We start from the raw sequence: 144,179 nt of genomic DNA on the forward strand, positions 1-144,179 counted from the left end.
CACAGTATCCTTCTGGTTAAAATGTCCAGCCCAGAGCTAGATAAGCACATCACAGATGGGTGAGTAACTCACAGAGCAGATGCAACCCTCTGGGAACCCTCTGGGATCATCCTCATTGTGGCAGGTCCTAATATTGCCCCTTTTCTGTTATACAACTTGTTGCATACACCCACTGAAGGTATGTTCTTCCCCACAATGCCAAAGGGTGAATCTCATACCTAGCCACAGGTGACAAGTGCCATTATGAGCATCCCAGGCATTCCCAGAGGACTAACAGATGAGACCAAAGACTTACTGGAGAGCCAGGTCTTTCCCATGTAGGGTTAGATGGTCAGATGAGGCCCCCTTGGGTAGGTTATGACCCATGAATCACTTCTCCTGAGTTTCTCAGTAATATCTCTGGTTGCATCACATGAAATCTTTACATTTGTAATGGCTACAAAATTGCTCCACACTGTACCAGGTCTTAGGCAATGAACTGTGAAGGGCAGTTCTCAGCTGCTCCAGCAGTTCATTACAAGTAAAGCAATGCACAAAAGTCCAAGAGCAGAAATAATTAATAAAGACTATTATAATAAATTTGAACCTTTTTCTTATACAATTACAAGGGTTGAATCCAATTACTGCATTGTAACAGATAGTTAACCCAATTTTGTTCTCTAGCCAGAAACCAGAACGCCAGCCTTTTTTTCTAAAAAACCAGCTCTTTATAAATAAATAAATAGAAATTAAATTTTAATTAGCCACAGTAGAACTCATTTCTACTAAAAACTAGTTAATAATCTTCCTAGGACTGTAAAAACTGACTTCTATCACTTGTAAGTAACAAATTTGTTTAAATTTGTTTTGCTAACCCATCAGGTTATTAAGTTTCTCTATATTCCTCAGTCCACCACCCCCACCTTTTTCTGTTTTTGCCCCAAACTTTGTCAATCTGTTTTTTCCCAAAAGTATTGTCTTAAAACCCCAAACTCCATTTTTATGCTAAACAAGACACTGTTTATGGCATACAAGAAAACTCTCTGTCAGAGTTAGGAAATTGCACTAAGTTATATCATGTTGAAGTTACTTTAACCAAGGAAAACCAGCTTCAACAGGACCTCAAATTTAAAAGGCAGTGCTTATCCTAAAACTTGTGTGCCTTTGGTTATTGGTATGAAATATCTGTGCCATTTTAACATTACTTCAAAAAAGATTAAGCAAGAAAACTAGGGGTTAAAAAAAAAAAAAACAACAGCTAACATTAAAACAAAATGTAAATGTTTGGCCTAATTTGTGCTTTATAGAGAACAATGAATTTTTTTTTTTAATATGAGGTAACAACAAGCTGCATCCCACTTTCTGTGTACTGAATATAAATGTTGGCTTTTTTTTTAAACCATACAAATCTTGTGAGTAGAAGCTTAATTAAAACATTTCAGAAAATATTTCAGGCATATGAGAAGAGGATTTTTTTATATGTCTCATTAGAAACTGATGCATCTCTATCAGTTAACTACAACAGTAATTAATTATCCTGAGTTTATGGCAGTCAGGTATTCAGCATACACGGACCCATTTTGCTGGAGCACACTCCGACTCAAATTCATGGAATCATATAACATCTTGGCTTGGAAGGGACCTTAAAGATCACCTTGTTCTAACTACTGACTCCCCTGCCAGGGGCTGGGACACCAGCCACTAGGCCAAGTTGGCAGAGACCCCATCCAGCCTGGCCTTGAGCACTTCCAGCAGTAGGGCATCCACAGCTTCTCTGGGTGAATCCATACCAGAAGAGCCCAACAAAAAGACTGAGAGCAAAGGCTGGGCTTCCAGGAAGCAATAAAGTATCTTCCTTACACAGCCCAAGTATCGTCTTTGCAGTTCTTCTCTTAAGAAATATTTAGGAAAGTAGTAGAGTTTTTTCGTTGGTAATTAATAATTTCAGAAATAGCTACAAGTTCAGACATTACTTAAATGCTTTCCGAACAAAATAAAAACAGGAAACAAAAAGGAATTTAATTCAAGAGGGTGTTAACAAATTTTATATATTAAAGCAAGACTGAGGTAAAATGTAACAGCAAATACCATGCAATATGACAAGTTATTTATAGCCACTCTGTCAAGAATTTTTATATGTTTTATAACCATTTTATTTACACCATCTTCATTTTCATCCTCAGAGATTATTTCCTCCTGAAACATCTCAGTAAGCAATAAACACATGATAAATGAAAGTTACTGCAGCTGAAACTGTAGAAAAGTTGGTGCTTTAAAGAGCTGCCAGTCATGGTGAATAAGTTCAGACAACTTGGATTGATTAATGTTTTTGTCAGAAGAGACTATTCCAAGGTTTGCTTTGTCATCCAGCAGAGATCAGAAGTCACTATATGGTCTTTTAAAATACAGTAGGATCAGTTGAAGTATGTCTAATGTTGAAATGAAAACTAAAAGAGCCACTAGAGATTAAACCAAACATTCTGAATGCTGTACTGTCCTTGGCATCAGCAGGAACTATGCATGTGGAATTGGCAGAATAATTTAAATTATTTGAACAGTTTTCAAACTGACTTCAACAAATTATTAAAATAAAATCGTTAAAGGGGTCAAAGTAAAGTTGTGGTACCACTAGAAAAGGTAACTTGTAGTTCAATTAACTTCATCAGAACATGGTGTTTTCTGAAATACTGTAACCACAATGATTCAAAAGCTAGAAAGTTAAGCAACAGATGTACTAAACTAGAATGTAATGTAATGTAACTTACATACATGGCATACAAGAAAACTATATACAATATCTTTGTTAACTGACATTTACTTTTAGGAATATTATTATAGAAATTCTGCAATCTGTTTAGAAATATTTCAATCAGCGCAATGCAACAGTATTTTATAGAAATCTAATTTATAAATACCTTTTAAATTGTATTTTATTGCTGTACAACACACTTTTTTGAAAGATAAATCTGTTTCATAGAGTTTTATTTTCAGTAGATAATTACCCAGGTGGCTTTCAGCAACAGTACCTCTATCACAATCAAATGGTAATGTTTCTGCTCATACCAGGTACCTGGTCTGGCTGTATATCTGACTAGAGTCAAGCATAGTTCACAACTGAAGAAAGAAGAGGTATGAAAATGAAAAAAAAACCCAAACAATAAAACACAAAACTTGTCCTGTCCTCTTGATTTTGCCCCATTAAACCCTTTAGACTGCCAAGAAAATTCTCTTTTCCCCTCTGATGACATTGCAGTAACAATAAAGTAAACACACCATAAATTAAATTCACCTAGGAGGGCATTCTTTGCACTTATTTGTATTTGCAAGCACCAGGGGATTTTATTGTCAACGAAAGAAAATTTTACATTTCATGAGACTAAAACAAATCTGCTAAAGCTTGAGAGGAATATTACTTGATGAATCTGCCAATTTCATAGGTCAGTTATTTGTCCTTTTTCAATTGCGGTAGATGTAATTTGTGTCCATGAAGTTCTGTGCAATTCTATTTCACTCTCCTTCCAATTTCCTTATTCCTCTAAGTCTCAAAGTACTTTTTTTGGATATTCCCAATAGAACGTGAAAAGTTACAGATGCATTTGCAAATTTCAATGTTGTCAAAATAAACTTGATTCTCTCAATTTTTTCACTGATATTTCAAAGACAGATATTCTCCTAACACACAATAAATAAAAACTACAAAATTCATTAAGGCTTTTTTTAAAAAGCATTTTTTTTCCAAAAAAAAAAGTCTTACATATTTCAGTAGTCAGAACATTTATAAAAATGTAATCTTTTCTGAACAAGAATATTGGTTCTGTGGTAGTCTGTTATACAGAGATCTAACAGGATTCATTAGGTCCAGTCTAACTAATATTTTTGTGCATTAACACATAGCTTGAGAGCCATGATAAAAGCATGAGTGTGAAACTTTTGTATATAAAAAGTACAAATTATCACACAGATTTATTTCCACCTTGAACTGTATTGTCACAGAGAAAAAATGTTCTCTTCTTCAACAACCAGATAGTGAACTAAAGAACAGATGGGTTCAGTTCAGAAACAACCATTGCAGCTCACTGTTATTAGCTGCACTAAAGACTTGTAAGCATTGAAAGGGATGCTGTCAGCTAAGGAGGTTAATTGCACTGATAACAACCATCTTCTGAGGCTTCCTAACACAGATATATTTTCAAGTGCTTCTTGAAGTCTTACAAGGAGATGGTGAGATTGCTAAAACTTAGCAACCAATATATAAACTCCTGTATTGGATAATTTGATCCCTATCTTGCTTGGTTTCCACTTTCTTCAGCCCACTAAACTATTTCATTTCAACATTAGACATATTTATGTATCAGAAGCTCCTTAAATCCCACTGAATAACTAAAGTAGGACCTTTTTTAAAACCTCATAGATGGCCCAAAAGGTGAAGCCTTGTAAATAACAGCCCTTCCAAAAGCTCTTGCAGTAGCTGTGTATTTTCACCCTCTCCAAACTAGTAATCATGTCCTTTGTGAATTGCTGTTCATTTCTAATACAGGGCTGATATATATAAGTGTGGAAAACCTTCTGAAATGGTAAGGTAAGCATGAAACTAAGTGCCATTAGGATGAAGTGGATGTGAAAACAGAAGAAATTCCAATTTTAGTGAAATGGCTATGCAAGGATATGCATGCATCGCATGACTTAATGACTTTGCCAAGAAGTTGCGCCAATTTTGGACTTGCAACTGGAGCACAGAATAGTACATTTCTTTTCAAAATAAACCCCAGGCATCTGCTGCTTTTATTACAAAGCCAGAGAATTAGGAAAGGTCACAAACTGCAGGGAGAGGGTGCCATTCAGGGGGAACTTGGCAAACCTCAAGAAGCAAAGCAAAGTGCAAGGTCCTACACCTGGGTTATGGCAATCCCAGACACACCTACAGATTGGGCAGAGAAGTGATTGAGAGAAGCCCTGAAAAGAAGGATTTAGGGGTGGTGGTTGGTGGCAAGCTCTACAGGAGCCAGCAGTATGAGCTCACAGCCCAGAAAGCCAAGGGAATCCTTGTTGTCATCTTATTGCAAAACTCCCATACCATCTTGGCAGTTTCTCATGGGTATTTCCTCACAACACTGACTCCTTCTTCCTCACAGCACAGCCAACAAACTCTGACTCCCTTCACAGCCCAGCCAACATATTCCAATTCTCTCCTCACCCAGCTAACCCACTCTTTTGTAGTACTCGTCTTCTTATTGGACACAGCTGTGGCCTATTAAGGGCAAGCTTGTTCCTAATCTTTGGTGATTAGCACAGCTGCAACTCCTCAAGTGTGAGATTACCTTCTGCACCATTCTCTTACATTCTCTTACATCCCTCCAAAAATCCTGGGCTACATCCAAAGAAGGGTGGCCAAGCAGGTTGAGGCTGAAGGAGGTGATTCTTTCATTCTACTCTGCTCCTGTGAGACCCCACCCGGAGTGTTGGATTCTGTTCTGCTGTCCCCAGAAGAAGGACATGGAACTGTTGGAGCAATTCTAGAGGAAGGTCAAAAGGACCAGAGCACCTCTCTTACAAAGGTTAAGAACATTGGGGCTGTTCAACCTGGAGAAGAAAAATTTGTGTGAATATCTCACAGCAGCTTTCCAGTGTCTGGAAAGGTCCTGCAGAGAAGTCAGAGAGGGGCTCTTCTTCAGGAACTGTAGCAATAGGATAAGGAGTAATGGGTATAAACTAAAAGAAGGTAGGTTTAGGGTAGATATTAGGAAAAAAATTTTTACTGAAGGTGATGAGAAACTTGAACCAGTTGCCCAGGAAGGCTGTGAATGCCCCAACCCTGGCAATGTTCAAAGCCAGGTTGAATAAGGCCTTAAGAAACCTGGTCTAGGGGAGTGTGTCATGCCTTTGTCATGTGAGGTTGGGACAAAATGATTTTTAAGATTCCTTCCAACCCTTAACATTCTATGATCTAGACTAGATAAAGTGTTTTTAAAGGATTTGGGAACACAGAGAGTAGGTGAAAATTCTTCGGATGGGATTTATGCTTGAGAGATAATGAGAGATTTCAGCTTGAAAGATGTTCTGTTTTGGTTTTCTTTTGTATTGATTATATTTTTTTAAAAGGCAAATAAGCCCATGCTCTCTTGCTTTCAAGTGTTTCCTCAGTTGGAGTGATCTCTTTAGCATGGCTGACTTTTCACAGTCATTACACTGCTCATTTTACACTTTTTCTTAACTTTGCAGTCTGTAATTAAGACAAGGCAAAAAGCCAGTAAATGATATTGAATTCTTTACATAAACTATGGATTTTTTTTCTCCAGTGCTGCATATTTATCTGGCTCCTACTCACCCATTTGCTGTAGGTGTTTTTTCCCATGCTCTGTGTATGGGAAGGAAATCATCTGTATTGATCAAAATCTGTCTAATTCATATCTTCAGACACTACTTACAGTTTCATAAAGAGGTTCACTGCAGTGACAACCTTTACTCTTCTTTATGCAGTGAGTGTACAGACAAATCATGCTCATCATAAGATGAGCCTAACAACTTCAAGAGTATTCATATGACTGAGATTAAAAGAATTCATATTTGTCTGTAAGTAGATTCAAATCATTGTTCTTGTAATGAAATATCCATACAACTACAAAAAACTCATTTTGGAGGAATGTGTCTCCTTCCCTGTCTTTTTAACCAAAAAGTTGTTTACTATTCCATTAACTGCAGGTCCAAGAGCATTATGCAGCCATTAAAACACTACACCTCAGACATGTTTCTAATGGGCCTGTATTTATAGACAATAAGTAGGGCCAGTGTTTTGTCACCGTAAATTATACATGAAACAGTCTAGCCATGGGGGAAAAAAAGGGCAAGTGTCACAAATTGCTAGTAAAACTGCCAAAGCTCACAGCCTTCATTTTAATCAAGGCATACTTTATTTCATTATAAAAATCAAGTAAAAATGTTTAACTAAATGTTTAAAAAAATTAAACTGCTGCTATAAATGACTTTTGGCATGCAGATGGGAAATAAGAACAGCTTTTTACTTCACCTTAGCCAGAAAAGACCATGTTTTAAGCTTACAGTACTCAGCAACCTGCAATCCAGCTTGAGTAAAACAGTCCCTCAGAGCTAGCAAATTAGTATTGTATTTCAGATAAGGTTTGTGAACAAAAATAAATTAAGTGTAGAAATATTGATGTTCCACTTTTGTGCAAGTATGCACAACATGTCTCTGCTATTCAAGATGGTCGGTTTTCAAATGTGCACAAACCCACATATTGTTTATTTCTGAATAGAGAGAGCACACATACTCAAAAAAAAATTCTACTGCCATTACAGGCATAAAGTTTTTTAGAATAGATGCTAATATGCACTTCTATTAGTTCTGCAGCAGAAACCATCAGAATCCATTGAAATTCACAGACTTTTCCAGACCTGTGGAAACATTGAATTTAGCTCTTACATATGACCTTGGCCTAGCAGTCAGGTCCACCAACCTCCCTTCCTTCAGTATATAGAACAATAAAGTATACTGGTGCAGAAGAAACAAAAATGACAGATATTACCAATACACTACTACAGTCTTCTTTCCTGGAATAACTCATCCTGCTTTTTGATGCTTGTGAAAGTCAGTTTATGGCTTGAACTGACATCCTTAAAATGGCATAGTTATAAAGTGTTACTACTAGTGATGAAAGTCAGTCCTTCTATCCTCCTGAGGCAGTATGAGTAATCTGCAGAACCTGAATTCACTAGATCTCACCATTAAGGCAGAAGAATTGTCACTCCACTACTTTGGAAATATTACAAGGCTGTAACCTGCCAAGAATGAACCACTAAGGAGATGAGAGCAGCACACAAAGATTGAAAGATGCATTTCTTGCACTTTGTTAACACAGTGCATAAAGAATTGTCATTTAGTCCACACACCACTTGTAAGGGGCAATTACATACAGCTCCCGTTCCTAGTTCCTCTAGGAGTTGTCAAACACGAGTCTCTTCTCCACTGCATGGTAAGGCAAACCTTGCCATCTGTCAACCTGCACTATCTCCTTTCCATTCCACTTCAGCGTGGTTTTTTTCTGTGCTGCTGATTTGCACTGAGTTTTTTCTGCTGGTACTGCTTCTTACTTCATTTGCAAAAGGGGTAAATCAGTCTCAGCAAGGTATGCCAGTGATCCTTGTGGGTCCCTTCCAGCTTAGCAGATGCTGTGGTTCTGTGCTTCTGTGATATGACAAACATTTCTTTTTACTTTTACTTTACATACTAAGAACTGTATTGACCTTGGAACTTCAGGAAATGTGTGGGAAATTCTGGCTGACTTAGAACCTAAACTGGAGAAGAATTTCCATCATGTTTCAGAGAAACATTCAGGGTCAGGTTATTTAGACATTGCCCTAATACTACTTTTAAGGTTCCTGTGTGTTTGAACTGATGCACTAGTGGACCATACAGAAATACCTAGTTTGTAAGAGTGAAATTTCACTGGAAAAATATGTTCCCTCAACAGTTCCTGGATGATTTAAATTGAAAATCTTGACTGACCTCAGAGTTCCTTAAGGAAAATAACATTTATTAATATTTCCAAGATTTGTGATGAAGTATTTAATTCCAGAACCTTAGAGATTTAGGGTTTTATCCCCTCAGATCACAAAATCTGTCCTTCAATACCAGAGGCATCAGAGTTGGTTAGGTAAGCATATAGGAGGGAGAAAAAAGAAATGGAAGAAAATGTTCCTACTGAACATGTGCTCAGAATAGAACTGCAAAGCAAGATCTTGGTTGTAGGTTCTGCACGCTACTTGGAAAACAAGGGAGAAAGTTGACAGCCTAATTTTCCATACTTTGGTCTCAATTCTCATCATACTGTAAGAGAAAGGAAGCCTTACCCCACTTTTCCCTATGCAGTCAATTGAAATGTTCCTGAAAAGGGGCATAAATGAATGTGCAAATCCCTCTGCTACTGAAATAAACCACTGGGCAGTTGCGCCAGGAAGGGACAAAAAAGCTTTTGGCACAGCCTGCTCCTCCAGTTTCTTCACTGTGGGCAAGTAAGGACATTAAAAATGTCAGTGTCCTGCTGCAGCTAATTAAGTACACCAGTACATTTTCCAAAATGGTGTTTGCAATTATGTTATGCCTACATTTTCAGTGAAAACCTTGCTTGCTGTCCATGATACTTCAGGGTTATCATCTAAAGTCTCCTTAGAGGCATTTTCCTGTTGAAGTCAAAGAAAATATAGTTCACTGAGAATTAAGCAGAGAGTGAGACAACATCTAGTTTTGAAATATGAGTATTTTGATACCAGAGGAAGTTATTTTAACTTCACTTGATTTTGGTTTTCAAATATATTTCCACTGTGAATTTTTTGTGCGTGTGTACAATTATTTGTGTGTTTGCACATGCAGAGACACTTGTTTTTCCCTATGTGGTTTGATTTAACTGTTCAATGTGGGAAAATAAAGATGGATTAAATTATTATTCAAGGTTTTTAATCCCTTTTAAATTCTGATACCGCATAGAGTCATCCAGAACAAACCTCATCAGTGAGTTATTTACATGATGCATGTAACAATATTTTGGCTTATTCTATTTATAACAAAAGTTGTGAAGAACAGAAAATACAAAAGAAACATTACAATAGAGATTGGAATTTTTTTCAAGGGGATTGCCATATATTTGTACCCATCAACTATAAACTGAAATTGGAATGAATTATGTTTATAGCAACCTTTGCAAGTCACAATGCAAGTATTTAAGTGAGTTATTATTGTCACTCTCCTGATTAAAACTGACAATTAGTTTCCTAACAAACCATTAAACATTTTTCAACCAACAGAAATACAACAGTTATTATGCACAGTAGTTCATCTTCTACTGGATGGGTTGGAACAACAATTTTGAACTTATAATTATTATTTTTCTGTACTTGAAGAGTAAAATAAATAAAATCATGTAGCAAAATCTTACAAAGCATTATTACAATGGATTCTGTTACAGGGAAATTAATGACAGAATTATTATATAAAAGTTTCAATCTCATTATGCACCCGTTCAGTCAGTCTGACCCTCTGTATTTCAATTTTTTTGAGTCAGATGCTAAAGTTGTGCTCTGTACTGACACTCAGTTGAAATAAACAGCCTAGAAGTCCCAGTGTACAGGTAGATAATTGTTCGTCATTGTCATGAACAAACTACTTCATACAGGGTGACTGACTTCAAAATATTGAATCCCCATCTGGTGAGACCTAATGAGCAATGGAAAGGTTTGAAAGTAATGAAGCAAGTCTCTTTTTGGCAGATGTTACTTGACAGCTTCATCTTGGGATCCTAGCAGCACTCCTGATGGCTCATATTAAAATGTTCTTGAAGATATCATGATGAAACTTGTGGAAAAGAGAGGATCCTTTTCTCTTCAAAGGGCTGCATTTTATGTCACTCCTCTTCTATCTAATCCACTTAGTAAATTTTAATTTCAAGAGACTGCTCAAAGTTCATTGAACTGTGTTTTTTCAAATGCTTCAGCTCACTCTTTAGCTCTCATGCTGCAGGCTGAATCCCTGCAGAAGATAAAATTGACCTAACAGGCATGCCAAGGTGTTTGTTTTTATTTTTTTACCCCAAAGACAAGAGGGAAGGAACATGATTCTGGGTCACTGCTCTTCACATGCATCTTGTGGCATACACACAACACAGAGGGTCCCCAGTGAGCTCCACAAAGCTCAGTTCTCTCTACACCCGCTTCAGCAGATCTTCACTCTTCCAGGGAGGGAAGAATCCTGATACTGCTGCTTGAATTGCACACATAGAGCCAACACTTAGAGAAAAAAGTCAGCATTCATAGTTTTGCTTGTTATATAATAAACAGCAGATGAATACTAAGTTCCTAGCTTGATCTAAACTCTTAGAGGAGCTAAAGTGGAATCTAAGATGGAGGCAGTCTAAGCTGTAAGACTTCTAGAGGAGTTGTTGTCCTTGGTGGTAATGACAAAAGCAATGAGAAGGAAACACTGCTGGAGGCCAGGGACATTTGGAAGCTGTAAAATTTCCTATTTTAAAAAGCAGAACTTTATATTTACTTAGAGTAACTGTGGTGTTAACTCATTCTAACACCTGTTCCAAGGATTTTTGGTGTAATACCCAATTCAAATTCAAGAGCTCTTGATGAGAGGCACCACTAAAGTATTTCCAGGTCCCTCATATGTAAATACTTTTTCCTTATAATGGAATTTGCCAGCTATCTTTATATATTATAGCTAAAGGATTTTTTTCCTAGAAGAGGCATTTATTTTTACTTTAGGAACCTTACATAATTCCTCCTCCTACTGATCATTGAGCAGTTCTGTTCTATTCTTTTTGCATGCTAACTGGTCTTTGAGGGCCTGGTTTTTTCTATCCATTTACACAATCTCCTATGAAATTGCTTATCTGCTTCTCTAAGAAATTTGAAAATTGTTTTACACATATTCTAAAGGAGAGTATTCATTATTTTTACTTTTTATGAAGAGCTGTTTTGTGTTTCACTGTAATGCAAGGTGCACAGAATTAGCAAAATAAATATTAGATTTGTAAGCTTGAAAAGTGGTGACACTCCTGGATGTGGATGGGGCACCTGGGGATAAGTTTTACTGGTGAACACAGTGGTGCTATTTTCATGGTTGGACTCAATAATCTCAAAGTCTTTTTCAATCTGAATAATTCTATGATTCTGTGAGACACCAGGAAAGTGAATTGTTAAACAAAGTCTCTCAACAATCTGATCTGCACAAATACATCATTTACATGCTATTATATGAATTAAAACAAAGGCATGAAACTGTTTCAGAGGAGGTTTAGGTTAGGTTAGAAAGAGGTTCTTCACCCAGTCGGTGATGGGGCACTGGAGCAGGTTTCCCTGGAAAGTGGTCACATATTCATATCATCATGGAAGTTCTCTTGAACAGTTTAGTGTATTTTCATCTCTATAAAAACCAAAAAGTCAAAAAATACACGTGAAGTGTTCAGGTAGGAATGAATATGCTAAGGCTAAGTTATACTAAGTTATCATCCTCTCCATGGGAAGCTTCCCTTTTTATTTTTTTAGATACACAGTCATCTGGACATATCATAATATTTTTGATTATTCCTTGGTTAACGGCCAACAGGGAACTGACAGAGGGCCAGTGCATGCTTGCCTTTTCCCAACCTAGAACATGACCAGGAACATCAGCTTCAGACAGCCACAGAAAAAACACTCAAGAGCCCTGGCAGAGGCCAACATAAACTATAAGAATGACCAAAGCATGTCCTAAAAGCAAATGGTCCAGTTTCCCATTAGGAAAATTCACTTACTGCTTGCTTACTGGTGTGCAGCTGGCCAGAGGTATCTCACATTGCACCATTTAGCAGCTTTAAGTCTATATGCTTCTTCAGCTTCTCTGAGCACAGCTATCATCACTTGCTGCATTTGGTCAGACAAGAGGAGAATTTGCTGTTTAGTCTTACAACCCTTTTCATTAAAATCTGCAAATGGTGCCAAAAGTCCTGAGCCAGGTAGTATCCTATAACAAAGAAAAAATCCTTCATAAGAGAAATGCTTTCTCATTGCCACCTAGAGATGGAACAAGAAGAATTGAGAACTGTTCTGGATTTTATATCTGTCAATATCTCCTTCAAAAAAAAAGGAGAATAAAAAATGCATTTCGAATGTATGACTTCACTTTTTCTGTCCCTAACTATCCTCAAGATGAAACGATGGCTCAGTTGAAAACATGTGATGCTTTATTGCATTTCTTTTCTGATACCATCCTTTACTTAGACAGCCATTTGCATCTTAATCTATCAAGGGAATTCCAATGAGAACATTCAGTTCCCTTATTTAATTCCAGCTCCTTTATAACAATAGGTATGAATCATAGTGCACATTACATTGCAGCCCTGCAACTTTGAGTCCATTTTTTTCACTTTATTTTCATCGTGAGTCTACAAGGAAGTATTCTCTAAGTGCTGTCTCACAAAATAATAGCTACCAGAGACCTGCTTTGTTTCTATGGCTTTTTCTCTTCAGGCTCCAGCTTTCTGCATTTGAAGTGTTTTATGAGAAGCATCGTTTAACATTAAAATTCAACATATCTAAGTTAATTCTGACTCAGGGTCTATTAAATTCAGTGCACATTTCTACCAATGTGAATGTGGTTTAGGCCCACTCACTACTCTTTGAGGCAGTTACGAGTTTTACAAGACAGTATAATCACGAATTCAAAAAACTTTACAGGTTTTGTAGTCCATTAAAACTTTCCTGCTGATCTCCATCTGTTTTAAATATAATGAATACAGATTTCTTTCAAGCACTCTGCTTTATCAGCATAATACCTTTTTCCCTAAGCAGATTTTATCTTGGCTTTCTGGAGAGACATTGTTTGATTTGGAGTTTTTTGGTTAAGGAGAGAGGAGAACAATAGTCCCTACCCAAAAGCTTATCTGTTGCTTGCTTTATTTTTCCCAAGCCAAGTATCTACTCAATAAAAAATCAGAAAACCCCAAACTTAGGTTGTGTTGGCACCCTCAGTGTCAGAACTCCTGTGGTGACAGCTTAAATGACCTGTGGATGACAGTCTCTTATAAATCAAGTTCATTGCCTGCAGCCCTCATTGCAAACCAGAGCAGGCTCAGCTGCTCCAGTCCTGCTGGATTCACCAGATCGGGTGGAGCATCACGTCAGTGCTGTTCTTGCCATCCCAAACTGCTGCAATCATCATCCCTGCTGGACTGGCTGCCTGCAGCTCACTTCACAGCCTCGCTGAATTTCTCTCCATGAGACTGCCAGACCAGGCAGTACCAGAGCACCAGAGGCTCTGCACAATCCGGCTCAGGTCAGGCACAACAAATGCTGCACTAGACCAGGCTGAATAAGCCTTTCCAGACCCCCACTGGCCTCATGTTGGGTCACTTGGATGTGTGTGCATCACTCTGCCATGGGCCTGTGAAACAGAGCATTGCCTAAAATTGGTGAGAAGCCTACAGCTGCAGCAGGACAGGCATCAGTATTGCACCACTGTTTTGCAGTGCTGCCCTGTAGAGAACATTTGTCTCATGGGACTGCTGTCCTGACAGCAGGAAACAGGGCATGAATAACACAACACTTCTGCAGCAGATGCAAGGTTCTGCACTCTCCTTGATCCCCATCTTCAGTTATCATGTAATTTAAGATGTTCTTTGGGAGATGATCAGAAGAAGATGACACACTTGAACTATTACAGATCAAGGACAAGAATATATTCCATAGGGAAATGGTCCCAGAAAAATAAACTGCTTTGTTAGCTGTTCTTTCCACTTTATGTCAGCCACACATAAACAGACCTACTCAGTTCTCCTCCCACAATTAGTAAAAGGTACATCTATACCAAAAAGTATGTTACAAACCTGAATTTCAAAGTTCTCAAAAGCAGACACATAGCCTGTTTCACTGCTGCTTAAATTAAGATAAAATATTGTGTTCAGCACTGCGAAAATAAAAAAAAAAGATGAGTGGCAGAGAGGGAACTTTTTTCAGATGCAGAATAAAGTGCTCCATCCACTGAACCATGCCACATGCATCAGCTTGCTTTATTTCTGATACACTTGACCACTCAACTGTTTCTGGTTTGTCATTTCCTTAGGAGACAAACAGAAATGAAGGGAAGAAAACAGCTAAGAAATAAAGCAGGCAGTACCAATATAAAACTCAAGGTGAGCTGTGCTCTGAGAAGAAAGGTTAAGTAAGAAAAGAAAACAAATACTGGATGGATGTAAAGGAAACATTTTTGCTGTAACAGCTCTGGCTATACACAGAATACATCAGCCTGGCCAAAGCTCAGGGCTTAAGCCCTTAGCTTTCTTTCAGAACCTGAAATAACAATGTATTTTTGAGACACTAAGGAAAAACACATCACCTAACATCCCACTGTTAATAGTTAACAAAGGCCATCCACCTGTGCTGTCCTGATAAAAAGCACTGCTATTTCCTAGTGCCTCAGCCCTCGTGTGTCAATGCAGAAAGCTGACAAGCAAGAGTTTCTGGGCTCCTGGAAGCATTCACTCATTCATGCATACATAAGTGTATCTTTAGTGAAGAGGCTCCTGCTTGCTCTGCTTAAGTAGAGGAATATGGGAATTATCCGTGAAGATAACAGGAATACAAGATCAGCTCTAAATTTGGCAAGGATTCTCACCATGGTGACTGCTTAAATTTATTACAAGTTTCAGTAGTATCTTAATCCTTCAAGTAGCACTTAATTTAATATCCTGATTCATTACCTGAAACAAGCAGGAGAAGGCAGTTTTTAAAGAAATACAACTCACAGATGGTAGTAAAAAATAACAGTCTCAGTAGATTTTTCATGTCCAGGCCTCATAATTTGATTTTTAAAAAAGACTAGGGAGACTTGAAATACAAATAAATCGAGAGGTATCATGCAGAGACCATGAACATTTTGGTGGTCACTGAACAACCCAAACAATTCAACCAATCAACCAAAGAAAATTAACCATAAGAACAGAGAAAATAAAATTCTATATGCCATAACTTTACACCAGGTTTTCATTCATATTAAAAAAAAATATTGACCAAGTTAAATTGAAAAACACTGCGCTGTTAATCTAATGAATCTGTTACTTTGGGTTGTCTTCAGAGGTTTTGGTTCCTCAGAAAACCCAAATACAACAGCAACAAAAAGCACCCAAGCCTTGATATCTAGTTTTGATCCAGCAAAGAACATATATGCAAGCTTCATTTTCTATTAACAATTCTTTTCCTAGATCAAGAGATCCTAAAGTAAAAAACCAAAACCCAAAAGTGATAATTAGAAGTTGAAGGATATATCAGCAGACTAAATACATACCATTAGTAGAATTAACATAATTTTTTAATGGGGCTTGTAAACTTTATTGTAGACTCATTTTCAAACTACTTGGCATTGTGAATACTTTCAAGTAAAGATTAAAAAGAGAAGCTTGACCAGAGTTTTGGCAAAGTATGGTTATAGCTTCTGACTTAATAGAAAGAATTTTTGCAGCTGTCATATCTGCTATGGACCAGACATGCAGCAAATACAGTTGCACTGAGCATTTAAGTAAACAAAATACAAGTTAGAAATCTTACCTTGGAGTTTTCTTGCTGCAAGGCTTGTAGTAGCTACATCATTTATTTGTCCCAGAAATATCAAAGTGCCCGTGAAGATGATGATGATTTTCTTGTATTCCCTATTTTATGACCATATTCATGCACAAACTACTATTTCTTTAGTGATACCTAAAGTATTTTCTTGATAATAAATTAAAAACTGAGAACATAATTCAGATATACCATTACATAGATATATGGTAATCTCAAAAATTGGAAAACCAGTAAAGTCATCCAAAATGTGTTCATCAATAGTCAGATAATTTAAATTTAATTTTAATAGTATGATTTAATCTAATTATTTGATGCCTAAGGTTAGCAAGTCCACTAGTAAGGCAGAGTTGGGAATCAGAACTGATTCAAGTATAGTAATTTTTTAAAGGGTCACAAGAAACGTTAACTTTTACCTTTCTGTAGCAGATAAGCCATGAACTGATGCACATGGATCACAGAAAAAAATAATATCATCTTCTGAAATGGAAATAGATTATCTCAGCTGACTCTTCCAAGCATACTTCCCTGCATTTGGAGCAATATTTTGTTATCTCTTTAATTCCTAGGAAAGTATTTATTCTCTAAACTGGCATATACAGCACTATAAAACACAATTGCCTTAGCTCATGAAAATGTGTTTCATTGTAGATGTTCTGCCAAAGGGTACAAAACCTGGCCTTCAGAGCAATTAGACACATCACAGGTGACACACTTGGCTCTGAGAAGGAGAAAATGACATTTGTTTAACACATAAGCACTTCAGGCCAACTTGTTAATTCACATGCATTTCCTGCCAGAAAGACTAAAAGGCATTTTTGTACCACTTTGCGAAAGTTTGGATTGCAGCATAGGAAGACACAATAAAACAGAAATAAATATTATATTCTAAACTGAGAATCTTGGCTAAACCCACATGGCCACTGATAGACTCTCGTGGTTTGGGAATGGTGCTCCTCAGTGTAGTGTTCCAACTGAAACCACTCCAAACCATGCACCACTCTCTCACTCCTCCCTCCTTCTCCCTCTTTCCTGCAGCTGGATGGAGAGGAGAATTGGAGGCAGGAAAGCTGAAGATCGTGGGTTGAGACACAAACAATTTACTGGAAACAGCAATGAGATAAAAAAGCAATCAGTACAGCAGCAATATTAATTTTAAAAAGTGTACAAGAGAGAGAGACAGCAATTCACATGCAAATGGTCATGGTGGAGCCTGAGCTCTCTGTCACCACAGTCCTCCAGCCTGGGAGAGATGCCTTCAACCTGCCCCCATAAAGCGAAGTGAGGGGGTGTGAAATAGACTCTGGGTTTCAGCCATTTCCACTCCTGGCTACTGCAAAAATGAACCAGAACATAAATACTGGCTACAGGGTATACCTGAGCGGCAGAAAATGGCATAAAAGGAGTTCTGTCACCCTGACAACTTCTTGTTGATTTCTGACAGTCCCACTTGAAAGAGAGCAGTCACAGAAATATCGCTGCTGAAAAATTTCACACAGGTTTGAAGTCTTGAGCTCAAAACCACCCCACACAGGAGCATACATCCTTCAACAGTAATCTAGAGAGAAAAACAAAAAAATCCTCTGGCTTTCTGAACATTTTTGACCCTGTCAAAGAAAATAAACAAGTTTTCAATCCTGTGACTCAGGAAAGCCACGTTATTGTCATCAGGGAAAGAAACAACTTCTCTGCTAACAGAAAAGCAGAACACAAATCTTGCTCTGCAGGGAGCAGCAGGATGGTAGCCAAAAGATTCCTGGGAAGGAGACTGCTCACTCTTGACCTCTGAAGCAACAGGGATCAGAGAACTCCTCTTAGACGTATTTTCTCATCAACAGAACTCAAACTGCAAATAGCAATTGTTTTCTATTTTTTCCTTATATAACTCCAGTTGTCTTTGTAGTATGTTCTGTTGTCTCAAATGTACATCCTACAGGTGTTTTGTGGTCAGTACACACAGAAGCAAGAAAAACTCAAAAATATGGCTAGGGGTGCCTTCATTGCCTCCCTGCACACCACCCCGTGAAAAGAGAGGAAACTAACCTTCTGCTCAGTATGGTTCCAGTGTGACGGTGTTCACAGGGGTTCTTGGATGAGGGAACAAACGAGGATCGGACTCCATGTTTCAGGCTTGATTTATTATTTTAAGATATATATTACATTAAAACTATACTAAAAGGATAGAAGAAAGGATTTCATCAGAAGGCTAGCTAAAAATAAAATAGGAAAGAATGATAACAAAGATTTGTGTCTTGGCTCTCTGTCCAAGCCAATTAGGCTGTGATTGGCCATTAATTACAAACATCCAACATGGGCCAATCACAGATCTACCTGTTGCATTCCACAGCAGCAGATAATCAATGTTTACATTTTGTTTCTGAGGCCTCTCAGCTTCTCAGGAGGAAAATTCCTAAGGAAAGGATTTTTCATAAAAGATGTCTGTGACAGTTCCAGTTAATTCCCCAGCTACATTTGCTGTTGTTCAAACCACACAACTCTGGCCTGGCTGAAGAGATCCCTAGCAGTCATTGCTCACCTTGCCGAGGATAATTCCTGAACTCTCTGGTAAGGGGAGTTGGCAATGTAGGTCTCAGATTGAGCAACATCCCTTTACCGAGCCCACAGCCTCCTGAGATCTGGCATTAGGATCTGAAGTGCCACCATTGTCTGCCTTGGGTAGAGACTGGTATGTTTATATAATATACTGGGAAAGGTGGTAGCTTAGATAAGAAAAGCCTCCTGAAGGTGCTGGGGTGAATCTAAAATGTGCAGAAAGACAACAGTATATAAAATTTGAAACTTGGATTGCCACCATACACATTGCAGAAGCTGACATTACCACATACTTGAAAAGAAAGACCTGGAGCAAAGCTCAGGCCTCTGAATAAGTGCCTTTAAATAATTAAATAGCCAGTCTGGGTTTTGAGGGTTTGCTTTTATTGTTATGGATCTTGTTTTTGTTTTTGTTTGTGGGGGAGTTGGAGGGTTAATATTAAGGAATCAGACTCACTATTTTATTTGCAGACATACAGCTGCAATGGAGAAATCTCTTGGTTGGCAACAGAATGTTAGAATCCTACATTTTATGTTTTTTTAATATAAAAAATGATTATTCAGTGGAAACAGATCTGGAAACTTCTTGGGTTTATAGAGTACTGCAAAAAAAGCAACAAAACCCAGACCTGAAAGAGTATTAAAGTGCTGGGAACATAAACCCTTTTTACATTTGCTTAACCTCAAAAGTGTCCATTACTTCCCTTATGCAAATGGAAAGGAACACAAACTGCAGAGGGAAACTTCATTAAGGGAGGCAGTGGGCTGACCTTGACAGACAGGCAGGTGATGGCTGCAGACAGCCCTCTGGTCCACAGCTCATCAGGATCCATCTTTGAATTTAGGACTCACACAACTCAAAAATGGCTATATATATATATATATATATATATATATATATATATATACACCTATATATATACATATATACATATACATACATACATATATATATATATATATATGTATGTATGTATGTGTATATATATATCTCCTTACTGTGCAGGTCCATCCCCCCCCCCAACAATATACAAATTTTCAGCTTTAAATCACTGCAAGCAAGAGACATCTCAGGAAAATGTTTTGAGATAATTCATTTCTCATTTTTGTTTGAGCAGGGCTTTTTACCAGGCTTGTTAGCAAGGTACTCTGTGAATGATGAATATAAAGGGAAACTGCATGGGAGTCATGACTGTTTATGGGAAGGTTAATAATGGAACTGATCATGTCATCACTGACATTTTTCCTGTCTTTATTCATTTAACATATGGGAAGAAAGTCAAGGACAGAAAATGAAATAAAAAAGGAATAGCTGAGCTCCTTCCTCCATTGTACTTAGATGAGCTGAATAATATTGAGTCATTCACTGTGCAACAGGGCAAAAAGTCAACAAATGCTAATGAGTCTCCATAGGTTTTATGCATTCAATTCTCTATAGTCTTTATTGGTGTTTCTTCTGAAGCTTTGTGCTAGCAGAAAAGAGAGAAAACAGCAGTTTGAAGCAGTACTGGAGGTTGGCGCCTGCTGTGTTGAACTTCTCAAATTGCCGGGAATGAGAGAGCTTCAGTAGTTCCTGTACAAAATTTAAATCTATATTTCAAGTGGCATTTCACTTGCTGCTGAGCTGCTGCATGGACTGTGCAGACAGAGCAAGAATGCTTCATCTCCTTGATTATTTCCTCAATGGCCTTTGAGCCATTCCGTGGAGGAGAGCTGAACATTTTCAACCTGTGGGCAAAACTGAGTACATAAATAAGAGTATAACAGTGAACAAACATTGCCAACAGACCGTGTTTAAGAACATGCTCAGTCACAAGGACAGAATGCTTCTTAGAAGAGAAATAAGTTACACTAAAATTGAAGGGGAACCTTAGACAATATTCCCTGGTTTGTGTGTGGAGTACAACTTCTTTAGAAATCCTAATCATGTACCCAATGAGCTCAAAGAGGGGTGTAACCCTAATACCCAAAGTCTGCAGTGAGCAGCTGGGCCTGATAGTGTGAATCTGCCTGCATCACGCAGCTGCAGGAGTTCCTTTTGGGATGGAATCCTTCACCTCTGCCAAGACAGGCTGGTGTCTCCTAAAATTTCCCCCCACCAGTTCTGCACCTGAGCAAAACAATGCTGAAAATCAGCTGCTTAGAAATTAGGCTCTTAAGACACACACAGTAACCTAAATTTCACAAGATGAGACCAACCATTTAAATCTTCAGCTCTAAACGTGTTTTAACTCTTCAGCAAGAACCCCATTTTCTGAAGAATCTCCTGGGCACAAACTACCATCCCGTGTTTACCAGGTTGTCCTTACCACTTGCTAGTCAAAATTCCTATTCAAACATCCTTTGTGAATCTGGAATTGGTAGTGAAGACTAGCAGATTAATTTCACAACTGGAACAATTTCATTTTTCAAGAAGTGACACTAGCGGTCAGCCTACATGCATTAATTTTTCATCTCTCTGTATGCTCTGCCATGAGACAAAAGAAGAATCTCTCCTCTAGGGATAAGGGAGCAAAATAGCATTTATCTTCCTAATGCCTACTCTAAGATCCGCACACATGTACAACTGTCCTCATGCCAAATTTTTTGTTTCAAACTCTTTTGGTGACTCAGCTGGACAGTGAGACAGGATAAATGAAGACATCTAATTTCTCTAGGGATTTTATTCCACATAAAGAGAGAAAGTTCAAAAACCCCTGAGCATATGCCGAATGATAATACATGCAGACCATGCAGTTCAGGCTCATGGAGGTAGCCAGTCACACATTCCAAAAACTGTAAAGCCATGTTTTAAAGGTGATGTGCATAAGCTAACAAGCTCAGCTGTTCCCATGCTTATTAGAAGTTAATTCAAGGATCTATGCTGTGCTCCTGCTGAGCTGCAACATTTGCCTGATTAATGTTTTTCAGTGTGAGCTCGTGGGGAGTGATTACTTTCCTCTGTTTCTTTAGGCAGCGAGTCTACCTCTGCTACCAAGGCATCTGTAAGCGTTTAAGGAACATTTCATCTCAGGGAGGGGATCCAGACACTGTTCATCAAAGAGTGCTGTTAGACCATGGCCTTAAAGTCCCATTTACCAGTTCAGGTTCAAATTCAAGTTGTCCCAATGTTACTTAGATCCAGACTTTTTTTAATGTTACCTTGAGAAGGCAAAAGGGGAAAAAAAAGGGAAAAAAGTTGTAATTTATGTTACATAACCACTCCTTAGCTCCATTTCTGAAACAGCAGAGAAGAATGTTGATCACATCTTCCTAGCAACTGCTTCTACTTTGAGCAGAGGAAAAGCAATCCTTCCTGTGGCAGCCACCTGAGCACTCTGTAGTGATCCAAGGTTTCAGGGCTCCAGTTCCAGTTTAGCAGGTTATGGTCCCCAGGTACAAAACTTCAAGCACCTACTGGTGAGACGCTGTCCTACAGGATCTGAGTCATCCAACACACAAAGCTAGGATTTCCATATTTCCCCATTGCTTTTCAGCTTTTCCTCCTCAACTTTAATTTCATTGACACAAACTTTCCAACTCCTCAGTCTGATTTTAGTTCAAGGATTCAACAAGAATTCAAAGACACAGTATGTTTTACCTAAGACCACTGACTCCTGTGTGATTATCTATTCTCTTGAAAGAAAACCCAGTTCAGTCTCAACAATCCCTTGAGGGAAAAGAAAAATCTAAGAGAAGAGGAAAAAAAGTGATATTATCCATTAAGCTCAGAGGGGAAAAGTAGAACACATAAAAATATGATGAAAAAAAACATAAAAAAATTATGTCCCAAAACATACTGCAGTACATTCTGTTCTTCCTATAGTTGCATGAGAAAACTAAAAGCATAACACTAAAACTTGCATAAACTTCTGGTTTATAGAATTTACCTTGCTTTAATTTTGGCAATAAATTTTAGTGCTAACAGTTATTACTGAAAAAGAAAAAAAAAAAAAAAAAGGAAGATAACTGTAGACTGGAAGCATTGTAAAATTAAAGGGAAACCCGGTCTTTATTTTGTGAGGGTGTTAGCCAGAGAATATAGAATTTATGAACAAAACTGCTTTGCATTAGACAGCACATTTTGCTACACACACAAATTAAAGCATTTGTTTCTAGTGTAGAAATCCATCCTATCAATTTTTCCTCAGGCTCTGTTTTCACACTCCTCAGGGTGTCTGGCTGTTGGGAAAGAAAAAGAATTGATTTAAGACTCAGTTCTGCAACACTGTTAATTATGTGAGTGGATCTTACCCACAAGTCATCCCTATAAAGCAAACAGCAAATACGCTTGTATGCATAGGAATTAGAGCTGGTGGGGAATTTTATTATTTTTTCCTTCTCTTCCTCTTCCCTTCCCTTCCCTTCCCTTCCCTTCCCTTCCCTTCCCTTCCCTTCCCTTCCCTTCCCTTCCCTTCCCTTCCCTTCCCTTCCCTTCCCTTCCCTTCCCTTCCCTTCCCTTCCCTTCCCTTCCCTTCCCTTCCCTTCCCTTCCCTTCCCTTCCCTTCCCCTGGAAACAACTTTTTGCTGAGATAGTGCAACTTTTGACAAAATATATGAGCTTGGCTTGTATCTGCTTCTTTCACAGACTTGGAAAGGGATTTTCCATGCAGATTTGCACACAGAAATTTGGGATCAGAAGACTGCTTTTGTATTGCATTCACACAGTGCACACAGTCCAGCAAAGGTCTCCTCCTGGGGCTAACATTGCTGCCCTAGAAAAACTAGTAACATGCCATTTCAGTGGGGTCAAGAATAGGAAATATGCTATGACAAGAAGTTCTGCTTGTTCCAAAATAAAATTTTAAGTTATGGTGAAGAGTAAAATAAATCCATTCCTGGTCTGGTCTTTCTGTTGAATCAGAACCTGCAATATGCTTTTCCATGCCTGTGTGTCAGGCACAAAACACCAGACCACCACTCTTTAGCAGCAGGTTCTTCAGTGGCTGAGACACCTTTCCAATGACAAACCCAACTCTGTCAATTCCTTCTCCTTTCTTAGAAGGATGGTGACATTCAGTATTTGACTCTAATCATATAAACAGACATTTGGTTTTCTGTTTGCCACTGAACTGCTTGGGATGTAACCTCCCTTTTACCTGCAAAAACAGCTTCTGCACAATCAACACAGAGAGATTCTATAAAACAGTAACTGTAATTGTGAGTCAGAAAAATTCAACTTCATTGTGTATTACCATGTGCTGTCAGACAACTTTATTGCAGCCCTTACTTACTGGGTACTAGTCCAAAGCATGCTCAGTTGGAGATGCAGCATAGCACTGACAAACCATGTGTAACCTAATTTATCAAACATGTTTGCAGGTTCAGCCACAGAACTAAGAGCACACCAGAAGCCCAAAATCTTTCTCTGCTCTTCCAGCAAGTTTTGCAGGCTGAGCTGATCCAGGTCTTGCAGCTTTGCCCAAGGCAGTGCCTAACCCAGCTAGATTAAAAACAGGAATGCTCCAGTATTGTGCTAAATTCTACATGTGTGTACATATAAATGTATGTACACATACAGACCAGTAACAGGGCTTTGGGTTTGTTTTTTTTTTAATTACCAACCCATGCAGGAAGATTAATTTTAGTACAATTGTAATTTTTCTGTAGATATGCTCATCTTTTAATATTTCCTGTGATTTAACTCATTAAGGTTAAAAGGTCTCTTCAACCAGATTAAATCAAGCCCTCCTACAAAGACAGATTCTTTGTGGAAAAAAAAATAAGGATTACTTGTTGAAGTGAGGGGGAGAACGACCATCCTATAATGCATCGAACTCCGACTTTATTGATCGATCCGTCACTTTAAATAACAGTGTTAATTAACTTCATGCATATTCCAAAATACAGCTTTATGATAGGCTAACAGAGAAAACTCTAACCACTCCTTTTGTTTTACAATACCGTTGATTGTTTACATCAAACAAAATCAGTGTTCTCACTGTGATACGAACGGTTCCCAAAACTTCCATAACTGTTCCCAGGGTGCCATCTTTTCCCAGAGAGGATGTTACCTTTGTTATGGGAAGACTGCCTGAGAACTTTATTGCTTATACAAGGATGCCTGAGAGAGACTAATTGTTTATAGAAGTCAGGCTGGAAACTGCTTTGAAACTGCTTCACAGCTACCTGTTACTTTTCTCTCAGCTGCATGGCTTCGTGGCCTTTTTCTTTAAGCCATGCTTGAACTAAACTCCCGACAATTACTCTGCTGTTCCTTTTAGAAGTCAGTTCACTGTTCAATGTTATGTTAAAGGTGTGAATGGCTTTTCAGGCAAAGTACATTTCTGTAGGCCTGGCACACAGTGATAAACTGAGTCCTATTCAAGAAGAAACACAACTTCATCAGCAAGGGCTTGGATCAATGCTAGTACAATCAATCCCTTGACAGGAGAAACGGGGTTGTTATGACCATCACATACATATACTTCATACAGATGAGGTTTCCTATCGATGTCTCTTGCAGAGGAAAAGGATTGGTCTAATTAAAGCTGAGGGCCTGGGAGAGATATATTCAAGTCTCCTCATCTGGGATAGATTTGCTCTGGGACTAGGCCTATGGCAAAGTCCTGTGTTTAAGATTCCCATTTACAGAAAGTGGAAAGGTAGCTTTTTCATTTCTTATAGGGATTTTGTGGAGATAAATATGTGGTACTTAAAAGCGCCATGTAAGAATGTAAAACAGAATCTGAACAACAGCCTCAAGAAGATGAGAATGATATTTATTCTTTTAAAGCAAGGATATTAAACCAGTCAAGCAGAAGCATATCATTAAACTATTCCTCTTTCCAAGGTTGTAAGTAAGCTCATTCCCCTGAAGGTGACTTGCCAGGAACATATGCATTTTCTGTAAGATACTGATCTCTATTTTCAGTTTGTTAAATATTACTGGGAATAGAATTAAGGCATTTATGCCTGCAAATGTGGTATTCTCAATGGCTGCACAGAGAATCAACTACCTGCACCAAGAAGAAATAAGGTAAGAGGGATGGGATTTTTCTTCCCTAGTCTCATAGCACAGACATTTAAATCCCAGCTAGTCACCCCAGGCTCCCTCTCAAGTTCATGTTGTGAATACATTCCTTCTAGCAGGTGATTCATCACATCCTAAAGCAGACAACTAAAAATAGGTCAGACTTATACTTCTGTCAACTGCAGCAGCAGGTTAACATGAGAAGCTTACCTGAGAAGGTCTATGCAGTGTCCCACCATGTATCAATTTTGTGCCATTTTGTTGTGTAAGCTTTTTCTCATTTCTCTTTCATGTGTTTATGAAGTCTTTTAGCATTGTCTAAAATAACAGTTTCACAAAATATAGCAAGTTTAGAAAGAGTGTTAAATCCAAATTATACCTCTTACATCCTGGGAGATGAATGTTTGTCCTGCAAATTAATTGCACTAAAATTTTCTGGAGCCTGAGTTTGTCATCTAAAGCTAGGTAAAGAAGAAGGGAAGTTAAAACCGTTACTAGTCTGTTTCTTCCTCCTAAAATAGTAGAAATTCCTGTTTCCACAAAAATGTGGAGATTCCTAAAGCCAAACTATACATACTTTGAGGGAAGAAAAGAGTATCTGTCGAACCAATGGGATTTATTTTTATAAAAATTTCTTTTTCTAAGTTCCTTAGAAATATATCTATGGTTTCTCTTCAGAGGGCTCCTATCTATGTATTTTGTACCTTATGTGCAATAGGAAGGCTCCTTCACCCCTCTACAACCAAAAGCACAGCTTGCCCACTGGATCAGTCCCACATAGGATTCAAAGTCTTGCTCAAAAATTTTAGAAGCAGCAAGAAGATATCCACACAAGAATAAAGCTCTGACATTAGTAATTAGGAGTAAGGTACATGCTGATAGTTTTAAAAAAATCAACAACACATATATTTTGCCCATGAACATTGGCATTTAAGACAGAATTTGTGCCTTAAAAAAAGAACAGCTTCCAGAAGTCTAGATAAATTTTCCTAATTTGATTTCAGTGATCAATAAAGTGTTCAGTAGAAGTGTCTTGGGAAGACCTACTAAATGAGCAGTCACATTCACCAGATAAACTCTCTCATTAGTGGTTACTTTAGAAACAATTGCTTCTGAAATGAAGGATGAGTAAAATTACATTTAAACCATTGCCTTTAATACACCAAAGAGGACCTTAAAATGAACTGAAGAGGAAAGATATTATATGATTTTGTGGCTTTTTCACACAACACTAATACAAGAAAGAAAACAGAATTGTAGTTACAGAGCAGAAGTACAGATCTTCTTGTTGTTTTTATGGTATCAAAAGGATTTTTAAAAAGTGTTTCTAAACCATTTTAGAATAGAAGAGAGAAAGGGAGAAAGGGAATGGATCTGATTTTTATTATCCTTGCTAAATGCCCAATTTATCCTTTTACTGTCAAACCTCTTCAATTGTTCAAGAGATCTTAGGACCCTGTGACCTCCTGAGAAAAAGCAATGCTCCATCCTGAATTTATAAGCTGCGTTAAAAAGACCATTATCACCATCTTTAATGGCCAGATGAAAAGAGCTGAATTTTATCTCGGAAACTAAGGCTACATCAGTAGGTGAGAGCCCGACATATTCCTGACACCCGGGGCAGAGGAGGCACCAGGAATGAGGAGATCATTCCCCAGGCATCCCAGATGTGCTCAGTTCTGCTTCCCATACTGACTGCAGATGCCCCTGCAGATGCCCAGGTGCTGGCAGAGGTGGTTTCTGCAAGGAGAGGCCAAGGCTGTCCTGTTCCTGGCACAGACATCTGCAGGAGACCTACTCCAGGGCACAGCTGAGCCCATCAGCAAGGCTGCTGGCTCCTCTGTAGTAACATGTTTCAGATGGTAAGAAGTGCTGCACAGTATCTGTGAGAGAGGAGTGAGAAAAACATGAGAAATAGCCCTGCAGATGCCAAGAAGAAGGGAAGGGGATGCTCCAGATCCTCCTACAGCCCCACACTGGAGTCAATGGACATTCCTGTATGACTGCAGCTGATGGAGAGTTCATTCTGGAGCAGGGAAAACTGTGGGGAGTAAAGAGCAGCTGGGGGGAGCTGTTATGAACTGAGCCCAAACCTGCTGCATTTCTCTACTGCTAGCTATGAGCTGGCACCACATGGAAGTTTCAGTTCATTCCTCAAACTGGCCATCACCATTTACTAATGTAGGATTTGGTCCTTTCAGTCTTCAATGATAGAAGTAGTACTCATTGCAGCCCGTGTTCACAGGCTGTGGTAAGATTATAATAGAGTTCTTTGAACAAACCCTGTGCAACTGGCACAGAGCACAGAGGTAAAATAGTGGCTCTGCTCTATCACCAAATGTATTTTCTGAGACCCCCGTCCAAGGGAGGAATGATGCATCTGACTCCATGTTCTCAGAAGGCTAATTTATTAAGATACTTTATTATATTAAAGAATGTTAAACTAAACTATACTAAACTATACTAAAGAGTAGATAAAGGATACAGACAGAAGGCTAAAGATCCTAATGAAAATTCGTGACTCTCTCTTCAGAGTCTGACACAGCTTGGCCCCAGCTGGCCATTAAGTCACAATTCACAACAGAAACCTATGAAAAAGTCACCTGTTGGCAAACAATGTCCAAATACATTCCAAAGCAGCAAACACAGGAGAAGCAAATGAGATAATGATTGTTTTCATTTTTCTCTGAGGATTCTTAACTTCCCGGGAGAAGAATCCTGGGCAAAGAGATTTTTCAGAAAATATGACAGTGACAACAAAAACCTCATCCAGGCCTGTAAGTTAAAAGAAATCTCAAAGACCATTTCAGTGAAGGAATATTTTCCAGAGCTCAGGAGCACACTGCTCACATATAATTTTTCTACAGTGCTATAGAAGAGGCAATAGAGATATGAACTTGGGAGTCTTCTACCTTTTGTCCTCCACCAAAAGGGAATCCTGTAAGTCAGTGAGGTGAGCTTAGCAACAGCTCCACTGGAAAATCCATAATAGAATATTTTACTCTGAAAAGATATAATTTTATCTGCAGAAAAACAAAAGCAACAGAAAACCCTTTTTTCTTGAAAAGTCTGATATTTTCACGGTGTGAAGCCACATGAGGATGCAGCAAAGGATTCAGACATAGATATCTTTTTAAGAACCCAGTGCTCTGGTCCAGTATTTCAGAAAAATTCAGTCTCATAAACATGCACACACATACACAGGCCTTGTACATTTGTTGATCTCTAATTTCTTTTTCCTCTTGACAGAGCTTATAATAAATCAGAAAGGGTAACAGGCAGAATTACCACACAAGAGAAATGAACTGGAAAAATGGATAATAGTGTTTATGTTCATAATTTACATTCCATTTGCAGCTTCATTCAGAACTGCAGCCCAGTAGCCAGTTGCAGTCTATTCAAGTGAGTCAAATAAAAGACTTTTATTATTTTTGTTGAACAATCTCTCAGTTTGCCTGTAAATAAAATTATTTTTTGTTGAAAACTATTAAATTTGCTCTAGGTAATTTATCATTTGTGGCACACTCTGAGCACACTAATACAGAGAGATGCCTGGACAGAAAACTTTTATTGTAATTGGTAGGATAGTAGCATCAGTTCTGGCACTTCTCAAGTTTGCAATTATGGAAAAGACTTTGTTCTGAAAAAAAATCTTTCAAACTTAAAATTAATAAAACTGAAGAGGGAAAGAAAACAAAACTCAACACACACCTCCACTCTCTTAGAGAAAGAAAAAAAAAAAAAAAGAATTCCTGGATGATTTCAACTGGCTTTCAAAATGCATTTTGGTAATTTGTTACCAAGAAATGTGGAATACTCCTAAGTGTATACAGCACATTACCAAATAAATAGGTTTTCTGACAGCTTTTTCAGGCAAACAGATGAATTGATCTATGAAAAAACATAATAAGTTATGTTGGCTATTAAAACATGAACAAAATAAATTTTTTCATGAAACTACATGGCAAGTTTTGATCTCAGCTGGTTCTAAAATGAAACAGTGGGGTTTTTTTTCAAAAAGAGTCACAGGTAGCAAAAAAACTGCAACTGTAAAACTGTACTGCAGACAGGATTTATCATAAATTCCTGTGTTGCAGAAGCAACACACAACTCAGCACTCACAAGCTGACCAGCCTTGAGGAACTTCTGTCATTTCCATTTCATTTTCTTGAGAAGTGATACTGAAAACCCTTTTGGCCCATACATTTCCAAATTATTTCCACAGCCAAGCCACAGAAGAGACAGCGCCAGGTGTCCTGCACCCTCTGCAGTTCAACTACAGTACAATTCTGGAAAATCTAATTTTTCAGTTGTCTTGGGGGAAAAAAACCAATAAAAATTTCAGTTTGAGAAAACATGCATTAATTCCTAGTATTCCAATAGAAACATTTTAATCAGTTTCAATTTTCGTCTGAAAACATCTGTGATAAAACCTTCCTCCCCTAATTGCCAGAGAGGTTCATAGGCCCCTCAACCCATGGCCATCATTCCACCCCATACACAAGGAACAGGCACATGGACTGTAAACCTCATCTTTGCAAAACATTCCTGGTTTCTCAGGAATTCCTTGGACTTTGAAACTGCTCCTTTAATGTTCCTATTACCAGACCCATAATCCGCAGCAATGGGAATGCAGGAAGCTCCTGCTCACACAAGCCATTTTGCAATCACAACATTTCACTCCATTTCTTCTGCCTGCAGATCTCCCACCCCTCTCTTTCCCCTTAGTTCTCTGCCCACATTTTTGTTCTTCTTCAACAACAGGCCAAGTAGTAAGTGACACCTTTTTGCTATTGAGGAGCCATTTTCTCATGAAATTTTACAGCTAAGAAAACCTTACCAATCAGCCACTTAGAGCAGTGATGGGACCTAAACAGGTGTTTGATGCCCATACGCTCTACACTTTCTGTTATATGTAGCATTTTATCACAAAGGAAAGCATTTTGGTTCAGCTGTAATCATGAATCTGTAATAAAGGACTCAGTCAGGCTGTGAATGTGCTACATTAGCTACAAATTATTCCTAATCTACATACATTTCCCATCTCTGGCATTTGGTAGATAAGGGATTTGTCATTTCTCCCACATAACTGTGCAGCTCTTGTATTCAAAAATGTTGCCCTTCTCCTCCAGAGACAGCCTGAAAGGTGTTCAAAACTGTGTGAACTGAAAATGTCCAAAACTTGGCTGAGAGCTATAAACATAAATGGAGAAGGGGTTGGTTGGAGCATAGTGCTAAAATGGCCAAGTTGTGGGTTCAATCCCTCTATGGGCCATTCATTTGGGAGCTGGACTCTGTGGTCCTTCGTGGGTCCCATCCAACTCAGGCCATTCTGTGATTCTCAAATGAGACTGCTAAAAATAGGAGTTAGGGGAACAGAACTTCATTTTCTGAGAACTCATTCTTGCAAAACATTTTCTTGCAAGCATGAACAGCAGGCCTAAAGCCCACTCTCAGATCTCTTATTGCTCATGTGACACAGGTGGATGAGCTCAGATATTCTGCATAAAAGCCAGATCCATTTTCCTTCCCTTACACAGCAATACAAAGCTACTCATCCTCCAAAAGCTGCAGCTCTGAATGATCAAACCCAGCAAATTGTCAATGGTTCTGAAGCTGCTCCACTTAATCCACTCTTCAGTAACAAAAAACTTGCCCTGGAGTGCATCTCCCAGCTACGCAGCAGAGCCCTGAACATACTTACCTAGGGAAAATATATTGCACACAGCACATTGCTATCTCATGCTCTAATTAAAGGAATGCAAATATACCTGCAATCTTGCCCTAGAGACCCAATCATTTGCATTTTTTCCTCATAGAATAATTTTGATTTATTTGCATGACTGTAAGCTATATGAAACATGAGGTGATATCATGAACTCTTCCTCAAAATTGCTTTCAGAAACTAGAAGAACCTTTGATTTGCCCCATTACTAAGTACCTGCTATGCAATCCACAACCATCAATTTAGAGCAAAATTCTGGACATGAGGTGAAAACTTATTTTTTCCTCCATTCATCAGAAGAATGCACTTCACCATACAATTTTCTTGAGGTCAAAAAGAGCATATTTGTCAAAGCAAAGCTTTTAAAGAGATGCTTTCTACTTGTTAGTATGAATTCAAGTATTTATTTATAACATTTTAATGTTCATGTTATACTTTAGGGCCAAATTAGAATCTCTTCTCTATAAGAAAGATACATCTTACCTCTCTCTTAATTTGTATTTTTACATACAATTCTTCATAAATTGACTTCAAAATTTGACTGTAAAAAGAAGAGTTCATATTAATAGTGCATTAGCCATTCTTGTGGCTTTTCAAGCCCATGTTTACAACTTTCAAATTGGTCAAACTTGGAAAGAATCTTAGTTTTTCATAATACCAGAACTAAAGTTACTGCATACTGCAGTTCAAATGCAATGCACTTCAAACCAAAATTAAAGAACTTTATTTCTACTTTAGGATAACACAATTAAATATGAACAGAGCCAAGACATAAACATTTCTTCTGCACTAGTTTCACAGTAAATAATCACTTAGGAACCTGTTAAAGTAAAGAGTGCTTGTAGAAACAAGTACAGCTAGGTGTTTAAGTTAGAGGACCAAATACAACAGGCACAGAAAACAGTCTTATCTTTTCTCTTCCCCTTTATTTCTACCTGCATGTGGCTGCATCATTTTACCTGTTCAAGCTGCACTTCTTTAGCTGATGACATTTGGATTGTGCTGATAATTAGCTTGGGGAGGCAAAGACTAATGACCCCAATTATTGCTGGAGGCACAGCTGGAGAATCTTAAAAGCTAAAGTTTATCAGAGTGTGTGTGGGGGTGGAGGGTGTTCCAAACAGAAGAGCTTTCCTCAACATAAGATATCTAAATAGAGTTGCAGTGTTCTTGCTCTGTATTGCAAATTTAAGTCCTTCATTGGCAAAAAGAGAGGTGTTTTTTGTCTGCAATGTTATTTTATAACAAGAAGAACTTTTGAGAAGTATAAGCATTGCATTAAAAAGGTCCACGTGTATTCAAGTGCCTTTTGTTTCTATAACTGTGTAGCCCTGTTAATAGAGAATTGCCACTACCAGTATCAGATCACATTGTTATAATGAGTTTGAAAGGCCTCTGTTGGCAGAATGAGAAATTTATGACTCACACACAATGTGGTAGTGCAGAAAATGCAGCCTTAGTATGAAAGCAGAGTCCCTGCAAAATGGGGATGCAGGAAGTGGCACAGGTAAATACTTACATGGAGTGCCAAGAGGTGTTTTGTACAGAGAGCCTCACAGCTGCACACAGATCTTCAAAATTTCAGTTAAAAGCCCTCAAAAAAATAAGAGAACACCTGAAGCTGGACAGAACTGGTCTTTGGGGTAACAAATAGAACAAAGAAATACATGCAAGGGGTACCTCATATGTACAGTAAGTATGGATATGACTTGGCAGTGAGGAGCAATGAAGAAAAAGGACAATTTAGAAGTGTTAGCGAATACACAAATTGTAGATCCCAACAGGGTCATGGGAATAGAAACCAGGAAAATGAACACCATATTCCTCCTGGGAAAGGGCTCCAGATACCAGTGATGCCTCCTCACACTCCTCCACACACCAAACCTCAGAATAAAGCCCCTGACCTTTGGATCCTATGGAGGTGGGGAAGGGTGACCCCAGGAAAAAAGGGTAGAAGCATCTGTTGCAAATTTAGTAGTATCATTACTATTGTTGACATTTTTCTGTGTCAGTACTGTGATTACACCATTCTTTGTTTTACTGCACAATTACACACAAGCTAATGATGGTGTTTGAATTAAACTCCTAATATTTCTGCTATATCTACACTAAATTCTTTGCTTTACAGATAGATAAAAATATATGTATGCCATATTTTCTTAATACTTATTTACATAAGGCGTGTTTGCATTCCCCATGATCGCATAACACTACACAGTTTGTTAGATAAACACAGTGAGTGAATTCCTTACTGATAGTTGTTTGCTTCACAACTCAACTCATAATAGTTCAAATCAGCCAATTCTTGACAACATGACATTCTCTGTTATGGTTGCCCTGTTGGACATTCTGCCTCTCTGACTATCCAAAATGTATGTGTTGCCTTTAAAATCTCTGAAAAGAGATCCAAGGACACAGAATGTAAGGGACATCTAGAAGGAGAGGGCTTGCAGCAACTACTCAAAACTGGTACTGTCAGTTTCTTGCAATATCTTATTTAAAGATATTGAAAGAGTTATAACAAAAGTATTAGCAGAAATCGTTCACAGAACTTTTCTGAAGAGCAAGACAGGATTCCCTATTCTCTGAGAATATGACTATTTTCATAAAGAAAACAAGCAGTCTTCTCATTGTATCATACTGAAAATCTAGGTGCAATGTTATGTGAGTTTGTATGGGAGTATGGTCTAATATATTTTTACACAACGTTATCTGTTAATATTTTTCTAACAACACTGAAGCTCACCCCTCCAGACTTCAGTCCAGCTGTATGCTTTGCCTCTGTTTCTGAAGAAGTTTGTAGTGTCCCATGCAGACAGACAGGGGCTAGCCCTGCCTGTTTGGGAAGCTCAGTGAGTACATGCTCTCTTCAGGCACATTGCACATGCAAAATTGATGCTTTTTATTTTGCTCAGAGGAAAGATCACTCCAAGCCCAGGACAATGCTGAGCTCTCTGTGCATCCTAGACAAGCCTACAAGGATCAGATGGGCACCATGTAACTTCATTTTAGAAGTTCATTGAGAAAACTGCTTTTGGGAGAGGGTCTCTTCTATGCTCCTCAGGCTCCATTAGGGTGCAGACGTAGAAGACTGAACCATGTTCCTTGCTACATTTTTTGTTTTGCTGTGAGAACTTTCCTTTGAAGTACAAAATTATTTCCATTGAATATGAGACTCTTCATGTGTGAGAGGAGTGCACAGACTGTGCGCAAGTATAAGCAGCAATGGGGTATTTCACAGATAAGAGAACTTGAAGATATACCTCAGTGATATGAAGTGACATTCCACTTGGTGAAATGATAGTAATCCATTTCAATAACCAGGAAAAAATACAGAGAGAACTACCTTTATATTTTCCTTTTGGAGACAGTTTCTCTAAGTATTAATATACTTTCGGCTCACCGAACTTGAAGTATTTTTTAGGACAAGATAGACTCCGGGCATGTTTAGTTTTGTAGTAACATACATGTTCAGTTTTACAGATCATGACCAGGGATATCCAAATCTGTCAACAGATTTAAAATACACTGTTCAGACAAGTCCTACCTCTGAATTAACAACTCCAGGAATGAAGGCATTGCAAATAAACAGAAGAGCTGAGCTAAATATTGTACACATAATCAACAGGAAAAAAAACCAAATACACACTTTAGTTTATTTCCTCTGCATTGAATTAGATTTTGTTGAATTCACATAAGGAGTGAATAGGGAATGTCAGAACCCAGGACATCCCTCTGGCTGTCCTGGATGGCTCAAGCCCCTGCCAGGGGGCTCAGAGACCTTGGCATAGAGCCCAAGACACCAGTGACTTTGATTTTGATCCACAGAGCAAATTACAACCTTTATATGAAGAATTACAAGTCAAGAGTGTTAAATAGATTTTTGGGGTTCTTAGAATGGGGGCTCGGGATCCCAAGATGGAGGAATTTGGGCATACCCTATCCTTCTTCCTTCTTCTTCCAGCCTCCATCTTCTGGGTAATGTTGCCACTTTTGGATTGGTTTAAGGTAGAAACTCACTGTCTAACATAGGTGATATGTATTGGGAAGTTATTGTAAATAATTTACACGTAGTTTTTAGTATAAAAAGATAACACCGCCCTGAAGGTGGACAGTGTGCCTCTGTCTGACCTGACGAACAGATCTCAGCAGGCCAGAGAAAGAATTTTATAGATAAGAAATAATAAACAGCCTTGAGAACGAGAACAGAAGGATCCTGACTCCTTCTTCAACTGCCGGGCTGGGAGAAGAGACTTTCTAACGCATCTCACGGTCACTCTGACTGGCAGAGATTCCGAGAAGGGAATATTTATTTACGAACAGCATATGCTGAAGTAACAAAGTTAGCTAATGTGTTCCTAGCGGTGTGTGCTCTTCCTGATGTCCCCAGCTCGCCCTGTGTCACAGCCCCGTGGCCAGGGCCGTGAAGCCGTGCTGTCTCCTGTTGCTGAAGCGCTCATTAGCGCAGGGGCCGGGAGCCCTGCACGCGGCAGCACGCACGGTGCTGGAGCGCCAGGCAAGGAAGAAAATGAAAGTAGTAATTTTCTTCAGCTCAGGCTTTTTTCTCCACTTTGATGTGATTTGTTAGAACGCACTTAGTAATTTGAGAGCGTTCCTTTTTCCCCAGCCAGGTTCCAGCAGTACTTTCAGGGTGCCCTGGGGTGCCTGCCGCTCTCTGACATCTGTTAGAGTTGAAGGCCATCAGCTGGGTTTGCATGTTGAAAACAAATTCTCAGTGGGGTCCACAATTTCTCTGCGCTGTTGCTGTGCAGCAAAGTAGTATCTATTGATCACTGACTGTAACTGTGGTAGGTCAACAATTACTGCTGATGGGAGCTCTCCCGCGCCTCGGTGCAGCAGCACGCATTAATGTTGCACTAAATGAGCAGGTGGAGGGGAGGGGACTTGTGTATGTGAGACAAGGAAAGGCTCTGCTTCTGGCCAGAGCTTTAATAAGCAAAGAAACTTTAAAAGTACTTAAATGTATGAAAATAAAACCACGTTATCTAGTACAAAGTATCCATCTGGCACAGGAAAATAAAAAATGCCAGGAAAATTGGAGCTTGCGCAAGATTAAGTGTCTACATCAAAAAGTCAGAGATGATAATGAATTATTCCTAAAGTCTCTCAATACTTCATCCTACATCTGATGTTTCAAATACAAACACACACACAGAGGGAATTAAAGAACTAATGTATTAAAGAAATATTAAAATATTTTCTGCTTAGAAACAGAGCTATTTTAGACAGTACTTTTTCCCTTACTTTTTTACAGCATTACAAGACGTTGCAACTTCAATGAGTTCAATTCCACACTGTAGACAAAAATCACTGTGCTAATTGTAGGTAGGAGAGTAGCACAGGTGATAGCCCATTTTCAAACAGCCCTACACATATTTAGACACTTAAGGAGAAAATAGCATAGAATTCAAGCCAAAAATTTGGCAATGATGTGGAATAACACATGTTGCTTTGAAACAGAGGTGAAAATACATCAATGTCAAGCTGCTCTCACTGCCCAGAGCCTTTGTATTACAGCAATTCGATTTCCCAAGCCAAGATCTTGCTTTAACCTTAGTTTCTAAGATAGAGCATGATTGGCCACTGGCATACACCTGGAAGGAGTGCTGTTTCTGAAAACTCCCTGTCAAGTCAATCACACAAATAACAAATCTGATTTCCATCATTCTACCTCTTTCAATCTGGAAAGAAACAAACAGTGGTTTAAGTATATAGTTAGCAATCATGCCAAATGCATTGCTGTCAGAAACAGGATCAGGAAAGCTGATCCAGTTTCCTAGGCCATCTCACACGCTGTTCTCACACACTTCTCCCAGTATGACCAAGGTCTTTATTGCTTCCTCCCAGCATCCCCTGGTTAGGAGACTCTTGTCATGCCAGGCCACGTGCTCACCAGGGCTAGGAGCTGCTAACTTCTCTCTGGGGAGGAAGGTCTGCAGCTCTGAGCTCCCAAATATACCTGAAATCATGAAACAATGCAAATCCTTTCCTGTCTTAGCAGAAATTATATTTTGTCTCTGAAATGACCCATAATATGCCTTGTACTGGTATGTTTGGTAAAGGGGCTCAAATAATCCTGTCTTAATCTTATAAACCACTCGTGAGCAGAGCAGAGCTACTCACTCTACTGCATTCATGCTTTCATCAATTCAATTACCCATCTTGACATAAAAAGGAGACTAAGGAACAAACACACAGACTGACAGACGTTGTTCTTTTTTGCAAACAAAAAAATCCCTTCATCCAGAGAAAAAAGCCTTTGCCACACTTACCATGACACATTAAAGATTAATTTGCTTCATAGCTCCTCAACAGAGACCGGGGATGGGGGGAAACAGGAGTTAGACAATGGTATTTTTCCATCAACATCATCCATCAACAAGAAAGAAAGTAGGAACCAGAAACATAGGTAAACAGAAAACAAAAATAATAATTTGCTTTAAATCATAGCAAACAGTTTTAATGTTAAAGGCTGCACTTGAAATATCAGAAGTGCTCAAAAAGAACCAGGACAAATAACTGAAAAAAATCAAATTTAATCTAAAACTTAAGAAAGTGCAAATGAGAGATGTTTGAATTACTTACATCAGTAGGATGTAGGCAAAAGGGCTAAAGCATTTCCACTAATTACAATGATACTCCATGGAATTAAATCGTGGCAGCAGTATTGCTGCTTTCAAACAAAGGACATGATTTGAAACTTGTGATAGGAAAGAAAGTAAGGGATAGAATTACAAATGAAGTGGATTGGAAAGGTTTCTGGATTCAGTCATATCCAAACAAATAGTTGATAATTACAATATTTAAGATGCTGTTTTTTGGAAAAATAACAACACTCTGCTTCCTCTGCATTGCTTAAAACTTTGAAAGCATAGCAGGGGAATAATTTTTTCTCATATATGCATCTATTTGTTTTATATTCAACAATTCTAAATAGTGATTGAGTACACAAAAAAAAGTTTTCCCTTCCTGTGTATAAAAGGATACAACAAAGTACAAGTAACTTAGGATAGAGGTCTAGCACAGATCGTCCAGTGGCATCAGTCATGGCAAATACAGTTATGATCAGAAACCAAGCCAAATGCATAAAAAGCTACTTGGAAGTGTATTTTTCTCTTTCACTCCATTAATTTCTGGAGCTTCTCTCTTACAAGAATAGACTGAGAGAGCTGGACCTGTCCAGCCTCGACAAGAGACAACTGAGAGAGGACTTCATCAACGTCTATAAGTATCTGAAAGGAGGATGATAAGAGCACGGATCCAGACTTTTCTTGGTGGTGCCAAGCCATAGGACAAGAAGCAACGAGGCAGAAACTGATGCTCAGGAAGTTCCAGCTGAGCTTGAGGAGGAACTTCTTTATGTGCAGTAACCTATCACTGGAAGAGATTGCCCACAGAGGTTGTGGAGTCTTCCTCACTGGAGACAGTCAAGAGGCATCTGGACACAGTCCTGTGCCATGTGTTTGAGGATAGCCCCACTTGAGCAAAGAGGTTGGACCACTGTGGTCCTTTCCAACCTGACCCATCCTGTAATTCTATGATTTGTGAAGGAAGTTAACCATTTACAATTAGAAGCCACAAACACTACTTTTGTGGCTTCTAATTGTAATCACCTCATGCCTTTCTGCTTCTAGACTATAGTACTTTCAATTCATTACTATGTGTCTGGTATAAAAATGCTTCAGTTCAGCCTAACATATTTTTTTACAAAAATTTAACCTTCTTTGTCAAACCTTAACTCTGAGGAGGAATAGGAATAGACAAGCTGCACTTCTATATATTTTGTTTTCTTCCAGTACCATAAAATTATCTCTCAACAACTTCAGCTCACTTTCAATATCTTCTACTTTCTACCTCCTTCCAAAATTCTTTATAAATGTTACTTTCCTGTACTTTGAGGCTAGAGGATGAGGAGAATGTCATTGACTGGGGTATTTTCATTGTTGCTTTTATTTCTTATTCAGTTTATTAAAGTCCCTCTTGCTCTGCTAAATAAAAAGAAAATAATATAATAATCCTGGAAACATTTTTACTGTTGTTGAGCACCTTATTCGTTCATTCAGGTTGTTTCTTCCTGGCATCCTGGAGCACAATGCCTGCTGGTTCACCTGCTGCTCTAAATACATCCAGGGAGAATCTGCAACAAGGAAGGAAAAGCTCCAGATTCTTCTTCCTTCATGTGCAATGTGATCAGAAACACAAAACTTTAAAGTGTAGTAAATTCCCTTTTTTAGCCTCTGCTTGGAAGCTCCTTTTAAAAGTATAAACCAATCTAGTCACTTCATTAAGACCTTTAAAATATATGAATGAAGGATATGGTGTCATATTCTCATATAATAACACTCTGATAGAAGATTTATTTCTTGTATTTAGGTATGGTTTCTAGACTATATTTCTATTTTCTTTGTCTAACATTTGATTGATTAAGGGAACTGGCAGGTTGTATAAGTGTGAGCCTTTTGAGTGGTGTTAGAAATGGCTGGATTTCTCACACTTACAGTAACAGCAAAGCAGAGACAGAAAAAGATTAACAACAGTTTAATTGCTGTGTGGAAATGGGTTCTGCATGAATACTGATCTGAATTTCCCAATTAAAAATCTAATGAACAAAAAAAAAAAAGAATTTTTAAAACTGAATTCTTATCAATTAGGTAATTTGCATAAAATGCATTTTTAGGTCTCTGCAACATTGCAAAGAACTTCCATATGGACTAATGCTGCTAATCCTGCTTCAGACCACAAACTTAATGAGACAATTTAAGTCAGGAGATAAGCCTTACTTTTCTGTTTGGTGTTGAATTTCATTAATAGCAAGGAAGAATTATCATTAGCAGCCTTTGTAAAAGTAGCAGAAATACTCCTAAGAAATCAGAAATAATTGAAATTGCATAAAGTGCATTTCATGAGGTAGAATAAAATATGTCTGGGAACAACCAAAAATTGTATTTAAATTGGATAAATTCAGCATACCTTGCTCTTTTGCAGTTTAAATTTCAATTCAGTTCCTAATCAGTCAGATAATTTCAAATAGGAAATAATAATGGAGTTTGTTTCCATATCAGTGACTACATGCAGAGTAAATTTTGCTGAAATAATCCAATTATTCTTTCTATTTACTTTGATACCATGCTGCCTCCAAGTAATTACCAGAAAAGTTGGACAGATGTAGTTCCATGGGAATTATGCTGGTACCAGCAGTTAGCACTCAAATACTATGTAGGAACCAGCAAGTGGAACATTTAATTCTTGGATGGTGCTCCTTGTTGACATAAAGTTTTTTGCTGAGAGTTACTCAGGCTCTGGCAGTTCCTCTGGTGATCTGAGATTTTATAAAATCTCAGTATAAAATATAAGTATAAAATTCAAGTATAAAACCATTGGCTGTGGAACCCCAGGGCACCAGGTGTATTTCTGTGTCTGCTCTGGGGTGCCCTGACTCCCAGGGGAGCACTGACTTTGACCCTCATTCATGGAGAAAGTTTCCTAGACTTCAAGATAGACTAGAATCCACAAAAGTGTGAAATAGATTATAGAGAGTAGTGTAGGTGTATCACTTGGTGAGAAATGTAGATTTTAGGATTTTTAGTATGTTGTGGACTGAAGCAAGATGGAGGGCACAGGGTGTTATCCTGGGTTTCTTCTTCATGCTTCTTCTTCCTTCTTCTTCATGGGTTTGGGTGGCATTTTGTTATTGGGCAGAAGAGTCTGCATTGTGGGCTCTTTGGGATCAGTTATTGGGTTAAAAGGGAAAATAATCTAGGTGTCAGTTCTTAATTGGATAGTTTAGTCTTAAAAGACCTTGTAAGAGAGATTGTGAGCCATTTTGTGCCTTCTAATGAGAAGCTGCTGGACTCACAGTAGTGAGACTGTTTTACTGCTAAGAAATAATAAACACCTGAGTCCCAACATGAACCACCATCTCAAGTGCCTTCAATCCAGACCCAGAGAGACCAACAACTGGTACCCCCACGACTGGCAGATGTGGTTTGTGCCAAAGGTGACCAAATACACTTCAGCAACTCCAATTCCTTGACCAGAATTTAGGGCAAACAGTCAAAGAGGAGCTTTGCTGGCCCATCAGCAGGAGAGGTGTAGAGATGTCCCCTTTGCTCAGTTTGAGCTGCCACAGCTCAATCGATCCAGCGTTGTCTGTGATGGACCTGGTCCTTTGCTGGGATGGCACTGGAGACAGTATTTGCTGCAGTGGCACACAAGCACTGCTCTCCTCTGAGCCTGACCTCTCAGCAGCACTTGACATGTTAGTCATGGCTCCTTTCAACAGAGGAAATATAAGAGAGATGTAAGAGCTCCTCAGCGATTGTGAATATTTTATTTTTTACATCATGTTTACTAGTGGGACTATATTTATGTAGAACAGATAAAAGCTTTCAGATTTATTTCTATTTGGGATCCAGCATGACAAAACAGAAGAGACTTATGTCTTATTAGTGGCTTTTTTTTTCCTTTAGTTTTTCCCTTTTGGTATAATAATAAGAGGCAATACTTTTAAATGCCTTTGGAGACTGCCTCTTTTTTTCATATACTTATGCAAGAAAACTGATTTATCAAACTAGCTAATAAATCAGAGTTCTTCACCATTTTTTAAAAGAAAAAATTGAGTTGGAAAGAAAAGGAATTCCTCACCCTACACTAAATTAGAACTTTCTGTTAAGAAAATGGAAATGGAATATAACAATTTCTTGTATCACAGAAACCAAATTTTGTGTCATAGGTCTGAAATATCTCTCTTGCCAAATGTATAAGGGAGATATTTGTTGCTAGGCTTGTGCTGTGTACAAGGTGTTCCTAAATAATTCAAGAAAACAGTTCATGTTGAAACCTTACAAATCTACTTTTTAATTCCCTGTCCATATTTCTCAACTCAGACCAGTAATTCACCTTCTCCCTGTTGGACTGCTGTTAAAAAAGAAAGCAAATATTGCAGCAGTGCTACAGTCATGAAGCCTTTGACTTTTTAACTCTTCAAATCAATAGGACGGATACATTTTCTTCTCCTTTACTTTTTTATATATCCAAATAGTTCTTTCTAAAACTTAGGGAAACAAATTCTTTTAGTATTGCTTAAGACACAATTTTCCTAAGAGCATTCAAGAAAAGCAAACCTTCTAATTTTTTACACAATTATCATTAGGTATTTCCCATTGTTAGTCCAACCACAAATGACAGTCTACACTCATGACTACTGAAAATACAGGCTTCAGCCCCAGAGATTTTCAGGTAAAATTCTCCACAGTAAACTACAGTGTCTATTTAATTTTGCTCCTATATTTCTATCCTACAAAACTGTTGGTGGAGTTTGTTTTCAGATAAAGTTAACTTCAGTTGCAGATGCAGAGATGTTGCCCTCTGTGTTGTGTGCTTATGCAAAGCAGTCATTTGCACTTTGGTAGGAAGATTTTAGGAGTCTGACATCATATGTACTGTCCCAAAATCTGAATTGGACTCTAAAAGATAATTAAAAACATTGCCAGGAATAAATATAAAGGAAGAACAACAAAGGCATGATGAATTTGGCCTTGATGAAAACCAACAGAGGCACAGTCAGTAAGAAAAGATTTCTCATTTCCAATGAAATAAGGCCATGTATTATAAAAACCCCAAAAGCTCTGAAGTTCAAGGCCACTGTGCACAGACCAGTATCAATGTGTTAGGCCTTGGGACTCAACCCTTTACAGAAACCAAAGGAAACAGAACCATCACCAGTACCCTTTGCATTTCCTTCTTTGCTTTTTCTCTATGTTGCCCTTTTTACCATGTGAACTTCATTCAAAACCAGATTTCCTTGCAGACTGACTTACCTATATGGATTAGGTGACTCTGGACAAATACAGAAATTTGTAAATATAAACAAATATAAAGTAGTAAGCATGGCAGTCATTACAAATTCCAGCCTATCTGGATAAGCTGACTTAAAAATACTCACATTTTCTAAACTAAAAAAAAATAATTTATAGGCAAATACCAAACCACAAACCCTACTCAAACCTTCCTGTGGTCTCTGAATATGCTAGTAATTACCTCAGACTGTAAGCTGCACTGTTACTCAAAGCTAGAATTAATTACCAGGCATTGACACCACTACAGCAGCATACATTTATGAGATCTATACTTACTAAATCTGTTTTGATCATCTCCCATTAAGTGAAAGATGAGAACCTAGTAAAATTTCTAGATTATTTTTTCCATTATTATTCAATAAGAGAAAAATGCTGGAAATATTTTACAAGCTAGTGAACCAATTAGAAATTTGAAAGCACACTCTTTTGTAGTTTTATTGTGCATTCTTTTTATTTTTTCCTAAATGACAGTGAACTTATTAATACTAGGAATTATAGTATATAATTCCTAGTATTAATAGGGATAATATATATAAAGTTCTGATAAAAAAACTCTGCTGATACCTGTTGCACATGCTCAAAAATCTTGCCTTTAAATGAAAAAAAATTGAAAAGCTTGTATTATATTACAAAACTTTCAACATCCTTCTTCATCCTTCACAACTCCTATCGAACTGCACACTTTTCTAATGAGCCAATTCTAAGGATAAATTCTTTAGTCTGCTGGCCCATGAAGCCGCTGGCATCCCTCTGGTGAATGCTCCCATCAGCCACCCCAGAGCCCGATGCAGCCCCATTGACCCCAACTCATCGGCAGCCACCAAGACAGTGCCAAAACCTCCCATTGTTCCTCCCATTCCGTGAATTTCCATAAAAAAAGCTTCGAACTGAAGCAGTTTATCTTAGTTTTGCACACAAAGGGGTTTGCAAATAATCATTCACTGTTGGCTGCACTGGGTGATGTACCCAGTGATCAGCCAAGGCTTGCAGGTGGCTTAGAAACAGGAAGTGGGAAGACCTATAGGACCAGGCTGACCCTGCAATCAGTATAGGATTTATCTACAATTGGGCCAGTGTTATTAAAAAAGAGGAAAAAAAAAAAAAAACTAATGAAAGATCGTTGTGATAACCCATCTGTAAAATTTTAGAAACTGGATAACAGCCTGATTAAAATGTTTTCACTCTTGTTATACCAAAGAGCAGCCAGCCCAAAAGCATTCCAAGAGCATTTATTTCATTTATGTATTCCATGGACCTGTTTCACTGCTACCCAGGAACAAACTAAGCATAAACAAAAGTCCTGACAAAGAGGAACTTATTAAACAGTTAGCTCATAACAACATAATATTGGTAAACTGAGAAGTTTATAATTTTATAGATCATTACCAGCTCACATGGTAACTGACATTTTTTGAATGGTGCTCTGAAACAACGTTCTTTAAATAATTTCAGTGAACTGCATAAAAACTAAAATAAACTTCTCTTCTTCCTATTCTATACAATAAAATCTCAGTTTAGTACAAGTAAAAGAAATGGAGTGTAAAAATGCAATATATTGCCCTACAAGTACAGTTAAATTGGAAAGTTTTGCTAAAATATTTTTCTTCATCCACTGAAAGATTTTTCTTGTGAAGTTCTGAGATTCCTCTGCTATCCATCTCTCCCTTCCTATTTACATGAAACTTTTCTGGCTATATATTGCAAAAGGAAATTGCCATTAAATGCTTTTCAAAGCTCCATTGCTGAGTGTGTTGGAAGTATTTTCTGTGCTCTTTGTGAATGACAGGCTGCGCATCGCAGGCATCAGCTGCAGTTCATTAGTGCTCCAACGGCAGCAAACCAGATGAATGTTCCACAGGGCTCTTCAAAGGCACAGATAATCAGCCTGCTCTCACTGACGAAGGAAAAGATTATTCCTTCAGCTTTTTTTCAGGAAAACGAGTTGTCAGCCCAGGAAAAGCAGAGTGAAAAATAGATTTCTAAGAAACATGGAAGCACTTGCAAGAAACTTCTCTAAAGTGAAGAGTGGGGAAATTTTAGCTGAAAATTGCTCTGGAAAAAAAAATCTGTATTTTTCCTTGATGCTTTGATTTATAATTGGTGGAGGTTTTTAGGGAAATCTAACATGGATTCGGGAGCACACAATACCTGGATAGGGGCTCTTTGCTTGCAGGAAGTATACTTCAAGTTTCCTCACAGGTATTCCTGTTATGCACTTTGTATTTGACTGGTATGAGGGGGTTCATTAATACTAGAAGCTCAATTTCCTCTAATGGTTTCCTGCATGACTGGATTTTCATCAACAGAAATTGAAACAGTAGATTAAAGTCTTGCATGCACCACAGTGTTTTCAGGTATGGATTGGGAAGGTAGGAGCAGGAGCCTCTTAGGTCTTGATCACCTAGAACCATTCTGAAGATTAGTTATCCTTACACAAAAGAATAGGATATTCCTTACAAAAACCAACCAAACAAAATCAACAAACAAACAAAATCAACAAAACAACCAAAAACCCTTGAAAAAGACATTTTTAAAAGGTACAGGGGAATGTTTAACAAAATGCTCAATTTGTTCTCTAAAAAAAATTTGCCAGTTTTAAACCTGACATCACAAATACTTTCAGAAAGCCTTAGAACTGGCACTGAATGTTGGAGAGGAGAGAAAACTGCTTCTCTGCCAAATCTCACTGCTAAGAACTACAGAATGAGATGTGAACAGGTACCTACAGAAGATATAAGCATGAACATGGCTGGTTTCTGCACGCACTGCCATAGCATCCCACATCTCCCGAGAGATGTCTGACAAGCTGTCCCACAGTCCAGGACACTGGCAGTACCAAAGCAAGTTTGTGCAGCCACATGATACCATAAAACTAAATAGACATTGAAAGAACAGGAGCATGCCACTTCTGGTAGCATGCCCCACTGAAAAAACAATTGGAATCCAGACATCACTTGATCTTTCTGATGGACCTCAAACCTGAGCATCTGGGCACTCCTACTATAAAATTCTGACGTCTTCTTTGCTTTTTCCTTTCAATTTAGAGAGGTAAGACATGAGGAATGTTCATAACAAACTATAAAATGCAAAGCAAAAACCTTCAGGCTGCATAGACACTGTCCACATTTCCTTTGTTTCTAAAGTCAGTTCAGATAACCTTGTGACAAGAGATTGCCCAGCTGTAGGAAGACTTAAAATTAGATATAATTAATGCACTAAAAGATGTCCAAGACGTTCTTGAATGGCTATCAGAGAGTGACACATTAGACAAGACATCAAGTAAAGAGGGATGGATGAAGAATGCAGACTCTATGCAGGAAACCAGGGATCAAATCACGACATTTCTACTACTGGGTGCTTTCATCTCACACACAAAAACATGTTTGTCCACAATGAAAGAGTTTCCAGCTCAAAGAATAACAGCACACAGAAAAGAAAGAACCCCCCTCCACAGATGATCACAACTTTAGGTGTATCATTTGAAACATAAAAAACAAAGCTGCATTGGATGCTCATTCCTGCCAAGGAAAAATTAACTTCTACCTGGACAGAGAACTGTCAAATCTTAAGCAAAATCTATTTTGTCCTTGACAAAAGACATTATTTCTTCAAGATGGAAAGCATCTTTTTACTATCTTACTCTTTTTACAATTTGCATCATTGCCTCACAGGAATAGGTAAACTCTTCATTTCTGCAGCAAGAAAAACATGGCATGAATAGCTCAAACATGGCTTTGACACAATCCAAGTGAGAGGAATATTTCCTACAATATATGAATAGAATTCTTCAATAGAAAAGAAACCCCAAACTTTTAAAAAATGTATTTAAAATTTATATCTGTTAAAGCACTGCCTGCCCTCAAATGACAATCAAGTATTGATTTTTTTTAACTTTTTCTTTTGTTGTTGTTTATCTTCTGTACAGATTCCCATACAGTTCACTAGAGAATTGAACAACATATTGCAACAATGCAGAGCACTCAGCTGAAACAGCTGATACAATGTTAGACTCTCTGTTAGCAAGCAGCTATTTTGCGTCTAAAAACCCTGTTTATTACTAAGATTTTTTTTTTAGATCTTCCAGTGTTCTGATCCATTGCACAAAACAGAAGATTTAGGCATCTTTTAAGTTCCTATGGGAGTTCATACTCTTTGAGGGACTTTGCTGCATGCAATGTATGCGTAACAAAGTTAATACTGAAAATAAATGACAAAATTTCAAGTAAATGTAGTTTTGCATTTAATTTTAGTTTCTTTGGCTTATATTTAAACAGCCCCAGTTTTGTCCACTTGAACAGAATAAGGTTACAGCTTATATTAATGAATAGAGTAAACAGGGTCAATTACATGCACACAAACCCTTAGCTAGAGTGCTGGTGGATATGTTTGCAGGGCTTGGTGGTGTTTTTTCTATTTATGGTAAGCAGATCTGTTCCAGAGCAGAGGTTTTACCACTTGTTTCTTCTTTTTCTCAGGTCACAGGCCTAAAATGGCACACTGTGGGAGTTCAACACATTTCTTATCATGCATCACAAACCTTTGTTGCCATGAAGTTAATTTAAATATTTTAAAATAAATCTCTCTATTCCCAGAGGTTTCCATTTTCTGTATGTATTCCACCTTCTATGGAGAACACAGCCTTAAATATCTTTCAAGATCCCACTTTAGTACCGTGCAAAGCAGTGATTAATTGTACAGCACCAACAATAAAGAGAAATGCCAAGGTAAAACCATATTGCTCCTTGTGGAAGGTGTGAACCAAGGATGATTTCTATGGTAGGTGGTTGACCCCTCATGTTTAGCTGCCTGGAGGGGGCTGGTGCCCTCCCAAATGATAACTCTTGACCAAAAAAAGCACAGGCATCCACTGGAAAAACATTTCATTGATTTTCTCAACAGACTTCCCCCCAGTTTTCTTCCATACTCCATCATATGTAGCATCTTCCCAGTGCTGTTCCACTCTCTGTACTACACTTTTCCACATTTCTTTCAGCTGTGGACAGCACCCTGCCAGGTCCCTGGCTCTGACAGGGCAAATTGCACAGCTCAGGACACAGGCAGAATTTCCATAGGAGATTTCCACAGGAGAGGCTCCCTCATGCAGGAGTGATGGGCAGGCCCTGACTTTAAGCTGTCAGTCAGTGCAGGGACTGTGCCATGTGCTTGACATGTGGGCCCTTCATGAATGATCAGTGACTCCAACAGAACCCACAGTAACAATGGGTTTGATAATCCTATTGTAATTCATCACTTAATGCCAATATAAACCATAGATGGCTTAACTTTTTAACTAAGGCCTCCAGCACTCAGCTGTTGTGACTGTGAATTGCTCTTTTCTTTTTCAGGAGAAGTAAGTGGGTGTGAGAAGGTGAAATTTTCATTGATCTGAGCTTCAGGACAGAGAATTTGAAGGAACATCCCACAGTGTTGTGGTTATAAAACTCACTGCTTAACAGCTTCAGGTAATATACTCTGAGAAGATTAATTAATTGTGATCAAATCCAACCCAAAATGCTTTAATTCTCCCATCATTTCCTGCCCTCCATTTTTCACCCTTCTAATAAACTACTGCTTGCTTCCCAGGCTCAAAAAAAAAAATAAAAAATAAAGGCATCAGACAGATCTCTATCAAGGCTATAAAGAAAAGAACAATGATTACAAAGTTCTCAGAGATGCTGTAGCTCTTTCCTGAAAACAAACACCTGACTTGGATCATCCTATCCACACACACAGGAAAACAAGGCATATTTCACCACAATCATTTTAATCAGTTACAATCAAACTAATTTTGATTATAAACAGTTCACAAGGAGGTGGCAGTTTCAAAAGTCTAATTAATTACAAACACACAGTCTAAAATAATAGCAATTTGATAATCCCATGCTGCTGTAATCATTATCCAGTGTTCCTTGTTCATTTTACACTCCCACAAAACAAGCATTTCCAAGCATCCCCTTCTAATGTACAAACATAAGGAGAACAAAAATTACATGTGGGAACCTTAACTAAATGACAGTAGAAGTAATCAAGCTGAAAACCATCTGCCATTACTGGCTGTGCCGTGAAGTTTGCTCTGAATACTACAGTGTGGGAGGCTCATCTTGTGAGCAGGGAAAAAGGTATCCTGGCAAGGAGAGCCAGCGAATCCCAAACCCTCAAATGCACATCAGCCTCCTCCACCAGCAACTGCACTGCGTGGCCTAAAGCTTGCCATCCCCTGTGCTTCAGCTTCCTCAGACATGAAGACATTACCTAGTATTTATATTAGCACAGTATCCAGCAGCTTTTTCATTCAGCCACATGGAGCAGGAAGAAGGCACTTCTCAGTTAAGCAGATGATTTTTTTTGTCCTCTTGCTGCTGCTTTTTATGTTGCTCAGAAGTCCTGCCAGCACTAGGATCTTTGCAGCTGCTGCACTTTCACCTCTGATGTTTCCAGAAATTCAAGCATCTCAGGGTTCTGCTGGGACATTTTAAAGGGAAAGAAAAAACAGGGGTAGAGCTTCTCCTCCCCTGAGAAGTGAAATGAAAGCCAGGCTGGACGACTCAGCTTTGCACATGCCTACAGGAAAAGGGGGCAAATATTACTGATGCCAAACTGTCTTGTAAGAGGAAATCTGCCAAATACTGTCTGCTTCCAAAATTCCTCAGAGCTAGTGTCAGTCTCAGGCTGTGATAAGCAAGAACCTATCTTGATTCAGAGCCTAAAAGCTACGTCATATTCTCTGTAGAATGGGCAGGTAACCCCCCTCTCTTTTGCTCTTTCTCATTCTTCTGGCTTTCACTGCTGCCTTTCCTTATTCCTTCCCAATGAGAAATCAGGAGGAAAGCAGATCACTGACTTGGTTTGTCCTGCACCAGGATCTAGGGCCAGCTAGGTAAGGTCTCATTTAAATAACAAAATGCTTCTTATAGAGAAGAAGTTCTCTATTCGCCTAAGGAGTTAAGTGACATAAAGCATGTTTTCCCAATGGGTAAACTGAGGCATGGGCTAATAACATGTAGGGTAACCTACAGACCAGGAAAAGAATCTTCAATTCCCCTCAGATTTCTTGCCTCTCTCTTACAAAGATAGGCTGTTTTCTCAGATCTGCTGTCAGAATTTGAAATGCATGATTAGATCCTCTAAACAACTTGGATCTCACAGTTTTTAGCATAAGCATTGCATAGCACTCCCTAACTTTTGGACATCTTGCCTAGAGATAATAAATGCTCCCATTGCCAGGCAGCATTTAAAGGAAATGTTGGAGAGGAGCTCTTTGTTTACAGCTTTGCATTTTCATGGAAATAGACTGGCATCTTCAGAGGAAATTAGTATTGTTCCCTTGGATTACAGCGTAGAGCATCTATATTTATTCACAGACTCCTGTTGAGCCCCATACCAAAGAGCTGATCCAGCGCAGCACTTCTGCCACCTCCAGTCAGCTCTTTTAACAGCAGATTTTAGGGTATGCATGGCAAATGCATAAAAAGCAAGCCCCCCTCCCTCTGTAAGGCCCCCAAATTGAGGCTGGGGCCGAGGGACAGGGGAGCTGCAAAGGCTAGGGAGAATACTCAGCTAAAAGAAAATGCTGAAGAAAAGCTGGGACTGGAAGGCAAGTCTGAAATATTACAGTTCTAGGAACAGGGTATTTCATTGTGTCTGACCATTTATCTTCATTGAAACTGAAAGGGCTGAGCATTCACCTGCTAGAGGCTTGTACTGCTCCTTTCTCATGAAAAAGTGCAAATGTCAGCACTTTCTTTCCTCAGTAGTTGAATTACTGCAGGAACAATTTTCTAATATTTTCTCTGCTCCCCTGAGGGAATATGCTGTACTGGTGTGAGATGGTGTGGTCACTGTGAGACCCTGGCCAGAGAAGGGCTGGCCACACCCCATAATAACCAGCTGGTGGCCAAATCAGCACTTGGTGACTGTGAGTTCATCCCAATCCTCTTTTGGGGGCATCCACAGCCTTTCCTTCCCCGTCATCTCTGCATCTTTTACCCCCCCATCCATCTGCTATCTCTTATCCCTTTGCAGTCAGGAGGCAACAGCGGAGTCCTTACTGACTTGAAGGGAATCGGGAATTCTTCATTTCAGGTACTCTTAAGTAGACTGCTGCTTTTTGTTCTAGTATCATTGATGCTATTGGTAAAATCCAAGTCAGAAATTTCTATTCTCTTCTACTCTGAGGGAAATTTCTAAAATATTTACTTCTAGGATGTTAGAGAACAATATAGCGAGAAGCTTAGTATTCAGCTATTTTCATTAAAGATTTTATCATCTGTTCTTAGCCATACTCCCAAGTTTTAATGAGGAAATGGCTTTGACACAGAGCTTTAAAAGTTGTCAAAGCAGCAGAGTTGGTGCTTTTGCCATTCTTGTTTGTGACTAAATACTTTCAATAGCTTTTTCAATCTCTTTTAAATATTGATCCTGAAATCTCCAAAGAGCTTAGCAGCAAAGCAAGGCTGCATCATTAAAGGCAATTGACTTACAAACACTCTAATCTCTGGAGAGAGGAAAAAAAATAAAGGATAAAATTTGAACCTAACACAGCACATGCAAGCAAATATAAGTTTTGCTCTGTGGTGCCAAATGCATAGTGAGGCTTCTTTTCCCCAGAAGAGTTAAATAGATGAACCGAGACCTGGTGTCCTGCTATCTGTCCACCACACATCCAAAATAATTTGTGGGGACAGCATGGGAACTAATAAAACTAGCCCCATATATTGAAGACTAAGAGAGAAAAAGAGTCTTGGAAGATGTAAAAGATTCACTTCCATAATTTCTCCCAGCATGGAATTTAAATTTCCTACCTGTCACAAGGGAACTTCCATTGAAAACCTTTTTCTTCCTGGTTTTGTGAGAGCACTTGCACCAATACTTGTGTTGTTTGCAACAGCTTCATTCACCTTCCCCAAGGCCTACCCCAGCAGGAGTGTTTTGGGCTTTCAGGACAAAGCAAACCAGAGGACAGCTGCTCCATGATCCCTTGCTGGGACTTGGGCGACAATTAAGTTACATTAAACCCCAAAGTAGGAAGGTGGGAATTGGAGAAAATATGGACATACAGTGTTTTACTTCAGGTACCTCAAGAGGCAACTGGACACTTGAACACCACTGTGGACCTTTTCCTATATGATTTATTTTAAAATCTTAAGCTAGCATCACATCATTATCACTACCTTATCCACAAAAACAGAAAAATATTTTAAGAAATAGGATATAATTTTGTGATCAAAGGGAAAATAGCCTGCTTTATTTTAAAAGCAAATTTCTTGAAGTGAGATAAGGTCCTGGAGTTGCATGTCATAATTAAAAAGATTTAGTCAGAATTAAAACAAACCTAAAATCCTGGTTTTTCAATGTGGAGAAGTCACTTAGTGCAGGTACTTAAAATGATGATCCTGTAACAAACACCTTTCTACAGCACATTCACACAATCCGTATTTTGGGCAGTAGAAAAGAAAAGCTGTGGAATGAAGCACTAGAGGATTTCATAAGGAGATAGCTCATTACCCATTTTCTACATCTTACATGTTGTTTACTGGCATTTTGTGTTATTTGGGCTAACAAGCCTGACATTTGTGCCCATGCAAATTGCCACTCTGGCCTTTGAACATCCAGTATTCAGTGTGTCCTTCTGCTATTACAATTGTTTGGAAATGTGCTGGCTTTATTATTTTTTTCATGAAAAGTTGAAACTGCATCTGAGGAAAATTGTTGCCAATGCTCATCTTAGCACTGGCATCATTGGCAAAGCTGAGATCAAGCTGTGGAAACATTATGATAGATATAGTTTATGACTTAAATACGACACTTGCTTTTTTTGCCACCATTTCATATTTCACCCAGTTTTCTGAAAGTAAATTAACAACTGCCAGAGTCTATAAACTCTCAGGACTGAAAAGATGCCAGTTTGCTAGATAGCGAGGCTGGATATTACTACAAAAGCTGAAGGTAGGGCTGAAATCTGTTTGTGGCACAGCTTGAGTATCTGGAATGGACACAAAAAAGTCTTGCTGGGGCCCTGGGCAGCAGAGCAGCAAGCACAGCTCTGAGGTACTTTCCTTCAGGTTACACCTCTTTTTCTGGGAATGTTCTGCAGGAGCCAGGCTAAAGTGCCACAGGCTTCAGAACATAAAATGTGGATTTGTTTCACAACTCAGGCCTCCCAGCCTATGCTGAGGAGGAAGAGCAGCTACTGCATTACACATCTGTAAGCCATGCACAGGCATGGAGTGTGTCAGCCATGGCAGCCTTCTGCACAGCTGTGCTTTCCTACATGCCCAGATGCCCTGTTTTCAACATAAGGTCTCAAGTAAGGATTAGGATGAAGTCCAAAGTAACTTTGGCAGCTGAAGACATCGAATACCCAATTACACAGCTAGTCAAATCCCTAATGACCTTTTTACAGTGTGGCACCGTTGAACCGTTATGAATGAAAAGCTTTATCCACACCATCAATTCTGGAAAGGTCTCAGATTGCATAAAAGCACAACTCAGAAGAAAACCTCTTATCCTATACACCTACACTGGAATTTCAGAAAATTATTTAGAAAAATCATAAAGACTCTCCTGAGACTGACTCTACATTTTACAAAGGTGTTTGTATCAAAGAACTTTACTCAAAGAAATATTTTCCTATAAAAAAAAAATCAATGTAGATTTTTTGTATTCCCTAACAATTGCCAGCATCTAGCCTTTGTTCCCGAAAGACAATGCTGCCCTCTTCTGGTATCCTTGATTACACACAACGTTCTAGGTAAAGTTCTTCAGCAAGGTAAAAAAGCATTTTTTAAGGATGTACTACTTTTGACTGTGGGAAAATAGACACGTCAGGTTTTGAGAAAAACAAACTAAAACAAGCAAAGTTCCACAAATAACAAACTTTGTTTTTCAGGCTGTTTATCTAAAAAGGGCTCCACTGTTAAGAGATTACTGAAAGTCAGTCACAGAGAATTTGTTAGATGTGGAGCAAAGAGTACAAAGGTAGTGCTTTACAGCGTTGCTTTTATTGACTACAGCACAAAGTCACACTGTGCCATTTAGTAAAGGGAAAAACTGAAGGCTGAGACAATAAGGTTAGAAAGATTTAAACGAGGTATTTAAAGTAGTTAAAACATAGAGCAGAATCTCCTTACAAGCTAACATATATAAAGCCTATGGATTGTACAGAAAAAAATAATGATAAATGGCAGAAATGAAAGATTTTTAAAGAGGAATCAAAATTTGCAGCTAATTTTATTGTATAAACTGCTCTGTTTGTTTTTATTACTGTTACTGTTTATTTACGAGTAATTTCCCCATACAAATTATTCCTGCTCCTGTTCCAACCCTGAAAAAAATGCTTTTTGATCACCGAGTTGAGATATGAAAGCTTGTTTTCATGCCTGTGTAGCTCTGTCTTGTATGCACAGTACTGAGATCGCCCATGGCAGGACAAACACGTCAGTCTCTCGGGCTGACCTGCTGTCTATAGGCAAGCATACACTCATTCATGCTTGTGTGGCCAAAGCCTAGTTTTATATAGGTATAGTAAAACACCACTACTGTTGTAAAAAAAAAAGAAAAACCTATTTATCATTGTCACATGATGCTGTAGTGCAGAAAATGGAGCCCTGGTCTAAGAGCAGAAAAATGGAGACACAGGACACACCAAGGGGGATCAAGGTGTGTGGGCCACCCTTGGTACTGGAGATTCAAGAGCTATGCACAGCTCTAGACAGTCAGTTTTAAAAATTCGCAGACTGAAAACTCAAAACAAAACACAGTATCTAACATATGCAGATTAACACAAACAGGTAAGTTGAAGATGCAGAACAACAAATGAAGATGCAAAAAAACCATTATCCAACATACAAATGACTCCCAAGGTGATCCCAGGAGGGTAAGAAGGAACAATCAACGTGAACAAAATATCCTGCCCACAAAAGATGGCAGAGGTGCAGAATGCTGTGTTACCCTCTCTAGCTGTGGATCTAAAACTCAAGGGAAACAAAGGGAGATTGAAAATAACTCCAAGAGGAGGAATAAAAATAAAGAGCATGTGCTACAGGTTTAATTGCATTACTGTAATACCAAGAACTGCAATTTAACTTTCCTATCTCTTTGCTTGCAAGAAACATTTTTGTTTTTTGTATCTTCTGAGATGCCCAACAAAAGGGAAGATGCATGAATCTGATTCCATGTTCTTAGAAAGCTAATTTAGTATTTTATGATTTATATTATATAAAAGAATACTACACTAAACTATATTAAAGAATAGAGAAAGGATACCAACAGAAGGCTAAAAGATACTAATGAAAACTCGTGACTCTTCAGAGTCCAACACAGCTTGGCCCCAGTTGGCCATTAAGTCAAAACAACTCACAGCAGAAACCAGTGAAACGATCACCTGTTGGTAAACAATATCCAAGTACATTCCAAAGCAGCAAAACACAGGAGAAGCAAATCAGATAATGATTGTTTTCATTCTTCTCTGAGACTTCTCAACTTCCCAGGAGAAGAATCCTGGGCTACGAGATTTTTCAGAAAATATGACGGTAACATTTGTTCGTAGAGATCATCCATGGAAGCAGCAGAACAGCAGGAAACCCTAACAAGTTATTTTTCAGCCAGGATAAAAAGGCTACCAAAATGGAAAGGAAATGCTTATAAAAGAAAAACCAGCATTTAGTGTGTACTAACACCTATAGTTCTGCTATCTTCTCTTTATTCTAAAATCATGGTTAGTCATGAATGCATGAAGAAGTGACAGAAAAAAATTCGGTGCCTTTGCTCCTTTCTAGCATGCAAGTATTTTGCAAAATATCCTAGCAAGGTATAGATTCCTTGCTTGCAGCAGAAGACGACAGAGCTTTTAAAAGGATGTGCTAGTTCCCTCTGCTCCCCTGAAAATGCTCTTTAAAGCATCACAGAATACGAACAGAAAACTCTAGAAAGAAAATGCTGATAAGTACTGATAAATCAGAGTTAGATTCTTGCTTCCATACTGGCCATAAATGTGGTACAAGCCTTGTGGCTACACAAGCCAGCTTTACTTGAACAGAGTAATTCAACAAGTTGACAAGTACACTGTGAAGCCACAGAAGAAAAACAGGCACTGATCAAGCCAGTCATCTAAATTTTACTGAAGTTGTTTTACTAAAACATCACAAAAACCATACACCTTTAAAGCCTCGCTGTTCCAGTTACACTCCAATGACCTTCTCAGAACAAGTTTATGGAAAACACCTCATACATGATTCAAGTGTTGTCAAAATAAGTAGCAGCTCATTAAAGTGAAGTTTAGTATATACACCTCTAGGAATAACATAGAACACTCCTTTATCTTTTATAATTGATTAGTAAATCACAAAGCCTTCAGTTTTACTCAATTACATGAATGATGGAAGGCGACATTCTTGAGGACATATGGATAAATATTTAATGAGCTAAAAGAGCTTTAATCAGAACATAGCACATTTGATTACATTCCCTATTTGTTTTCAAACTCACAGGCAAAGATGCCTTTTAAAAAGTACTTCAGAGAAAAATAATGCAGGATTAAAAAAAAAAACCAAACAAAAAAAAACCCCATCAACAAAAAAACCCAAACCAAAACAAAAAAACCCAAAACTCAACACTTAAGTTGCCTGCATCTGAACAAGCAACAGTGCTCAGCCAAGCACAGCTGTTTAGGCTCATGGCAATGATAACTACTCATTTCAAGTTTTTGGGAGGCAGCTGCTCAGTTTTTCCTGAATGACATGGGATTAAAAATTCACATCTTTTGAAAAGATTGCACTGGTCTTGGGTCCTTGTTCAGACCAAAGAAGATAAACCCTCCCCGAAGTTCCAATTCATCACATCCTTCCTTAGAGTCATCACAATTGTAGGCTGCTTATCAGCCTACCTGACTTACCTTGAATTTTCCCTCTAATTTGCAATAAAATAAAGCTGCATCAAGAAGTGTGCAGTAGGAAGTGTGACTCACTGGTTGCTCACCACCCTTGCAGCTCTAATATCCAAGTTTTCCTTATTTGTTTTGGCCCAGATAGCTGCTCAGTTGAGGATTAAAAAAATTCACTATTTAAGAAAAAACCACAAAACATGGAAATGTTCTTCAGTGTAGAGCTCAAGTTCAGCTTCTGGGTTCTCCTGAGGAAACTCCACATGACTACTTCAAAAGTAGTGCTGGGACCAAAACAGCTTTCCCCATTTCATGAATAACATCTCATCTTTCAACCTTTGCAAAAATTCACAATTTAGCGAGAATATATACTTCTGAAATTCAAGAATAGCTTTTATTAAGAGATTACTGACCTAATTATGAAACAACTTGTACCTGAATTTCCAAATAACTGAATATACTTCCACAGAAACACAGAAATTCAAGCAAGCAGAAACCACAAAAAACCATTTTATTGCAACAATGTCCCCATCATCAAGTGAGATGGCAGAAATTAAATTTTAATTAATTTTGCGTTTCTACCTTTTTATTTATGTAAATATAAATTCAAGAGTGTAAAATAAATCCACATATAAAACACAGAGGAAACATTCTCTTTCAGTGACTCCAAAAGAAACTTACATACTGAAGATTCATGACAAGTCATCCACTGTCCATTTTTCCAAGTATACAGGCATGAAAGAATGCAGAAATTTATTCTCCAAAAGCATCCTGTATAAAGTCCTTGAAGTACTTAAGTAATATTTAGTAATTTCATTCTTGAGCTCATGGATGTAGATTCCAAGAAAGGAGACAAACATCTCAAACTTCAGATTATTTAACCTCCATCTAAAATAACCCATTTAAAACAAGATTATGTTCAATTCTTATAGCTGAAGCATCACAATTACTTTATTAGTATCATTATTTTGGAAAACTATTTCATATAAGGTTTTCCTGCTTTTAAAATAAAGTCAGAATATTTATTTCAAATACTTTTGCTTACTTATGCAGTAAATATATTGCGGAAAGTAACTCCACATGCTGGTACAACAGGCCTTCATGAAATTCCATTTAAACATTACTATGATGTACCTTAAAAACAGGGACTACAGCATGAAATGCACCAAAAAGAGTCAGTGTCATGGGACTGTGTCTGACCTTCCTTCTCAGATGCAACAAAACGCTAATGTATTTTGAAGTAAATATTGGACTGCTAGACCATACGAATACTAGTTGGTTATAAATATTTGGAATAGGAACATTTACTGCTTTAGAAATATGTGATTATTTTTTGTTCATTGTTTTACACAAAAATAAGTGTGACCAGTATTATAAAACGTATTGTGGGGGATATTTCAATGGGAATGTTTTTCATTGGGTCTAACAAGCATACATTTCCTATGATTGTGGTTTTTAATATGTATCACATGCCAAGTTCTTAAACTTTTTACCCTCATGGTTATGTTACAACAGAATGAAGAAATTAAGATGGTAAAAGCAAAGTTAAAAATGAGAACTGCAAATAACTTCACAACTAGAAGAGGAAAAAATCACGGAAGGATTTAAATCAGCACTATTGTGGGTCCCCACAGTTGCACTGCTACTCTTAGGTTTCCAAAAGATGCATATGATTTTATAAATATTGTTGTGCTAAGAGCCATGCTCAGAAACAAAATATAGGCTGGCACAAGTCTACCTTCTTGGAGATGCATGTTAAGTATAAAATTCACTTACTAAAGTGCATTTGCTGAACAAATTCTAAGTTCTACTATTATAGCTATCCCAATAAGCAATACAAACTAAACTTTGTTGAAATTCTACCTCTACTTAAAAGCAGTAAATATAGATGACTGAAATCTAAATTACAATCTTGAATTACCAAACTTCTTGACTCAATGCTGTGAGCTCTAGAAATAAATGTAGTGTCCTATACTTCCCACAAATGAGGAATTGCCTCTAGTTAGAAATACTGACAGTGTAGAATGGAGTTAAGTATAAGCAGAGCTGAAGTAAGCATTGCTTTGCTTCTTATTCAACACGGTGTTTCTTTAAGGCTCTGAGAGAAGCTGTTAGTTGTCACAAGATCTTTTGGCAAAAGATAAATGCAGAAGTAGCAGGGTCATCTGACATTTCAGAACTTGTATTTTCGTATTTCACTAAAGCCAGCTCATTCAGTGTCTGTATACATTTATTGCACTTGTGTTGTTGGAATACTCTATACCAACATAGTAATAATGATTGCAACAAAGCCATAGTAAAATAAACTTTTAAAGGGTCTGATTTAGATATTAGAAGGTAAGTGTCTGCATGTTTAAAATGTTTCCCTAATAGTAATAAATACAGACAAATTGCTCATCAAGTCAGATGCATATGTTTAACCAATTATTTAGCATATATAAAATTTCACTCATCTTTTTATCAATACAAATCTGTTAGGGATCAAAAAAAGACTTACCATGCAAAATATTGATTAGTGCTGCATAATGGAATATATATTTCTATCAGAGTTAAAACAGCATTTTCAAAATTTAAAGAAAAATAGACTTTTAAAAAGGGATTCTACTGTCGAATGCAAGTCTTCCTTGTAGCAATGACAAGATAGAGACAAGTTACCATTTATCGCTGTACTTCAGTCTTGATGAAAGACTAATAATAATTTGTCCACCTACTTCTTAATAAATGCTACATTTTCAAGAATAAAGGAACTATCAGTAGGCCTTATTTCTACTTAAAACAAGTTATTTTTCTCTGTAATAGGTCAAGTATGCTTTTAAAGATTCAGGTAATGGTAGACTCATAATTTTCTCTCTCAACAGATTTCGAGGAGGCTCTTCTGGCTTCAAGGCCTCACTGTGATCTTTTTCCTCCTCCTCTTTGTTATCATCTTCCATTCTTTCATCTTCTTCACTATCTGGAGGCTGAGGAATGAGCTGATTACCAACAAACACATAGGTGTTAATCCTGCGTCTACGACATCTCCTGCGTTTGCGTTTCGGAGGAGCCTTCTGAGCAATACCCTTGGCTTTCATCTCCTCGTTTATGAAGTTTCTAAGAGTGCGTCTGATATATATCCGAGCTAGGTCCTGGAGGTTCCTAACAGCACATGGAGCTAAAACGAAAGAAAAGTAATAAGTTGTACTAAGTAAAATTTCCCTCTAGCAAAGAAACCCCAAACTAACTGCAAGGCAGTGAGACTAATGTTCAAAACCAATTCAATTGAAATTTTAGTAAATGATACAGTATGCAAATGATACAAGGTTAGATAGCATCACCTTGACCCTGTGGAACAGTCTAGGAAACAAAGAGATCTTTTAACAGATGTGCAAGAGAAGTAGTAAGCATGAACAGATCATTAGAATAAATTTTAAAAATTACACAACAACTACTGTCACTTTTTAGCACCTGGCATGTTTTGGCACCTACTGCTACCACAGTTAAGATCCTACTGTGGGAAAACAATTTCTACACCTGTGCCATACTAGTTTAAAGCAGGTGCCTTTCTTCTGCCTCCTCCTTCTGCTCACTTCCTACTGAATCTAACTGATGAGGGAGGGACATGTCTAATTCACAGGTGACAAACCAGATAAGCCACCTGTACATTTGAAGTAGAAGAAGAATGAAAATTACTCAAGTCCTAAAGGCAGAAAACCCCAAACCAACAAGTAAAAGAAAAAGCCAAAACTTTATGTTTTCCAATGACAAGCCAGGTGATGACAAAATATTGCTTGGCTGCTGGACACCTGCCCTAGATGAGCTATGGATGGCTATTTCCAAGGAAAACAAAACCAAAAAAGCACACTAGCCAAAGTTGAAGCTTGTTCAACTTTTTTACTTGTCACTTCCTTCCTCTAAAGAATACCATAAAATTAACAGGGACTTCAGCAAGGAAGAAGTCACTAAAGAAGTAATTTCAAAAATTACACTTCCAGAAAATGCATTCAGCTATAAAAGCTACTGATGTAGTTTAAAGAAGCTGTATTGTTATATACAATGACTTCACTTGCAGACTAATTAATTTATCTGAGACAAAAAGGATATTAACACTGACAATACTGATTTCAGGTCATGACAAAGATAGGAGGGAGGAGAAAAAAAAAGTCCCATTTCTTTAGAATAATATCAGCTCAAAATTCAAGAACAAAACCCTATCTAATCATCCAGAACATGTTTCTAAGTTCAGGTGAAAAAAATGGTGATTGCAGATTGTATGGCAATTATAACAAATGCAAGCACTTTCAATGAGAAGAACAGGATGCAAAATTTTAGGTATTTACTGTCCATGTATTTCCATTTGTCTACTACCAGTGAACTGCATACTAACTCATAACTACATTGATCAAATGAACCTTTTAACACCACCCCTACAGTTTTCTACAAAAAAAGACTCTACTTTGAGAATGACTGACAGATTTTTTACATATTTGAGTTATTTTAGTCTATATGTAACACTACACGTGTCAGAGAGTATCCAAGGGTTGTCCAAAGTATGGCACAGACTCTATGTTTACTTAGTAATAACATCTACAAACTCTGGCTAAACTTTACAGAAGAAGCACGTTGACTACTTTGAACTTTTAAGATAAATTACAGGCCTGTGGACTTGAAACAAATAGACAATGTTACTATAAAGGAGAAATTGTCTAAATTATTTTTGAGTTTCAGCACACTCCTCATTACACCCCCGCCCCTTCCATGTACCCCCAACAGATCCACAAGAATACTTTTGGCTTATTTTTAACTTTTTAAATAAAACCGGATCCACATGAGCAGTGGAAAGAAGCCTATTTCACTAATCTCATTTTACAATGCAACTTCAAGCCTCTAACTCTTTTTTCTTTTAAATGTGAATAATACCACATTTGGTTATTTTTTCCTCTTCTCACTAAAACTTCATTTTGAAATTTTAACACAGGAAACACCTTTCTTGTACTACCATTCAGCTCTGACTGTCCATGGTCTGCACTCCTCATTCCAAAATTTAGGAATGTTGATAGAAAATCCTCTTTTTTTCCAGGGAATTAGACTGTATAAAATCATTGCAAAGTTTGACTAGCCACCTCTGTATTTCATTGTTAGATATAACACAATCTGAGGAAAAAATAATCTTGAATCAATAAACAAATTTCAGGAAATTACTTCTGACGGCTCAAACCAAGAATTAAAACAACAAAAATTAATTATTTATGCATAGGAAGAGATTATGTAAAGGAAATTATCTTTATACTTTGCATAAAAAAATTAAAAGTACCTATCACAGCAAGTTCACACTCAAAGTTAATAGCCAGATCAGCAGTCACAGGCAATTCAAGCTGATAGGACATCCTGGACTCCTGAAGGGCTTAGTTTCACAGTCAAAACATGTTAAATTTGGGCTCTTTGTTGGGTTTATTTAATTTCCCACGTGCTACCATAGCCCTGTGTTCTACTCCTAGCCCTGACTACTTTGACAGAAAACTTCAACTCTACGCTTTTCTTTGTCAGCTTTTTCTCCTTTCCTGTTATCATCCTATCTTACCATTTGGCAAGAGGTGTACTTCCAAAGACTTTCTAAATACCTTTACTACCTCTGCTCAAAGCATTGCAGCTAGAAAGCCAATGCCAGTGACTAATAACAAACAGTTATGTCTATATCCACTGCACACAGACATAAAGCAAACTTGGGCTTATTAATAACCTGTCATACCACAGCCCCAATTTAGACCTCTTCCTTCCATTTCAGGGGGAAGAAAAAAAAATTTCTGGCAGACCACAAGAAAGTTAGCACTGTGAAGGATGTTAATACTAGCTGGCTAGAAGCTGGAAGCATTCTATCACTTAAATTATTACCTTAAATTCAGAATATTAACTGTGAAGGAACACAGACCACGTACTAGGAGCACAAAAAATCAGTAAGCTACTGCTTTGCTAAATGGAATGTTTCTATAGCATAGCCTCTCAGTTTCCAACATCAGGCACTGTAACATGCCTGCGAGCCAAAGGGAGGGAGCACAAACTTACGCAGTCCTACAGTGTCATGTTTGCCGTTGTCATTTCTGTTTGGTTGCACTAGTGGAGCAAATGAAACAGCAAGGATATTCTTACTTTCCCATGTGTTCTGTCCTGTTCTCAAGATCTGTGTTAGCTGCAAAACAAAACCAAAATAGATCACTGGTTACAATTTTGTCATAGTCAATACTATTCAGATAGGTTTCAAACATGCTGCTTTTTCTTTTTTTTCTTCAAAATTAATGAATTAACGCTGTTTTATGAACAAAAAGGACTTTGATAATCCTTGAAATATCACTTGGTCACTACAGTACTAAATAAGGCTCCTTTGTAATGGGAAGAGATGCAGCTGGAAAACTAAGGCCCTAAGGAAAACACTAAGGTAAGTTTTGTTTTTTCTCATTTTTCCAAAAGATCAAAGAATACTTTAGATTGGAAGCAACCTCTGGAGTCCTACCCTCCTCCTTGAACAGGGTCAATTTCAAAGTTAAATTAGAAGCTTTTCTGATTAAGTGAAAAAAGATCTAGGACTGAGATTCCCCACCTGTCTAGGTAACCCGCTGTAGTGTTCAACCATTCTTACTATGAAAGATTGCCTTCCTTATTTGCAGGCAGCAAGATCCCTTGCTGCCAGTCTGTAATGTTCTTTCAGTATCCTCTGCACCTGTGAGGAGAACTGGACTCCTGTCTACCACATAATTCTCCACCCCTTCAGCAAGACAACAGGAATTAAACATTTCCTTAGAGTCTTTCTGCAGGCTAGATTATCTCAGATCTTGGAGCTGCTCCTCACACTTTATATGCTCTAAGCCCCTATCCACTTGTATATAAGGTAAAAATAGTCACAGTTTAAATTTCTCTCCTAATTTGTGACTACTTTTAAGCTGAATTCTATCAGCTTCAACTGACAGTATCCTAGCTGAATAAATGATGGAATTATTTATAGAACAGAATCATGCAAGCTACGCTTAAATTCCTTTGGTATTTAGGAAAGCAGATCAGTAAAGTGAGAATTCTTTTTGGAAGTAACTAAAATGCTTATCAACAAGAATTTTAGTAATTATCTGTATTTAGGAGGACAGCAACTTAAGTCACATGATGTGCCTTTTTCAATCTCCTTATTAGTAAAACAGGGAGAATAATACTTACCATTGAGAAGCCTTTTGAGGTCTAAGAATGAAAAGTGATAAAAGTGTGAAGTATTATTAAAATAATATGCCCCTGTCTGAAAAGCATTACATCTAATATGGAAAAGCAACACTGAAAACTGCTGTGAATACAGACATATTTTTCCTTTGCTTTTTTCCTCCCTTTGCAATGTCCTACTAGTCATAGCTATTCTTTGAAATCCATTCTCCTGGTTTAGAGGTGGTTTCTTTGTTTTGAAGTACTGACTGAAAATGTCTGTGTGGCAGGGAGATTTCAAAGAAGTTCTGGTATAACACAGAGGAAATAGCATGAAATAGACTGTTAAAAGCAGGATATTGATGCTTTCCTACAAATTTAAGGGAAAAATGTTCAATGCTTGATTAATAAAAAGATTAGTATCTGCTTAACTGCAACAATACATCAAATCAAGGTATCATTAGTTGAATGTTAACTTAGTCAAATATATATTCAAAAGCATTCTTTAAATTACATATTTCTCATACTAGAAGACAAAAAGGGGAAATTGTCACTAAAGTCACCTGATCTTCTATAGGCATTACTAAAATGCCTCCAACTTTCAATAAAATTTTCATGTAGTTTTCATGGTCCTTCTGGACTCCAGCTCCACAGTAAATCCGGTCATACTGATGACTGTCTGAGGCTATTTCCAAACAATTACCAACCACAAAGGCAGGTTCACAGAACTCAAATCTAAGGAGAAGAAGAAAAAAAGAAAGAGGGGACACATTTCAAATTAGGATTTTTAAGAAAAGCCAGTCCAGATAAAGACAGAAAAATATATTTCATATCTTCCCTTATATCATGAAGAATGATTAGCATATATAATTTAAAAGTTTGTATTAAGACATTACTCTGAAAGTAATCTGTTTTTTTTCTGCCACATCAGGGACCACTGAAGGAAAAACTCTTGCAGTTACAATTATGTACTATGCAAAACAGAGAAAGCTTCAAAACACCACCTTCCTAACTAAAAGCAAGTACATTAAAGAAATCTTAAGCTATATGGTACAACTGCTACTAAAACAGTATGTTTATCAACGAAAAGCTGTTGAATAAACATTGAAAAGTTTCATTTCCTAGCAGCTCCCCTCAATTTTCTATCAGTTAAGGTCTATTTAAAAGCTCTTTTTTCTCTACCTCCCAACTTTCCACCTTGAGCCCAATCCACTTTTCCCCAAAAAGTAATTCAATGAAAAAGTCTGACATTTTTTTGACCACACACAAAGCAAAAAATAAAAGATTCTTTATCTTGGAAACAGCTAATTTTCTTCAGAAAATGGAAGTAATACAACTGGCATTTTAGTGGACCAAAGTATATAACACAAGTTGAAAGGACTGTAGGTGCTCTCTGTCGCTGCATAAAACACCAAAGAAAAAATGTACAGGGAAGTACTTTATTGCTAAAGCTGCATGAATTTGCCACAACACTGTTATTTTCTGACATTTTTTAAAGCTCTGAAGCATCTTACTGCTGTAGCTGTTAATACCATAATAAAATCTACCATTTTGTAAAAAAATTCATTGAGCGAATAATTGTACCTCTTCCCCAAGCACTTTATATATAAAAGGAGAGCTTACAAAGTAGCTCATTGAAAGGATTTATGATTTTTTTTGAAAAAAATATTACATAAAACCTAACACCCTTGCTGTTTCACGAAAAAGTTCATAAACTTCATCTGGCAGTATTAAAGTCCCAATGCATCTCAAACAGCATCCAGAAGGAATGAATTTTTCTAGCAACTACAAATACACGCAGCCATTTTATGAACTTTATGGCTGACCGTCAATGGAAAATAATTTTTCTTTTTGCTTGGCTAGCATTAGCAAATCCCAGTACAATACCTGACAACATTCAAATCAATATTTTTTCAGTTACAGTAAAGTTGGCAGCTTTCACTGCTTAGGGATGAAGTCTGTAAGGCTTGGCTGACTTTCTGATCTAGAGCGCTGCCATTAACAAATCAGGAAATTGAAATTCTTGCTGGAAGTGTATTTTTCTCTCCAAGATGGGATGCTTGATCTTGAAAATATTCCAATGCTTCTTTCTTTGACTAGCCCAGACCAAACCCAGAATCTTTTTACAATTACTGCATGGCTCTCTCTCATGCACTTCTTGAAGTCAACAGTCCATGTTTTCTCTTCCAAATCCAGAGGGAGAGGGAAAAAAAAGAAAGCTACTAACAACACTGGCCAATTGAAGATAAAAAAGGGAGATGGAAGTAGAGTAGGGATAAATTGCCTTGTTGCACAAACTGAGAAGGTAAAGCTAGATGAGCCAGAATCGTGGCTGAAATAATTCCAGATTAACACAGAAAGATCTAGAAATACATTTGACAAGGCAGAAAATGAAATCCAAGACATTGATCAATCTGCTGAAGAAGCAAATCTCATTCCAAAAGCACGTGGACTATCATATTCCTTCCTACATTTTCTACATCCCACATACAGGTCAATCAGGCAGTTTTTGCTATAGTTTTAATTTCAGATTACCTACACTTTAAATCAAGCATTAACATATCAATTTAATTTGAAAGACTGAGCGAAGTACTTTAAAAAGTAAAGGAGGGTGGGGGAGGGGGCAGAGAGAGAGTGAAGATGGTATTTTTCCAAAAGGCATTTTTAAATCTTGACAGAGTCCTTGGTTAGTTTTAGAAAAATGAAGATGGACTCCCTGCCTGCCCACCCCCACAACTTTCACAAGTTCTTACCTTCTCAGAATGCTCCTTTAAAACCTACCAAATTTATTACCTGATAATCCTGTTTCATCTTTTAGAAACCACCGTAAAAGCTCATGAATACAATAGTCGTACCCTCTTAAAACAAGGAGAAACACCAACTATCCAAGGAATACAAGACACAAGAAAACCCCATGAAACATTCCCCAGACACAAAATATACATGAGCTGAAGACAAAAATCCACAGTATTCTTTACTAATATAGTAAAAGCTGAACATAATTGTTCATTTAGCTCTGCAGTTCGCAATGAGAAGGGCACAAATTCCAAATAAAGACACAGAAGCAAACTTAATACACTTGTAAGAGTAAAATGGGTTAAGCACTAGAGACTAACTCTGTCTACAGGCACTTTGGATTGTCTGCACTGTGCTCCCTCCACATTATTAGCAGAGTTTTGTGAAGACACAAAGCTCATGACCACAACAGGTGCTCATTTGTTACTCCACTTACTTCAAAAAATACCTTCTTCCTCCACATAGTTTTTCAGTTAGTTTCAACCCAGTCTGTCAACAGGTGGTCCTCCTGACAGACTCATTTCTTGCAGCAAAACTAAACACTTCATGGACTAGGTTACATGAAATTTCTGAAGACACTTCTTTAGTCCATGTCAGATGAAAAATGAGATCTAATCAGCTCACGTGGCTGTGCAATGCTCACTCCCAGCTGCTAGCTGCTGGTCTGCTGCTACTTCACCAACTGCCACATGTAATTTCCTGTTATCCAGAAAGGTAAAAGTAGGTGGTAGAAGAAATGGGAGGAAAAGATGATAAACTGTCTCTGGTAACAGCAACATGCCTGTTTAACAGCCAATTCCTCTTCATTTGTGCTTCTCACAGAATTATTCCGAAATAACTGTTTCATGTGTTAGGGTATGAACAGTGACTCATACCAGATACAGCAGAAATACAAGAAAAGCATACTGCTTTCCTGCTTGGTAGAGCATCATGGACTTTTCATGGACTAGCTGAGTTATAGAACAGTGAATCTTGCCCCTCCACACTCCCATGAAACATAGAACTCTCTACTGATGCAGCAAGACTTTCCCAGATCTCTAAACCTTAAGATGATTTTGATTTTACACACACCTCTGAATCAGAAAGAGCTCATAAAGATATGTACCATTTTGTTGTATTTCCAATCCAGTAATAAGAGATGGTCTTTGAACACAGACTGAAGTATAATTCTGAAAATTCTTTCTGCTAACTTGCCTACGCAATTTTTAAGAAAGTAAAATTTAAATTGGTTTTACTCAGGTACATGAGACCCCATCAATTGATCAGGAAATTATCTGAAACTTAAATACAAAGGTTCTACAAATACAAGGAAGTATTTGGTATTTAGAATACCTACCAGGCACATCACAAGCATGTTAGTCCTACAGCAGGAAAGTAGTATCAATCATATTAGGTCAAGTTCCATTTTTTAACAATCAAACCCCAATTCTTTTAGCACTAATTGTCGCTAGATCCAAAAAGTTTCTTTTATTCCTATTGCATCTGGGGTATCAAAACAGACCAGATATTACACTTCATTCTGTGTTACATCTTTTATTAATATTGATGAAAATAAAATTGTTTATTGCTTCAACACGCAGTATTGACAAACATATACTATAACTATCAAAAAGAGCTAGTATTTCACTTAAACATTTTGTTTATTTCCAAGCTGAAATGTAACTAAAAACTGCCACATGTTCTTTAATGTATGTTCACCTCTACCATGTGACCAGGGTGGCTTTACAGACATTATACTGGTAACATGAAAAAAACTATTTCACACACCAGACAACAAAAAGAAGGGAAAAAAGTGCTGGAACTATCTGGAAAACTTTAGTCACTTCAGGTTCTTCAGTTGAATCTGCTATCTTGATTGCAAGAGAATCAACAGCAAAGAAAACAGAAATTAAGAGTTCCCATTACAGACAACATGGCAACAGAAAATCTCTGTTTAAACAATCACGTGCCACAGAATAAATTTAAGCACACACAAATCACATGTAGCAATGGCCCAAGATAACCAAGCAGCTCCAAGCATGTAAGGCTTTTGCATGGAATGGGCATTTCAAGTTCAAGGCAAAGGTACTTCCAGCTAAATTAAGAAAAAAAAAGGCAAATCTGTAGAATTTAAAGTGAGTTTTTGCCTTTGCTGTAGAAACTTAAGAAAATTATCAAGTAATAGATTCTAACTGCCCATGTTTTTAAGTTAGATTCCCTATAATTAGCAACACAACAAAATATTACTACGGTAATAAAATAAACAACCATTTAAAACATTTACAGGAAAGATCTAAGGTTAAGTTTGTTGCTCTTGTATCCATATCCACCAATCTAGTACATGTGTAATAGCAAAATACTAAATAATGAAGCTGGAGAGTGTAACACCAACCTACCATGGTAGCAGGGATTTTTTACAAGGGGATTCACTTAGGGTTGGTCCTAATATGACAACCACCCATGAACCCTACCTTTAATTACTTCAGCTCTGAATATGTACAGGACACTTCTTGGGCCAAGCTCTTCTACCTATACAACCTCCGTGAATGCAGGATGTTATGCTGATGTCTTGTGAAGATGAAACTAGGTGCAAGGAGATATAGATTCTCTCCTTTTTTGTTGTTTTAAGTGGTAAAAATACTTGATTTTTTTAGAAAAAAGAACAAGGTCAATAACACTGGAGAAAAATATCAAGTAATTTGAAGGAAATTAAAAAAAACCAAACCTGTCAGCATCCACAGATTTGTATCTGAAGGAAACAGTAAAATATATTATGAGATTTTAAAAAGCAATATGGGGGAACCATTAAAACTATTTTGTTTACAAGAAGAATTATTTAGTTCTTAAAACTAGCAACACTCCAGCTACATTTTACACCTCTCAACTACTACATTCACATCAAAATACCATCTGACAGTACACTTCTGCCTATCCCCATAATTACTAATCACACTCACATCTCCCAGCTTACTGTTTACAGCCCTTATAGAAAGTAAATCCACGTCAGCATGAATTTAGTATGCTTTTTTCCCATCCATACACATTTCCTTTAGTTGGTCAACTCAAAGCTCTAAAAGCCTGAATTCATATTCAATACCATCAATCTATTTAAGTAATTCCCTTCCAATGCGAAATTTATTTAAATTTATTTAAATTTAGGGCACAAAGGACTACCATTCAACTTTAATAACGTATAAGAAAAGGTTGGCAAATTGTTAACATTTGTCATGTGAACTACCCTGACACAACATTAGAAGAAAGAATTTCACACAAGTCTTGGTGGGGAAAAAAAACCCAAAACAGCATATCTTAATAAATATTTCAAAACCGAATAGAAAATCCAGCATAAGAACTCATGGAATTAGCTTTACATCAAAATACCCTTAAACCAAACACATTAATAACCAGACATTAAAATGAATCTGCAAAATGCGTAGCGTCTGAAAATATGTGATTAAACATTAAACAATTTTCCTTACTGTGATGAGGAAGTAACACTTACTTTTGTCCCATATACTAATGCACTTTCACCCTAGTTCCAATATACTGCTGAATATACTTTACAAAAATGGGAAGTGTGAAAAGAAGGAAACAAAATTTCCACCAGTTCTGGCACATTTGTTGGTGAAGAGAAACAAACCCAAAAACTGTTGCATAAAGCTATGGCAGTTGTAGAATGAGTTCCCATGCTGTCTTAAAGACAAAGACTGAAAAACTACACATTATTTAATCTAGAAAGGTGTGGCTTCTTTGTGCAGTTGCATTAAGAATACAATCTCAGAGGCTCCTTTATATCAAACAACAATTTCCTAAATCAGTAATCTTACTCCAAGCATTCCTAGAACCTGATGTTTAAACAGTGATGTATTCACTGAAAGAAACCTTAAAGAAGTTTTCAGATAATTTAGTAAATTTTTCAGGTTTCAAAACTTTCCTTCTTTGAAAACAGCAGATGAATATTCATATGGCTTTATGTGATATGACATGCCACAAGAACATGCAACAGATTAATGAAATACTTTTTGATTTCTATTAAGTCTTTCTCATTTCACTGGACTGTGAAAGTGCTTTAGATATAAAGGTAAACAATTTTTAGAGAGCATTTATTATTTTCCCATGAAGTGAGGCAGTATCAGGCCAAGATGGCAAGCTCTTTCCACCTTTTCTCAAGCTTTTTCTCCATTGTTTTTTCTATCTTAAGTATTTTTCCAAGCTCTCTGAACTTGTCTTTGGTTCCTCGATAAATTCATATTCATGTATTTCTAGCATGTTTTGTTGAGAAGTTACACACCTTTCACCCACTAGTATTGTTGGTATCTTTTGCAGGTATACTAGAAAACAAACAAACTAAAATATTAAATCTTTGAAAACTTCTCACTGTAGACTTTATTTTAAGTCCCTTACATCCAATTACAACAGTAATTTTAATTAGCATTACAGTAATAGCCAACAGTGATGCTGGCAAAATTGCTATTAAATACTTTTGTCCTGGACATGATTTCAGCTTCCAGGCAATGCTATAGAGATAGTGGGAAATCTGTATCTCTACGTCCCTTATACTCGTCATTTTTCCATCTCTAAATAAAACTGTCCTGCTTCTTAGACATCTTGTTCATTATTTCTGATATTATCATCAGTTTCACTGAGTGGACCAAAGCACATTATCAATTATTTCTGAAGAAAAAGTCAAACATCTTCAAGTCAAAGTTCTTAAAAATACTTATGACTCATGACATTCTTCTTAGAACACAGATTTATAAAATTTAACCTTAGTAATATAACTTCATTATATTATACCTAAATTTTGGTAGTAAAATGAAAAGTAATACTGAAGGAATACTTTTCAGTAATTTCACAGAGAATATTAGGAAAAGTGAACGGGCATAGAGAAGTAAGAAAAAAATTGTCAGTTCAGTTTATTGTAAAAGCTCTATGATACTCATGGAAAAAGTCTAGAGAAAGATTTATCTGTTAACAAGAAAAGCATTTTCTTTCTATTTTTACTGAAGCAGAAAATTATTTTATAGGTTGAAAAAGTTGTATTTTCTACTGTGGATTTTTTGTGAAACAACAGCTTTTATAGGAGCAATATACCAAATATTGTCATCACTTGTTTTAATGTAAGAAAATTTTTAAGTACTATCAAAACTTGTAGACATAAGAGATTTCCAAGGGCAGTGTCCACTACAGGATTTATTTTTTAAAGGTATTTCATTTCTTGTTGTCAGGGCAAGAATATCTATTTTTGCTACTATCAAATACTTGGAAAGTGTAGGTTTAGGTCCTTCCCAGGTAAGAGTAGATTCGATTGTCTTTGGAGCCTTCTGGTTTACAAGATAAAGAACAAGAAGTAGTATTTCCCTCATACCTCTAAATAAATAAAATGACTGTGTTTCAAGCCCCTACTTTCCTTCCCTTTTTGTTTAACATAACCTCCAGCATCAAAGAATTCCACTGCCTGTGTTGCTCTGATTAGATTAAATCTCAACAAGAATTCACTTACCACTAAAAAAGCATTATTTACACTATTTGAAATTAAGTTATCAGTAATATTTAAACTGAGAAAGTAATCAGTAAGGTTTGGAGACAGTCTGCTTTTTCCTGCTTAGATTTTTACTGCAATCACTAGCCAGCTGACCAGCAAGAAGGAGCTCTATTTTTCTTTGTGTGTACACCAGGGAATCACCTTTCAAATCTAATTTAATTTTAAAAGTGAGCCTTTAGAAACCTACCAGTAGCCTTACATTTCAATGAAGAAAAACATTCTACTGAAGATGTTCAACACAATCTCCTACAGGACTTCAGGAAGAAGTTTCACCCATAACAGTTATCCCAGAATTAGTACTAGGGTTCTTGTCACTTACCATTGAAGTGGATTCTTTTGATCCTGAGAAGGGTTGGTGATTTTCTTTCACAGCAGGGACTTCACCAGCTTACCCACGTTTGGGTTTTGATAGGGTGCTAGAAGATGGGCAACCTAGCCTTGCCCTGTGGCTCTCTCTCCAAGCTGGATATTCTAGGTCTAGAAGTTGAATGGGAGCAGAAAAGACAACACATTCCCCTTCAATAAACAGGTGAAGCGGGGCCTGGTACTTGAACATACGTGTTTTAGATAGAGCCTTCTTAAGGAATGATTCTTTTCCCCTTAATTGGCATGCATTCTCTGAAGGCTTCAAGAACGAAAGAGAGCCTTACATGTATTTCACACACAAAGAATTTTCTTTAGTCTATACCTAAAATCTTTGTACCTCAACCATCATGATACTTTTAGATGTTTTCAAGAAAAAACTTCTCCTTTGCTTTTACTGGCAAACACACATCAACTCCATCAAGGCAGCATTTTATCTTTCAGAATGCACAACTCCACCTCCATTTAGAGGAAAACTGTTTTTATAGATTGGTGGGATATGGATACAGATACAAGTAATTACTGAAATTATTTGAAACAGGTATCTGAGAACTCTTCTTCTGATGAATAATTCCAGAGGCTAAAACTAAGATAAGACAAGCTATCAGAGACAGACAGCCCTCCCTTTAGGCTGAGTCTCAAATCCTTCTGGACATGCTAATTTTATATACTGTCAGGTTTCTGGTGAAGTACCTTACCTGAATCACAGAAAAGTAAACTTGTAATTGTACTTCAACATTATTATCAGGTATCAAAAAAGCAAGTTAAACTGTATCACACAGCACTGGAACATTCCCCCATACAAATGGCATAAAAGAAATATTCCATCTTGTTTTATTAGGCAAGAACCCACCTAAATTATCATGATCCACCTCCACACAGAAGTCAGATGCAAAACCAACTGCCTATTACTCCAAGCAAAGGAACAAAGTTACCAAGTGTTTATTTATGATCCAAGCTGAATCTCTCCATGTACCTACCCATAAGTTTAAAGTCGTGGTTTGTGTTTCAAAAGCAGAATGTTTAGAACATTCAGATCAGACTGCAGAATTCAAAACACTAAAGAAAGAATGCAGGGAAGTGGCAAAACAAAGCTTTACTGAAGTTCCCATTTGTATAACTCTGTAACTGCCAGGAACACACATCATAGTCTCTGTGCTCTTTATGTCCCCTGGGTACCTTGCTGGAGGCTGCTGGTCAAGTGAAAGTTATTTTTCACACACACATTCACTGAGACAACTAACTTCATTCATACCAGTCTGCCATGTAATCTATTTTCAAACAGTGAGGACTCCTGCTTGGAATACACCAGTGTTGAGCAGCAGACAGATAGCACACATCTCTTCCCTGGGTGGTCTTTCAGCCAAATACTAAGCTGACCAAAGCAGTAGTTAAGTTCAGATGGTGCAGTCCCATAACTCTGGGTAAAAATCTTTCACTTATAAACGAAGATGCAGGAAAAAGTTACTGAAACAAGAAGCAAAACCAGACTTACTGAGTCAGAAAACATTACTTTGAGAGTCAGCTTAAAATTCCAGATTTTAATACTTACAGTAAAAACAAATACAAAAGAACCCTACCACAGGAAAAAAAAAAAAAACAACAACCACACATCATCTTCATTAACAACATTAAAATATAGAAGATTTACAAAGAAAGCAATCAGCCAGAATCAGTTATGCAGACAAACTGGGAATTCCCCCCAAAACACAAAATCCAACCAGGCACTCATTATTGTATCAGCAGAATTGCAGCTACTACAGGTAGGTCTCTATAAAAAAGCACTTTCACAGAGGTGTAATTTTTCTTATGTTGGTGAGGAGAGTCCTATTTCTTTGGAACACATACAACACTGACATTTATTTACATCATGTTTAACAGTTTTGTTTTGTTTGTCCAAAGTTCTTGCATGTTTTGAAGTGTTACCAACACCCCCAGGATTCTGCTATTCATTTACTAAACTATCCTAATCAAATTTTGTTTCAATTATGACAAAACTTCATTGCTACTCCAATTTCCTTTAATTTTTGTACACAGCCTATCACCTGATTGGTAAGACATTCCAATCAAAACCAGTTTTTGTATGTCTTGTACAGACACCTACAGTAATGCACAAGGTATGTGCCAGGATTCACTAGCTAGCAGACACAGCTAACTTAACAGAGCCATTAATGCAGTATCAGCAATGACCACAAATTATCGTATTTCACGCACATTTTTTTAAGACACAAACTGCATCATAAAGCTGCTCACTGAATCAATTTTTACTTGTTCTAACTTGTGTCATAGATTAACCTCAGCCAACATAAATGCTTGTATTAAAACTAAGACAATAGTAATGAAAGATATACATGTTCTCCTACATGATTTTATTTATTTTACTGGGCTAACACAGTACTAAAATAATGTAGCCAGTATCAGAATTACAAAATTTACTTCAGATACAGTTAACACTAGGATGATACTCTTCTCTTACTTAGGAGCATGAAGAGAAAGGCTTGTGGTCAGACAAGAGCTCCTGAAGTCCGGATATGGGAAAAAGTGGATTGAGCTCCAGCCAACCTAATCCAGAACATGGCAGTCATAAAGCACTTTAGACAGGTAAAAGGACAGCAAAAGTTTTCTTTGCTGCCTACAGGACAAGAAAGAGGTGTAGAATGTGCAATTTTTAGGTTACTCCTAAAATTCTAAAGATTTCTTGCATTTCCAGAAGTTACCTTATAATCACTGTTGGAGAATTTATTGCCTGCAAGCAAAGAAGTCTTTACAAAGAACAGCCCTAGCTTTCCCTTTAACAGAGGCAGAGACTCCCAATACTCTTAAGGCCAACTTAAAATAATATAAAATTGCTGGGTAGGTAGAAGCAATAAGGTTCAAAGCCCTGGAATCCAGAGTTATACCCTGAAGTAAAAATGAGTAGTGCTACGAGCACAGATGAATACTCTGACGTCCATCTCTTCAGGAAGTAAACATGAAGGCAATCAGAAAAAATTACTCATGTCAGATCAATATGGGTAGATTAGAAAGAAGGTTAATACTGTACAGAGAGATTATGTAAAACTACATAAAAACTGATTTAATGGATAAAAATTGCTCTATACATGCAACGACACCCACATACCATGTCACTCTCCTAAATGCATATATGCACATACGTGCACACACACACGTACCCGTGTACAGATATACATCGCCAAAATGCAGGGAAATCCACTTTGCTAAGCACTGCACAGCAGAAATACTCCGATACTTCCAAAGAGTGCTTTCTTAAGCCTCAACTTACCTCATGAAGTAGAGCCACAAACTGGAAGTTTTAGGTTAAGATTGTGTGATGCCATTCTTCTCCCCCCTCTAAGTTCATAAGCAATGACATGCTGAGTTTAAAACCAAAAATGTTATTGCAAAGCAAGTCAGACAAATTAGATACTTACTTATCAAAACTATCACTGTATTTTATGAAGCTCTCCAACTTTTCTTTGGCGTATTCTACCACATCTGAATGAAGCTCTATTCCATGATTTATCCCAAAAGGCCCTGTAAATAAAAATAGCATGGTGTGTTTTTGTGATGTTTCCTTTCTAAGCACAGCAAAACTACATGGAACAGCACTATAGTGTAAAAATATCAAAACCACATAAAACAGAAGTCTCCAAACATTGCTAGACAAACTTAATTTTTGCATCTGCATTACTGGTGCTTAAAGAGGAAGGTAAAAGGCCAAAGGTTTGATAAAAGAACAGGGACTGAACTACAACAATTACAGAACAAATTTTCTTAGTCAGCATGCAGAAAATAAGCTGACTACACTGAACACAGTCCAAGCAAATTCTTTTACAAAACATTACTTGGAACACAACAAATAAAAATTTCAGTCTGTGTTTTGGTATTTAGACTTTAAAGCTTTCTTATGGCAAACTTTTCATAGTTTCTCTCTGACTATTTAGAAATTGAGAATTATATCCCTTGGCCACATATGTTCTTCTAATTTGCAGACTGCAAAATCAGAAATTTGTTCTTAATTTAATACAAATAATTAACTTCCACCAAGAACAGTGAAATTGCCCCACACATTATGTTCACTCATCACAATCCCATCACAACTGCATTGCCTTCCTGTGATCAAATCCAAGTATAATTCCAAGTCAAACTGTGTGCCAAAAGTTAATGCTATTATTTCAGGAACAAGAAGAAATCATGAGACAGTATTATGAGGATTATCCACATCAGGAAGGAATCTGAATCAGACAGTCACATTTGCTCTAAGGATTCTAAATTTAACATGCACTCATAGCCCAGGGTCTTAAGTCATTGGAGCATAGAATTGGAAAAGGGAAAGGGAAGGAAAAGAGGGAAAGTAAACATCAATAAGATTAGACAAAACTTATATTTATATCCTCTACAGCGTTCTAAATCTTTCCTAAATATTTAGCTCCATGATGTTACTCCAGTGAAACAGAATTCAATTTGTCTTTTCTAGGACAGAGATTACCAAAACAGACTAGGGTTAGTAAGAGAGATTTTGTTTTACTGCAACAAAAATACAACATATAGCTATTTACACTTAACTTGATCGATAATTGCAACTCAACATAGTTTAGAATATTTTCTGCTGGGTGAAATAAAAGCAATCCACTACTCCACCAGACAACTACTAGGAGTGCTTTTAAGACCCCATTGATTGCAGGCAAGAGTTAGCTATCATACAAGGGATGTTCTTACAGCTCGTGAAAACATTTACCTTCTGCTGACATTCATTTTTACTGTAAATTCATGTTATTATTGGTCACTTTAAAAAAAGCATTGGCATAGGCAATCCCCTTTCTAGCTGTTTAATATTCTCTTGTATCATAATAGGCTATGATGCTTCTAACAGCTCTACATTATACAGCAGCATTCAAGGTAAGTTCTCTTTACCTAAAAATTAATAACAATTCCTTTAACCTCATAATTTAAAGTAAATTAAGAATGCATAAACATCATCTGGTCAAAATTTCTCATGTACATTCCTTCAAGTACCCAACTTCGAAAGCAACTAAAAAAATTCTACAAGCATCAATTGCTCTAACAAGCTGAAATTAAAACTATGAATGCAGAACACTACCACATCATCATACACCACAGCATTTGTAATCTAAATGGAAAGATGAGAAATGTGCTCTCTTCTCTCACTGGGAAAGTCACAGCTGGACATGTAAGCAGAGTCAGCTATTCTAAAAATGTGAAACCAACATCTCCACTACTCCCTGAAATCAACTGGCCTCTTTCAGCATAATGAGATAGCAATTCCACCCAGTCTGAACTTCGATTATATTTTAACAGTTTCAGCAACAGTTAATTTAATCTCTGTGGATTGGTGTGCAGTCTTTTAGTATGTTGCTATACTTGGAAGCGATCACCAGTTTCAGATTATTTGATAATTTAACCTAGTCATTTTGACACTGCCAATGTGGCAGAAACATTACTCACTACATTGTCAAATGGAAAGATACTCAACTACTGTCAAAACCCACATGGTTCTGTTCCTCACTGCAGTGTACGCTGAAATAGGTTTGAAAAAAAAAGTGAGCTTTTAAAAACAAGTATGGTTTAGTTGTCAGAAAATGACATCTGTTTATTTTTCTTCACTAAAGCAACTGTTCCTTGGTTTAAAACAAACACTTAAGTATAATTATTATATGTAACTAGTTTTATCAGAAGGAATACAGTAAGAAAATAAAGACATAAACTGCATTTATACCTTCGATGCCTTAGCCTAGAAGTCAAAACACATTACAACACTAAGACTTTGGTGACAGAATACAGCATTCCAAAACATGGAAAGTCTGCTTCTCTAAGCAGCTAGGCAGTTGTGGCTCCAGGCTGCTCAAGCCCGGCTAGGGACCATCAGCACCTGAGCCGCCTTTTCGGGAACATCTGCAGGGTAAATGTGCTCCTCAGGGGCTGTCAGACAACCTCACCCGATGTAGAAGACAAGTCTTTTCCTGTTTAATTCCCTCAACTCTGCATATACTATTCTGAAGGATAGCAATTCTGCTTAATACAGAGAGGCCAAACCCAGGAGTGTTCAATCAGCCATACAAAATTGGTTTAAGTACAGAGATACAAATGCAGCATACAGAATCAAGTGCAATAAACATAAATGTCTTTTTTTTTTAAACATATGAGTTAAGAAAGAATAATGAAGTAACAAAGCTTTCCACAAGACAGTAATAAACATGCACCATTAGTCATTACCCTGAAGAAACATTTTCGAGAAAAAAATGCTGCAATATTTACTAATTGTTTAGATACTGCACTTAAAATATTACAATCCAATTAAAAATATCTACTCTCAATTAGAAACATCCCCAAACAGAGAAAAGCAACACTCTACGAGAATAGATAGCTTTACCTTATTTTTACCTGTGAATGACCATAATTCCTGTTTCCACAAAACAGTTTTTATTTATTAGTATCAGTAACTCTTATATTTATTAGTATTAATTAGAACAAAAGATACTGCAGATACCAACAAATGATGTTTGTTATGCACTATTAGCCATAATTTCTTCCTTCCAATAAATAAATGATAGAAAGTAACTAATTAAATGAAAATTAACAAACTGACTCCTGACACCTTAGTTTTATATATAAATTAATGTAAGCAAAATCTGTATATTAGCTGTCAGCAAGATTTCTACAACCAAGGAAAAGCTGCATGCAGTATGGTCAAGAAAATGGTATCTACAAAAAATACACATCAAAATAACTACTGCTGTTTTATGTAATAAAACAATTTGTAAAAAAAATTAGTTGTTGGTGCATGTGCTCTGTAATCTAAATGTTGGGCATGAGGACATTTAATGCATTTTTCTCTCTGGGTTTTGAAATTTAATTTAGGCAACAATATTTAGTTCCATCTTTTTTCATATAGGAAATGTATTTGAAAACAAGAAAAAACACAGTGCTAGTGTGTTAAAATTCTATTGAAAACCTACACACCTGATTAAACATTCTCATCAGTCTACATCCCAAAATTTTCTAAGACGCTGATTAAATGTATTTTAAAATAACTGTTTCCATACTGACACAGATTTATTTTTCAGTTAAGTTTCTTAAAGAGAAATAAATTAACCATTACAATTTAGATTTTCCGTTCCATAAACTGAAGATCAGAACAGTAACCCACAGCAAAGGCACAAATAGAGTGCAAATGCAGATGAAAATTTTAGGCTTCAAAAATTGTTCCACTCTACCTTTCCCTTTTAAACAAAAATAAGGACTGCTCCTTTCAAATGAGCATTTTAAACTACAGAATGCAGGAAGAATTGCCTCTTCCAAAACATCCAAGAAATGTCACCAAATTAGAGCGTCAGTGAACTGCTTGTAGAAAACAAACTATTTTAACAACACATCTCAAAGAGCCAGCCTTATGTATGTTACTGTCATTGTTAAAGAAGTAAAAGTAAGGTTTTACAGGGCTTGCATAATCGTCTAAAATATTCAAACCCATTATATTTAAATAAAAACGTTCAGGTTACCTAATATTAATAATTACCTAATATTAATCCCACCATTGTACTCAAGTATCCGGTTCCACTACCCAGATTTAGAAAAGACAATCCAGGCTGAAGTTTCAGTGCTTCCATGACTTCAGAATAAATGCAAGGTGCTGACAAGTGTATATTTCCATGCTTCCAGGCCAAGTCTTTGTAAGCATTGTCCCTGTACCCTTCCAGGTAATAATCACCACGATCAATAGCTCGGAAGGCTTGCTCCACACTCTCGGTACGAATGTACTGAGCTTCTTTCAAGTTATCAATTAAGTCATCGTTGTCTTCTCCAGCACTCACAGCTCCTCCCATGCTGAACTTCTGTGGTAATTCAATTAGTTTGCAAAATGCATTAGGAGCAGAGTTTTCCCAAAAGTGTATGTTTGTAATGGAGTCTCAGCTGTTTTTCAGAAGGACATCACAAGTGAATTTCCTGCAAAACAAAGAAATTAACAACTATTAGCAAGCAATGCAATATTGTTAGTAGTGGATAACTTTATGAAGCAGAACTAAGATGCAGGACAGCTAGTACTCAATCAAAATTCTACCCCTCAGATTTTTAACTCAAAGCTTAGAAACATGGGTTTTATACATCAGCAGGGGCTGTCTACATCATGCAAACCCTTATGCTGCGTTGCTTGCTAGACACTGCAAACCCTACAGTGCTAAGAACCCTTCACCCATGTCACACATTTGAGGGGGCACCTACAGGACAGAACTGCCTTTGGGTGAGCTCTTGTCCCATCCTGAGAGCTAAGTGTCCAACAGCAGCTTGAGCATGTACCAACTTAGCTAATTCTGAAAAGAAGTTGGTTTCCATGTGCTAAGATCACCCATGGGGGAAACAAAGCCCAGGAAGGGATGATGTCCCAGAGATGCTTCTCAGATGTTCACTTTGGAGCTGAAACAGAATACTAGTGCAGATACAATGGCACACTGCTCTCTTCTGGAATCAAAACAAAAAAAAAAAGCCCTCCAAGTATCTGAGCCCCTCCTAATGCCTGCCATATTCACTAGAGGAATAAAAACTCCTTAAGTACCTGGAAATTTTTAACAGCTTGCCAGCTCATAAGTGTAATTCTACACAGCACACTGCAATAAGTCATATTCACTTCAAAATACTTCCTTCAGATCTGTATTTTATCTGCAGTTATTTCATTATGAATTACTAAACTCAAAATCCAGATACTAACATTTTTAATGTTGCATGAATTATCAGTAAAATAGCAACAGAGACTAGGAGACAGGAGAATAGGAAGTTTAATGCATCACTTCTAGGTGAATAGAGTACACAGTGAATAATGCTGATAACACACTGAAGTTTTAGCTGTTGCTCAGTAGTTTACCAAAAGCCAAGAAGTACTTTTTCATTTCCTACACTCTGCGGTGCACAGGCACACAAAACCAGGAGGGAGCATGGCCAGGACAGCTGACCTGAAATGGCCAAAGGGATATTCTATACCATAGCGTGTCATGACCAGTATATAAACTGGGGGGAGTGAAATATTGAGGGCTATTAAAGCTCTGGTCAATCAGAGGTGAAATGATGACTGATGTTCACCATTCAGCTGTGTGCTTCCCTCCGAAGCAAAACTAATTCCCACTAACATTCTGGAATGGAAAGAGGTAAAAAGCCATCACATGCAATTATCCAGCAAAAAACCATTTTGATTAACGCAGAAAAAACAGATGTTGGAATACCCTAGTGCTTCACAGCAGAGTAAGCAGGCCTGTGCATGTTCAACTGCACAGGAATATTTATTTCTGCTTGTGGAAAAAACTACAGGACAACTTGGACAGAAAATGTGAAACCTAGGAGATTTTTTTAACTGTAGGTTATAAAAATATTCCACCCCTATTTGTCTGCACTTGCACCACACCTGAAGGTTTAATGAACCAAATTATGATACTTCAGTTAAATAATCTGCAGTGACTAAAGCAATCGTTTTTGCCATATTTCACACTAAAAAGTTCATTATTATCTTGAGCTATGTTTGGAAATAAATTTAACTAAAACCACAAAGATAAGAACTGAGTTTTGTAAAGACTAAATTCAGCTGCTACGTTTGAGAAATGGGAATGCTGCTTTCAGCTCCTCCTGCGGGGTGCACCCACCACCTCGCACCAGCAGATGGAGAACTCAGCTAGCCATCAGCACTGCGTCAGCAAACGCGCAGAGCACGCCGATGGGAAAACCTAAAGCTTTAGCATTCCCATCAACAAGCGTCTTCACTGCTGTCACATACCATTTAGATCCTGTAAATAACATTTTTCTAGTTTTCAATACACATGACACAGCAACAGACTTTTTTTAGGCATTTGGTAATTTGTATTCTTGGCATTATATGATGGCTCAAGTTATTGCAGTATCACAAGACTTTCTACTGATGACACCCACCAAGTGCCTCAGCTTCAATAATGATTCTCACACAAAATCTCGAAGCCAAGAACAGAAAAAGTGTGATTGACAGCATGACATTGAGGGAAGTAGGGGAGAAAGAGAAATGGAGTCTCCTCTCAAGAATGAGACACAGCAAACCAGCATGGCTATTTGGCAGTGCAGTTGAAGGCTATATATCATTCTGGACACACTGTCCCCGTCTGAAAAAGGTGACATTAAGCAGATGACAGTGAAGGTGTTTAGGCCAGACACCCAGCCTAGGTATCTTCGTTTGGTTTGCATTCCTTACTCATCTACAATGTTCTACTCTGCACTCTACAGGGAGGCAAAAATGCTGCTCAATGATAAGTATTGTTGCTCAAAACCAAAAAATGCTCTAGGAAGTGAAAGAAATACACCTTTTCACAAGAAGTGGCCTCTTGTGCTGCAGAGAAATACTTTTTGATAGTTTACTTTCCCCAAAGCTTTTAAACACACAAAAGAAAACATCTCAGAAGCCATTTTAGCACAGCTGGAAAAAAAGGGCAAGTTAGTCAAATCTTCTTTGTGACAGCTGACCCAGGACGAGATAAAAACAGCAGAGCATACTAGGATAAAACTTTCTACACAGCTGAATGCTCATCAAAAACATCCTGTGAAGCTCCCTGATATTAAAACTGAAACACATGCAGTTCACAAAGAGCACAAGCAGCATTCTGATGCTTATTACACCAAAAGGTATAGCAACTTCACAAGAAATATGAAGGTTTGTCCAGTTAACAAAATGCAGCTATTGCTTTTAGCCTCAGGAATCTCTGGAACACACAACCGAATAGAAATTACAGTGTAGGAGTTAAAATTTCAATATAGTCTTGATAAAAAATTAACTTAGTAAAGCCAACTGTAAATAAAACAATCTTCATTTTCTAGTCCATACTACTCATAATTTATTTTCAGAAGCTGGAACCCTATCTTGAAGTTTCTTATATTCACAATAAAAATGAAATGGAAACATACTTTCCAATTTCTCTAACAATCCACACAATTGTGTAACACCACCACCTCTGACCTGTTTCTGACCTAACTTGTAACCAATTTCAGTGAAATACATTAAATAATTTCTGGGTGTTTTATTGACATTTTTCCTTTTTTTTTTTAATATTGTCACATTGATTGAACATGTATTTTTTGGCTATGTAGCTAAGAAGAGATGACAATCGGAGTGCATTTTTATTCTTCACTCTTTTATAAGATATACAAAACTCTTAGCTGAAAGGTTAGTAATGAGGTATAAGGTTAGCCAAGTTTTTTGCCAGCTTTTAAAGGGACACAAGTTTTGCATGTTTCAGAATTTCTACAAATGTATTTGCACTTCAAATTAATTTCCTGGGCCACTAAGGACTTGCACACTTTCTTAAACACAGTTTAAATACCATGCTCCAAGGTATCCAGTTAATTTGCCAGACAAAACCTCATTGACACTGCTAAATCCATATAATTCCAAGTATCTTAAAATTAACTATCTTGTAATACTGACACAGCCTGACTCCGTATAGACAACTACAATACATGCTACTTGAGCTGACTTACTTGATCCTTGCTTTGTTTCAAAGAAAACAGAATAACAAAAAAAATAAATGGAATCAGCCATATTTGAAGTCTCCTCCTCACAACTAACACATTATCTTGGAGAAAGATGACACTGAATCAGGAATGTGATACATTACTTTAAACTCATACATAGAATACAACCTTGCTTTGTGAACTCTCCCTCTTTCCTGTCAGAGGGAGAAGACAACAGTAAGTCACTGAGCAGCACATTAATATTAGAATTCAGCTGTCCAGTTTCCCAAAAAGGAATATTCTGCGACTGGCAATAGAAGGGAATTAACCACGAATGCACACACAGGCCTGAAATACTTCAATCAAGTTAACAGTTTCAGTTTACTCATAGAAAAAATCAGCAACATTGCTCTAATCAGCAGAGATTTAAAGTTCCCCAGGCTACTAATCAAGCATCAGGCCTACTCCTTTCTGTCCAGACTCAATACATAATACCCTAGCAGCAGTTATGAACTCAAGATCGTGTTTTGCCTGTCCTCATTCCATCCAATGACTCCTACAGCCACAGGACTCCACTTGAAGTTTAGCTTCCCTTTTTCTCCCAAGTATAATAGTGACTCACACAAGGAAATTCAACCTCAAACTGCAGAGCGGAGCTTAGGATTTCAGCAGGAGTTTTCAACAAACAGTATGATTGATTATGATCTGAAAGGAAAAGAATAAGTCTAATATTACTTTCACCCAGCGAAGACTGGAGAAAACCAAAATATAAGTATGTGCTGGCAGTAACTGTAGTAGGTGACTACAAAATTAAGAATAAAATGTGGGACACAGAGGTATTTTACAATGAAGTCTTCATAAACATTTTTTAAAAACTTTTACACCTATACTTGCTACTAAACTGATACTAAAGACAGCAAAAGGTTTAAGTGCTTTGGAAATCCAACTATTAGAACCTTCTCTTCCACAGCTATTTGTTTTGTCACTCCAAGCAGCTATGAAAGAAGGAAACCTATTGTTTTTTAGGATATGTGATGCTATTTGGTGCATTAAGGAAAACTCTACAGAGAACACTGCACACTTTGAAGTCTATACTCAAGACTAATCTTACTTAAAAACATTCAATCCCAAACTGCTGCTCAGTGGGTCACTGCAATAAACTTTTCAAATTAAACAGAAACAAGTACAAAACCAAGTAGAGTCAGCTGTGCAGTGCACTCCACAGAGCATACTTCAAGGTTCTTTGCAATATGGCAATGGAACAAAAAATAAACCACAGGATTAGCGTTAAGTCAAATGAATGTAAACAGCTACAACTACTGACTTAACCTGAATTGCATTGACCTACTTGGGCAGAAAATGTTTGTCAAGTCTGATGTAAGCTTAAGCCCTGATCTTCCTGTTTGAGCTTCCAACAGCTGTTTGTACAAGATTCCAGGTATGCGCCTGCTTTCACTCTTCCTCCACCTACAGTCACCTGAACACACTGAACAGCAGACATGGCACTGCATTTCTCTCAAAAGAGGTACTGAAACTTATGGAACTCCTCAAATGTATGAGCAGTGACAAGCACATAAGCACATGATCAAATTAATTTAACCTTGGCAGCTACACAAGGGCATAATTTTGGAGTAACTTGCTGAGTAGCTACTGAACTCCTTTTTTTTTTTTTAAATATTAAGACAGTTCACAGGAACTTGAGTAAAAAAAACCAATAAAGTAACAGAATTTTGTTAGTTGTTTTTGTGTTTGTTTCATTGTTTTTCGCTCTTCTTTGAACTAGGAGACATTCCTTTCCTGGTCTATACTGTCTCTTGTACTTGATTTGTTCTTCTCATCTGAAATTCCATCTACCCTCTTCACACCGTACCAATAGTATGAATGCAGAAATGAACATTTTTCTATACATGCCAGACCTGTTCTCAGGTATGCTGATAAAGGCTTGAAAATTCAGTACCTTTTATTACAAAGCAAAGCAAACAATCCTACATACTTTCTGGACTAAAATTTTAATGTTCAACTTAACCCCACATCCTGACTTAGCTCTCCTTATTGCTTAAAATCTGGCAACCAAAAACTCTTTGCAAAGCTAAGCCTCTCGGGCTTCAAGAGCAGTTTCTTCTTCAAATATGGACTTCAAATTCTAATTCAAATATAGACAACAGGTGTACATATACCTTTATGACTGAATGAACACTAGCTCTGCCCTCTGTACTGTACAGTGTGCCATCAACTGCAGACTTCAAAATAATTAATATTGATTCTCTACCCACAACAGTCCAAAACAATTCCTGTTGCTTAGCTGTAAGACAATGCACCAAAATGCTCTTGTCTCTGGGGAGCCTAAGATGACTTAATAACCTTTTAAAGTTCCACTGAAGATCTAAGCAAAAGAGAGCAGTTTAACCCAATGTTTAATATGCAGAAAGATCCCCTACACTTCCTCTGATGCCAGTGTCTGTGACAGAACCTGGCAGCCCTCTCCTAGCACAATTTGTAAAGGTCTCAACTCCTGAGAGGTGTGCCTACAGCTCTGTCTATTCCCAGGCCACAACTATTTTTAGTTTGTCCAGTACCAACAAGCCAAAAAGCTTTATCACAGGCTGGTTGGGAGAAAGAGGAAAGATGAAAAGCTTCTCTTGAGGGCCTAACAGACCCACAGAAACAGGAGGTAGCAGGTAATAGCAGTTTGATCACTGCCTAAAATACCAGGACTTCACTAGAGAGATGAACTGATGATGATACATACAAATGTCTGATATTCACTGAGCCTGTCTCATGCACCTGTTTTGCATATCAGAAACTGCTGTCTGTGCACATATTTCACAAATTAGTGAGCTACAGAGTGACCAGGCTGCAAAACTCATTGCCACAATACACAGCTTTGTAGAAGGATATTTAACAGAGTATTCATTTCAAGCAGGTTCATATAAGCTATAATAGGCAAATGTTAAGAATCAGAAGAGCTGTAGATTGATGTGTAAAAAGAACTGGTTCTGGTACATCTAATTCTGTTTGGCCTGAAAGGGCAAAGGCATAAAAGTGACACAACATTTCTGCAAATTTTAATATTGTGATCACTTTCCATCTAAGACACCTTGATATATATATCTATATAAAGAACAATAGTGAGAGAATCAACATTTTTAAAACAAAACTTGTTTCTTTTCATAAAAGATGGTTAATAATTTAGTTTGGTTGACCAGAACATAAAAATTATTCTCCTTGGAGTAATCATCAGAGAGTCCGTAGTAAGAACTGGGGGATGGGGAAGGAGAATCCTCTTTTATAATGAAATACAAAGCAGATTTTGTACAGGAAAGGAAATGTATTTTCCTAACCTTTTACCATAAAAGTTATAGTTCTTAAGCAGATCAAGTCACACTTCATATAACTTTGACTAGGCAAAATGTGGCCCATGACAAAATTTTCACTATTTCAGCCAGTACTAAAGTTCAAAAACTTACTGCACATAAACATTTCAAGTTATTTAAATAACTCACTTCTAGCAGCAACAGAACAACATACGCCTGTTGCCTTTAGCAAAAGAAAACAGAAATGAGGTCAAGTGTAAAAATAGAAGATAGTTGCATTCCTGACACTTGAAACCTCATCTTGGAGCTATGCATTTACTTCAGTCTCCACAAAGAAAAAAAAACAGGCCCAATTAAAAACAGAAATATCAATCATCTTTACCAACCTCCAAAGGAAACTAAAATTTTTTTGTTTCTAATCTTCAGAAATGTATCTAAAAGCTTCAAAATAGCACACAATAGTCACAGCATAAATAACTTAAATACTGTATTACCATGAAGTTTACTTTCACAGCCTGAGAATCTAAACTTTTATTGATTATTTACTATCCTCTTCTTATGAGATGCTAAACAAATACAATTTAAGGAAAAAATATATCCCAATTCTTCTGTGCTTAATTCTTAAAAGAGCACAGTGCAATACAACAATATCTTTTGAGAAGCTGTTTTATTAGTTAGTCCTGTGATTCTCAAGAGCGAAGAATGAGTAAAGCCTACTCCTGTTTCCTGCTTCTCCTCCTCAGAACCACAGAACAAAATTCTTTCCCTGCAATCTTCCAGAAGAATCACACTGGAATCACCATTTTTTTTCAAATATAACTTGTTCACTAACACTTGCACAATGAGTTAGTGCTTTATCTTGTCAAAGAAAGCAACAGATATCTACCCCACCTTCTTCTTTTTAATTCCCAAATCCTGCATATCCAAAAGCTTTAGACTTTAAGGATCCATATCATAATTTGTCTAAGTCTCCACACATACCATAAATCCATATACAGCACAACCTATAATGATGTGACTTTATCCATAAATCTCTACCACTTAGGACTTTCAATGCTTACTTTATAGAAAACAGAGATAAACTTCCCTAACGAAAAGAAAGTGATGATTTATTCAAACTTCCAAAACACACTCATTAAGTACAAACTAAATCTATATTAAAATTCTACTGAAGTCTTTAGTCATCCAGGAAAAAAAAAAATCAACACTTTTCTTTAAAATGTAAAAGGTTACAGCATTAAGACTGTGATCAAAATCTGTTTCACAAAAGTTCATGCAAATATTTTATTATTCTGCCTACTTTGAGGTAATGTTTCAAAGCACTGTTTTTGTAAGAGTATCATTTTAATTTACACCTCTGTGGCCAGTCAGTACCTTCCACCTTAAATTTTCCACAGGGCTTGCAAATGATTAAACAGATTATCTGCCTGCACATATCATAGTTAACTTTGTTGGGTTATGTGACAGAAAGCTGTTCTGGACACAAAGGAGCAGGGGGGGATTTACAAGTGGGGGAAACATGTGAATACCCTGACCCAGCCTACCATCAGCTCTCTCCACATTCCCACTACCACCATGCCTCTCCAAGGCATTTCCCAGATCCAAAGGTGTGACTTTTACAGAGCTACAAAAGCAGCTCTGTAAAAGCTCCCATGGAGTGCAGGGGAAAGGGATTTGGGGATGGCACAAGTCCTGTGAGTGGATGCTTGGCAGAGGAACCAGAGGTGGGGAAAGGGAAAAATCACAGTGACTAGGGGAGAAACAAGCATGGGAAAGCCACAGCTATATGACAAGAGGGATGGATCATGTGTCAGCAGGCTGCAGGTCAGTATGTGTGTGCAGCTATGCCCTGCCTCTCCTGTCGGACTGTCAATTCCCTTTTGCAATTCTATCTTGGGCCTCTGCTTGGTGCCCATGTGCACCTACAAGACATGGAGTCAGACCACAGGTAACAAGGGCTGGTGAGTCTGCAGTGGCAGCCAAGCAGGGCGTGAGCTTCTGCAGGTCAGGGTGCAATCACACTGAGTACCAAGCTGGACTGGCCAGCAAAGCAGGGAGAATAGCCTTGGGACTAGGATGGGACACACCAGCCGAGTGAGGCATCTGGAGGAACAAAGAGGATCCAAGGTGAGCTGCTGGAGAATCTGGGGTGTTTGGGATTTGCAGCTAAACACGTGCATGTGCGTAAGAGGCAACGGGGCATAAACAGACTGAAGAGTTCCAGGGTAGAATGAGTGCCTAAAGCCAGTAACTGGAAAGATTTGTAATACATACACACATCTATGTTTGCACACATTCAGCGTGACCATCCAGAAAGAGTAACAGGATGAGGCCACTGGTGCTGTTTGTGCTTGCCTTACTGCCATCTCCTGTGTTGGTGTGGTGGCAAATTATAGACACAGATGCTGAATACATCTGTTTGTTCGCTACTGAGAATACATGCTCAGCCTCACAACTCACTGCACCTGAGGCCATGGACACAAACTAAAAACTAGAAATACTTAAGCAAAACTCCTTAGAGCCCTTCGTTAAAAGCACAAACCAAAATATAAACACATTATAATTTTGAAAATGTTTCTGAATTACTAGTTTTCTTTTTCTTCAGGTATGAATCAAGTACTACTGCAAATGTGGCTCCAAAGTTATAATTTACTTACAGCACCAACAATGGCAGATGTCATCTGGGAAGGATTTGAAGCATTTGTGAAGGCTCCAGTAATCATTCCAAGATATTCATGCAAACTCTTCAGCAAGAAATGGTAGTTGAGAACCTTTTATCATTGCCTATATAGCAGTTGTGCACTTGTACAGCTCACAATAACCATCATTCCCACAATTTTACTGTACCAGTTTTTTTGCAGTCATACAAAGCACATGGTTTTCACCTTACATAAGTGTAGTTTACAGATACAACACAAGAGGTTGCTACACTCACACAACCTGATGTAGTTACATCATGGACAACTCCAATTTATCCAGAGCATGCCAGAATGGAGAAGGCAAATTTTACGCTGACTTTTTCTGACAACTGAATTACTTCAGAAAACATCACAGAATCTCAGGAAACTTGGCAGTAATGAGTCTTAGTCATGATGAATGCATAATTAACTGAAGCAAATAACAAGAGACTAAGGCCTATGGGATTTTATAATACTGCAGATGTCAGCTCAGCAGAAGTCAAAGAAACTCAACAGCTTGACTTTTCTGTGTCTTTCCAATTTCACTGACCTTCTGACCGCAATAATGCCAAATTTAGTGTTTCTTGAAGGAAGAACACAGCAAAGCTAAACAAACTGGACTACATGGAATGAAAGGAAAACCACAGCTCATTCTCAAAAGGCTAGAGGAAACAGTTTTGAAAATAAAGAGCAGGATCACATGCCCAGCAGAAGAAAGCCATCAAAACCCCACCCACTGAATCCAACAAGAACTACAACAGTAAACAAGAATTTCATGGGTCTCAGGCAAAGATTTTCAAATGAAAATCAAATCCTGTAATGGCAAACTGATGTACCAGAAGAAATACAGCATTCCTGATTACTTTAACTTATTTATATTAGCCATTTATCAAAATTAAGCATCTCCTTTAGCAATTGCACTGGAGTTCAGTCTTTCAGCAATGCTGACTTGCATTCATTTCAGTCATACCTATCAAGCAAAAACAATAGTTCTGAAAATATGATTAAGAGGATAGTGGCTCCCACAATCATTTCTTTTTTTAACTTTAATATACAGACCATGATATAACAGCACAGTCATCCTGACTGGGATGAATAGCATTACTTGGCTTTTTCTTTTATATGTCAAGAAAACCACATGGTAATTCCCAAATATCTGCTATAAACACTTGCTATAGAAATAAAAAAAATCTCAAAATAGTAATCACATCTCATTTTCTGCCAACCACATGGTCCTAATTCCTCTTTTAATGTTAAAACAACTACTTATAGGAATCAAGCCTTTCATCTGGGATGGGGATGCCACAGGCATATCAACTGCCAACTCTGATTCACTAGCTGACTATTACTATAAACAATTCCAATTACTATCCCTTCACATGCAAAAACCACACATTGATGCAGAAATCTCCTTTTGGAGAAGCAGATTTGTCTTTTTTAAATATGAACACATAATTAGGACATGTCACCTCTGAGATGATCTCTTTTAAATCTAGTTACCTTTCATTCCTGAAGACAACTAATAATCAATTATATTTGTTTTACTTGAAGAATGGTACCAATACATGCTTTTAATAGTCACATTCCTTTTGTGTCTACAATATTACTGCATACTGCCTTTCACTACATCTTAAACTAGTATTTTAGAACAACTCTGATTTGACTTTAACTTTTACCATTAAATCTAAAATGACATTTGTAGACATCAGCTGGAAAAAAAAAAATCTTCCCAGTGACAGATGCCTCCTGGAGGAACATTATCCAGTATTACACAGTTGTCACTGTTCATCCTGAAAATAGTTTTCAAGATTGCTTAATTTGCCATTAGAAATATGCACCTATCACTTAAAAGTTTAACAAGCCAGTTGTTAAAAAAAAGGAAGAAATAATTATGATTACTGACAGGTTTAGTAAGACTTATCTGTTTAGAAATTATGCAAAGAAAAGGTTCTGTAATAAAAACAGCAAGCTTCTGGTACTTGTGAGGTGAGTGCTCTAACACAGACCTCTAGTGCTATTTTAGGTGCTCATGCTAACTGCTGGCTACTTGGCCGGTGCTACAGCAACAATTAGTGCTAAACAACAAAACAGAAAACTCTTCTGGCCACATCCTGCCCTTGCTTCTCTGCAACTGAGTCAGAGGAGCTGCTCTTTCCGTGTCACTTAAGACTGCTTTGAAAGGAACCCAACTGCTGGAACGGAAAAAGCAACCAGATAAAAGACATTATTGGCCAAAAGGGACCAGAAGAGCAAACCTGGAGACACTGACTTGCAACCAGTCTGTCATCACCAGGCTCTAAAAACATTCAGAACAGAGATCCTGTTTACAGTCTCTACACCACCACAGAATTGGTTGGTTGTCCACATATTCTCTGTTTATATGTGTCTCTAAACACACACCATCTCCAGTAAAGCACGCATGGCATCAACCAAGACAAGGACTCTCTTCTCTAACTGCTGAGCTATCTCTAATTCAGATTTTTCCTGCCATCTTTTTTTTTGTTTGTTTTTAATATTTCAAGTAAATCCTCTCATATCTAACAGCTCCATGCTGACAACTCTGATGCCCTGCAGCACCTCCATATAAATGTCTTTCATTCAGGATTAAAAACATGTCACTATCAAACCACTCAATGAAAGCCTGTTACCTTTTAAACCTGATTTTAAGGTTTTGATGTCAAATTCTGAATTATTTCCTCCAAACAAGTTTTTCAGCATTAATTCCAACTGTACTCTTTTGCACCCTAGGAACACAGCAAATACAACTCTGCTTTGCAACTGTATGCTGAGCAAACACTACTGTGAGAAAATCAAGTGAAATGCTATACTTGAGAGGCATTCCAAACCTCACCAGTTATGTAACCTTAACAACACTCACAGTATCTTAAACCTCCAATTGCATGCAACTCATAGAGCTCAATACTCTGCATTTGTAAAAGCAAGATATTTACATCCTGTCTTCACTAAACAAAACAAAGCCAGAGGTCCAAAACTACTGTTCATAAAATGCATTTTCTAAGCAGCCGGCTCCAAAAACTTTTCTGCCCCAAGACAGCCCCTCTAAGAAGAGAACTTCCACAGGAATTCCCCACCCAACAACTTCACTGTATGAGAATACACCAGAACCTGCAGTCTGTGAGTTCCCATGGTGAGTCCCGATGTCACACCTAACCTCTTTCAGGGCTGTGGAGTTTGTCTTCCTTTGCTTATTTTAAGTGTTCAGTAATGACCTCTAAACCACTGCCTTTTCCTCACAATAAAGGACAATTCATACTTTTGTGCTTCCATTTAAAGAACTGATAAAATTGAGAAATATGTGACATACCAATTGCAGTCACAATGTATAAGTGATAAAGACCCTACAAGTGTTCTCCAGACCTGTTTCCAACCCTATAGGTTCCAATACTTTTCTTCTTTCCAAAAATAAGTTTCTTTGGACTAACTGCTATTTTTAAAGACAATTTTACTTCAGGTTTACTTTTACTTCTTACTTTCAACATCTCCAATAAGCTTCTGATCAGAAGTAGATTCAGCAAGAATCCACACACATACATTCCATCAGTACTCCAAGCTCCTTGAAGTTAACATCACTGTCACCTTTGCAAGACTTTCTCTGAAACATGAAGAAGGCATGACATACCAGGACAAAAAGGAGAGAAAACCAACACTCTTCTTCTGAATGCCAGCCAGCTATCTTTCAGTTCTACAAATATTATATTCAGCATCCTGAGCTACTATAAATTTTATCCTTTCTTCAAGGACCAGAAGTCCAGCCCAAATTTCTTAAGTAACACAGCAGCAGAAACTGCTTTAAGTGCTTGCATGAAGGAGGCCTGAAGGCTTTCATTAACATCCAGTGCACACAAATAAGGTCCAAAGGAATTGGAACACAGTAGTTATTTCCTGATGCTCTCATGTAATTATACCCATAATATTTGATATAACTACCACACTTCAGTCCCTATAACTCCGTAAATGATGAAGCAGAACAGTGTGAACACAGTTCTGCAAATCAGATACATTAAAAGAGTACTCCATCCAAAAAATCCACACTTGTTGGAGAGGATGAAGTATGCAGATCAACTTCCAACCCTACTGGAAGATTCCTGGAGTGCCTTAGGCCAGTCACATACCTGATTATTCATTTGCAAAACATAATTGCATCTACATTCTACCCACTTTTGCTCTGAGGAGTTTACATTCTAAGTAGGTAAAACAAATGAGATTATATAAACGATGTCTGCATTCAAGAGTGCCAAGTGCTGGAGACTTCAAGGCACTTTTCTTACACAGAGAGCTAATTAATCATCAGCTCCAGAACATCACTTTCAGTTCAGCAGGGTAGAATAGCAGATCTCTGGTGACATTCCTACTGAAAATGGGAACAAAGCAGGAAATGACAAGAACAGGTACATGTAAAGACACCTCTCATCCAGAAAAAATTACTGTATTCTCTGTTTCTCTCCATGCACCTTTAAGACTGGCATGAGCATTACCATAATGCTTAGTATTTCAGAATTGCTTTTAATGTATTTGTTCTGGGGAACTTTTGAAACACCCAACATAAACCTTTCTGAGACACTGCATGGGGAAATTTTATTGCCTGGCTCTAAGGGCAAAAACAAGAATGATGCACTACAATGTGTTGCAGTAGGAATTCTGTGCTAATGTCTTCCAAGTTTGCCTTAAGACTTACACCTGCACTGCTATCATGCCTAAGAAGCCTAGCTTCAGAATGCACACTTCCATCTCAAAGTGCTTCAAGTTTATAGAAACACAGCCAAGTGACTGCTCTGGTACACTCCACCACAGTCATGGAAACTACAACACATGCCTGACACTGAGGTCCTATTTTTAAGTCTCCTATTAGGCAGGAGCCTCTTCAAAAGGAGCTGCAGGTTGCAGCAGTCACTGACAGGCAAACATAAGGCAACCAATAAAAACCACCAAACTGGCACGATTATGATTATGAAAATGGCAAGATTTCATAATTTATCAATTATGTAATAGAATACTGCAAAATTGAACCTGGTCAGTCACATATCTAAAGCAAATAATGCCACAGATTAGATGAAGCAAATCCAGAAAGAAGGCCAATTAGAGAGGCAGGGAGATTTTTACAAAAATTCTGGAGTGAAGATCAGAGATGATGCAGGGAAGGAACCTAACCCAGCACAGACACAGGGATAAAATCTGACCATCCAGGACTACATCCAGTATTACATACTTTTTTCTGTTTCTGTGATTTCATTATATTCTCCTCACTGCAGACCTCCCAACAACATCCAATTGTATTTCCTAGCACTTCTGAGGGACACTGACTGTTGTAAAGAACATCTGGCTAAGTGTCCATCTCCAAAGCCCTTATTGTGGCTCTCTGACCTCACTCACATACTTCTGACATTCCTATCATTATATTTATTCACCCAGAGTCAGTTAAAATACCAATCTATCTGTCACACATTTTTCCACCTACAAATCCAAAATACTTTTCAAACTCTCCCAACAAATCAGGCAGGAGTTCTGCAGAAGACAGCTCCATTTATCCAAGCCTGATCCTTTCCAGAGATCTTCTGCCCAGAGTAAGGTAATGGTCCTGTTGAGGGAAAAAAGCATATAGCACATTATAATTCATTTGCAAGCAGAATGGATTAAGGTTACAAAGACATTCTCATCACACAATATTGTAATTCACTAACTCTAAGCACTGGATTTTTTGTGCCTTCCATCCAGAAAAGCATGCTCTGTAACACAGAGGTCACACGGTCAAGAGGAATTGGGTATCTTCATTAATTTGCTGAAGTGCTGACTAGCCTTATTCTGGGTATTTTTTGTGCGGGTCTCAACATTTGCTGCACTTTATGAGAAGAAACCTTACATTCTTGCTAAAGCCTGCAGTTCAACTCTGCTTGACCTATTACTTGACAGAGGTAAAAAAAAAAATACCCCCTAGGAGAACACCAACTATGTTGGCACTGGCAAATACTGCAAGGACACAAGCATTTTCCACACACTGGAGCAGTTTAGCACTTTCATAAAGGTTTTCTTTTTAAACAGACAGCCCCTCACCCTTCCACCTTAGGTGTTCGTTCCCATTTTTGCTTTTGTTGGTTTTTGGTGGTTTGTTTAGTTTTTTTGTTTTGTTTTGGTTTTTTTTTTTTTTTTTTTTTTTTTTAATGACAGAGCTGCATAAAGCAGGCCCAGGCTGCTGACCGAGTATCAAATAAATGCCAAGATTCCTTCTCCCTCGGCCCCCCCCTTCTCTTCCTGCAACTTCAGAGCGAGCGGCGGACAGCTGCCGAGGCCGGGGGAGGAGGGCGCGCGGGGGGCAGAGCCGACCCGCACAGGCGCTGCGGAGGCGGCCCGAGGTTCGGGCCCAAGAGGAATCCCATTAACACCGCCGCAGACCGCAGCTCGGCTCCAGACGTGACCCCAGGACGCCTCCTCCAGCTGATAACAACAAAGAAAACAGACGGGAGGAGGAGGTGGCAGCCCCGGAGCCAGTTCCTGCTCCTCCCCTTAGTCTTCTCCCAGCCAAAACAGAGACCACAATATAAACAGAGACAAAATGTGCGTTTATGGCAAAGAGGGGGGCAGCGGCAGCCCGCTCCTCTTCCTCGGCGGCTGCCGCCAGGAATGCTCACCGACCGACTCACCCTGGATTGCGAGCGAAAAGCGAAGTTATCGCGCATTTCACACACTTTATTTATGTAAACAAAGTATCTTACGCATACTGCAGCCGCACCACCTCCTCCACTCCCAAAAAGAGAAATACCCTGCATTAGCCCACGGGTTTTTATTGAAACAAAACACAATGTTGTTTCACGCACCCCTCAACGATGTCTCGGCCTGGAAGACGCAGTCCCCACAAACCCACGAGGTTGTTAAGACTCGACAGTGAAAAAAAGAAACAAAACAAACAAACCAAGCCCAAAGAAATCCCCCAAACCGCAGGCTTCCCTTCTCACTGCATTTCCTCAAAGGCGCAAAGCAAACGCACAGCCGTCACAGGGGGGAGGCAGGGCGCTGAGCCGCAGCGGGGCACAAGCGCTGCCCTCACCTTGCCTGCACCACCACCCCCCCGCCGGGATCTCGAGGCTGGAACCTTCTCTCTTGTCCCCGTCCTCTCACAGCTCCCAGGCCCACGGCAGCTACACCAACCACCTCTCCTCCCCCAACTCGTTTTGGGCCAGAGATTATTCATTACGCAGACGCCGCGAGGGGTGGCAAGGGTCGGGCAAAGGAGGAAGAGAAGAAGGGGCTGCCGAGGGCGTACGCACACAGTCGGTCCTGTCCCTCCCTAGGGCGAGCCCTCGCCCTGTCCCGGCTGCACGAAAACAACGCCTCCCCCTCATCCCCCTTCCCCCGCGCCTGCGTGCGGGGCCCGCGGACAATGGGGAGCGGAGCGCCCGGGCAGCCAGCGAAGGGCAGGGGCCGCAGGGCAGGGGCCGGAGGGCCGCAATCTCCCCTCCCCCGCGGCAACCCACCGTCCCGGCCGCCCGACGGGGCCTCCGCGCCGCACAGCGCCGCCGGAGCGCAGTTCTGCCCACCCCCCACAGTGCGGGACACTCACCCGTTCCGCAGCGGACCCCGGACCCTGCGCTGGGCGGCACCGGGGAGACCCGCCTGGGGGGTGGGGGCGAGAATCGCAGGCAGGAGAGCGCTCCGGCAGGCCGCGGGCAAACGGCCGAGCGAGGGAGGGCGGCGCTGGCGGCCGCGGGCCGGGGGTGCGCGGGTCGGTTCGGCGGCCGGTGCCGGTGCGAGGGACGGGACGGGACGGGACGGGGGAGGCGGGGCCCGACAGCTGAGAGGATGTAAACAGAGCGTCACGTGACCCCGCCCCCCGCGCGCGGGGCCGCCGGGCGGGGCGAGGCGAGGGCGAGCGCTGCGCCGCTCCGAGCCCGGCCCTGATTGGCCGCTCGTCCCCCTCGCTACAGCCAATGGGCAGCCGGCGCTCGCGGCGCTCGTCACCAGTCGCCCTAGGGTCGCTGGCGGCCCGCACGCTGCCTTCCCCCCACCCCCGTCTCCCGTGTGCCCGTCCCCCTTCCCCGCCGGCCGGGCAGCGCTGCCGGCAGCCCCATGTGCCCTCCCCGCCGGCGGGCAGCGCTGCCGGCAATTCTGTGTGCCCTCCCCGCCGGCCGGGCAGCGCTGCCGGCAATCCTGTGTGCTCTGCCCGCCGGCCGAGCAGCGCTGCCGGCAATCCCGTGTGCTCTCCCCGGCCCTCTGGTCTCCCGTGGGCTGCCGAGGAGGGAAAGCAGCACCGTGTTGTCGTGCGGAAGGGCCGAGTGGCGACGGCAGCGCGGGTGGGCGCTGGGGGTCAAGCAGCCGTGCCGGAGGCCCGGATTTAAAATCGTGCGCAAGGTGCCCCCGGTGCCCGTAGGAAAGAGCTCCGCTTTGCGTTCTCATCTTCCTCTGCGGGACCCTTCCGTAGGGCCTCTCGCAAGGGGGCCAGAAGGTTCCCCCCACGCCTCGAGAGGAGGGCATTCGGGCTGTGTTGTCGATAGTTTTAAAAACTACAGGAAGTAAGAAAGATCGCGAGGAAAGCTCAGAGAAATCATTCGCAGTGTCAGAAAGCGTCTAAAGGGGGGCTGTGTAGATGCTAAAAAGGTCTAGAAGGGATGCTGCATGAAAAACAGCTGAGGTCATTTGGCTTGCTCTGCCTGGAGAAGAGACCTGGGGGGAGACCTCACAGCAGGCAGCAGCTTCCCTGGGAAGTGGAGGGGAGCACTTGATTTCTTCCTGGTGAGCAGCAAAGGGCCTGTGGGATCGGCATGGACATGTTGTGGTAGCTTTGGCTGGGTATAAGGAAAAGATTCTTCGCCCTGAGGGTTGTTGAGGACTGGCATAGACTCCACAGAGAAGTGGTTAGGGCACCAAGTCTGACGTAAATGTTTGGACAACACTCTCAATCCCATGGTGTGATTCTTGGTGTGGCCCTTTCCAGGGCCAGGAGTTTGACTTTTGTAATCCTTGTGTAACCCTTTCAACTCAGGGTATTCTATGATTCCATGAATTTGGGAAAAGAAGGACTACCGTGGAAGGAACAAGACATGAAAAAGTGGGAAGTCAAGGAAGCCTGAGGCCCCAGTGCAGACTTGAAGCCCAAGGTGATGAAGAGTGTTGGATCATTCTGAGCCCTGGTCCCAAGTGATGTTTCTGAGGCATTGTCTCATGTTTGATTTGGTTAGGAGGAATGATGTGGGATTTGGAGAGTCAGTGGAGAAAGTAGGCTTGGCTGGTGTTTGGGAAAATTAAGATTTACACAGGTGTCAGGACTTGTACTAACTTGGCTAATCTGTTTTTGTTGTGGAAAGAAATGAGAAAAGCCTGAGGTCAGTATCAGAAGAGGGATGACTTCAGGAACACTAAGTTCATGTTCACCAAACAATCAGGCAAAAGGTGTATTATTTAAGGATTTCAGGCTAATGGATGTGAAAACCTGAAGCTGAGTGGGTGTTATAATAAAACTAATCTAGATAACTTGTAGACATTTACAATGATAATTTAATCTAGAGTGTTGTAAGCACTGAGTGCTTTGTGAAATGCAGCCAAAAGGCACAAAGATTTGAGCTTTAGCCCAAGTTTGAGTAGTGGTGGAACAGGATTTCTAACTAAAAATCCTGAGAATTGAAGGACATAAAAGTGTAGCTGGTAGGAGGCCAGAAGTATTATTCTGTTGGGGGGCAGGATTAGTTCATAACCGGAGCACACAATGGTTGTAGATGGCAACAGCTGAGGATAACTGGAAGAAAAGGGGGAAAGTTTGTGTTAGGCCAGGATTCAGAAAGAAATGTCTCCTGTCAGTTGGACTGAGTGATTCAAATAGTGCTACAAATTGCCACCCTATTAGTGATCCAACTGATGGCTCCTTCAATGAGAGATAAAAGGGAGAATAAACACATAAAGTCAGTTTTTACATTGAAATCTGCCTTCCATCATTGCATCAGTAAACAAATAATTTTTGCTGGCTTTGCGTGTTGTAAGTTTGTTTATATTAGGAATTTTTAGTTAGATGTAATAAGTGTGTATAATTCCCTGCCTATTGTATGTGTGATGGTTTCCTCCTCTTTCCATCACATCCTAGATATTCTTGTGCCTGAGCAGCATGTAGGCATTACCTGTCAGACGAGGTGAACTTGATGAGTATTCAGTCAGGACAGAAGTTATGGCCATGTTTTGCTCATTCACTTTTAAGAGAATTTTTCAGATAGCTTTTTTCCTCTGTAAATTACCACGGTTGAACTATTTTTTCCATTTGCAGTGAAGATGGACATACAGTTAGGAAGCCCATTCTGCCATCTTCTTTCAGAGCTGAAAAGAAGCTGCAGCATTCTGATCCAGCAGAAAATTTTACTCAAGCATATATAGTCCTCCAAATGTGTTCCAGCTCCTGTCCATCCATTGTCAAAAAAGAACTAAGGTGTGTGTTTTCTGATGCAGCAGGTAACTTTTGCATCTTGGTGTGAAAGATATTTATTATCTCATTTTAAATTTGAGATGCACATCATTTGGGCAAAATTTGTTTTCATTTGAATCTAAGTTAATAGTCTCAAAAAAAGCTAAAGTATTATGTGACAGGCCCATCAAAGCTCTGTACAAGCTTGCTAAGTTCAAAACCCTCATTTCCCACTTTCTGCCTGAATGAAATTGAAATAACAAAACCCACTTCTTAACTGAAGCACAGTGAACATCCTTTCATCCTCATAAAACAATGAGTTAGGCTAAAGTGCCCCCCAACTTCATTATTCTGTGCAAGTTTGGGATGGTTTTATTGTATCTGCAGATTTAAGCATAATTTACTTTTTCAGTATTTTGTCCTGCTGCTTTGTTATTTTTTCATGATCATGCAGATAAAGTCTGAACTCTGTGGAAGTCTCCAGTGAATCTTCATTCTGTGCTTCTGGTGAAGGTTATAACATTCAGATATCTGATAGACAAGTACTCAAGACTGCAATTTTTTAGATAAATTTGAAATTTGCTACCGGTGTCATTAAGGTTAAGTATTTAGACTTAACTGTTACTATAATGAACAGAAAATTGGATATACACAGCAATTTATAATGAAAACTCTATCAAATAAAGATCATGTCACAAATACTGACTAGGCATATTATTAGGCATATTTAATTTTTTATTTATGTAGGAAAAAGTTGTCCTTTAGATGTATTGGCTTTCCTAACTATGGCAATAGTTTAAAAGTGGAGTGGTGCAAATTACATTCCCTCAATGCAATCTTGTTGGCATAAAGCTAATAAATAATGCATCATTTGCACTGCTTATATTTTTTACACATCTCTAAATAATGGAAACCATTTATATATCATTGCATTTAAGGTACTTTGATTTGAATCAGTTTCAATTCTATGTTCTGTTATTCAATAAGCATTTCAAAATATTTTTAAATGCTACAGAAAACATACAAATCAAGTATTAAAGTGTTTTTCTTTAACATGTCTTTTTAGACATATATGTCATTTTCTTAATCTAATAAAGCTCAAATTTGCAAAATTTTTGGTGGAGCTTAAGCTGATACTTTTTAAAATATTTTTTTATGTTCTGCAATGAAATCTAATTTTCATAAAGTTGTAACAGTATAATGTATGTAGGATTTCTTAAGGCTTGGATTATTCCTACCAAGTAAAGGACTTTACTTTGTTATTTAGCTCTGGAAAGTCAATGCAAGGATAAGGATATTAGAGACTTACACTTTAGCTCTCTTTGTAATTAGTTATTTCACACTGTTGTGCATACATTTGTATGTTGACACAGCTTTTTAGAAAATATTTATAACTCACTGTCATTTTGAAGCAAATGTTTTCTGATTATTTCTGATTGCTTTTTTTCCTAATTCATTTTGCATGTAATTTTTTTTCTCTAGTTTCCACAATCTTGTTAGATTTCCTTTCCCCAGACAAATTTCATTCTGTACTTTTGTTTCATCTTTAATTACCAAGCATTTTAAAATTGTTGTTGATTTCTTATATCTATTTAATATACTCTCTCATATTGGTAACTTCCTGACACTTACACTTACCTTTCATCCACTAATCTCTATCTTTGTCTTTTTTTTTTTTCTTTTGATTGCCTTCTTTCTTTTCCCTTATTTTTCATAGATTTTCTTTCCTGACAGACTTTGACTGGTTGGTTTTACAGATGTAGAACAAAAAAGATGTACTACAGAAGTAGCAGCTCCAGTTTTCAGACGTTGTCCTCAGCTCTCAACAACAGATATCACTTCTGGCAACTGGATACAGTGAGCACATACCTCACGCTGTGTCACACATTCCATTGGCGTGGCTTGTTTCAGGAAGAGGCCCTGAAATGGAGACCTGGTGCAGTGGCTTCCCCTGTCCTGCAGCCTTGGTCTTCCTGCATTACTCTGTTGTCTCAGAGAGTAAAAGTACTGTGTTAATAAAAACAACACAAGTAGTGCAAAGGAAAAAAAAAAAAAAAAAAAGTAAATAACTTCTGGAAAGCAGTTTAATTTGTCCTGAATTTTTGGCCTACCTTTCATATATTTAAAATGTTCTATTTTTGTATTCTTCGCTCCTAAATGTTTGAATGTACCTTCTGTGGCTCTCACCTGTACCCCAGCAGTCATCGTGCCATTTCCAGAGGTTTGTGGTAAGTGATGTTTCAGTTCTCAGGAACAGAAGTGGGTCATCCCCCAGAGAGTGCCCAAGCTGAGTCCCTTCATGTGGCATGTAGAACCTGAGCACACCCGCAGCTAAGCTGTAATGGACTGGTCAGGTGTAGCCTGCAGTGCCCAGGAGTGGCCAGACACCAGCCTGGCAAACCATCATCCACAGGCTGTTATGTGGGCCTCTGGAGCCAGCAGCTGTGCAGCTGAGGTGTGGCCTGGCTCCGAAAGCAGTTTAGTCACATTTGTACAATGTTGCTTTGACAGGTGAGACTTGAAAGATTTCACCTGTAAAACTGGTAAGATCTACATACGCAGTGTATAGGGTGTCTGCATCTTTGACCTTGTTAATCTGCAGTGTGGATAAACAAACCCAGCATTACTGTCTTGGATAAAAGTAGTTGTATGCTAATCAAGTTTTAGATAATTGCAAGGTTTTCCAAAGCTCCAGAGCTAGGTGATTGAAAAGAGTGCCTTAAAAGGAGTAATTCAACCTTTATTACAGGCCTTGTCTATGTGCCAGATTCCTTCATTGAGTATTCCTACTGGTCTTTAAGACTTGCCATTTATTTCTTTGAGATCTGCACATCCTTTTTCCTCTCTAGCCCCCTTCAGAGAGGCAGCTTGTTATTGTAACTTGCTAAGGAATTTTGAGGTTTTAGGGATGGAGATTTTCATTGCTGTAAATTTTGATATGCCCTCTTTGCAAATATGAACTGCATTAAGCAACTGTACAATGTTTTTAATGCTGTGCATCACAGTCATATTCCTCTGAATCACTCCAAATAAAATGCATTGAGGTTTGAGTTATATATATTTATTTGGGATGCCTGTAACCTTACTTGTGCATCCCACCTCTCACACCCCATTGAAGTATTCACAACTTTTATCAACTTTGTGAAAAGAAATGTCATACAATGGTAGCAAAACCATCTTCTTTTGATGCTCTGAGTAGGCAGGAATAGCAGTGATAACCTTAAAAAGTGATATGCTTGCATACCACTGGTTAGGAGAGTGTGTGAGGCTTTTTTTCCTTGCCATAAACTGTTCTGCTAGGGTGGTATTATGTATTATCACTGTCAGCCCCTCTGGAGCAATTTTTGGGAGAGCTTCTGGCAGTGGGCAAAGCATGGCACAGAGCTAGAAGTATCTTGATTGTCAGAACATAAGCTGAGCTCAGTTCAGATATTAAGACATTGAAAGCACATACTAGAAAAAGAAAAATACCAAAACAATGAAGCCCATATTTTAACTTAAAGATGCAAATGAGTAAATGAAATGAAGGAATAAATTAAATGGCGTCTGTTGCCATAGACATTGGTCTTAAGGATGTGTCTCTCATGATCAGCTTTTTGGCGTTCTTCAAATTACTCCTCTAATTTCTTGTGTGCAACTTCCTGGGGTTTTTTTCTCTGTTAAGAACAAGCCTGAGGTTGTAGCAACAGAAGGGTTCCAGTGGCCTGTAGTCACTGCCAAGTGCTCAACCAAATGTTGCTCGTAAATACAACAAACTGAGCACATCTAGATAATGATTGATGTACTACAAGATCTAGTTACACAACCAAATATTAAAAAATCTTTCAGAATTTGGTACTAAGACAAGTGCCAGTTATTTAGATTTCATGCATATTACTTTTTATTTTTTCCATGACCCTTGACAGAAAAAGAAATGTCTTCCTTCAGTATTTCTGCTTTAAACCATTTGTAACTTGTCTCAGAGGTATATTAGGATACAAAAATGAATATGTAAGCAGAAAGTGTCATATATTATCACTTCTGTCCTCCTTATTGACTGTAAACTGCAAGCACAAGACATTCTCCATGGAAATATGTTGATTTGTCTCTAGATGTAGCTGACAGTGAGTCAACAACATACTCTTTCTGTCATCCTTTTCTTAAATCAATAGGGTGTTTTTCTAAATTTATAACATTCTTTTTTTAGAAGGAACACAGTCCTTCAAACCCAGAAAAGATATATGCCACCATGGTTAATACTTTAAAGACAGTCTCTGAGCTTCCCTTGAATGAGTCATATTTAAAGGAAGTTGCTGTATTTATAGCAAATAAACAGCACACATATTATTCTGAAAACAATAAATGTTTTCACTTTATTTTTGCCTGATTTTGTTAATCAAATATGGAATAACATGTAATTTAATTTAAATTAATTAAAATTTAACTTGTGGAGCCTCTCTTTTATATTTGGGCTTATAATACCCTGTAGGGTATTAGTGTATACAGTGTATAGTAGTAAAGTTACTGATAGTCAGCTGGCCTATGTTTCATAATTTTGGAGGCTTTTAAGATCAACTGATTACCAGATCCCTCATAGTCTCCAAGTACTCTATTTCTTACATGCAACTTTTATCTTTAAGTAGGAAAGATAATGAAAGCTATCTGCATGTTGAAAATGTGTCAAAAATGCTTCTAGTTCCATTTCTAACTCATTTAATATTTTTGACAAAGTGAGAAGGTTATGTTTATATATTTTTTTTTCCCTTAAAAGAATTTAAATCTCTTAATCAGTAGGATTGAGTTGTTAGAGATATATATTTGGTCTTCTATTTATTGTCTAAAAGCATCCTTTATCAACCGACTACCAAAAAAGCAGGGAAAAACTAATTTATTTTATACATATTTAAAATGTATTAATATAATTGATAATATATTAATATAAAATATATTAATATATTAGTATCAATTAAGTTCATATTATATCCTCCAGTGTAAGTAATTTTTGTGAGACATGGACAAATGTTACATTATATCCAACAGGCTTGCCAAAAGGTTTGTACTTAAGATGCAGCATGCAGGTTGCTCTCAAAAAGCTTTTTTCTAACAGAAAATAGCATAATCTTTTGTTTTAGCCTCCTCCAAACTCCTGATGCTTTAAAAAAGTACAATTTATATTTTTCTCAAAATTTTGAAGAGGTTTAGCACTTTTTTTTTCCCCTCTTGTTTTTGCCTTTTTGGATGATGCAGTTGGCTATTATTAAGTCTTTGACAGATGTGTAGATGGCAAGGGCACTAAAAGTGAAACTTCATACTCTGTCTGCGGAGCACATTATTTAGTAAGTTAGATGTAACTTCATTGTCAGGAGAGCTGCAAAGTATCTCTACAGCAGATCTCAACCAAATATTTAGAGTGTTTTCTTAGAGTTCCTCATCTGCAGTTGTACACCACAGGCTTAGATATACAGTAAAAGGAATTAAATGGCCTGCCCTTTTATCTCCTGGCTCCTGGAGCAATTGTGAGAAAGGTAAAAATTTTGACACGTGAGATAGGTATGATACCATCACTGAAGTCAGTTAATTGACTGTGGCTATGGGGAGCAATATGCATTTCTCTTTTTGGCTATGTGAGTCTCTCTTTGGCCATTTCTCCAGCTGATTTGGGTGTGGCTAGATCCAACCAATGTCACGGATATATTGTATGAAAAATCCTTTTGTTAAGATTTTTCTCCTGAGAAGCTGAGAGGCCTCAGAAATGAAATGTCAACAATGATTATCTGCTGCTGTGGAATGCAACGGGTACATATTTGATTGGTCTCATGTGGTTGTTTTTAATTAATGGCCAATCACAGTCCAACTGTCTCAGATTCTCTGGTCAGTCACAAGATTTTATCATCATTCCTATTCTTTCCTTGCTAGCCTTCTGATGAAATCCTTTCTTCTGTGCTTTTAGTGTAGTTTTAATATATAATTTTCTTTTAATATAGTATATATAATAAAATAATAAATCAGCCTTCTGAAACATGGAGTTCAGATTCTCGTCTCTTCCCATGTCAGAATTGCCTGTAAATTCAACAAATCTTAGTCCTAGATTTGTCAACAGTCTATGTCTAAAGGATTATTCATGTGTAAATGAACTTTGTCCTGCAAGATTAAGAATGGCAAACAAGATTTATTTATATAAATATATATGTTTTGTTATGATAACAATTAGACAAGAAGATCTTTATAATTTTTATTTATTTAGAATTATTTATTACACAGTATAGGAGCTATAGCAACTATTATAATATACTGTATTATAAAACAATGTTGAAGCAATTATATTAAAGCACTTGTATTAATTATTAAGTAGAGATTGATGTTACTCACCCACACCAGTGACTCTGGGCAAATCTCTTGCTCAGACTGAAAAGGTAACATTGAGGGACATCTCCTCTCATGGGAGGAACCTCCTCACATACACTCCTAGAAGGAATGTTTTACAAGACTGCTGCTAAAATTCAGGACTGGGCTTTTATGGTATAGAGTGACTCACTGTCAGTCATATGTCTCCAGGCCAGCTGTGTCAGTTCAGCAGCTTTAGATAAGTTGTTGGTAGTACCACATGTTTATTCCTTTATCTGGGTACTTTACCAGTGCTACCACATCTTCATCTCACTATCAGAATGCTTAATTTTGGGATTGATGAATCAGACAGGTTTCAGCTTTATTCAACACCAAAAGCAGTATGATGCCACCTTCTTCATTTACCATTGGTAAATGGGGCACTGTTCCACTTTTTTTACCCCATGCCAGGCAAAGCATCCTGCAAGTGCATGAGAATATTGGAAGAAGAGTTACTAGCACATTTTGGAAAGAAGTGGCTAAAGTGAGAGAAGAATGCAAGACACTGAAGGCAAATCTTGTAACTGAGTGTGCTCATAGTGAGCTCAGATTTGAGCTGCTCCATGCTCAGCTGTTTGCATTATGTGCTGAATACGTTCAGGGTTCTCACTTCTAAGAGAGATTCATTTTGACAGGAATAGTGGCCACTAAGTACCACCTAGCAGAAAGAGAAGGACTCCAAAGCTAAAGGGGAAGGAAGAGCTGAGAGCAGCCACAGCAGAGGATGAGTAGACCTCTCATTGCCAGGGCACAGTCTGATCTGAGAGTGGGATAAGCAAAGGAGAGTGGTAGTAGCAACAGAGTTTATGGAGAGATCATAGAGCAAAAGCAAGGCAACAAGCCAGAACACTGATGTGGGGGTGAGGGTAACACCTATAGGATAGAGCAACCTGAGCCTGAGGCTAAATGAATCTTCTCAGGCCGCAGGCAGGGCTTGTGAGTGGGCTCTCATGGGGACCATTACAGCCTCTTGGTGCACTGGACCATGACATTGATCTTCTTAACTGATCAAGTCCAAATGGAGCTCTTAAAAGACATAACTTGACAGGCCAAACTTTGCAGTGAATACCTAATTACGGGGTGTAATAACAAGATGAAGGTTGTACTGATTTGTCATGTTGAAGCTATGCCAAGTTAAAAAGCTTCTGATAGTTTCAGCAGCCTTAGCTAGGCATTTGGTCTCTTGTAAAAATTATGTCTTACTGTTGTGATAAGAAATTGGTTTATGATCTCTCTCATTTTTTTATTTGGCCTAATGCATTTCTCTTCATGTGCAAGACAAGGATGAGTAAGCTTGTGTTAAGCCTTGAGCAAATGCTGAAGGGCAATATTTTCCTCTTAGTGCATACTGGTAATAGTGGAAGATATTGTTAAAGCCAACTCGTTCTTGCATGCAACTACAGGACTGAACATTCTGTACTCCAAAAGATCTGCATGAGTGCCTAAATCTCCACCCGTTAAGTCATGTGAAAGATTGTATCATGGTGAGACACTGGAGTAAGTTGCCCAGAGAAGCTGCAGATGCCCTGAACTGTTCAGAGCCATGGTGGATGGTCTTAGCAGGGAAGTTGGACTAAGTCATCTCTAAATTCCCTTCCAGCCCAAACCATTATATGGTTCTATGTTTGTTTCATCTTGATTCTTTGAAAATCTCAATTTTCTACTAACCTAAAGAAATAAAAAAATAATAAATCAACTATTTGGCAATAAAAAAACTATGAATCTTCATAGGGGTTATATGCTTTTAACTGTATTACCCAATCTCTAATTTTTCATACAATTACATGAAAAGAAAAAGAACAAAGCATTGAATAAACACAGGCATGAGAGAGTGTGATAATTACTCTGCTAAAGTCTGTGACTTCTCAAGTAAAATAACAGCCAGAAATCAATGGGGCAACAGATGAGTATGAGGCTATACCTTACATAGCCTTTCTTCTTGAGTGCATGTTGAAACTTTCAGTGGCAACAAAGTGTTCAGGGGGCTCTAAGTGAGAAAAGTATAAATGTTCTGCTAACAGTATGCTATACATTATAATAGTGGCAGAATCTGGTCCTGGAACAATTAAAATTTCAGTATATTAAAGAAAAAGAAACACAATTCTTTGTTTCACATGCTGTTTGCCTCTGTATGACTTGATAGCCTGCTACTAAAGAGGATGAAAAGACAGTGATAATACAAACCTCATTTTCCTCCCCCAAGGTATGAGGTGTATTTAACTGATGTGCTTTTTTGCATTTTCTGGCATATAATTGGAATTTGCACTCCTGAAAATGTCTTACAGTGTATAGGTAGCAAAATGTTATTAGAGAATGCTCACTGATTATTTCTATTGGACTTCCTGTTCTTAAAATCTGTATCTAGGTCATTTTTGGGTGCTTCAGTGCTTCACATAACCATTTCCTACCGAAAAAATGGAGCTCAAAGCATACTCTAGATCATAGGTAAATCTAGCAGTGGCAGGTAAACATGCCTTTTTAGATTGTGCCAGCATCAACTTAGGTCAATGAAAGTTTACACTTTAGTCTCACTTTGGCTTCTAAGTAGTTGTAACTGCAGAACTCTGCAGATTTCATACTTCTGTTGTCTGAAAAGAATGCTGATGCTGTAGAATAGAAAATGAAGCTCCATAACCTTCTTTTCTGTGAAAAGTGTAGGAAGGAACAGGCTGCCCGGAGAGGTTGTGGAGTCTCCTTGTGGGGACATATTCCAAAGCTGTCTGGACACAAGCCTAAGTAACATGCTCTAACTAAATGATCTCCAGTGGTCTGCTCCAACCTTACCTGTTTGGTGAAAATAAATAAATAAATAAATAAATAAATTTCCTTGTTGTGTTTTGCTTTACCTGAATTAAGCTACTTGTATTTTTGTCATATAGTGGAGAATTGAATCCATAATGTACACAAAGTTAGTAATTATGACCTATGAATAGAATTATATCCAAATGATTTAAGTCCCTGGACCAATAAAAGTGTTTAGGCATTACCCAGCATGTAAGTAACCACATAGGTCAAATTTGTATGACAAATGAAATTATTTGGTATCCAACTGGATTCATGGGGATTCTTCAAATACACCTGTAATAAGGGTCAAATTCCATAGATATATTAAAAAAAATAGGTATACAATATATACAATGGCAAAACAAAACCACAGAATTTGGGTTATTTTATCTTGCTCCATTCTGTTCATACATATCTTTTAACATTAAAAAATTAGATGAAAGCTGCTGCATAGCTCTTCATATCTTTTATGATAGCATTGTCTTACAAAATTTTCCAGAATCTTTAGTTGAAGTTTTAGAATATAAAAAAAAATATTAAATAAAGAATAAATAAATAATAAATAATACTCCTGAACCTCAGCTGTGAAGAGGAAAGAGTAGAAGCATCTTAATTTCTGGAATATTCACAAGAAACAGATTTTAGAAAGGCACAGTGGAAAATGCATCCTCGATACCTCAGAGTTGTTCTGAATTATTTTACAAATGTCATACTTCCTTGGATTCTAGTTTAAGATTTTTTCTTCTCTTTTATGCCACAGAAGCAGCTTTTGACTGTTTAATCCTTCTTTATCCCAGATACTTAAACATTTCTATGAAATTTTCTGCTTGCAACTTTTGGGTACTTTGGACCTTGACTGTCAGAGTAGTTTCAGTTTCCCATGTAATGTGGGTGTGCTTCTGTTAAAAGTTCATTGAGCCAAATTACCCTGAGGCTTTTTTCGTTGCTTTTCATTTGGTACCATCTGCATCATCACTGACCTTATTAATTAAGTCAATGTAGTACCTTTCTTTATTCTGACTTTCCACCTGCAGCCAAGAAGGGTCATTTCAGACAATAACAGTAACTCATCTTTATTCTGGTGTTTAAATGTGAGAGATATCTTAAGACTGCTCACTTAATTCATTCACTGACCTTCTTCCCACATAAGAATTTATTTTGTCACATGTTAATTAATTTTCCACAACAAGGACAAACTAAGTATATGGTTGTAGTGTTTGTATGGCTATTTAAAAACTAATTTAGCTGTTGCAGAAGAGTGACACCATTCATTGGAATCAGAACTGCGGAATCAAAACGCAATTGGATACTGAGAGTCTAGGATGTAATAAATATTTGTTTTGTGACTCAGAGCTGCAGGTGACTGTGATGTCTGAAGACTTTTATAGTTAGAGGATGAAATACGTGCTTCATTTCATAGGGGAAAAAAAAAGACATGGAAACACTAAAAGTAAAGACTCAGCATTTGAATTATGTTGCCTTCTTAGTGAGTCATGACGTAAACCTTTTACTATGCTAAGATGTGACCTGCTATAACCAGTTTCAAAAATTTCAAACCAACTTACTCAATACCTACATTTTATCCAAAACCTTAAAAACTTAAAACATAAATTAAGCAAGTATTAACTCTGATAAATTTCTTTCTTGATGGTTACTATTTAAAGAACTATAAACATTCTTAGGGTTGTTTAGCACACTTTTTTTTTCCCCCAATAGTCACAGGGATCAGTAACACCCAAAGATGGTGTTATTGCAAAGTATAATAACATCCAAAATAACTTCACTATTTTCTCTGCCTGAAACAGAGTGTAGATTCTTTGGGAACTGGGGGATGTCTTTACATAGGTTTATTACTGCATCTCATCTATGTAGCTCAGCTATCCGAATGTTCCCTTTTAATAGATCATTAAACTTCTGACGTCACCGTCGTAGTCTCCTTTCTCCTGACAACTCTTCTGATTTCGCAAGAGTTGTTTTCAGAAGCACAGTCATTGCCTAGTGCAAAGGAAGGAGGAAGTGGCATTAATAATTGTTACTAATTTTCAGTGAGCCCTTAGAGCTGATTTTTGTTTTACAGGAAATTCTCTGAAATACCTTATTTTAGTCAGCACAGTGTTGAGAAAATGTTATTAAAATTCTATATAGAGATTTGTGTTTAGTCAGCTTCCTACTGTTCTTCTGTTCCCATCTGGGATGTTAACACCAGAGAGTTTCATTTCTTTAGATAACTTTAGATAATTTTTCTTTGCAGTGTAATTACTAGAGCAGCGCTGTGATGTTCACAGAACCCACAAGCTCCCAGACCTGAAACACTAAAAAATTGCTATGGAGAACTTAAATTAAACTGGTGATATGAGTTTGATAGAGGTTCTTCCTCCTTTAGAGAGAAGTTAGGTTCTGTTTCCTCTAAAAAGACTTGGCTTTGCCAGTTAATTCATATAAATACCTTTACCCATTGAGAAAATAAGGAACTGTGGTATTCATTACTTCTGCTCTCTCGTTATGTTAAATACCGAAGACTTTAATGGAAGTTGAAGGATAATTTTTAACACAATTAAATAACAGTGAAGTAATGATACTTTTCATTCCCATAGCTTTGAAATGTAAAGATAATTATTTTCCCAGTTCTCTGTAGAATAGGCATACATCATTAGCCTTCGAGTACAGTGAAGTACAGCAAGGTTAAAAAAATTTTAAAGAACTAGAAAAAAATAAGGAAAACCAAGAATAGCACTCTAATTTCTTGTCATCTTGTTCTGTTCTGTTTTCACAAGATCAGCCTTTATTAAGTTGTCATCTGAAGCACCTTTAACAGGTTATACCCATGAAGAATTTAAATTAGAGGCTTTGAAAGTTTGTTTAGGAAATTAACTACCAAGATAGGGGATATAAAAAGCATTGCACTGATGATGAATTTTGTTAAGTACACAAGGTTTAAAGTCCCTGTCACGCTGCTTGCTTGGATGCAAATTTCTTGTGGGTTTCCTTTTCCTGGGTGGAGTGCTTACCAAAACAAAATCCAAAATCTTGATAAGGAGAAATACCTAGGCTGTGGCACTTCTGGGTTCCCTTAAGCAGAACAAGTTTCCTGCTGTTGTAGGGAACCCAAAATACTGGTAGTGCCCTCTGGTAGCTTTTGCACTACAAGCCTTACATTTTTCTCAAGGCGAAGGAGAGTGATCTCTGATTTATGGCATGCAGGGACAGAGCTCTTGGCTTTTCTTTGGGCCCACTTTTACTTGCTTGTGTCTGATTATGGGGAGTTGGACAAACAGGGACAACCAACATTTATGGTTTTTTATTCTACAAGATTTTATCAGATCTTGTAGACTTCAAGGTGAAATTGCTAGAAGCAAAACAGTCTCCTGGCAATATTGTATCATAGATATCCAGTCTAGGCAGCTTTACAAGAAAAATAAGTCTTACAGTGTTTTGTTTGCTTTTGGGGTTTTTTTTTGTGTTTTTTCTTTTTCTATGGGGAAAAAAATCCAACCAAACCAAAAGCAGCTTTACTATTAAGCTGTATGGCCAGTATACCAAATAGGGTTCCCAAAGTGAGTTAAAAACTACAATCCTGACATTTCTATTTAGATTTTTCTTTAGGGAGATCACATTTGGATGAGTTCAAAAGCTGTTTTCATGAGTTTTTTGCAATTTTCTTCTACAGCAAAATTTAGCTGTTTTCACCAGGCATCACTGCAAGTTGCCAGGAAAGTGTCAGAATTCCTCTCAGTAAATCAGTTTCTACAAATTTGTCTCAGGTAGAAAAAACATTTGCAAAGAAAATGAGTCTTATGACTAAAGGAAAAAAAAGTAACAAATCTAGTGATGGGAAAGAAAAATAGTGTTCTTGCTAAAGGATATGTAATTGTATCTTTGCAATTTTTTAAAGACTAATATTTATATCCCTGTAGTAAGCTCTCCTGTTTACTAATCTAATAATTGGTAAGAAGGAATGCTTTATGACCTTCAAAATATTTCTGTGATAGACAAGCATAAAAAGGTTGCTACACTCTCTGAAAGATTTCTTGTGTCATAAAATGTTTTGTTCCCGTATTCTTACTGCCTGTTTGTCATCTTGTAGTTTAGTGAGCTCTCTAGTCCATGCTTAAATAAGTCTGTCCAGTTGCACCTTGAACCCTGAAAACAATTGGACAAAATCAGTTCTTCCTTCAAGCCCCAAATGCCTCTAGTGATGCACACACTGCCAGAGGGGACCTCACCTTCCCATGGTGGGAGGAAGGGTCAGAGATGCCCCCCTACAGAGCTTCATTCCTACACTGGCTCCCCAAAGCAGCGTCACTAAGGAATATTCTGATCAAATACTAGAGTATTTCAGGTAAGACTTGTAATTAAAATCTTTTTTCAACTTATTTTTTCAGAGAGACTCTCATGGTAGTTCAATTTTAGGGCTGTAAACAAGTAGTGCTTCCTTCTGGCACTGGCTCCAGATAGAGTTTTGTTACCAGACTGTTCATCTTACTTGCTGGAGGTCTTAGCACTGTACTGTTAGAATCCTTGGCACTGTAAGGAGAGGAATGCCTGGTACTTAATGCCTACTACTTAAACATGTGGACCATGGTTGAAACATCTCCAAGATCTAGTCTGTGGTTCAAAGCAAATGCTGCATTCTTAATCAATAAAGGAATTGTGATGCTGCATTTGCATCTCTCTCGTTGTTGAATAAAGCACTCTTGGGAGGATTCTTACTTTGGGAAAGAGATGTTTTAAAAGGCTTAGAAGAAATCTTGGTACAGACAAAGAAAAGAATTACAAGGTTAGACATTGCTTGGAAAGGATGCATTCTATAAGAACAAAAATTAATAAAAGAAAAAAATGTGCTTTAATTTGGGATTTGTTACATCTACATCTAATGTGACAGACTTGAGTCCAGAGTGTGTTGCAAAACCTCTGCTGCTGGACTCTCTTCTGTCAGAATTGATGCTGGGGTTTTCTGCAAACTTATGTGGTAACCTTTCCATTTTCCATTAATGCACAAGCCCATATTCAAAACTTGCAATTCTAGAGCTAGTCAGGCTTCTTGTCCAGGGACTTAATGAAGGTCATTCAGGATCTCTGTCTTTAAGGCACCCTAAAATGTGTCACAGATGAGAAGAAATATGTAGACATTTCTGTTCATTTAGAAAAGGATTGTGTCTGCAAGCATAATGCCATTTGTTTTCTTTCTGAGATGTTTTCTTAGAGAAATGTCAAAAGGTAAAACCCTGAGGGAACCATCGTGCTATGATTCCTTTTACATTTAAAGATAGTGTTCAGGAGAAGCAGTGCACTTGTTAAAAGGGTAGGTGTTTTAATATGAAGTGAAAAATTGAAGGCATTCTGTAAAAGACTTGAAAACAAATTCATCACTTCACACATTAGGCTATCTAGAGATGAAATTTTGGCACAGTGTTTGAGGATAAATGGCATGTCTTTTTGATCAAAGTTTTTGGAGATTAGCTGAATATTAAATATGTAAATATACTCTCTTCTAACAGGTATGTAATTGGCAAGAATGATCAAAGTATCCCTTCAAATCTCTAGACAGATACTAAGTATGTATTTTCCTGTGTTCGGAATTTTACTTTTTTTTTTTTGTTTTTACAAGTGCCTCTTCATCTGCTCTTCTTCAGGAAAAAAATCATTCTGACATAGAAGACTTCTTTTGAAAAGCTTAAAGAGGAGCATTTGCTATGACATACTGATCCTTTGGAAGCAGCTGATAGTGGCAAAGCCCACTCCATCACTTAGGAGTCTGACAGCCCTGGAAACAGGCTGGCCAAACTGCATGAATCTGATTTTTGCATTGCTTACATCCCTGTGCTAGCAGCTGTTGTCATAGTATTAGCCTTCTGTAGTCCTCATGTAACCTCTTGAAACTTATATGGGCTTCATGCTCTGAGATTACCTGCCAAATATTTAAAAAAAGAATCATCATCACCTCTCTCTTTCTTTTCATTTTCCACCTGGGGAGAAAATAGCTTGATTAGTTTGGGTGATGATAGGAAGCTGGAGGAAATCCAATCATGATTTTTCAATGTGAAGGGTTTATTTCCTTTCATTTCATTCATTTCCATTCAGATGAAGGTAATGAGGTTATGCAGGTCTGATTTCAAAGGGCACAATTTTGAAATGATGGGTTTTGCTTAGGTACATTATAGCTTTAAATTGGTGATTTTGATGAAGTTGCATAAACTAGAGTATAATGCAGTTTCTTTCTCCCCTCCCCACCTCCCCAGAGATATGGTGGCTCAGCACTGAAGACATGCAGTGGTTTGTTTTTTGATTTGGTTTTTTTTTTTTTCCTCTCCCTACTAAAGCATACAAGAACAGATCTGCTGAGTAGGAAGTGCTATTTTTACATAATCACTTTTCAAACCAGAGCCTCACTGTAGACATTTTGAAGACACCAAACTAAGCATTCTAGCAGTCACTTCTCCTCCAGCTGCAAAACTGCATATAAGAAGCTGTAGTGTAGGTCATTTAATAATTTAGTAGTCTCCTCTTGATCTGTTCTGCTGTCAACTAGCTGAATTATTTCCCAATAAGTGTTCTTCGCATTTCTGGGGTTAGCCATCCAGAATTTCCTTGCTTACATACAAACAGCTTATCATTTCCATAAAATTTTTTTGAAATCGTGGTATCTAAAAATAATGTAAATGTGGTTGTTTTGAAAATTCTTTTTAGTTTACTGGGATTCATTGCTATAACATCTGAGCATCTAATTTATTTTCATAATCAGCCCTTTGAGACAGAGAAATTGTTATCCTAATAATTCAGATGAGAATTGTTTTGCTTAAAGCTGTCCCGGCCCTGCATAAAGGAGATGGGAAATAAAACCATCTTTCATATTTCAATCTGAATTGTTCAAATGCTAATGAAATAGCAAACATGATTAAAGTGCTTGTTTACAAGTTGTTGCAGAGGCATCTCTTCCTTGACCATGAGACTTCCATCCTCTCACTCTTTTTTTGTCTCCCTCCAGCTGCTGCCATTCACCTGCACTTTTTATTCTTTGCACCAGTGATAGGGGCAACATATTTTCCCCCTTCTGACTGAGGCAAAATTTCTCTTTTTTTCAGGCTTTGCTGTAATCTGGAATGACTTTTAGCAACTCCCTAAAAAACCCTCCCTAGACTGTTTTTTAAAACAATCTATTTTTTCAAAAAGAAAAAAAAACCCAAACTGATACATGAAAGACAAACAAAGCCACCGCAAACACATTCAGAAATCATAGCTCCAATAAGCATGTAGTAACTATAACAATTCAAAACATTTGTTGAAAGCCAACCTTTTGGCTAGAGACCATAACTTCTCAGTTAATTAATTACTGGTTAAGATATGGATACATCCATAATCTTTCTTTATAACTGCTGCAGAAGTTTTTACTTAAGAATATCTGTCTCACTTGAGGCAAATTAACCTCTTTGCATCCCAGCTGGGTTACCCTATGTTTGTGATAAACAGAGGGCATTAAAAAAAATTGTGTCAGCAAAAATAGTAAGAAATACAAGGTATTTTGAAAGTTTTCTGCCACTCATTCCTTCCAATATGAAGCAGAAGAGGGTTTTTTTAATTCCTGAGAGCAGTCTCCTTGACTTTGATAGCTCAAATTTCAGAGCACCTGTGTAAGTTTTTATAGCACCATAGCAAGGGACTGCAGGGCCCATATCCAGAAATGGGCTTTGAGCCAAGTTCTAGTTTAGTGACTTATGGGCCTTGTGGGTAGAAATCAGTGTGCTTAAATTCAAAGAACTTTGTATTTATGTTAGAGACTTTCACAACTCAAATACTGTCCTTATTAACCTTGGGGTTTGAATTAATATTGCCCCATAGTTTCCAATTAATATATATAATGTTCTGATGGGCAGAACATCTGCTTTTCAGACGAATTAGCCTTTGCTTCCTAGCACAGTCCTTCCTGTTCATAGAGCAGCCTAGATGATGCTGAAAGTTGAGATCATTTTAGGCTTAGCTGGACAAGGACCTCTCTCATCTGTGACCAACAAGGTGTTTTGCTGAGTTCTGAGACAACCAGAAGGAAAATGTACAGAAAGTGTCAGTGAGTCATTTGTGTATGTGCCTCTGGGCATTTATCCTTCTCTTGGGAGGGCATTTTCCCTCTGATTCACTGAAGCAGAATGAAATAATATTTTAATTTTAGGACTGGACTTACATATAAACATTTTACTTTCAAATTGTAGAATTCTGATATAGACATTATTATAAGCTAGTAATTGGCTATGCCAATGTTCAGGTAAGGAAGAAAACTCGCCCTGGATGAACAGGCAAGTGAGTGCATCCTACCCTGTAATGATAATCTGAAATTCACTTTGAAAATGACCCAATGGGCTTTTGCAATCCAAGGAATAGATTTAAGGCACTGCACACCCTTGCCTTGTAAACACATGTAAAATAATTATTGCCTTGTAAAATAATTATTATGTTTACATTCTTACATCTGAAGTTAAGTATTTATCTACAAACCTGAAAAGCTGGATGCTTTGAATAATGTGAAGATCATTGCCTGCTATACTCTTTACATCCTTGTGTAAAAATAAGTGTTGTGCCAAAGAAAATACTTTCCATTCTTACTATTTGATGACTTACCCACATCTTAGATGTTTTTCTTTTCTTACATAACAAAGTTTAATCAATGACCTCAATGATAATTCAGTATTTTTGTAAAAAGAAATGTATTATTTTACAAAGTCTATTCAATAATTTTTCATTTTACTGCATTTTAGAAGTATAGATGATTCCAAACTTTGTCTGGTAGGTGAAATTAAAAAAAAAAAAAAAGATTGTTTACTCACATTTCTTTCTTTTTTTAAGAACATTCTAGAAAATTGCTAGGGTGTTACACTGAGGAAGTTGCTATTAGAGTATCTGCTAACACATAACACATATGATTATGCATTGATACAGTAGTATGTGAGCTCTCCTGTTGCATTGCTTTCCCTGAAGACCCTGTTTTTACTGGAAGAATAGAAATGCAATAATATTACAAAGCAGCAGGACATTACTTGGTAAAAAAGAGTTTGTGAGATAACTTAGTTTTGAATCTTGAAATGGAAAATAAAGTTATTTTCATGTGTGAAGCTAAGGGATCATTACAAATGCTGCTAAAATCATCAAACTGTGGAAAAAAAATGCAAACATTAAGCCAATTGCAATGAAAAGCTGCACAGAAGTATGAGAAATGCTGTTTTCTTTGTCTTCTCCTCAGTCATTTTCTTTCAGTTTTAGTGAACAGCATTAATTTTGCTTGATTTATAGGTATTAATTTAGAGGCTGTCTACATGTTAAGTTCTTTGAGATGAAAAAAAATGTTTAGAATCCTTATACAAGATTGCAGACTGGTAAAATAAAAGTAGATTTTTCTAAAAAAATTTTTAAAGGACAAATATACTTCCAGCTGTGCTATATTTCTGTGACTAATAATATGCAAAAGGCTGGCTTCTCAGCTGATAGAATTCAGTATTATTTGACACTAGTAAGGCAAAATCCACATAAACACTCACTAGAAAAAGTCTGCAGTGTGTTAGGTAAGCATCAGGAGAAATGAAACCTAAAACTATGCAATTAATATCGAAAAAATCAACATGTTCCTAAGTTTTTCATCATGTGAATTTGTTGTGAAGGGAAAATATGTCTTCAGTTCTAACAGTTCAGTTTCCATCTTTGTTTACATGTGAGAACTAATTAATTTGCTATTTTTCCCAGTAAAGGAACTACTGAAATGAAAGAGCAGTTGGGAAATACCTGCGAGATGTTGCACTTGGGATAGTTCAGTTTGTAGTAGGCTTTTGATTACTAATGTGGAATGTCCAATATCCTAAGAAGACTAGAGGAATTATTCCCCCTGGCTTTGGAATTGTTTCCCGAGCCGCATTTTACTGAGGCGTGCCATGCCCTCTGGTGGCACACGCGCTTTATGGCAAGGTAAAGCCCTGGAAAAACGGGAATCAACAGCTGAGTGTGCAGCCGCTCTTCCGCTCTGATTTTCAGCTCAGTGACAGAGCTTTTCCAGCGATCTGTGTGCTAACTTTTGGCAAGCGGCTGAGGTTGGTAGGGGGGCTTTATTCAGAGCTGCCTCAAAGAGCTACAAAGCTCCTGCAGCCCTGCCGTGAGCGAGGGTACTGCCCTTGGAATAGGTGAGAATTCTGCCAGTGCCGAAGCAGAGATAAAGTCAGATTGAACTCGGAATTGCTCTACCATAGGACTAGAAATAATACAAGTATCTTACTCAGAATTTAGCCCTGTGTATCTTTATTGCACATGGAGGACTATATAGCAAAGAAAGAATTTATCTTGGTAATATGCACAAGGGCCTGTCTTTAGCATTTTTTCAAAGTTCATCTCAATCTGGAGCATAGAAATTGAACACTTCTGTTGCTGAGAGAGATAATAAATTTTTTAAAATCTTTTCTAAACCTTATTAATGCTTTATACACCAATACATTTTCTTAAATTAAAATCACCTGTTGTGAATCTATATCAGTCTTTTTTTAGCACAGTTATTGGAATCAGATGGTGTAAATATTTCTTTACCCCAACAGGTAAAAACATGGGAAGAAGAGTAATCTAGCTTGTGTTTTTGTGAAGATTTCAATTTTTGTAGGAGATGAAAAGATTATTGAAAAGATGATGAATAGAGAATGGATATAGGCAATCTCTTCCCCTATTGTCCATTTCCCCTCTCCTCCCCCAACCTATTTATCTGATACCTGATACTGTCTTTCTTTGAAAAACTGTAAATAGAAATAGTAATGGAAAAAAGTAAAGAAAAATATTTGAAATGTTAACTGGAAATGGACTTCAAGCTGCAAGTCAAGGTACTATCTCTGGCTGGTTTATTCCTTCAGTGTTCCAAAGTACAGTATTTTTTTTTTTTTTGCTCTATCAAAAGGATAACAGAAACATATATGCTAGAATTTTTTTTTAACCCAAGTTTTTAATACCTTTATAAATGTATTGGCTTTCTAATGGAGAAGTCACTTTCCCATGGCAATGACCATCAACCTATTAAGTTTTTAACCTTTACACCCAAGGCAAACCACCAAGTATTACCAAGACATAGAAAGAGGAGAAAAAGAGCCCCCATCATTTACAACTTACACAATTCCAGCAGGAAGGGAAGAAGCATGGATGTATGAGGCTTTTTAAAAATCAGGCATTCTGTTTTGTTCCATGCCAGCTGTATTTAAATACTACTGCTACTGAAAGGTGTTGATAGTATTCAACATAAACTGATCTAGACATTAAAGAAATTTTTGCCTTTGGTTAGATTGCTGACAGTGTTGTGGGTTGCAAAGGGCTTATTGTGAAATCAGGCGAACAACAATAATTCAGAAAGTTCATTTTAATATGACAGAGCTGACTGGAGGCTCATTATAAATACCAGCTCCATATAAAGAAAGGCAGAAGGGAATTGACTTCAGTACTTTTATCCCTGGAGATGGCAGACACACACGCGAAGTGAAAATAAACAATGAATAAATAAAAGCAACTTTGCTTTGTAAAAGGTCAAACTTGTTTCACTCACAATTTTGAATTAAAATTGTTTAAAAACCCCACAACATTCAGGTTACTTCAACTTTTACATCCCTTTGACTGAGTACTGTTCCATGTATTCAGAGAATAATATTATTATTTTTCAGATCATGACTGTTCTGTTACCCTGCTCATGTCTAAGGTCTCTCAAAGAAATTCCTGTGAAAGCCCTGTTTTGTCACTTAACCTGAGATATATCAACTGGCTGAGAAAACTGTGGTCCATTTTTAAGTGCCTGACTGTACTCCAATTTTTAAAAGCCTTAATGTAGCTCTCTGCCAGAGCAGTAAGTTTAGACAGTTTGCCCCTTACAGCACATCTTCAGGTATTTTAGGGGAGGCACAAGTTCAGTCTGACTGCTCTGAGCTGAGTAAAAACTGCATAGCCCATAAGATGAGGACAAGACAGACAGTGCCTTTCAGAGCCCACACAAATAAGTTCTTACTGTATGTTCTCTACACGTGACAACTGAGTAGTTATTCTTCATATTCAATGCTGGCACAGTAACACTGGATGATGCTTTCTTCCTCATGAAAGCCTTCAGTGATTTTGTAAATGTATAAGCATCAAGTAAGAAATGTGCTGAATGCACATCCCAAGCCATTAGCTCTGGTTATTTGTGGGGATGAACACAGAGGATCTAGAACCTCCTACCTAGAAAGCGTAAAATATGTCAAGAGAGCTATTTGAAGGTGTTCACTATTACCTGCAGCAGGCATGAGGCCCCAGAAATCAAAGGCATGTCTTCCAGAGTTATATGGATGCCATTTGGCATGGCAATTTGAATGGAATCTGAAAACTCAGGAAGCTACTGGGATAGCGGAACACTTGCAGACTGATGGTGTGGTAAATCCCTTAGTCAAAGGCGATCCTAATAAGCCCTGAGGAGACTGACTCAGAAAAGGTTAGGGGAAACAGAAACTCATGGCACACATTAAAGTTCAAATGAGTAATTGTCATGTGGATTCTATTTCGTGGCTTACTGTCGCAGTCGAGGTGGTCACGACATAAAGCAGAGACTACAAGTAGTTTTAGTTGGTAACACTTGGCAACAGTTTATTAATGAAAATGGCTGATTTTTTATACACTTTCTAGTTGTTTACTCTTCTTCTACCTTAGCTATTGGCTACAATAATTCAATACTATGCCATTGGTGAAAAGTTACTCTGGCTCCACCTAACTTTCTAAAAATGCTTCATCTAGTTGCAGAATGCTCTTATCTTCCTTCTCTCGATCTCTTTGGTTACGGCTTTGGAGAAAGCTCTTTATCAGCTTCTTCTTCTTCTTACTTCTCGCTCTTTTAGCTAACAGGCTCACTGCTAGCCCCTTCCACAGCTTACCAGCTTCTCAGGTTTGGAGCAGAGCATTTATTTTTTTGAAAAAGCTGGTTACATTTATAGGGCATTCTGTCCCTGCATAATTTTGTTGACAACAGGTATGCAGTTATATCTGCAATTGCTCAGACAGTACTGTATTGATTACCTTTCACCTTATATTGTGAACTCCTTGAAGATCAAATCACCTAGAGTACATTAAGGAGTAAACTAGCTTTTAATTGAGTGCCTTTTTATTATACTAGGTAGTTGGGATTAGTGGCACATCAGTGTGTGGAGTGTGTTTACAGCTTCCTCTATTACTGTGCTTCCATAACAACTAGAGGAAGGGAAGCTGAGGCCTTAAAAGAAAAAGTAAATCAGTTAAATCAGTTTAGATAGCTATTCACTCTACAGAGAACTTAATTGACTAAAATATGATTAAGTTATTGGAGTGAGGTCAGACACTAGTATAACTATAGATACTTATTTAAAACTAAACAGTGTGCAAATCAAATCTGTGAAACAAAGAGAAACAAGGTGCAGATTTCCCTAGACAAGAAAGTACAATGTACAATGTGAAACAAGAGAACTATAGGTGCATGCAAAAAAAAAAAAAAAAGGGGGAAAATGCCCACAAATAAAAATCAGATTTATCTTAAAACAGATTAATGTCAACCAGGCCAAAAGTGATATGAAAGGAAAACTACCACTATATATAGTACTCTATATGGTGAGTTGTATTTTAGTCACAAAATCTGAAGTGTAGAAAGACAATATTAATGTCAAAATTTGATTATTTATATTGCTACCCAAGTCCTACCCTTTGCCCCAGCCATGTTTGTTTTCTCTTCTTCATCTAGCTTTCCTGACCTATGTCATCTCACTGACCTTTGCTTGCAGGGCTCTCAGTTCATCCTAAGAGGAGAGAAGACAGAAGAATTGCCAATACTTTAATCAAGGTATTGATCTGCAAGTGATCTGCGAGGGGATGTGTTTTGTCCAGGGTTAAACTTTCAGTTTCTGCAGCATCCTCAGACCAATGCCATAGTCATGTGACACCTTTGCAACCCAGGAGCTCAATAAAAGTACGATAAGGGTTTTCAGTCTGTCTTTCAGAGCTGATGTTTCTCTTTCAGCCACTAACTGTACTAGGTCCCAGCAGGTGACAGGATGGAGGAGGGAGATGAATCATTTGGATTCTGCTTCCATGGACTGACTTATCTCTGACTTATCTGTGAAACAACTGATGTGTCCTCCCAGAGATGTAGCCAGCAGCCCCCGCTCCAGGACACTTTCTAACACGAGGCCTCTGCCTCCTCCACCTCCTGTGAGCATCAGCTTTGTCAATCCAGTGCTCCCCCACCTGATTATCGGTAAAATTAGTGAGGCTGCATTAATCCCCAGAGAATTTGTTTATGCAGTTCATCATGTTGCAAATTATTTTTAGTCTCTCTTAGTCGCTTCTGGGCAGACCAATCACAAAAGCAGAACTGCAAAACTTACTGTTCCACTTGTGCTTCTTTATTGTTTCTCATCTGCTTGGTTCTGTGTAAACAGCATGTGCTGATGAACATATGGCTCAGGCAGAGTGAGACTAGAAGGTGGGAGAGCACCCAGTAGAGCAAAGTGCTTCCTCCTCTGGAATCATCATAGAACCATAGAATGGTTTGGGTTGGAAGGGACCTTAAAGATCATCTACTTCCCACCCCTCTGCCACCTTCCAATAGACCAGGTTGCTCACAGCCCTGTCCAGCCCAGTCCTGAACACTTTCAGAGATGGAGCAGCAACAGTTCTCTGGGCAACTTGTTCCAGTGCCTCACCACCCTCACAGTACAGAATTTCTTCCTGGTATCTCACCTAAAGCTACTTTCAGTTTAAAGCTGTTGTCCCTTCTCCTGTCACTCCATTTTCCTCTCCAGTTTTCTTGCATAGCCCCTGTAGGTTCTGAAAGGCCACAATCATCTCTCTGGATCTTATTGAGCCTCAGAAGAAGCAAATTCCTAACTAATCTCCCAAGAGTCAGAAAATCTTTTATTTCAACTTAGTTACTTTTGCTTGTTTCTTTGTTTTGTCAGAAAGGAAAAGTTAACAAGCAGTACAGATAATACACTAGGGCTCCTACCTGGCAGCATGTTTTACCCTATGCACAGGATGGCTGACTGGCTCAGGAATTCCATTTTGGTACCTTACATCCTGTACAACCTGCCCCTGGTACCCTAGAAGTTCCAATTGTCTTGTACTGGCTTGGAAGTTGTGCCCTGACACCCCTCTGCTCCAATCACACTATGTGCAAGGCATCAGAGAACACCCACAATGGGACCCTGACAAAAATACCAAACTCCCACCAATATTGTTTAGCCAGATCAGCAGGCTGGAGATTTTAGCTTCATTACAAGACCACTAGGTGGCAATTTAGTAGCCCTGTTTTAGATGTTTAATATATTTGATTTCTTTGTTGCTTTAGATACAAACTTGATGAGTGGCAAATTGAACAGCATTCTGGAAAACCTGTACTGGTTGTTCCTGCCAAATATATCAATGTCTTTCTGCTTATCACACCTCTCCCAGAGATTCATTAAATTCAGTGAATGCCTCTGAGCACTCGGTGAACACCTCTGGCCCAGTGGCAGGAAAGGTAATTGATTATCAAGAAAAAACAAGAGTCCTCCCAGCTCTTTAATAAATTCTTGGTGTTGCAGGCTGTACAGAAGTCATAGCTGGATATGCCATGAGGAGATTGATCCTGTCCCCAGCCACAGCTATGGGACCATATAGGAGATAACTATGCATACACTGAGGGTGAATTTCTGTGGCAGCACACCAAAGGCAACAGGAGAGCTACTGTGGCCTTTATCTGGATCTGCCAAATGTGTTTGCAGTGACCCCACCACTCCCTCACCTTGATAACTATAGATCAGAAAGATGATATGAACCATTTTCCTAGAGATTCCAAGATCCTAAGAAGCAGCTATTGTATGGTTGTCTGAGAGGACTGGATTGCTGCAGAAAGCATTTCAGGTCTGGGAGATTTAAGACTGGCATCTAAACAGAGAGAGGGGGTGAATGACCCAAGTACATGTGTATGTGAGTTTGTACAGTTATTTTCATTGCAAATACTATATAGCTGATAGAAATTCTTGTGATACCACAGGGTATATACCAAAACACATACAAAAGCTACATACAGGTAAAATATTTTGATTGCATACCTCTTCACCTTTGGGATTATAGGTTTTATTGTCCCCTTGTTCAGTGTTGAGAGTCTTTATGAATTTTACTTAGCAGTGAAGTGATGCTGAAATAACTGATCTCAGAACTTTTGTGAAAACTATTTATAGTAGCGCCCACGGTTAATGATTCAATAAGGAGGCTTACAAAGTATTTTTTCCCAGTGATCTCAAGTGACACATACTAAAAGCAGTGAGCTTTTGATGCGCTGACATTTGTTCCTGGGAAAAAAAAAAAAAGAGCAATAGCATATTGTAAAATTTCAGCCTTCAGATGCTAAAAATAGGAGGAAATGGAAGAAAAGAATTGCTTGAAGTCAGAAACCAACATAACAATATGTAGTGCTTCTGTAGCTTCAAAGCAGGCTGACTCAGAAGCTAATGTTTTGGTGGAAAAGGTCAAGAAGAAAATGGTTTATGATTTTCAGTGATCTTTATATTAAGTGACTCTTACGTTTCCAGTTACTGAGCTGCTATCTGATGAAAAAAAAATCAACCAGTGTGTTAATATTAGAAAATATTTAAAATGAGTGCAGCTTAAAGTTGCAGGGTGTGAGGAGGGGGAACAGAAGAGATAGTAACATGGATGAAATGTAAAGAAAGGTTTTGTGAAGAGTGCTTCAATCCAGATGAAAAATAGAACAAAGAATGCTCCCAGATAACACAGCAAGAGCAACCAAATTGATCAATAAATAACTGCATTCATAATAGAAAGATTGATACCAGTTTAGAATTTCTTTTTTTCTGTTTCCTTTCAACGGTGGCTTTCATCCCTCTGATAAAGGGATTCTCACTTAAAGTAAGAAGCATTAAAGAGAATCAGCTGAAATGGGGGGAGAGTGAAGAAGAGAAAGTAGCTGTTTCCAAACCATCTAGGAGAAAGGAAAACTGGCTTCTTATTTTATGTACAGCTTGGAAACCGCACAAATTTTCATCAATAATGAATAAGAAGTGAAAAATAGGAAAAGAAATCCCAGGATTTATTGGAATAAGAAGGTTTGAGCACCTCATCAATGTATAAATATCTGAAGGGAGAGTGACAAGAGAATGAAGCCAGGCTCTTCTCAGCGATGCCAAGCAATAGGACAAGAGACAATAAGCAGACACTGATGCTCAGAAATTTCCACCTGAATAGAAGAACTTCTTTACTGTGAGAGTGACTATCCAATGAAACAGACTGCCCAGAGAGGCTGTGGAGTCTCCCTCACCAGACATAAGCAAGAACCATCCGCACACAATCCCGTGCCGCGTGCTCTAGAACGAGCCTGCTTGAGCAGGGAGGTGTGACCTGGTGACCCACTGTGGTCCCTTCCAACCTGACCCATTCTGTGATTCTGTGAACACATTAGAAACTGAGGAAGATCTTAGATTTCCCAAGTGTTATGAGTAGAAAAAGCTGCCCATTTTTTTTAAAGGTTGCAGAGTTAACAGGTTAGGCCAGTTGCTGCCAGGGTGGAGTTCTAACTGTTTGTTATTGTAATCACCTGTCGTTTCTGTTAACTACCTGTCTTTGATAGTTAAGAATTCTCCCTTTTGCGAGTGACAAGCTGCTGCTTCCTGGAGGATGGCACCCGGATGGTGAAGGGGAAGGGACATGGAGTCAACATGCAAATGACATTGGATCCAGCATGCAACAGGAGGGACCCCTCACCAAACCTAGCCAAAACCCCCTAAAACAACTTGATGAATCAATGCAATGTCGAGATGTGAGGAACAGAATCTAGCAGTCATCAAGACCCTTTTTACCCCTCACCCTAATCTCAAAGATGTCGGCTAGACAGAGGACATTGAATGTTGAATCAAAAAAGCAAGGGATTTCCTGATGCTCTCGTGAGGATAAAATCCACAGCTCTGCCTACAGACCTGTGGACAAAGCTGAGCTCTTCCTTCTCCTCCGAGTCACTCTGATGTGAGCATGAGCCCGTTGCTTCTCCCCACCTGAGCTGATCACTTTTAATAAAGGCATTAAAAAGGAGAAAGGTCTCCTGCTTGTGTTTATTTCACCAAGTCGTGGGGGGTTTTAAGCTTGAAACCTTCAAAGTTGTAAGAGCGGTCCTGTTGCTTTTCATTCAGTGACTGATAACAGCTGCTGGTTTTGGGTTTGCTCCCAGCCCTCAGCCTGTGTTATCTGCTGGAAATCCCGGTGCCATCAGCTGAAGGAGGGAGTTTACCAGAAGGTACTGAAGCACAAGAACATGCTACTGTGAGAAATAAAACCCTGGAGATGGGAGCTCTTTTTCAGAGTTGTAATTGCTAGTTGATGTTGATGAAGTTGATAGAGTCTTAATTTGAACTGTTGGTCTGTTGTTGAATATTGAATGTTAGCATTCTGGGACTTGCCTATGGTTACCACTGTTAAGTGTTATCATCTTACCCTGTATTCCCTTGGGAACCACTTCCGTTGCTCCCAGAAGGACTTGCACCCGGACTGAATTTAATGAGGGGCCGTTGGTACTATATGGACCCTCTCAAAAACAACAAACCCACACATCAACTATGATTTTAACCTGGCAGAACCACAGGAAATCACCCACCATTGAGCAGAGCCTGATTCTGTCCTGTGTTTAATAATACTCAGTTTGGATGACACCCCTAAACTATGGGCCAATATTGTTTCTAGGCAAGCCCGTGAGGACGGAAGCCCCAGTTCTGCTGTGGAGCAAAATTTTCTACCTCATGCTCTGTGTCCCCAAAGGCAGCGGTGGTGGTATGCGTGACCCCTCGGGCCCCAACCCAGAGCTGATCACATAATAAAGGCATCCAAAAAGCAGCAGGTCTCCTTGCCCGTTTATTTCACTACAATATGTTTACATGTTCTGATGTTGGCATTTTTTCACCCGGACTCTTTCTCTGTGCCTGGCTGAGGCAGAGACTCACCGCTGGCCTTAGGCCCTGCCACAGAGTGGGGCCTGCTGCGCCCGCCCTCGTCCCTATCCCGATCCCGCATCTCCCCCGGGGCTTCCTGCAGCCTAGCAGGAGAGAGTCCCACCCAAGATCGTCTGTGGGGAAAGGCTGAAGGTTTGGGGTTCTTCAGCCTGGAGAAGAGAGAGCTCTGGCAGACCTTAGCGCAGCCTTCCAATGTCTCCAGGGGGTCCGTCTGGTCATGATAAGAGAAAGGGAAGTGACTTTAAATTGCAAGAGAGCAGGTTTAGATTAGGTATCTGGAAGAAAATATTTTTTGTGAGGATGGTGAGACAGTGGAAGAAGTTGCCCAGCTTCTCCCAGAGAAGCCCTGGATGCCCCATCCCTGGGAGTGTTCAAGGCCATGCTGGATGGGGTCTCTGAGCAGCCTGGGATAGTGGAAGGTGTCCCTGCCAATGGCAAGGGGGTTGGAACCAGATGGTCTTTAGGGTCCCTTCAAAGCCAAACCATTCTGGGATTCTATGATGTTCCCAGGTAGAGGGAAGCTGAATAGAGACTCCAAAGCTCTCTGGCAAAGGCATTCCTTATTTGACACTGCTTCTCCATATTAAGTAGTTGTTAATTATACTGGTAAAGTCTCATATTTGAAAATTTTTGTACAAAAAACTCAATTAAAAGCACAAGAAGTATTTTTCGCTTGTTTACTTCCCATGTGCAAGCTGAGACGCTTCATGTTCCATCATAAGTAGTAGCAGCAGGAGACTACTTTCTATATAATAGTCCTACACAATTCTTTCAGAGAGAATTTTTTTTTCTTTTAGAGAGAAGAATATTTTAGAATACACCAGAGAGTACTCTAAAAATAAACATTGTCTTTAACCTTAAGAAACACTATGGAGATTTTATTTTAATCAAATATGTGGATTTTGATTCCTGGCAGCCATTTCTTTCTTTATCAACAATTAAAACAATTTCATAATACTTTCTTTTTGATAAAGTAATGATTTTCCAAACACTCATTTTTTTCCCTTTAAGACAAATTAATATATTTATTATATTATCAGCATTTCAACATGACAGGCTTTGAAGCACACTTTTTTTTTAACAGGGATTTCTGTGTTACTTGTTGCCTATATTAATTTTCTCTTTTAAATAAAAAAAAAAGCCAACCAATAACCTCTTTTATTCCATATCTGAAACTCATTAAAAAAGAAACAAACTGAGACGCACTGTTATCTAAATAACATACTTAAAACCTGAACTATGAATAGAAATTAAACGCTATAGAGTAATTTTTTTTCCTCATTTTTGTGAATTATACCAGTTGTCTTCCTACTTTATAGCTCTCTTTTATCTTCCAGCCGTGACACCCCCATCTGACTTATGATCTCTCCACAGGAAGTCATTGAGTGACACAATAGAGTTAATGAATTGGTCTTTCACCTCCAAAAACCTGATCTAAATGCTAGCCTGAGATAATGAGCATGATGGAGTTCAGTAATGTCAGCAGAGTATTAACTTCTGTTTAAAGGAAGAATGAGCACTGGCAGGAAAATGGATTTTAAGAGAGATTTGGAGCAATTGCACCTGCATGCATTATGGCAACTCCAGCCTTCCTTCATTAGAGTCATATTCACATTATCCCTGTGCTATTTGAATAGAATTTGGCAGAGGTTAGTCTGCAGAGTGTATCATTTATCAGGGATCTTTCTAGATATTTAAGTTCCCTACCATTCTAATATCTGAGCTCTACACCTTCAATACCTGGTGGTTCAATGTCACAATACATTTATACAGAGAATCAGAGAGCACCACTTAACCAGTCAAGGGTAATATATTTTATCACAGACATACATAATGGCAATGAAATTTCAGGAAAAAAAACCAAACCAAAAAAGCCAAACACTACCATCTAGGAAGCACTGGGTTAACTGCAGAAGTCAGCAGGACTGCAGTGTTTATCTTTTCACCACAGAAAGGCCAAATGCAGTGTACTTCACTGAGGATCATTATCCCTGCCTAAGAGGATTATTGGGGTGTCCTGGGGCCCTTCAAACGTAATTCTACAGAGCACCCACAGAGGTGTAACACCTTCACTCATTTTTGAAGCCACTTCCTAGTTGCAGCTACATCAAGAAGTTAGATGGAAAAAGAAAATTCCAAGCAGCAAACCCCAAAACTCACCACCAGGAAAAATAAGTCCAAAACAAGTAAAATTTTAACCCAACAGGAAGAGCAGAATCTATCTCTTCCCCAAATTTATCCACACTGAATTTCTTTCCCTGTGTATGTCCAGTGTCTTTGGGAGAGACATTGTGGTATTCCTGACTGCTCCTCAAAACTATAAGGGAGAACAAGATGTTCAGAGTAGCTCTGCTGTTGCCCTAGCTGATATATTTCCCTCATACAACAAAATTCAAGCTTTTACCTCAAAAAACCAACAGTAAAACACTAAAACAAAACCAAAACGAACCAAACAAACAAATGCCACCAAACCCACAAATCCCAACCAAACCTAATCCAGACCAAACAAAAAAAACCCACAAATCAGGTATTTGCAAACTAACCACTGAAATTTTTCAAGGCAATAAAACCCTGAGAAACCAAAGGAAGCAAAGATTTTAGAATAGTGACATAGTTGTTACCATCACGTGTACACAGAAAACACCATCTTTACCTCTTAGCCAAATAAGTTTACTTTTTCCTGAGTGGCAGCAGCATGTGAGTAACTTGTTCCCTGCACAGGAACCGGCCCCTCACACTCTTACACAGACTGAGATTTATGCACTCACCAGTTCTGTGTCTCTCTAACTTTAGGCTTCCAATCCCAGCAAAATATTTCTATTACAGCAGGCACACTGTAAACAGTTTATAGGCTGGTATTCTGTTAGCTTAACCCTTACCATGTTTTTTTTAGTTTCTTCTTGATTTTACCATTGGTTTGGCTTGTTTGTTTTTCCTTCACAGCTTTTGATTCACCCCTAATTACAGTCCATAAACAGCTTTAATATAGCTTTGTCCTCCTCTTGTGCTCTCCTACCCTCCCCTCCACAGCTGCCTGCAATTCCCACCAAAAGGTTGGTTCAGACCCTCACTGTGCTCATGTTTGTATCCAAGTTTATCTGAGCCCAGACTATGCCTGTCTCTGATCAAAGGTTAATTTTAAACTTAAGCAGATGTTTGTCCCCAGAGTTTACATAGTTTATATATTTAGAAGACAAATGTTCCCTTGACTTTTGTTAGTCTATAATAAACAAGCCAAATTCTCTTTGGGTATGACTGACAGGGAGCAGGCAGTGGTGTTCGTGCTCAGTCAATGCCAGGGGCCAGCAGAACTGCAGCAAACATGTGCCTGAAGCCAGGCAGGCCCATGTGTGTGGATACCTGCTCAGTGCTACACTTAGAGTATTTGGCCTTGCCTCTCAAAGCTTGTTTGAGCAGCAAGGATCAGCCCACATCCACCAGGTACATTATTTTCAGCCCTGGATGGCTTTGCTTTGGTCATAATACAGGTGGAGAAAATGCACCGAGGTGTGTGAAGCAGGACCTCAGTCTCTTCTCGGAATCAGTCCCCAGTCACACAGTTTAAGAAGTTTTCTCAAACATAGCTGTTAAACAGATGAGCTCTCTTCTATTCATGGAACATTGTTCTTAGACCTTATCCTTACACCTGGTAAAGCTGAGCTAGTTTCCAATAGGTTTGAAGGTTTTATTTGGGTTGTTTTCTTTTGTCTGAGGCCCAGAGCTGTAGGGCTTGGTGTAGATGACTTTGCCTGGTGGTATGACCTAGAACTTGCTCCAGGTGGCATGAACAGAGCACTCAGCAGGGCACTGATGTGTCAAATGCCGAGCAGGCACCACTGAAGTGCTGAATGAGGCACACAGGAAATGTCCTGTGCACCAGGGACTGGATGTCGTGTGTGGGATGTGCAGACATGCAATCTTCATGGAGTTCAGTAATGTCAGCAGAGTATTAACTTCTGACATGAGCACAACCCAGGAATCACTGCTTTAGAGTGCACGTGTGTGGGGGAGAGGAGGAATGTAATGATGCTTGGGAAGGAGTTGTCTTCTCCTTTTTCTGTCTGCCTATTAAGTCCATTTGTTCTGTGCTCCAGTTGAGAAGGAATCTCTTAGATGTACCAGTACATATTGTCACGGCGCATTTGCTCAACTACACTAAGCTTTGCTGTGAATTTGTATCATCTTAGATGTCTTTTTGAAATTATTTTCTTATTTTTATTTTTTAAAAATAATTTTAAAGGTGCATTATGATAAGATTTAGAGGATATTTTTGGATATATGGGAGTATATCAGTATGCTAGAAGTTTGTCTGGTAATTTCTTTCAAAAGTGTGTGGCAGGTGAGTGGAAAGGAAGTCTCCTTACCCTGTCCTAGATTCAGACACTAGGTCTTCCTCTGCCTTCTGGAGTTGCCACCTTCCCCAGAAATTCATGGACATGATCAGAGAAGGGAGGATTCACAACTGAAGAACAGGGCAGACAGAAGGATAAATGGAAGATCCAGCAAGGAAACAGCACAGAAAACAGGCATGGGTGGCTCCTGAAGAGAACAACATCAAAATCTTAGCCAAAACAGGAGATAAGCTAAAAAATCACCCTTCCCTAATGTTTGAAAAAGGGCAGTGTGGGCACTTGGAAAGTCACTGAGTTATGAGTTTGAAACCCAGACTGGATGTGAAGGTTGCCTCTGCTATGATACTTGAGACTGAAACACTCTCAAATTATTTTGGTCTTCCCTTTTAGTTTTAAATTTTCTCAGATTTAAAAGTATGCTCTTCTAGCATCTGTTCAGGAATAAACTGGCTTCTAAATATATATATATATATATAAAAAATTCCTTTATTAATCTGAGAGTGGTTACTTTCCAAGAAAGAGGTTTATACATATCTACCTTACATTGTGGTGTATAATATATCTCCAGTATTTGTTGGTGGCAGTAATTGCAGCCTTTCACTGTGCTCCAGAAGGAGGGAACAGGTTCAGGTTCTGAAGCTTCATCCTGCTGCTTGTTTTGCTGAAGTCATTTGACTGTAGAGACTGAGCAGACAACAACTCAAGAGATTTAAGAGTGGACTTGTTTATGCCTTCCTTCTCTCTGAGCATTGTATATTCACAACTGGATTTCAAAATGTAGCTGTCCACGATATCTCATGTCGGAATATGCTCAGAACAAAATCAGAAATGGCAGAGCCACATTTTGCATGGTGCTGTGGTCAGGTTTATAAATCTTGCAAGCTTTCCAAATAGTATGTCATCTTAAATATCCCTGTGTAGCTTCTGAATCTTCAAAGATTTGCAGCTAGTCAGCTGAAAATATGCAAAGATCAGGCTCATTTTCATCTGCAGAATACCAAGTAATGTACCCTAAAGAATTCATTTATGTGCCAAAAATATGTACACAGAAATAGGAGTTATATTTTCAATCTTTAGGTTTGTTTTTTAGCAAGCTAACAGAAATGGCTTTGTTTTAAAATCAGCAACCATGTCTATAAAAAGAAATGATACACCAGAAACATTAAAATAGCCTTATAGGAATACACAGTATGTCTCTGGTGATAATACTAACAGTGTGCCTTGTGCACATAATTTTATTTGCATGACGGGATAGCAGAGTTCTGCTTCTTTTGATCATCTGCATGGTGGAAAATTGACCAGATTAATGTTCTCTTGAAAAACTGAGATTTTGGATACTCTGATCAGTGTTTTAATGACCAGAGTAAACATATCCTATGCTTTTAGCTGGCAGTGAAATGGCTTTGAAGCTGTAAAACAGGAAAGAAACACAGGCTATGTTTGTAAGATGTTGAGGATAGAAAAAAGAGAAAGGCAAGCAGTGATTTTAAAGCATTGGTAGAATGTTTACTATAACTCAAACTCAATCACAAACCCAGGAAAATATATTTTTAAACTTTCTTAAGAAGTGCAGTGTGCCCTGCTCCTTAGGGGAGGAAACGTGGCTCAGCAGTGCTGCCAGGTAGCAATGAGCCCTCAACCACCCAGCATTTAACAGAGGCAGCCATGAAGGGATAGGTGTCTTCTCTTCCTGCTGTAAGAAAGCTACCTTTTGTTTCTTGAAAGCACTTTTCACATTTTTTTCATGGGTTCAAACAGAAACTTATACAGAATTTTCTGTCCAAGGGTTAATTTCCGTTTTTGTGACACTGTAGAACTCCACAATTCATGTGGATAAACAGAAACTATCTGTGAGGAGTCCAGAGATATATCAGATAAACCTCATTCACATGGAAATTATTTGGGATTCCTGGAAAATGCAGGACAATTATTTTGCCAGTTTTTTGCAACTAACCAAACTGACGAGACCTCAAGGCACTCATCTCAGTCCTAGAGCACAGAGTTTATTTAATAGTGCCATTTAAGGTTTTTAAATAGGCATATCCTTGCTCAAAATAGGCATATCCATGTTTTCAGGATCTGAGAGGCAGAATGCAGTGAAGAAAGGGTAGGAACAAGAATGTTTTCCCATAATGAACAGAAAACCTGCACTGATCTCCAGAATTATGAAATTGATGATCTCCTGAGCTACTTGCAGGAGCAAACAGAAGGTTCTGCCTCTTCAGTCTGCTGTATCGGAGACATGGAGATAGTTTGGATTTGTTATTACCTAGTGTTGGTGTTGTCATACTGCAACATGCATGTACTCTGGAGTTTCTGGAATCATTGTGGCCTTGATAAATGGGAATTAAAGATTTCTTATAATAATTTTACTAGATGATCTACTGGCAGTGCTAATTTTCAGTGGAGAAAATGAAAGTTTTCAATTCTTTCTAAATTTAGGGAGACAATAGATCTGAAAGAAAGACAGTAATTCTGTGGTGTAGGTTTTGAAGTCTGCAGTTGTAGAATTTGCTATTTTTAATTTACATTCAAGTAATTTAGATTCATTTTTGAGGACAAAAAACAGATTAGAAATCCACAGTGTGGTTTCAAAAGCTTCTTTTATGTTAAATTTGACTCATGTGGTTACTGCTACTGGGTTTTGTTGTTCAAACTGTCTGATGAGTTTCTGAAGTAGAAATTTATTGAAAATCATTGCTTAAAACGCAGTTCTCCTCAGAACACCTATAAAAACAAAACAGACGAAATAAGAATTAAGACGGAAAAATAATACTAAAGAATCTAATTATACTTAAGATAGAAAGTTATGGAGACTATTTTAAGGATTTCTTTTCCTTTTATTTAGAAAGGAGAGAACATTGAAACCCAAACTATTACCACTTCAGCATTTGGGGCTAGTGTTAAGGGGGGAAAAAATGGAAGTTGTGAAAATCTGGCGGAAAAAAATACATCTTATTTCTGAAAATAAACAAAGGCTACTGTCTACACTTTGTCGTGGTAGAAAACACCAAGCTGCAGGGCATTTAGTGAAAGATAACCAAATAACATGATGCTTGTATGTCACATTGGTACTGGACCCCTGTCTGAAAGCTCATGGCCCCACTGGCACCTTGGCCCAGGATGGAACAGCACCATTAACAGCAGAATAACTTCATTGCAAATAAAATTTCATGTGGTGGAACTGCTTAATTCTGACTCTGCTTCACAAAAGCAAAGCACATAAAAATACATTTTAACTTGAGTATTCAACCTCTTCCTTATCTCCTTCACATGGAAAAACTTATCACTCTACTGCCCCATGAATCAGTTTTGTCACCCTATATTATTCTTTACTGGAAAAACAAAATGAAAGTCCTTGTCAATATTTAAGTCTTCCTTGCCTTCACTGCAGACTTCTCAATATAAAGAAAACCTTAGTCTCCAGGTATGTGTACTCACAACAAATGAAAAATACCAGAACAATGTTTTTAATCAGAATTTAGCAACAATGTTTGGATGCTTTCCTGCTTTACAACACTTGGTAAGGAACTAAATCAGATGGCTGAGTGAGTGACTTTGAATGTCTGTCACACATCAGAACAGGGACATGGAATTAAGAGCAAGCTCAGGAAAAGTGATTTTTTTCCTGTGCCATTTTACAGGTGTGGCACAGGCCTTGTTTACATAGTCCAGAGGCAAGTGGGAAATGCCCCAGCTGGCAGGGACTGTTCCTTCATAGGCAGAACTAACAACTAGCACAATTGTTGTGATCAACTACATGGGAAAATCCCTGAAAATGAAGGTGAGTATTTGCATAGATCCATACACACGTTCCGTTTACTTTTTAATTATTTTTTAAATATTATTTATTTAAGTGCATGCCATATGGACATTTGACTGTTTCCTGCTAACAGTATATATATGCTGCCTGTGATCATTACCCTGGAACAGGAAAATTGGAACTTAGAAAGGATTTTGTTAATAAGCCTTTCCTAAATGACACTTTTACAGTCCACCTCTCAAAGGAGTACAGTGCCAACTTTGTTGTGAGGCAGATGGTAGTGAAAAAGGTGGATGTGACTCTGATCATTTAGCAGGGAAATTAATTTATGTGGTACTAACCAGCCTCCAAATTGGGTTTATTGGCTCATTACGGTTACTCCAAAACGCCAAAGCTTTATGTTTTAAAGAAGCTGAAGGTTATTTTCAGGATATTTGTAAGAAAGGGAGAAAGGGAGAAAGAAAGCAAGAAAGCAAGAAAGCAAGCAAGCAAGAAAGAAAGAAGGAAAAAGAGAGAGAGAGGAGAAAATTGACTGAATAATGAGGATCTGTATTAAAGGTAAGATGACAACTTTAATTCAAATTTCAATGAATGACTCTGCAGATCAGCCAAAGAATGTTGAAGAAATTCTCCTGTCTGGTAGGGAAATGCATCTTTATCCACCTTTCACTGTTGTAGTATGAATGTTAGATTATTAGCATTGTGCTTTTGGCATCAACACACCTCCATTGCACAAAGTACATGGAATGCACCATGGTCTAGCATTGCAACATATAGATATTACCATCCTTTTTTTTAATAAACAAAAAATGTGAATGTCCTTATAGCAGAACAATTCTGTGTCTATTTAGTATATTAAAGTGAGTAAATTCAGAATAAATCTTGGACAGCAAAATGGAGACCATGCTTTATGTTTCACATTTTATGTCAGATGGGAAATCCTTATATTATCTCTACTTGTGGCATTCTATGGCCCATCATTATCCTAAGGACAATGAGGAGTCTTTACTACCAGCCTGCCTGAGGAAACAATAGTGCTCCTAGATCTGGCGCCTTAAACTTGATTGCTTCACTTCTTTCAAAGTAATTATTTGTGCATGTAAATTACCTACTCTGAAAAGGATTTATGTAATGCATTGCAGTTTGCCCTGTAATCTGATGAGATTCGTAAAAATTCCTTAAATTTTAGTTCTGAAGTTCTATTAGGATACTGTAGTCAACTGTTATCTTTAATAATTTTTTGACATTACATGGAATATACTACAACTGCAAGACTAATAAAACACTAGCCTGTGACTTGGTTTTAGACATCTTTCCTTATGCTTGTGTTGGGAGGGACCCAAAAGGTCATCTAGTTTCAATGCCCTTTTGTGCACAGGGACACCTTTCACTAGACCAGGGACTACTGTCAGTTTGAATGCAGTACCCCATATCCTGTCACCACATGCTCTTGTGAACAGTCTCTCTCCATCTTTCCTGCAGGCTCCCTTCAGACATTGGAAGGCCACAATTGCTTTGCTCTGACACCTTCTCCAGGCCAAATGATCCAAATTCTCTGAGCATTTCCTCATAGGAGGAGTGTTCCATCTCTATAATCATCTTGGTGGCCTCCTCTGAACTTGCTCCAAAAGGTCCATGTCCTTCCAGTCTTGGGGATCCCAGAGCTGGATGCAGCACTGCAGGTGAGGTCTCAGCAGCACGTAGTTTGTTTTTAACTCAGTAGAAATTATTTGAGTAGCATAAAATTAATTTCCTATGGATTTTTTCAAGAACAAGTGGTATTTTTGTCTTTCTAATTTTATCACAATCTTTTTTTGTTTTAACATGGAGTGTTGGTTTTAAAAATATTAGCAGTTTGTATCCAGGCACACCTGCACAGAAGCACAAGTCGTGATGTGGGTAATACTCCCAGATTAGGGCAACTCCTTCATATCTTTTGGATAGGCTTTTTATAGATCCTACACTACAACCTGAAATTTGCAGGATGCACATGATTGAGCTTTACACTTGAAACAGGAGCACTCTCATAGTTTCCTTGTTTTCATTTTGTGAGCTTATATTTATTATCAGAAAGAGAATCACAGAAAATTTTCAAAAGGAACAAGATTATGGGAGCCAGAAGCTTGGGGGGCTTTGTGGCTTTTGAAGTTTGAAGGAAGGGCTACTTGTCAGGTGACTTAAGGTTCCTTTTCAGATAGTGAACAAAAATTTCTGATGCTTTTTGAAAGTGGGAATGTTGCATAGAGATTCATGTGTGTCTTCTATTGCATTTCAGTCCTGTACTGGTACTCATTTTCTCCAGAACAGATTGTCTGTAATTAGTTGAAATAAATACCTGCTATGGAGTTTAGGACATCCTCCAGAAAGACTTGGCAAGAATCAAGATTTCCCAAATCCCAAAGTGAGATTTAAAATAGTCTTCCATAATCATGGGGATATTTATATTTGACAGCTCAACCTTGTTTGACATGGAAGTTTTCAAGGCCTATGCTTCTAGTCCACTTTTCTAGATGTAAATTAAGTTTGTCCCCACTTCATCCTGTTTTTGCCAGCCTGATTGGGTTTCTCATAAAGTCTCACATGTGGGATGTACAAAAAAAGCTGTAATCACTTTATGTGGCAAGTGGACGTAGTAAAAGCTGTGCCAAAGCTCAGAGTTCTGAGCATCTCTGTAGGTGCACACCTTCTTTGCAGAGAACAATTCCCTCCAATGTTATTACAAAGAAGAAAGGTTTTTTTTTCCAGTTCTGCTGCAGTCAGCAGATGTAGATCAAATTGGTTGAAGTGATGACAATATATTGGATTCATAAGTACAAAAATTTCCTCTCTGTTGGTTAGGCTTTCTTTTCAATTACAGCCTAATCCTTCCATAATTTATGCTGAAGACTCTCTACCTGCTCCAGTTGCCTGACGTCTTCCAAGTATCAATATGGTTGTAAACTTTTGAAGGGCCATTAGAGATGAAAGAATTTCATATAAAGCCTCATGAAGTGAAATGGAGAAAGGAAAGATAAGGGCTTCTTATCAAATGGTCTTCAGTAGCACTACTGGAGGGGTGTAGAAGAGGTGCATGAGCCCCTCTTGCAGCATCACACTTCTCTCCTCCTTGCCTGTAATTAAAGGCTGACTTTGGCTAAGGTCTCAGTCTCTCCAGATGCTGAGGTGGAATCTTGAGAAGTCTGGTAACAAGCAACCAACACAGCAGATAATACTTTACACTTTAGGGTGGAAAAAATGCAAATGAAAGGACCTGTTCCATGAAATGCTGCAGGTTTTCTGTTTCCTCTAAATCTATGGCAGTTGTAAGTGTTCACTGCCTACGAAAGATAAATGGATCTATGATATCATACTCAGAGATTCCCATGGGAACATTTTGTGGGGTAGTATAGTTGATATGACCCCAAGTGTGAATCCTCTGGACCAAAAAGTCTACGCACTCCTTCCCGATTTAACTCCTTTCCTATTCAAATGCTGATGTCCACCTGCAATACTATATTCTTATTTGATTAAAAAAAAAGGAAAAAGAAATAGAAAGGAACCAAACATTTTAAATGGCTTTTAAAGTCCCATGCACCATAATTTTAATAGATTATCTATTAATTGATTAACTGTAGCATTTTATAAAGCCAAGATCATACTTTTCAGAGTCATCAGCGTGGACAATGCCACTCCAGGTTTTAAGTGACTGTTTGAAGCATATCAAAGACAGATTTTCAGAAAATGACAACATTTTATCTATAAAGACTGAAAGACTGAGAGAATTTGAATTTTTCAGCCTGGAGAAGAGAAGGCTTCAAGGTGTCATAATTGAGGCTTCCCAGGATCTAAAGGGAGCCACAAGAATGATGGAGGGAGGTGATTTACAAGAGCATGTAGTGGCATGACAAGGAGCAATGGCTTCAATATGAAAGAGGTTTGGTTTATATTAGATATTAGGGAGAAATTCTTTACTGTGAGGATGGTGATGGACTGGAACAGGTTGCTCAGAGAAGCTGTCAATGGCATGGGGTCAATAACTAAATTAAGATCCTCTCCAGCTCAGGCCATTCTAGGATTCTCTGAAGTCAAATGTGTTTCTCCTCATGCTTCATGGTGTTCCAGGTGTGGAAAAATGCAAGGAAGACATGCAGAATGAGATGGGTACCGGCTAATTGCTAATGCTATGGGGATCTCTGTGTTACATGTTAGAGCAGCTCTCTGTAGAGCCACCCTGTATCTGCCATTGTTGGTGCAATGCAAGTGCTTGTAGGATGAGGTTTACCTGAATATCTAATTTCCACTGCTTTAAGCCCAGTTTCTGAAGTGCCTTTGGTTTGCCTTAGCATTAGAATCTGTCACAAGGCATTTTCTGGGAAGATCATGTGTTTCAGGACATCACATGATTTGAACCTGGTCCTTGTGCAGGTGCTGTGCTTCAATAACGTCTGTCAGGCTACCCCTGAGGATAAAGTGCCAGCTGCTATAGGAACCACACACTAAAGTGGCTCTGCAGGACCCTGTCTGGTGTCCTGAAGAGCTGGCAGTGGGACAGCACAAAAGAGCTCAGCTAGCACCCATGCACTTTCTCCCACATAAATTCTTGGAGATATCTACTCTTCCTGGTATCCTACTAACAGTCAGTTCCTTGTGCTTTCAGCAATACCCCCATTAGGTCTTCCCCCATCTGAATATTGCTTGTGCCCTAGTCCCAAATCAAAGATTTTACAATAGTAGCTCTGAAGTAAATTTTGTTTCTTCAAACCCAAGAAAGAGTATTGACCGTGTTTTTTTCATTGTTGGGGATGTACATTATATAAATTCCTAAACCTGAGTATTTATTTAGCTGGTATATAAGGTTGGCTGTTGACTGACCTTAGGAAAGAAATGGGAGTCCACTTGTTAGTGAGGGTTTTTTTGTATGTATCTTGGCTTCATAAATTCTTGCCTGTCTATCACCCATTGTCTTGGTTCAGTACACAAACCATTTCTTAAGGCTCACCACAGCAGGAATTGTTTTCATTTTTGTTCTGCTAATGGAACCTGATTTGGAAAAAACTCAATGGAAGTCATTGAAGGAGCCTTAGCTTCAAATGAAAAATATGAAAAAATTTTATTTCCCATTGGGGAAAAATGTGGGTTGGATAAGAAAAAGGCAGCAAAAGGAAGAAATGGAGATAGATATAGAATCACAACTCAGTCCAGAGTGTGAGAGCCTAAAACACTGCAGGAGTAATCCAGGTAATGAACTGACAGTCTGAGAAACCCACAGGGAGTTTCCAAAACATTTTGTCTTTGGAGGAGATAAAAATAATTTCCATAAGAATTATATTCATGGGCTTACAACCAACACAGAGATCATATACTATGTTTTCATCCAACTGCTTCTCCAGTGTGTCTGAATAGAAGTTGTTAAAGCCCTTCACTTAGATGAAGGGTGTTGTTCTGCAGCTCATGCAGCAAAAATATCCTTGTTTCAAGTCCTGTTGTCAGCACCCTAGAAAGGATTGCTCTCTATCTTTGATACAGAGCAGAATTTCCAGGTGACACCACTACAATGTTTAGTTTGTTCAGAGTTGAGCTTGACAAATAATTGATAATGCTTCTCAAAAAATTCAGTATCTATAACTAAACTTTTATTTCTTCATAAATTTCCTATAAAAGCTTCTGTGAGTTTTTTCATACTATTTTTTGTAAATATTCCTTAGAATATGGGGATCAGAAAAAACAGGACACTCATTATTTGCAATTCACTTTATGAGTAGCATTTGTTTTTAGGTTCATGGATATTCAGCACTGTGGTTATCAAAACTCCTTTTGTCAACAAATTTTTGCTTTCAGTGATTAAGTCTCAGGGAAAAAAATGAGGAAAACATCACAATCTAAGGATTATAAAATTGTGACTAAATGGTTGCATTATAACCAATGAAAACAAAGTACAGCATTTGGTATAACTAGTTTGTCAAGCGCTTAGTCCATTATTCTTGAGAATTCTGTGAATTAGTATGATTTAAAAAAAAATTATGGAAGCACTAAAAATAACATGTAGTGTAGCCAGAACTTGAAAACTAAACTGGCAGGCCAGATGAAACTGGTGTTAAAAGCAAGGCAATGAGCACTGAAATATTTGAATCCTTCTCTTAAAGGGGTGATTGGAAACCATGAGAAAAGAGTTTACAAAAATCTCAATCCAGACCCTCTGCCCTGCTTTCTGGTCAATGTATAAGACCAAGCAGGAATTCTTTGAGGCTGAAAAAAATGGAATTTCTCCATGTCCAGCCCCACCTCTTGACTAACAAATCTGACTCTGAACTTCCTTGGTGAGGGCTCTCTTGCAGCTCGTCATAGTAGCAAGGTCCTTCAGAGTTTTGTTGGACCATGACACTCCTAATAACCCCCCAGCCACCAAGTTTCTGCATTCAGCAAAATCCAGATGGATTCAGAGTTGAGGGTACGAGATAATTAACCTCGAAATCTGTTTCCATCCTCTTACTTTGAAGTCACATATTCACAACTGTCAGAAAGCACAGGTAGAAATACTGCTTAAAACATGAGCAAATACTTTCTGTTGCTTAATGCAACCAAGGTCATTCACTCTGGAGCACCTGCTGTAGCTGTGGAAAGATGTGTTGCCTAAGGGTTTGAACTGAAGGATGCGAAACTCGGTTATACTGATATTAATAGAATACAGCCAGATGGTGCAGTCATCAATAATCTAAAAATATCCCTGGTGCATAGTCAAAAGCAAAGTAGCATGAAAATTAAAGTTAAAAAAATGCACTCACCAATAATGTCCTAAAAACCCTTTAATCGCACCCTATGTTTGCTGAAAGGTCAATGCATAGAGACAGTGAAAGTCTTTGGCTGTGAGAAGTCATTGAAAGAGAATCTTACCCCTTACCTACTTGGCTGATTTTAATGTTGTGCTCTTAAGTGAGTTAAAATAAACAGTGGCTTTAAATGACACCAAATTTTGGTTAAAAACATACACTCATCCTTCTGTATACCTGGCCCACTAATGAGTCAAAATTCATGTGACAAGCCTGATTCATCACTCCTGTGTGGGTTTTGATATTGTTTCTAAACCCTTTTGCAGAAAGGGCAAAAATTTACCATTCTGGTACAGTCCTATTTGTGCAACTGTTGACAACTGTCTTGAGTGGTAATTAAAATAATTCTCATC

The 144,179-nt window shown here is 38.2% G+C and overlaps 1 protein-coding gene across 6 annotated transcripts; it reads right to left on the bottom strand.

Moving 5' to 3' along the window:
* Positions 1-57,554: 57,554 nt before the first annotated feature.
* On the bottom strand, positions 57,555-98,155 carry PCMTD1 (protein-L-isoaspartate (D-aspartate) O-methyltransferase domain containing 1). Of its 6 annotated transcripts, XM_058819274.1 has the most exons (7): positions 97,950-98,074; positions 95,853-95,972; positions 80,447-80,874; positions 76,341-76,443; positions 64,790-64,961; positions 63,114-63,237; positions 57,555-60,225 (listed from the first exon to the last, which is right to left on the bottom strand). In XM_058819274.1, the coding sequence occupies exons 3-7, from the start codon at positions 80,751-80,753 to the stop codon at positions 59,855-59,857; spliced, it is 1,077 nt and encodes a 358-aa protein (XP_058675257.1). In that variant the 5' UTR covers positions 80,754-80,874; positions 95,853-95,972; positions 97,950-98,074; the 3' UTR covers positions 57,555-59,854. The 6 variants fall into 6 exon arrangements, with proteins under 6 accessions (XP_058675257.1, XP_058674474.1, XP_058676050.1 ...); XM_058818491.1 differs by lacking the exon at positions 95,853-95,972 and having other exon boundaries at positions 97,950-98,155; XM_058820067.1 differs by lacking the exons at positions 95,853-95,972; positions 97,950-98,074 and adding an exon at positions 97,437-97,552.
* Between the last annotated feature and the right edge of the window lie 46,024 nt (positions 98,156-144,179).

Source organism: Ammospiza caudacuta, chromosome 1 (genome assembly GCF_027887145.1).
Source record: "Ammospiza caudacuta isolate bAmmCau1 chromosome 1, bAmmCau1.pri, whole genome shotgun sequence".
In the NCBI taxonomy this organism is placed as follows: Eukaryota; Metazoa; Chordata; class Aves; order Passeriformes; family Passerellidae; genus Ammospiza; species Ammospiza caudacuta.

What these genes read in the sequence shown, in the direction of transcription:
- PCMTD1 (XM_058818491.1), bottom strand. Translation starts at nt 80,753, where the DNA reads ATGGGAGGAGCTGTGAGTGCTGGAGAAGACAACGATGACTTAATTGAT. An exon ending in TACAGTGATAGTTTTGATAA is followed by an intron (nt 64,962 to 76,340) that starts GTAAGTATCTAA and finishes TCTTCTCCTTAG; the next exon opens with ATTTGAGTTCTGTGAACCTG. An exon ending in ACATGACACTGTAGGACTGC is followed by an intron (nt 60,226 to 63,113) that starts GTAAGTTTGTGC and finishes CTTTCGTTTTAG; the next exon opens with CTCCATGTGCTGTTAGGAAC.